The 144,179-nt window shown below is 38.2% G+C and overlaps 10 protein-coding genes across 13 annotated transcripts; 8 read left to right on the top strand and 2 right to left on the bottom strand.

Moving 5' to 3' along the window:
- Window positions 1–52,946: 52,946 nt before the first annotated feature.
- Window positions 52,947–63,162, bottom strand: lnpa (limb and neural patterns a). 2 transcript variants are annotated; one of them, XM_056755643.1, is made up of 13 exons: window positions 63,041–63,162; window positions 61,252–61,349; window positions 60,988–61,029; window positions 59,733–59,920; window positions 59,488–59,546; window positions 58,479–58,519; window positions 57,731–57,817; window positions 57,593–57,644; window positions 57,020–57,205; window positions 56,346–56,451; window positions 55,040–55,110; window positions 54,691–54,846; window positions 52,947–53,740 (listed from the first exon to the last, which is right to left on the bottom strand). In XM_056755643.1, exons 2-13 carry the CDS (start codon window positions 61,276–61,278, stop codon window positions 53,580–53,582), a joined length of 1,176 nt encoding a protein of 391 aa, XP_056611621.1. In that variant the 5' UTR covers window positions 61,279–61,349; window positions 63,041–63,162; the 3' UTR covers window positions 52,947–53,579. The 2 variants fall into 2 exon arrangements, with proteins under 2 accessions (XP_056611621.1, XP_056611622.1); XM_056755644.1 differs by having other exon boundaries at window positions 62,914–63,045.
- An 8,357-nt stretch (window positions 63,163–71,519) lies between these two features.
- Window positions 71,520–73,692, bottom strand: evx2 (even-skipped homeobox 2). The gene is made up of 3 exons (XM_056755662.1): window positions 73,275–73,692; window positions 72,601–72,839; window positions 71,520–72,128 (listed from the first exon to the last, which is right to left on the bottom strand). The coding sequence occupies exons 1-3, from the start codon at window positions 73,690–73,692 to the stop codon at window positions 71,520–71,522; spliced, it is 1,266 nt and encodes a 421-aa protein (XP_056611640.1).
- An 8,798-nt stretch (window positions 73,693–82,490) lies between these two features.
- hoxd13a (homeobox D13a) lies at window positions 82,491–84,613 on the top strand. The gene is made up of 2 exons (XM_056755571.1): window positions 82,491–83,174; window positions 84,191–84,613. Exons 1-2 carry the CDS (start codon window positions 82,556–82,558, stop codon window positions 84,430–84,432), a joined length of 861 nt encoding a protein of 286 aa, XP_056611549.1. The 5' UTR covers window positions 82,491–82,555; the 3' UTR covers window positions 84,433–84,613.
- A 2,811-nt stretch (window positions 84,614–87,424) lies between these two features.
- hoxd12a (homeobox D12a) lies at window positions 87,425–89,103 on the top strand. The gene is made up of 2 exons (XM_056755450.1): window positions 87,425–87,986; window positions 88,321–89,103. The coding sequence occupies exons 1-2, from the start codon at window positions 87,425–87,427 to the stop codon at window positions 88,557–88,559; spliced, it is 801 nt and encodes a 266-aa protein (XP_056611428.1). The 3' UTR covers window positions 88,560–89,103.
- A 2,840-nt stretch (window positions 89,104–91,943) lies between these two features.
- hoxd11a (homeobox D11a) lies at window positions 91,944–94,065 on the top strand. The gene is made up of 2 exons (XM_056755313.1): window positions 91,944–92,695; window positions 93,445–94,065. Exons 1-2 carry the CDS (start codon window positions 92,101–92,103, stop codon window positions 93,675–93,677), a joined length of 828 nt encoding a protein of 275 aa, XP_056611291.1. The 5' UTR covers window positions 91,944–92,100; the 3' UTR covers window positions 93,678–94,065.
- A 3,455-nt stretch (window positions 94,066–97,520) lies between these two features.
- Window positions 97,521–100,329, top strand: hoxd10a (homeobox D10a). Its single transcript, XM_056755353.1, has 2 exons — window positions 97,521–98,769; window positions 99,551–100,329. Exons 1-2 carry the CDS (start codon window positions 98,046–98,048, stop codon window positions 99,823–99,825), a joined length of 999 nt encoding a protein of 332 aa, XP_056611331.1. The 5' UTR covers window positions 97,521–98,045; the 3' UTR covers window positions 99,826–100,329.
- A 1,514-nt stretch (window positions 100,330–101,843) lies between these two features.
- On the top strand, window positions 101,844–104,461 carry hoxd9a (homeobox D9a). Its single transcript, XM_056755186.1, has 2 exons — window positions 101,844–102,849; window positions 103,105–104,461. The coding sequence occupies exons 1-2, from the start codon at window positions 102,309–102,311 to the stop codon at window positions 103,347–103,349; spliced, it is 786 nt and encodes a 261-aa protein (XP_056611164.1). The 5' UTR covers window positions 101,844–102,308; the 3' UTR covers window positions 103,350–104,461.
- Window positions 104,462–112,598: 8,137 nt separating this feature from the next.
- Window positions 112,599–115,366, top strand: hoxd4a (homeobox D4a). Its single transcript, XM_056755720.1, has 2 exons — window positions 112,599–114,130; window positions 114,524–115,366. Exons 1-2 carry the CDS (start codon window positions 113,665–113,667, stop codon window positions 114,823–114,825), a joined length of 768 nt encoding a protein of 255 aa, XP_056611698.1. The 5' UTR covers window positions 112,599–113,664; the 3' UTR covers window positions 114,826–115,366.
- A 4,303-nt stretch (window positions 115,367–119,669) lies between these two features.
- Window positions 119,670–125,671, top strand: hoxd3a (homeobox D3a). The gene is made up of 4 exons (XM_056755719.1): window positions 119,670–120,065; window positions 122,052–122,114; window positions 124,154–124,719; window positions 124,917–125,671. Exons 3-4 carry the CDS (start codon window positions 124,254–124,256, stop codon window positions 125,669–125,671), a joined length of 1,221 nt encoding a protein of 406 aa, XP_056611697.1. The 5' UTR covers window positions 119,670–120,065; window positions 122,052–122,114; window positions 124,154–124,253.
- Window positions 125,672–129,279: 3,608 nt separating this feature from the next.
- LOC130427814 (homeobox protein Hox-A1-like) lies at window positions 129,280–130,685 on the top strand. Of its 3 annotated transcripts, none has more exons than XM_056755500.1 (2): window positions 129,280–129,484; window positions 129,851–130,685. In XM_056755500.1, exons 1-2 carry the CDS (start codon window positions 129,319–129,321, stop codon window positions 130,108–130,110), a joined length of 426 nt encoding a protein of 141 aa, XP_056611478.1. In that variant the 5' UTR covers window positions 129,280–129,318; the 3' UTR covers window positions 130,111–130,685. The 3 variants fall into 3 exon arrangements, with proteins under 3 accessions (XP_056611478.1, XP_056611477.1, XP_056611476.1); XM_056755499.1 differs by having other exon boundaries at window positions 129,280–129,613; XM_056755498.1 differs by having other exon boundaries at window positions 129,280–129,757.
- Window positions 130,686–144,179: the final 13,494 nt, after the last annotated feature.

Here is a 144,179-nt window from a genome sequence, read left to right as displayed (position 1 = left end):
CTGGGGCACCTTTGACTACCAGTGGAATTTTTCCTACAATGGTAGTCACTGGGTGTCGAGATCTGTGTGGTTATAAGCATTATTCCAAACATCTTTCTCCATGTTCATCAGAACATAGACATTTATACACGTTTGGAACAACTCGAAGGTGCGTAAATGATGACAGAATTTTCATTTTTGGGTGAAGTATCTATTTAACTAACACGATCAATATGTTTTTCAGCATTTATTAATTTTTCCAAATGTTTGTTAACAGAAATCAAATTGGTTATGTTCATTCAGGGTGCATTAACTGAAGTTAAGAGTTATTACTTTTAAAAAGTCTCAGTAATGTTTAAATGAGCATGAAACAAGTTTGACAGATGCTGTGGAAGTTTATGAGTAATTTGAGTAAACCATGTTAAAGTCCCAGTGAAGTTAAAATTTACGATGCCCATTTTTTCATGAAATATTCCAGCGCTTATTGTAAATAGGGATAAGTGTGTAGTTAAAATCTGAAAATGCACTTCTGTTCTGTTGTGACTATCCCACTTAGATGACGTATGTTAGATGGCTTGGGTGGAGCCTCCGTTAGCTCCTCCCCTTCAACTGTCAATCTGCTGCCAGTTCCATTGCAAAATGAAATGGATGTTATTATACATCCAATGAAATTGCAGAGAAAGACGAAAGCCAAGGTTTACACTGTAACGCAGTACTGCTGTTTTTTTCTAACATTTTGTTTTAAGAGCCACAATGGTCCCAAACTCTCTCTCTGCCTCCCTACATAAATTGAACCAAATGCTATAGCAGAATTAAGTTGTATTTATTTACATTTTCACAGGTATTGCGAAATGACGATATCGTGGATTCTCTTGGACAGGATAACCCCGTAGTAAAAATCTGATTTCTGATTAAAGAAATAAAACCTACGGAACGACAGTGTGTTTGTGTCTATGTCTCTGAAGTATTTGGATAAAGTCTGTTGAAGTGTGTTTTTGCTGTGATCTCAGCTCAGTGCTGTTTGATGAACATCTTAACCTACTTAGTGCAATTAGCGCTTCATTAGAAAGGCTAACTAAGTATCGCTTCTCGCCGTAATGATTTGCAACAGTGTGCACATTACAGAAGATAATCAATGCCTGGTGCTCACAGCTCCAGTGCAGCCCGTGTGTCTGCCGGAGAAAGCGTCTGATAATATCCACTGCGGTGGAGGAGCGTTTAATTGCAGAACGTTTCTCTCAGCTCCAGATTTCTCCTCTCTAATGAAGTGTCATCCCAAAGAAGAAGAAAAAAGCTGTATTGATTTTTCTCAGCAGTCAGCCTTCGCCACAAATATGTAATTATCCGTTTTAGATGTGGCAGGGGGATGGGTGTAATCTATAGCAGCTAGCCTTTGAGCTACACTGACAGACTTGTATAGTGCTTTTACCCTTTTCAAAATATGCTGCTCTCTGATGAATGAACTTTACACAAAATGTTGTTCTGTTCTCGAGCGCTCGAGATAAAAACTGTTATTCCGCAGACGGCTGAAAGCAGGCGGCTTTAGGCAACACAATATAAGATAAACTAGCGTGAAACGACATCTATAGCCTGTTGTACTTCTACATATTTATTTTATTAAAAACTCAATGGAGAAAAGCAATTTAGGGTTCCAGCTATCAAAGATGCATTCTTACAATATTTTGCTAACATTCCAATCAAGTTTTAAAATTTTAATTTCTGAATGTTTTTAAAGATGACAACAATGACATGTAGTGTAGATAAAATGCTCTTCTAACGTTACTGTATGAACTATTTGATGACTTTGAGACAACTTTGTTAGCCAAATGTCTAAGAACATTATATGTTAGATCTGTTAGGAAGGGATCCATCGGCTGTTTACTGGATTGTGAAATGTTTTCGTCATTATGACAGGAGGGGTTGAAAAACAGGCCTTAATTGATGGTTATTTATTAGTCTCCAAAAGTAGTAAAAGAACAATAATAGTCTGCACCGACAAAAATGTCATTCTATATTCTGTTTCCAAAAAAAGACAACATCTTTCACATACACGTCCACACATTTCCCACACTTCACTTAGCCGAAGCTTCCTCCTTTTAAACTTTTGCCTCTTTTCTCCGGGCACCATTCTTTTTCTCTCTCTCTCTCGCTTTCTCGACTCATTCGTCACCCTCCCTGTCTGAAATGCAGCGATGGACGAGCGAACCTTAAGCCTACCCCATGCTGTGGTGCCCTTCACCATAATAAAAAGCCATTACCTTGACCGCTGACATGCGCTGGGAGGAAAGGCTGGGCCTGATATTTATTGATGAAACTCTGAGCTCCCAATCTGCAGCACTGAGTGGATATCATACAGCTGTCAGAGCAGACAGGCCTCAGAACAGTGACAGCCCTCAACATGGCCCATCTATAATTTATGAACTACACTGAAACAAGCACCAAACAACAGAGCGGCTCGCCGGGCCTGGGGATTAACCTCCACAGCGCTAAAGAGTGGCACGTGTGCCGGCGGTCTGCTTAAGGACTGGTTTGATATTGGGTGAATGAGGACAAAAGCAAGTGTTAAATATTCAAACCGGCTTGATTCTCCGGAGGCTGTCGGGGTGAATAATATTACAGCAGTATTTAGAGGGGAAGAAGCGATGAGAGAGTGAGAAACAGAGAACAAAGGCTTTACCTGAGCAGTGTTGACTTCTTCGCTCATCATCTATATGAGCCGCACATTCTGCAATTTTGAAATGTGGTTAAATATCCAAACAGTGATGTAAATATTTTTTCCCCTATTACCAGCGTAGTGTATATTTAGCATATTTAATAGAAACTGGCATTTTGACTGTGGGCCTGTGTGCTGGATAGGAGTGGTAATGAAATCACTGACATCCTGAGACGGATTCCAACTGCCCTGAAACCTCCATTAACACAATGACACTATCTATATGCTGTCATGTCTACAGTCATGGGAATGAACACAACTGATGTTGAGCTGTGGGATAATGTTGTTGTGTTAATGGAGGTTTGGGTGTGAATCTACAGTAATTAATGTGGAACAGATGTTATCTGCTTCTTCATGACAAATATGTCTGGCCAGGCCAATTACATGCAATTAATCTATTGCTGAGATTGTGTTGATGTAAATGTAAGGGTTAGATGTGTAAGGGTTAATTCACTTAAAATGAAAATCGAATTTTTCTTCCACAGAAAAAAGTAAATATGAGGGATTTTTTATTTTAGGGATACTTTAAATATTTGTAATCGATTATTTACAGAACTGTGTTGCACTTCATTATTAAAATCTGAAAAAAATCAAGTGATACGATCAGAACATGCAGTGGAAAATATGCATTTATTTATATTTTTAAATATTTAGAAATAACATTTCACTTTTTATTTCTTATATCCTAATATACGTTTTGGATATAATTTATCGCCATTTTTATTGATTTACTGGTTAAATTAATTTTCACGGGATTTTTTTAAAGGACATTCACATCTGATTTCCTATGATAACAAGATAAGTCACCTAAATGATAAAAATCAAGATAGCCAATTCTTTTTCGTTATTTTTTATGGGCACTATTATTTTTATCGCCTTAAAGGATGCGATTATTTTTTTCAAATTAACCTAATTTAAGTCACTAATGGTTATCAAATAACAAAATTATAGAAGAAATCAATGTAATTTTGTAGCATTATCGAGAATTCTTCTGCATTTAATTTATAATGTAGCATTAAAGACCTTAAAGTGTTTGAAAATTCCTTAAATGTCTGTATATTTCCTACATGATAGCTCCGAATTATACCGTTGAATGGCTATAATTAATGTTAAAATGATCAATGTAATAGAAACATCATTCACAGTACTAATATCAGAACGTTTGTTTTCATTCATAAAATGATGCTGTTAAGGAAATATGTTGTTTCTACATCATTTTGAAGATTAAATGTGAAATTATTCAAATGTAAAGGTATATTTTAAAATATTATTGTTACGTGCGATTAATCGTGATTAATCACAGAAAATTTTGTGTGATTTATCCGATTCTTTTTTAATCGATTGACAGAACTAGTCTATTACTTTCAAACTGTAAAATCAAGATGTTACATATACATTTAAATTTGAATAAAATAAAAAAACAATTAATACGTTTAAATAACCAGGTAAGGGTTTAATGTATGTGAAGTTCTTTTTGCTGTACGATTGATGTTAAATGAAAAGGGTAAAAATGACAGAACCCTCTACTCATTATTCACCCTCTTATGACAGATCTTAAACAAAACTTTCAGAAATATTTCCTCTTGAAAATGCACTGCTTCAGATGGGTGAATCCCTTCTTATCTCATTCTGACATGTGTGTGTGATCAATTCACGAATGTGTGATTAAATTCAGAAATGTTTACGGAAGCTTCATTCTCCGAGCTTCAATGATCAACAGGGGCGTTAAGTCTGACATTTGGCGACGTTTGCCCACTAAAAAGAAAGAGGCCCCACTTTTATTCACTTGTCTCCTGTCGATAAATTATTCCAAGCTTCTCCAAAGTCATTAGGCATTTATTTTGATCTGGCTTCATAATTCACAGACTGTCGCACGATGTATTTTCTCAAAATGCCTGTGATTCGTTGATGCGGAGCGAAGTTATGATTCATTTATACCGTTGTGACAGTATAATACAGACATGTCAAAATCCATTAAAACTGCTCAAAGTCTCGCCTTTATTTTTAGATCCAATTGAGATTTCACGATCTTGAAAAATATTCAGTGTCCTGTGTTTACTTCACCTTTTGGAAAATATGTGTTATTGTCCCAATTAATGTGTTATTCCTGGTGCGCGTCAAAGCCTGTCATCTCTCTCTCTCGCCACCGGATCTCCAGGAAGAGTGGCATTTTATTACTTCATAACGGGAGCGGATCTTACTGAGGGCCCTTCATTCTAAAGCAAACACTGCTTTGATTGCTCATCATTGTGATGTATATGGCAAAGCAAGGCTGTTTTTGCTTTTCTCAGCTCAGAGATCATATGCGCTTTAAAACGCGCTCAATTTGCGCGTCGGAGCGCATTAAGACGCTCATCATGAAGGCATAATCTGACTATTTAGCTCTCTCTCTCTCTATGTGAAATGTGAATATTTGCTTTTCCTTTTAACATAGATGAGGGCTGAATGCACATATTAAATGCAAAGAGATGACGTTCTTGAGTAAAAAGGTACTTGGAAGCAATGCTTTTTAGCCTTTTTCACTGCAACAACTCTCTGTGCCACAGAAAAAACCTTTGTTTTAAGAATGTATTTGAAGCCTTTAACGGTGAGCACTTGATGCCTGGTCAGTGAAACACATCTTAACACATCTCAACTTCTGTGAAAAGATCTGTGAAATGAGTTGCAATATGCCTGAAAAATTCTATGCTGCAAAAATGCATCTTTTGACCATAAAAGACGACTGAACAAGACATCAAAACGTTTGTGATATTTCAAACATGTAGAAAAATGAAACAACAACAGTAGTACTTATTACACAATACAGCCGTATTTATTTAACCCTTCAGGTTACTAAAGGCACAAGCCAACAAAAATCGCATGTATCTGTTTGGGGAACCAGAGAGATGGAAAACAGAGTGAACGAGCGGCGACCGGAGAGGAGAAGAGCTGAAGATGACTCTTTTTTCCACTGTTGCAGCCTACAAGGATTTTTTTGTGTGCTGTTATGGTTCATCATTATTAAATGTCTCTTGTTAGATGGTAGAGGCGCTTTATCAAAAACAGCCATTCATCAGGAGCCGGGGCAGACAGCTCTCATCTGACCTCTGCTGCAATAATACCGCATCAACTAGGCCAACTACCCAGTTTAGCGGCAGAGCAGAGAGCAGCGACCGCGTGGAAGATTAAGTGCACTGCTTCGGCTCTCCGCTCCCCCGGGTTCTTCTGCCTGATGTTGTATTGATTGCAAAAGTTTACCAGTAAGTATCACAAACAACAATAGCCAGGTCAACGTTCACCGAGGCCTGAATGGCTATTCCCTGATGGGAGAGGAGCCGGCGGAGATCTCTGGGCTAAAGCTGAGCTTTCTCGGGCTTGAGAGAGGAGCGTAACGGGCCTGGCCATGCCGGACCACTCCTCCTGACATTTAGGAAAGCGATATGTCAAAGCCAAGGAGAGAGAAGAGAGAGGGGCTGCGGTATAATTATAAGCCTTTGCATTGTAAAAGGCTCCATCGACAAACTGTCCTCCGCACCTGCATCTGCGCACAGGTCTGTTAGGAGCTTTCAGTACCTCTCTATCCATTTAATTACTCCCATATCTTTGTCTGTCTCTCCTCTATAACATATGCTGTGCGCCCTGGTGTCAGTCATCGTTCAAACATGATTCAAAGACTTCACCCATCTTTACTCTGTGCATTGCAGTTGTCCCTTTGCTTTAAATTCTGAGAATTCATATTTCTTTAAATTCATCATTCAATGTTCCAAAGTCTCTTAGATATGGAATCAATTTCACTGGCTTTCACTTTTTCCCACCCGATGAAAAGCGGACGTTCCAATAAGACGCCTCTCCGACCCTGAAGGATATACAAACTATACAGTGATGCTCTAAATGCAACCAGTCACATTTATAAACCTGTTTTGTATTGTACTGTTAGCAGCGTCTGAGCTGTTCAGATCCGTGATTGGCTGGTCGGTGTCGGACTGAGGAATGGCGACTCCTCGGCCTCTGCGCCAAGGCCACCTCACAGCGTTTCATCACACCGCCCGCGCGTGTCATCATCAAGAGACCGCTGCCTGCGCGTGTCATCATCAGGGGACTGCGGTGTGGCGCTGCGGCCCTCTCTGTGGGTGTAATCATGTGATTTGATGGTGTGACAGCGTAATGACACACGAAGTGGTGGAGTGGAGAGAGCCCCCTCCCTCCCCGTCTGCCTCTTTCTGTCTGGTCTCTAAGGTGAAATTGAGATTTATGGCTGGGAAGAGAGGTGCTCTTAATTTTGGTTATATTTTATTTAATGATCTGCATTAAGCGGTAATTACACTGCTAAAAGTACAAGTCTGTTGTACTGAATGCCTATTTCATATGGTGCATTTCACTGTATCTGGTTCACTATATATAATGTAGTTATAACTTTATTGGATGGTTCATTAACTATGGCCATTCTTTGGCCCATTTGATATCAAAAATCACTTTTATATTACACTTTTTAAACTCTTGTTTGCACAGATTCTCAATAGTCTCACACTATTCAAACGTAGATACACACTAGTCGTATTTTAAACATAGAAAATAGTATATTGTGATCTGTACTGACACCATTTGATCGATAAACACTAGCTTTTGAGAAACAGTTTGTTTTAATCGAAGGGAAAGACACAAATGAAGAGAGCCATAAAAATTGTAATGTAATGTAAAGAACTGTGCAAAAAAGGGCAACATTTACTGTATTATTATGAATCATTATTTATTTTTACAGCTGTATTTCCTGTATTTTAAAGTTTGCCCTGCACTGCATTGTGTTTCAGCAATAACCGAAATGTCTGTAAAGCAACACAATTTATAATTTTTAAGTAGATTTTTTATATGCCGGTTGTCACGTGTACCTGGTAAACAAACCGCATGACGAAGAGAAGTATATCCAAAACAGGTTTTAATAGTAAATCCACAAAGAATGACAGGAGACCAGGGGGTAAAACACACGATAGCATAAACATAATACTGGACATTGAACAAAAGCAAACACAGGTCTTAAATACTCAGGGAAAACCCAATCAGGGACAACAGAAACAGGTGCGGGGCAATTAACAACCGAGGTAACAGATTAACAAGGTAAACTCAGGAAAACATGAACACAAAACGTAATGGCAAGTTCACACTACATGATTCTGAACACAATTTATGTCTGATTTGTAAGTCATTGAGCTCACTGACAGGTCGGGCTGTGATCGAGGGCGAAATAACGTGTGATTAGTGTGTGATCAGCGCTCGACAATCATGTGTGAACTAGTACGAAGCATTAAAGAGGCTCCCTGATACGTTGCTGATGCCTCGCAGATGCCAGACAAATATCTAGCCTAATAAATATCTGGAGCTGTCGTACGACTTGACATCGTGTTGATGTCACGAGCCTTCACACTTCCTGATCCCTGCTGTGTGACCTCTTATTGCAGATCATTCATGTAGTGTGACATTAACAACATAAATAGTCCAGACTTTATAGAACAAATCATGTTGTCTGAACACCACAATGATTGGCTGACGTTTAAAGTTGTGTTGTGTGAACTTGGCATAAGAGGACCGTGATAGCAATCTGAAATTCTTGATTCTGATTTTTCAATCATGAAATTGCAAGGTCTGATATTCCCAGATAACCACTACCAAAGTAAAACGGATTTTCCTCGTGGAAGGTCTGCATTCATTCAAAAAGAGCTAATGAAATACGTCAAATCAATATTTAATGTTCAATAAATTACAAGGTAAGTAATATGCAGGCTAATGTAGAGACAACTTTCTGCTATGGCATAAAAAAACCCGACAGTGTGATGCAAGACTGTTGTGTTGTCTGACCCTTTTCTAAAAACCATTCTCTGAGCAAAATCCTCAAATGAGAGAAAATATCAGTTAAAAATGATCACTTATCAATTACTGCCTCTGGCCTCGTGGAGGAGCGGAGGACACAACAGAAGTTCAGACTCATATGGATCAGTTCTTTACAGAAGTTTTATAAATGTTGCGAATAATTGTGGTCCATAAACAAGTGACTTCTCGAAACAAGCTACAGGGGCTTGCTAGACGCTAGACACCACTTCCGCATTTGTCCACGACACTGTTGTCATGCAGTAAAGGCTGTAACAAAGGGTGACGGGATCTGATGCCATTGACAGGCGACTGCACAGCCCCGTGTCACAGTTTAGAATGGCGATTTTTCAACAATTTACAAGTAAATGGAAACATTTAAGATATTGTTAATACTCAGCTAATCATAATATATAACACTAGTCTAGTGGTTTTTGGATATTTTAACGCAAAATTGTTACAAACTGCACCTTTAAAGATTGACATCTTTTGTCTGACATGTTGCAAACTGCCTCATTCATGTTTCTTCTCCATCCTCCGTTATATAATTTAAACACTGGGGGCAAAAGGTGCACGTTTTGGCCAGTTATTTTAGCATGAGCACTAAAAAATGCCAAATGTTAAAAAACGACACAATATACACTTCAGACATCATGAAGTGCATAACAAAGTATTTAATTATCTTCAATCATGTACATTTATAGCATGTATGTGCTACTAAACAGAACACTGTTTCCAGATTAAAAGATTTTTGGGATCATGAGAAACATTTTCGGCAAGTTTACAGGTATGTTTGGTTGGGTCTGTATTGGGTTGTTTGGTCCTAATCTGAACAGTTGAGTCTTACACTGTGTTGTTCAGTCATTACTGTGCATTTATAGGGTCTGTGGAAGAGTTGTTCAGTCTTCAGCTGGTGTTGACTGTAGTTGTGCAGGCCCACACATCAAGCAGCTCAGCAGGGGCCTCAGGCACCAATGGATTTAATTACACACAAAAGCATTTCTGTTTGGAATTCACACACCAGATTTATCACTGGCCCTTTAATGTGCCTCATCTGAGTCAATCCAAACTAGCTGACTGCCCGCGGGCAAATAGCTTCTGCCCTTCCCGTGCTGTGTGTGTGTGTGTTTGTGTGTGTGAGGACCCACACATGCTGGAGGCTAGCCCAAATCCAGGGTTGAAGGGTGGAGAAGGCTAACAATGCCCCCAGCAAATTCAACATCTAAGCCAGAGGCCACCCCTCACATCCCACACGAACACACAAACTACTCCCAGTGGGACAGCGGATCAAATCCAGCACTGACTCCGCTAATTCTGTCATTCTGATGATGATAATTCTTCATAGGCTTGGAAAGGATGTCAGTTACTGTTTGCTGTATCTGGAATTATGTCTCTTCTAAAGAACAACAATAGCTTTTGCAGAACTAAGATAGACAAATAGACACCTGCGATTAATTAAATAACAGAACTATAAAAAAAAAAAAAAAGAATTGTATTACTATTTATTGGTTGAATACATAAATAGTAATATACAATATATTATTCAATTTAAACAAAAATAAATGAAATGTCATTCTATTTCAATTTCAATTTAATTTATTTGATGAATATAGAGTCTCAAGGAGAAGTTTTTATTAAAAATCAATGTTGTTATAAAGAGTTTGCTATAGCGAAATTAAACTACACAACAATAGTCTATTGCCTTAAGTACACACATGCTTATTAAATTTATACACTGTAAAAAGAATGTTGATTCAACTTCAAAAAATAAGTTACTTGATATTAGGTTAAAATATTGGTCAACTCAACGAGTCTTGTCGACTTAATGACAAATTTTTAAGTTGAATTAACAAAAAAATTGAATTCAACCTTTTTTGAGTTGATCCAACAAAAAACAACGACAAGTCCTTCTAAACCTGTATGACTATCTTTATTCTTCTTAAGATATTTTGAGAAAGTTAGCAAAATGTGACATTTCTCAAAATATCTTCTTTTGTGTTCTATATAAGAAAGAGTCATACTTAGATTGTGAAGAACATGAAGGTGAATAATATTGACAGTATTTTTATTTTAAGCTAAACTATCCCTTTTAAGCTGGAGTAAATGGACAATGATAAAAATACCGGAAAAGAGTTAAAAGAGAAGACCACCACATGTCCATGTTCTCATAGGGGTTAGTTTGCTTTCAAGGGTTGATTCTTTTCTACTATTCTTTTGAAGGACGCAGCGGCAGTGCGCAGAGGGACTGGCCTTTCCTCACATGATTGTCATGCAAGCAAGCTGTAAGTAATAATGTGTCCTTTAATGATGGAATGATAGACCTGCCAAACAGTATCTGTCCCCCCTTACACGCACACACAGTGAGAGAGACCAGCAGGGAGACATTAGCATATCCTGCTCAATTCTCAGTTGCCTTTAACATAATCCATATTTGTTGGGTAAAGTCCAACAGTAAGCCCGCTCCTGTGGGTGTGTGCCGCTATGACAGTCTTCAAAGGCGGCTTTGCCCGCAGCATAACGCATGCTTGACCAGCTAAGCAATTCAGAAATGCAAATGGCAGGGCAGTCTCCTCTCTGCCTTCAGCTCTCAGGGACAAATCCCTTTTGGCGAGACATCTATCTGACTGCCTGACTTAGTATTCCTCAACACTGGTGCAGAGTGCATGTGATCTTTATTCTAAATGCTGAGAAAGAGAGACGGATGGAAAGGTAGATCGGGAGAAAGGGGCACCTCCTGTCACGTCTGTGCAGATGTGCTCGAGTTCCGGGGCATCGCATTTAGAAGAGAGAAAAAGAATTCCAGATTCACCTTTATGCTGTCACACACACCAATGGATGCAATAGGATTTCAGAAAAGGGATCTTCCTATTACAGTAATTGCATCCAAGGTAGGAAACAAATGGTGTACAGTTTTTAGTCTTTTGAATCTTCTGTGAATACATACATCATAATTCCCTTTCTGTCGCACCCCAATTCGCTCTTCTGAACGTTCCCTTTCCGGAGGGGGCATACCATCCGGATCCTAAGACACGCACTTGGAAACGATGCGTGACGTAGATGTCGCTCGCAGCATCGGAGGGAGACTGGCATCCGACTCTGACGAATCCGAGCTCCCCCCCAAGGGGTCGAGCTCAGGAGGAAGCAGAAGTGATGTCAGCCATTCTAACCTAGGGATACGTGATTCCTGGGGTCAGAGCGCGGTGCAAACCGCGCCCACCCCGGGTGCTATTTTTTTCCTGGAAGTGCATGAGGAGCTGTGTAAAACACTCACAGCCCGCTCTAGTCAAACCAGCTCTGGCTCCATCACTTCCCTCGATGGTGGGGCAGCCAAAGGCTACGTCGAGATCCCCCGGGTGGAACGTGTGGCTGCCACCTGGGGGAATCGGCCACGGCAACCATCCAGGGCGTGTAGGACTTCGGCATCAATGGTGTCGAAGGCTTGCGCTGCCGCGGGCCAGGCTGCCTCGTCTCTCTACGCCATGGCCATCCTGCAGGTCCGCCAGGCCAAGGCGTTGAGAGAGCTCCAAGAGGGTAAGGCCGACCCGGGTATAATGCAGGATCTCCGTGCCGCCACGGACATTGTCTACGGGTGACCAAGCTGGCGGCTCGGGCCCTGGGTCGGACGATGCCCATGGTACCTTGCGCAGAGGAGTGACACCGAAAAAAAGTCAGCTTTCTTGATGCACCCGTCTTGCGGGGTGGGTTGTTGGTAACACCGTCGAGGACTGCGGTGAAGAAGCAGAAAGTGGCGATTAGCCACATTTTACCACGCCGCGACTCGGCCGTCCCAAGAGGCCTCCGAGATCCCGCACGACGTCTGCTTCCCGGCAGCCCAGGGCCCCTTCGACATCGGCTCCGGTTCCTGTGCCCCCACAGGTGGCACCCCGGAAGCGGAGGTTGAGGGGGAAACCTCCACCCCGTCAGCAACCTTCTCGGATGGGAAGACCCCAGGGAGAACAACATCGGGCCACGGCTCTGATCGGTCGGTACGGGACAGCTCGTGCCTCGTCTCCAAAGCCGGACCCTTTTCAGGGCCTAACGCCCACTTACTCACAGAGTTTTTCTGTTCTCGCCGGGTGTACTTGCAGCCGATTGCACTTGCAGCCGATTGCACACTCCACTGGACTGTTCCTGTCTCTGTGGCTAATGAGGACGGTCCATCTTGGTTACTCTATCCAGTTCCACAGAGACTCTCCCAAGTTTCGGGGCATCCTCTCTGCCTCTGTCAAAGACAGGGACGCCTCCGTACTTCGGATAGAGGTCACCACCCTTCTGGCGAAACAGGCATCAAGTTCATCCCTCAAAACCAAGATGTTCAGTGGGTTACAGCCCGCACTTCATCGTTCCCAAGAAAGACAGCGGGTCGCGCCCCATAGGTCTGCGTACCCTGAACAAAGCACCTTCACAAGCTGACGATAAAGATGCTCACGCAGAGGCGCATCAGGACATCCATCCACCTGTTCTCCCTTTCGGTCTGTCCCTGTACCCACGGTCTTCACGAAGATCGTGGAAGCCGCCCTATCTCCCTGAGGGGAGAAAGGTGTGCGGGTACTAAACTATCTCAATGACTGGCCTTAAAGAGGGTAGTGGTTCTCCAAGCATTCTCTGTGTCCCCGGATTGCCTTGAATTCGGCGCCTCTCTAGCAGACATCTGTAGAGCTGCGGGTTGGGCTACGCCCAAACACCTTCACAAGGGTTAAAAACCTTCGCGTAAACCCAGTGTCTGCCCAGGTCCTGCGTGGCGACATGTAGGACTGGCATCCGGGGGGGCATATGCCTGCGAAAGCACCTTTCCACCCTCCAGTAGGTTGGGTGTGTCAGTGTGCTATCTACCTCTCTTCATACACAAACACTGGTTAAGAACAGGCATTCCATCCATCACTTAGCGAGCACCCTCAGGGGGTTGGGCCGGGACACCATATGAACTTTCACAGATAGCACTAACCAGACCTAGTGCTACCCGACGTTTGTAACACCCCCTCCGTGGGCTGTTCCGTATGATGTATCCTCATGAGACTGGTTCCCACACCTGGTAACCCATAAGCTTCCCCTTGTGGACCTCCACCTCGCGGTTAACTACTCAGTCCGCACGTTCTATGCGTTCTCCTCCAAGGACGAGACCATAACTATGTCCACCATATTCCTCCCCACGGGTAGGAGGTGGCCTCTGAAGCTCATCCTTAATTAAGGAAGTTGTGCTTACCCAGTGTAAACCGGAGCCGGCGGCCTCTCGCCAGTAGAGAGCTAAGGCCCTGTCAGTGAAAGGTTACCGGTCAGGGCCGTACCCATCTTTTTCCAAGAAAGCTCTGGAACGCCCCGACCACCACACTGGAAGGTTACAGTTTTGCGAAAGCTTCGAGATGACACGCTCAGGCCTGTTACCGTCGCTTCGCTAGAGATTGTGACGCGATACAGCGTTGTGGCGTTGTGGTAACCCCTTCTGTTGTTCTCGACACAACGTCGAGAGACCGCCTGAGAGGAAAGTCTTGGTTACGTATGTAACCTCAGTTCCCTGATGGAGGGAACGAGACGTTGTGTCCCTTATTTCACAAACACGTATCGAATTCTGCTGCAGTCGTGAGAGGCTCTCAGGCTCTTCAGAACAAGAGGGAAATGAATGCTGCACGCCGGCTTGCTTTTATACCGGACATCCGGGGGCGGAGACCGGGATGCAAATTTCTTTCGCCAAATTTCATTGGCCTTTTCTATAGTAGTCAGAGTTGATTGCTTCTCAAGGGCGAACTCCATCTGTCATTCTCGACACAACGTCTCGTTCCCTCCATCAGGGAACTGAGGTTACAGACGTAACCAAGACGTATTTTCCTTATTTGAAGAAGGCTTTTAAAAAGTTGTGGGCCAAGCCTCATGTATCTTTCTCCACTGATAATGAAGCCTATTGCATTTCCAGATTTGAAATCCTGCATGTGTCAGAATATACATCAGGTATTCAGACAGAATGTCCTCGCAGTGAAGTTTCATTATGGAGCTTCAAAGAGTCAAATCAGACCATGGATGAGGTATTAGGCCTTCACTTGAGGTATGCGTTTAATACAACTTCAACTGGCCTATAAACCTCTTCTGGTTGCAGATCCTAATCCGCTCTGTGTGTCTCAAAAGCAGATGGCCATATATACCCAAACTGCTCTTTCATGTCCTCACTTTTGATTTTAAACTTTTATATTATTAAAGCAGCCCTGCAACGATGTGTCATGCATTCTGACTTCTTTACTATGTTAAACATGCTGTCTTCTCATGCTTAACATGGTCAACTTGTCAAAAAACGAGTTGGGCGTATTACGTAGTCTTTCTGTGATCAATTCCCTAACCCCCCAGCAGTTTTTTTCGAAAATATAAAACTGTTTCGCAACAAATTTTGTTAGTCCATTATTGGACAATAGCAGTAAAAAGAACATGCGCAGACTTCACTATCACTTGTTATCAGGAGAAAGAGAGCATATGTTCGCGAAGTTCAGGTTTTTGTTAGTTTGCTGCATTTGGGTGATGCATGTTATATAAACGGAGGATATAACGCTGGATTTGGAGATCGTTTGAAACTGATATATGGAGCCGTCCCAGCGCTAAAAGATGCCGGACATGAACTGTATGGGGTGAATGAAACTGATGTCTTTGTTTTGTTGACAATGGGTGCACACGTGCTTTGGTTCAGCCTACCCCTCCCCCCTACACACGCCGTAGTGCACATTTTTTCCTACTAAGGGAGTCAATGGGGGGCAAGAACTGTTTGGTTCTTACAAATACCTTTTCCTGTGTTCATCAGCACAAAGAGATTTATACAGATTTGGAACTCGAAGGTGAGGAAATGATGACAGAATTTTTATTTTTGGGTGAATTATCCCTTTAAAGGTTGAGAAAGTGTAAACTTTATTAAATTGTATGTATAACGCTTTAAATAATGTTAGTGTATGTTTAACATGTTAAATTTCTTGTCCCTTCTCATAAGAGCTGTCAGATACAAAAAATTATAATTCAGCACAATGTAAAAAGGTTCCACATAGTAACATGGTGACGTGTTAAAGCGTTATAAAAAATAATATGGCATGAATATAATCATAAAGAAATAAAGCAAAAAAAAAAACACTGAAGTTACAACTGAAACCAAAATAAAATATATTTAGTAATAAATTAAACAAACTAAGTTTAGGATTTTTTGCTCTTAAAATCAGAGCATATTTTGCAAGTATTGTGTCTAGTTTTCAAGTATGGAGCTGATAATGTTTACAAATTGTGGGGTTTTATTTTAGGAACCCTGGTATTGTTCTCTATTAGTTTGTACTTATTCGAGCAAAAGTTCACTAAATTGTCTTTTACTGGAAGCTTTAGAAGATATACAACTGTCAACTGTGTACCTGGTCCAAAAAAATTCAGCCATTTATTTGTATTATATACTGAATGAGATTATAAAATGTTAGTCACAACAGACTTGACCAGCTGACCAATCAGAGTAGACTGGAAGAGAAAATAGAAGTGTTTTAAGCAGATGGTTGAAAAAGGTCAGATGACAGGTAATTTTTTCCATTTTAAATTAGATAAATCTGCACGGCAATGAATTTCTGTAATTTCAATTTCACTGTAATATTGACAGTAAAAAACTGTAAAAAGTAATAACACTTTAAATAGCAATGAATTATAAATGGGTCTAATAGTGGTGTACTTATCATTGTAAAATCTATGTTAATATTTGACATGACTTTGTAGTTAAAGGAATTATTTTTGAACCTTGATATTTGTGGATTAAGGTTGTATTAAATATATAATTAGATGTACTGAATTATGTTTGTTTTACCTATAATGTTGTGGTAAACATGTCGTCTCTATGATTCAAAATGTTTTCGTTTTAAGTTGTCATAATTGGGTGAGTAGAAGATCCAGTTCCCAGCATCCTTTGCATGAGAAAGCATTAAGACAACATTTTGAAACAAAGTGTTATTTTATGAGATTTTCAGTAAAGTGAAAGGCATGTGTTCATGTTAAGGTTTGGAGTTACCATTTCTTAGAACAGTGGTGCTTGCACTTTAGGGATGCTGGAGGTTACCTAAACTGTCTCTGCCTTTACTTATTTATTGTTTGTTTTCTTTTGTTTATTTGCTTGATGAGAGTTTCTGCCATAATGCAAGACAAGCATTAAAGAGACGTAGGACATTTTGAAAGTAAAAAACATGAATGTTTTTTTAAAAACTGAAATGTAAGACATCTCACCAGTTAACAAATAGAGGCCAAAACAGAAACTTGGCACTCTAAATCTAATATTGATTCCTATCACTGCAGGATACATCACATTCTGTGTGAAAACATTAAAGTAACTAGTGCAAAAGTAAATAAAAAACTCTCTTTCTGAGCAAGCAGATACAAAAGGCGGACGGTAAAATCAATCAAAGATTTTGGCGTTTGTCAGTTGTCAGATCAGAATGAAGGGATTTGGTTTGACTCAGGCGGTGCCTGTTTTAATAAGCATGAAAACAAACATGTGTTTTCTCTCTACCACCTCTCTCTAAACGCCTATATCACCACACACACATGCACGCACACAGAAAGTTAAACTTCCTGCTGTTGACCACTTTCTGTATTTCACCTGCTGAGCAATTACCTGGTGAGAACTATCAACACTAGCATTCAAACGCACACACACAGACGCATTCTGTCTCCTTATTTGAGTGGTGTTTGTGGAAGGTATGAGCGGACCCCTGTGTCCGGGCCCCTTCCTGGGCTCACTACCCTCAGAGACAGCGAGAAGGGTGTCAGGACGCACGTGACCTCTTTCCCTCACACACACACACATGTACACGCCGGTACACACATGCCTTCACCAAGCAGAGACGCTGCGTGTCATCAAGCGTTTGAATTGCATGGGCTGCGCTGAAGCAGCAGGGGTCACTCAGGAGTCCTGCGAGGGCCGCAGACATGTGTTTGTGTGTGTGTGTGTGTGTGCATTAGTGCGTAACGCATGGACGCTCACAGCCTGTACACAGCAAGTAATGACTCCACTGCACGCCCAATAAAGACAGACACAGAAGCTCTGTTTATGCCTAAACACACACACTCATTGATAAGTGAGGACGAGTTGTCTTTGTTCGCAGAAACACTGTTTTCACCAGAATTTTTTTTTACTTTTATATACATTTTTCAACAAAAATATAATCCTAATGTTATTGCCTAGACTTTGCTCTTTCGTAGCTCAGGAGATTTAATTATTGAGTATTTCATGTATCAACTCAACGTTTCTTATGAACTTGTTTAGGAGATAGTAAGCAGAAACAAACCATCAAACGATGGTTGAAATACAAGAAGAGTATGGAGATGTAAAATGAATGTAGATTGTTGAGATAAAATAATCTAGATTTGGGATAATTTGATGAGAAATGCCCGATTTAATATTGAAGACCTCAATAATATTGACTTTTGATTGCAGACGTGACAAATATGACTTTAGTACTTTACTTAAGTCATCATGGCGGTCACCATTGCTCTCATCTTTAAGAAGGCTTTCATCAATGAGTTTCACTTCTAAGAACATCACGTCTACATTGAAGGTATGCTAGGTGACTACTAAAATACTGGATCACTTTTCTCATAATCAATAAAGCTGTTTAGAAGCGAAGAACATGACATGACTGCTTTAATTATAATCAGAGACTGCAGACATTGCACACTTGCTCTGTAGACAGTGGTGTAGGTTTGTCTTGGGTACCCAGGGTTTCCATTGACTCTCCTCCATATGTTGATGGGCTGGGCCTGGATGAGGCTCTTTGTTTGGAAATTGATATTCTTTCAGTCTCTTATTCCTTTGGGAGAAGCCGGTGGTCTTTTGGAACCACCCACTATCACTTCATCACTTCCTCTATACCCCCTTCCTATTTTGTCCCTATATCTGCCTTCAATCGTTTTCCTTTTTAATCCCTATTTTCCTCACTGTGATGTTCTTTCTTGCTCTTTTTCTCTCTGTTTATGTTTCTTGCTGTTTCTCTTCTTCCTCCTTCCCCTGCTGCCACCCCACCCAAAGCTTAGTGAGGCGGCCCACACCTGTACAATATACACACACAGACACACGCCCTTTAACACCTCCTCTATTTCTCTCTATGATGGTCTCTCTCTCCCATAAAAACACACACAGACCTACTGTACAGTGCCCAGCAGAGTCTCTTGCCCTTAAACACTCGTTTTGCGCATCTAAGCATGAGGCTTATTGATATAAATAGCTGTGCACAAGGTGAATTTTGTTCCGCACTGGACAGCACAACATAAAGGTGTGTGGGTGCATTTTGCTAATCCAAAAACCCAATTACAAAGAATAACTTCAGATGTTTATAACATTTGTTTCAATAGAATATAATACATATTTAAATATATAGTTATAAAATATTATATATATATATATGAAAAACTTGGTTCCGAAATTAGATAACTAACACAACAAAACACATGATAACATAATAAAAAACATGATTTTTGAAAATTTAAATAAATGGAGTTATCTCATTTTGGAAGCAAACTCTTCATATATATATATATATATACACTCACCTAAAGGATTATCAGGAACACCTGTTCAATTTCACATTAATGCAATTATGGTGGTGGTGTAATGGTGTGGGGGATGTTTTCTTGGCTCACTTTAGGCCACTTAGTGCCAATTGGGCATCGTTTAAATGCCACGGCCTACCTGAGCATTGTTTCTGACCATGTCCATCCCTTTATGAGCACCATGTACTCATCCTCTGATGGCTACCTTCAGCAGGATAATGCACCATGTCACAAAGCTCCAATCATTTCAAATTGGTTTCTTGAACATGACAATGAGTTCACTGTACTAAAATGGCCCCCACAGTCACCAGATCTCAACCCAATAGAGCATCTTTGGGATGTGGTGGAACGGGAGCGTCATACATCACACAAATCTCCATCAACTGCAAGATGCTATCCTATCAATGTGGGCCCAACATTTCTAAAGAATGCTTTCAGCACCTTGTTGAATCAATGACACATAGAATTAAGGCAGTTCTGAAGGCGAAAGGGGATTAGTATGGTGTTCCTAATAATCCTGTAGGTGAGTGTACATATTACTTATTAACAAATTATTATATAAGCATATTATGCATGTTTGATGACAATAATGGGGAAAGAGAGTGTCTTTATTAAGTTTATTATTGTTATTTATAGAAAAAAGAATCTATGAAACTATAGACTATTGCTCCATAATAATGTCTGGAAAATGCAGAAAACATGTAATAACATGTAAAATCAAATGTTTAAAAGAAAGTTTAACAATGAACAATGTCATTTGCAAGCAGTGAATCCTTATTTAGTTACTTTGGTGTAGGATTAGATAGAAAACGGAAGACAACAAAGGAAGTGCAGGCACTAATAACTGCTGCTCTTTGTCCCTCTGGGTTTATTAGGCACTTGTGATAAGGAATCTTTATATATAACAAGCTGACCAACACATTATTAAGAAACAATTCAATTGTACTAGTGCATTAATTTCTTTAGGGTATACTTACAGAGGATGGCATGTTGTATCTATGGTATCCACATCGCGTTATTTGAAATGACAGTAAAGTAACACGAAATTAACTACAACATCAGACAACCAATTAAACTTCAACACACATTACATCAATGACAACAATCAATGTGGGTAACAGGAAAGGAATCCAGCAATCCACTAGCCGCAATACAATTTGTGTAATTCTCCCACCTCATACAGTATTAAAATTATAAAAATGGATTCAAATAAGCAAATTTAACCTAGCAATCTATAAAAACACCTTACAAGCAGAAATCAGGATATATAGAAGTTTGTAAGTGATGGGCATTCCGCTGGGCTCTGGTGCGGGCCCGCTCATGATCAATGTCAACCAGATATTTATCAATCAAATATACGGCAAAGACTGTGAGGTGGCGGCTGGATTTGAAACAGTTAACGGTCTGTATTGGCGTGTAAATAACGGCTGAGGAGAAAAGGAGAAACGTCTCTCTTTCACCCCCGTAAACCTGCACAACATCAGATGAATCTTTCCCCATTAAGATGACAACACAATTTGAGCCGAAGCTGAGTGTAAATAAAGGAGTGAGGGGGAGATGATACATCAGAGAGAGACCAGCACACCTCCATTACACCAACACATTTATTTCCATCCAGAGAGAGAGAGAGGTAAAGTGAAGCAATGGACACCAGCCAGGGTGCAGAAAGGCACTCATATCTAAATGCAATGAAGAAAATGAGCATGTTGGGACGTTCAGACATTAACTTTCATCAATGCAGTCATTCCAAACACACACACACGCACACACACACACACACACACACACTCATTCCATTGAGTGTGCACTCATAGAAACCTGGCAGTAACATACATGCAGTCGTTAAGCACATAACAGTAGTTTTGTCACCATTAACCAGTGCTGAAATAGCAATAGAAAAAGCCCATCTGTCGTGTGGATGTGTGTGTGTTCTGTCAAAGCAAAAGGCCAACATTGGATCACATTCTTAAAAGTCATTTTTCTAGAGGGAATCAGAGCTATAACTGAGCATTCTGGTTTCGTTTAAGTGTGTATAAAAGCTCTGTCTACATTAAACTGCGCTAAAGAAACATCTTCGAGTCTATAATATAGTGTGTGTGTTTGAGGGGGTGGGGACTAGTGAGGGTGTGTGTGTGTGTGTGTGTGTATTGACTGAGCTGTAATTGATCTGATAGTTCTCTGTGATAATTGACTATTATCCGTGATTACAGACGGCAGCTCTGCGGCCGGAACTCACTGACCAGGGACAAAACACAAAGACCAGAACCACAACATATCACATTAGGACCTTTTAACAGCAACACAACTCTACTGCTGTAGTACTGAGATGGCCGTGAAGTAAACGCAAGGTCCAATGTGTAATTTTTTTGGAGGTTTTATGGACAGAAATGCAATATAGTATACATAACTATGTGCTCAGAGGTGTATAAAGACCTTACATAATAATGCGTTAAGTTTTTATTTTCTTCTACACCTCAGGTCCTCTTGTGTGGAATTTACCATGTTGTTTCTACAGTAGCCCTAAAAGGAAAAACTGCTCTTGAGCACGTTTCGTAAATAAGTTATCTCCTGCGGGTAAGAAGCAAAAATATAACGCCATCTTTGTTCAGTGTCAGCCACATAGTGTTTCGAAACAGAGGGGGGTGAGCTGCTGGTTGCAATTCGCAAGTTCACCACTACATGTCGCAAAATTGTATACACTCAACCTTTAAAGCTGTTACTCAAAAGTTTTGTACCATCTTATCACTATATAATAAATGACTGTCCTTTCAAGCAACTGTTCGTAGTGTAATCATAAGACTTTTTGGGCATCTTAAATCCGAAAAATCTAGAGATCAACGCCAGCAAATGAAATCTCTGAAATGTAATCTTGCGTGCGTATTGTGTGTCGAGGGTGCGTGTCGGTGCGTGTCTGACCCTGGCTGATAGGTCCCCTTGATTTGTTTTAGACAGATGCAATTCATTGTAGCTTAATAAATGGGATGACCCAGGGGAGTGTTGCTAAGCGTCTCTATTAACTCTCAAACATGTCAGGCAATATAAAAACCTCCTGACCCCTGCAAAGGTCAACGGTGACACGCATGTTTGCCCGGAGAAACAAGAGCAGCTTGGACAGGCCTGTTTTATGGGTTTTCTTTAAACTAGAACAACATAAGACCGAGAGGGAGTGAATTACACAAAAAATCTGAAGGGATTTGTTTGTTTAAAAAATATATGTTTGATACCGGGTTGGATGCTATCAAACACACAGACATACAAATGCAAAGTGTGGGCTACATCTGTAATGACATTATTAATAGATATTCCACATTTGCACCATTGTTGCTCAGTAAATAGAGGGCGTGGTGGTATGACTGTTAAAGACTTTTGAAGAAAATTGACTAAAACTGGAAAAAAAAGATTGTACAATGTAATATCTGTAAATATCAAACAACTGTTTTGACTAAGAATGAATAATAAAACAGGAAAGGCAATTTATATAGGAGTCTAATTGACACAACGTCAATACTTGGCAGCATCTTGGATAAAATCTTAGATCTTAAAAAAATCTTATTCTTCAAACACTCCACTACGGCAGGTAAATGGCACGCACTCTTTCTTATCTCAGACCAGCTGTAAACAGCACATCTGCGAAGCCTCTGAGACGCCGACACAACATTAAGCAGCATTAATGAACTGTTTGCTTATGCAGTAATAATTAACTTCCATTACATTACTTTGTGTGATTACTTTCTTAATTGCCTGAATTATGCATCAATTTAATATCTAATAAGCAGACTCAGACATTAGACAGTGTTGTTGAGAAACAAATTGCCGGCTCCTTCCGTGGCTTTAATTAAAGACAGAGCCGTAAATGAGAGCGTGTAGGATGGATGTCTCCCAGTGATTTCCTGCGAGCTTAAATATGCAATTTATTATAAACACACATAAAACTCAAGTCTCGCCTCAGGAAGGCAAACCACAAGATGCCAATTACACCGTGTAAGCAGCTCCACCATTGCTTTTTACAATTCAGATTAATACATGTATTCAGGGAAATTCAATTTTGCATTATGCAAATGCCCTTGCATGTCATTTTTAAGTTGGTACGTTTCATGCCTTTAATGGTGGTAAATAAACAGGAATCCCTCCCGAATGGCGTGATGTGATTAGACGGAGGGGGCGAAGCTCATATCCACATGAAACGCACCTCCACGCACACACACGCAATAAAAAAAACACACACTAGCAAACACAGACACACACCTCTCCGTTGAAGACGCCGGTGAACGCAAAAAGAGGGTAGAAAAATGAGTAAATTATTGATCGGGCTCTGTCTTCGTTCTTAGATAACATTTCTTGTCAAACACTGTGTGACCTTGCGTTGTCTCTGCGGTGTGTGACGTTAATTATAGGCGGCGTATCAGCCTCATCTTTCTCAATTAGGCCATATGCGGTAAACAGACAGACTGATCTCATTTTGAGCACTTTACAGAGCGTCTTAAACTGAAGCTTATTAAGAGTCCTCCACTCCAAACACAAAATCGTTACCTGCATTGACACACACCCCTCTGCTGTGTCTTAATTTCACCCTCCGCTCAAAAAGTGATACATTTACATTATCAGGGAAATCGATACAATCAAGCTGCAACTCGACAGGAAAAAAGGGGTGCACACACTTAAATCATCCGTGTGCGTCCGAAGGTTGCCAGTCCTTTTATACTTTTTTAATGTATCTCTTTTCATCTGACTGTTATAACACAGCTATTATCTGTTAGTGTCCTCTTTTAACGGTATTATGATACACACAGTCCCTGAATAATGATGTTATTATACACAATAATATACTGTTATATGTCTGTTTATTAAATATCTTCATTTATAGTAATAAAATACAGACCCTCTTGAGGTGGTTATAGTGCACCACTTGTTCATACACTAGTCTCTTTTCATCTGTTATAGCACATAACGGGTCTCTTAAACTGTTATAATATTATTATTTGTTACAGTCACTACTTGAAGGTCTTAAAATACAAAACTTTCTTTGTTAAGCTTTTTACTTTTATCTGCCTCATAGTCCTCACAGTCCCTTTATAAAGTTGTTACAATGCAGCAATGCCCCTTCATATCCTAAAAATAAATAATCATGGTTTAACTATACTAACAATATTGTTTCGTTGTAGTAAAACCATAGTAAACACACCCTCCCTTATAAGTATAAGGTTATTAAAATACAAGTTCTATTTCAAAGTTGTTATGATACAGCAATGTCCTTTATACGGCTGTTATAATGTATCACTGTCCTGTTATGAAGCTGTTATAATACAGTAATGTCCCTTGATAATGCTTTTATAATACAGTGATGTCCCTTCATAAGGCTGTTATAATACAGTAATGCCCCTTCATAAGGCTGTTATAATACAGTAATGCCCCTTCATAAGCCTGTTATAATACAGTGATGTCTCTTCATAAGCCTGTTATAATACAGTAATGTCCCTTCAAAAGGCTATTATCATACAGTAATGCCCCTTCATAAGGCTGTTATAATACAGTGATGTCTCTTCATAAGGCTGTTATAACACAGTAATGTCCCTTCATAAGCCTGTTATAATACAGTGATGTCCCTTCATAAGCCTGTTATAATACAGTGATGTCTCTTCATAAGGCTGTTATAACACAGTAATGTCCCTTCATAAGGCTGTTATAATACAGTGATGTCCCTTCATAAGGCTGTTATAATACAGTGATGTCTCTTCATAAGGCTGTTATAATACAGTAATGTCCCTTCAAAAGGCTGTTATCATACAGTAATGCCCCTTCATAAGGCTGTTATAATACAGTGATGTCTCTTCATAAGGCTGTTATAACACAGTAATGTCCCTTCATAAGGCTGTTATACTACAGTGATGTCTCTTCATAAGGCTGTTATAATACAGTGATGTCTCTTCATAAGGCTGTTATAATACAGTGATGTCTCTTCATAAGGCTGTTATACTACAGTGATGTCTCTTCATAAGGCTGTTATAATACAGTGATGTCTCTTCATAAGGCTGTTATAATACAGTGATGTCTCTTCATAAGGCTGTCATAATACAGTGATGTCCCTTCATAAGGCTGTTATAATACAGTAATGCCCCTTCATAAGCCTGTTATAATACAGTGATGTCCCTTCATAAGGCTGTTATAATACAGTAATGTCCCTTCATAAGGCTGTTATAATGCAGTAATGTCCCTTCATAAGGCTGTTATAATACAGTAATGTCCCTTACAGTAATGTCCCTTCATAAGGCTGTTATAATACAGTAATGTCCCTTCATAAGGCTGCTATAATACAGTAATGTCCCTTCATAAGGCTGTTATAATGCAGTAATGTCCCTTCATAAGGCTTTTATAATACAGTGATGTCCCTTCATAAGGCTGTTATAATACAGTGATGTCTCTTCATAAGGCTGCTATAATACAGTAATGTCCCTTCATAAGGCTTTTATAATACAGTAATGTCCCTTCATAAGGCTTTTATAATACAGTAATGTCCCTTCATAAGGCTGCTATAATACAGTAATGTCCCTTCATAAGGCTGCTATAATGCAGTAATGTCCCTTCATAAGGCTTTTATAATACAGTGATGTCCCTTCATAAGGCTGTTATAATACAGTAATGTCCCTTCATAAGGCTGCTATAATACAGTAATGTCCCTTCATAAGGCTGTTATAATGCAGTAATGTCCCTTCATAAGGCTGTTATAATACAGAAATGTCCCTTACAGTAATTTCCCTTTATAAGGCTGTTATAATACAGTAATTTCCCTTTATAAGGCTGTTATAATGCAGTAATGTCCCTTTATAAGCCTGTTATAATACAGTAATGTCCCTTCATAAGGCTGTTATAATACAGTAATGTCCCTTCATAAGGCTGTTATAATGCAGTAATGTCCCTTTATAAGGCTGTTATAATACAGTAATGTCCCTTACAGTAATGTCCCTTCATAAGGCTGTTATAATGCAGAAATGTCCCTTCATAAGGCTGTTATAATACAGTAATGTCCCTTACAGTAATGTCCCTTCATAAGGCTGTTATAATGCAGTAATGTCCCTTTATAAGGCTGTTATAATACAGTAATGTCCCTTTATAAGGCTGTTATAATACAGTAATGTCCCTTCATAAGACTGTTATAATGCACTTTTGTTCTCATATAAAGCTGTTATGATACACCTTCCTATCCTGTTATAATGTACTTCAAAGCCCTGTCGGCCTGTTTTTAAGGTGAGTTTAGACAGCAAGTGGAGGGGCTTTATGGAGGCGTTGTGCACCAGAGCTGTTCACAGGAGTGAAAATGGCAGCAAAACTGTGCTAAAGTCATGCATGGGCGTCAGGAGGTTGTTAGCTCTGCTTTTTTAAACATGTTGTGGGGTGAGGTGGGTGATGCCAACCTAGACACAAAATGATGGCATCAAGCGGACGCTTCACAGATCTCATCATGATTTCCAGCGGCCGGTATTTACATCTGAGCTCCGCGTCATGTCAGTTACCTAGAAAAGCCTCTCCAAATGCTAAAACACCTCTCTCGCTCTCTCTTTCTCTTGCTCTCTCTCTCTCTCTCTCTCTCACTCTTAAACAGACAGGGGTACCATTATTTCTCTGCTTCAGTACACTTAGGTGAAGCTTGAGTTTCCAGTCTCTCTCCATCACACGCACACACACTTCTCAAAATCAAAGACAGGTCTGTTATTAAGCATGCTCGCACTCTGTTCCAGGAAGTTGACACCAAACATGGCGTTCTTCACAAACTGTACATGTGTGGATGCCATGCAAGCGTATTTGGCGAGAATATTAAATATCGAGCATTCACTGCAGATTCAACATGCAGACAGCGAGAGGAGGAGCCAGAAATCAGACCTTTACAGTTCATGCCTTGAGAAGAAATCTTGTTTAAAGGATTGACATTCAGTATGTTAGAGTTGTATGAAATGTAATATATATATTGAATTATTTGTACTGTTTGAATAATGCATTTTGGTATATGGTTTATGAATGATGAAAATGTCCCCTTTGAAATAAGAATATTTCCTTTGTGTAACACACTGCATCATTAATAAAACTACTGTTGAAATTATTGATCTCATATTTAACTATGTTGTAATAAAGAGCATGATTATTATTATTATTATTTTTATCAACGTGACAAATTCTCATCAGATCTCCATTTGACAGAAAGCGAACAATGTATCAAACTCAATTAGACAAAAATAACAAAACAAACCATGAGAAGCATCTCTTAATGAATCAACCCAACACCTTCCTGGTTTACATTTGGGGGAAAAACTTTACGACGAAACTGTATGTGTGTATGTTCTGGAATGGGCCAGCACACTTATAGTGTGTTAATATCCAGAATGACCCGGTGTGTTGGCGCTGGACTGGATGTTTCTGGGCTTGCTGTTCTCAGCGGGGAGTCCAGGACTGAGGTCAGTATAACTGCTGCTCATATTATCATCCCCACAGCATCCAAACACAGTCATGACATTTGAAGAACCACCCTGACCGGATCAACTCGACTACACGAGATTAAATCAAGTCATTTGACATTTTCTGTTAAGGTTAGTTACAGAACTAGATGTATATAAAAACAACCGAAGTCCATGGAATGTCGTTATTTAGAGAGCAACGTAAATTTGTGTATGTGTGTGTGTTTTCTGCTGACATCAGAGGAATGGCGGTAGAGGAAGGTTTCACAGTCATTACTGACTTCAGGAGAGTTGACGAGCTCTGTGGCATTTCATACACTCATACGTAACGTACATGGATCATGGTAAGGGTCTCAGTTAATGGAGAATATCTGGTGTCCGCGTCGCTGACAAGATGAATGTGGTATTACATTAGGCAGGAGTAGCACTCCAGTTAATAAGGTTATTCTGCATGTCTGATAAGGTGCTTTTCTGACACATTTGATCATAAACATAATTCATCTGGGGCATAAAGACAAGGGTCAGAGACCAGCTTTAATATTTGTGCGGAAGAGCGAGTGTGTGAGAGAGAGAGACGCACACAGAGATGCAAAGAATCTGGAGGGTGGGGGTAAGAAACAGGAGTGTGCATGAGGCAAGTGTGTGTGTGTGTGTGTGTAGGTGTGTGTGTGCGCGTGTGTGCATGTGTGTGATACAGAGGTTTGTGTGGACATAAAACATACATCTGTGAAAATATTGTAAGCAGTAATGTTTGACTCATGAACAAAATGACTCTTTCTGAAGTCAACAAACTCAAGCACCCACTTTAAATTAGTTGAACTGACTCACAATCAATCAAACAATAAACACTGGTCAGACACATTTGTTTTAATCAAAGTCAGTTAGTCTTAACAAATAAAATACAAAAATGTGATAAACTACCAAAAAGACCAGAAAAAAAGCTGTTATTTCATTGTAATGGTTTAAACATTATTTACAGTAAATTAAATTTAACAATTTTGATTTAAAATTATTATAATTATTATTTAGCGGAATTGTGGGTATTGTAACAACTGTTTTCTTTAAGACAGTCTATGCCAGAATTTATTACTAAATAATAAGATCATGTATTTATTGTCTGTAGGGGGTGTTTCAATTAATTTCAGAAAGCAAATATGATGAATACAAAGACAATTCAGACATGAAATAAAACATGAAATTAATTACAATAAACTGCTGAACCTTCAGCATTAAAATAAACATGTTAGGAATCACTGAAGAATTGAAATGAATTTAATCTGTAACTTTCTTCACTCAACAAATTTTTTACTATTTTCTCAAAAGGAAAATAAAAGGATACACTGTAAAAGCCCAAGCTGCCAGAAAAATGTATCTTAAATTTTTTTTAGAGTTTTTTTAATAGCCTTAATTGAGATTAAAAAACAGTTAAATTACAGAAAGAGACAGCAAATTTACAAGAAAACCGGGAAAGCAATTTATTAATTATCCTTATATCCTGAAATTTTAATCATCCTGGTAAGTTTTTAACAGATTTTTTTACAGTGTATACTTGCCATACTATGCATTTAATGACAATTAAAATGATAATACAGGATTATAATAACAATGATACAATGCTAAACATGTCTATTTAAGCCATCCCAGGCCCCTGTTTGCTGAAATGAAGCAGCGGATTCTAATGGAAACATTCCACAGAGAAGATTGCGAGAATCAAGCTTCAGTCCAGCGTGTTCAGGGCTTCTGTCTCTTTACATAAAATGTGCCAAATCCTCAAGTCGGTGTTATATTGGCCTAATGGACACTGTAGAATCTATTTTACCCACATAAACAAACAGGACAGCGGAATCAGCAATGAAGAGGCCATATGAATTATGTATATTACATTACCATTCTCCTCCACTATCAAACGCTGCCAAACAATGGGGATAGAAAATTGGCCCGCAACCAAGATATTGAGCAATTTTTGTTCATGGTTCTTAGACACCATTGCTGTGAAATTCTATTTAGCTGCTTCTGCACAGGGACGGCCAATCTACGCTCCCCGAAATGTCTCCCTTTTTTCCAAGCAAATCTAATGCAAACAAGTGCGGTATAATTGAAAAGAAGCCTTCGTCTCCGAGCCCAAGGCCTTATCGTGGCAACGTCTGGAAACGGGCAAACAGGAGGCTGGAAAATGGAAACAATTGTTTTATTGATTTTCCTTTATAAATCAAAGGCGGATAAATCAAACAAGGCAATTCTCCCTGGCTGCTTCACTAAAACCTTTCAAGCTGCCTACCCAACATGTCACAAACTATTATTTGCAATCATGCTGCGTTTATTAATCTGGAAGCAAATGAATAAATTGTTAGACAGAGTCACAGAGGGATTTATTGGAATGCAATGCGCACGGCAGCCATATTATGTTGCGAACACAGAGCGGTTGGCCTTTCACATCGAATTTTACCTCACTAATTCATATTCTCGCGGAAGCACTTTTGAAAGGAGGGGTGAGCGCCGAGATTAAAACAACAATGGAACATCTATTGCACAGGAGGCGTGTGACAATGAGACAGAACAAGAGCTGGCACGAGGTCAGATGTGAGCAGGTATTTGCACACGTGATGCTGAAGATAATGTTAAATTAGTATGTCAGTCAATGTTCCGCTTTCATGAGCCTGCTTTTATGCAAACAGTTGCACACAAGATCATTATTTTGAATAACGTGTGAGGCATGAGAATTTATTCCCCAAAACATCTGTATTATAGATCCTTTGGTGTCATTTTGGTTCAAATGTGGCCCATTTTTACTCGCCTTTCTTGGCTTAAACAGTCATAAGGTTTTGTACTCAATGTTTTGATTTCTAAATGCATTTTAAAATATCTCACGTGTATCAGCTTTGCACTGGTACTTTCTTCCAGACAGGTTCGGTTCAATGTGTTGAATGTGCACCACATGTTATACTGCTATCACTTTAACAGGTTTGTTGTTGAATATCTACTCTTTTGATGTTCATACCACTCTGATGGAAATCTGGTCTCGATAAACAAAAAACATTCCTGTGAACAGCTTGTGTAACCTTGTGTATGACTGGTTTTAAAACTTACCTCCCCTCTGGTCTCATAATAGTAACCTATTATCCCCTCTGCCCCACGAGCTCCCACCTCTCTGCTAAACACACAGACCCACAGCTGATCTTTTCATAATATTTTAAAGAGGGCGTCCCTGCTGGAGAGGCGTGGAAAAAGCGACAAATTAGAGCTGACAGTCTCTACTTAAATCAGCGAGATAACTGATCCTGGGGGACCGAGGGCCACATGGGGCAGGGAATCTTCTCAAGGGCCCCTCATTTCACACACACAAGCCACTTACACGTCTTTTAACAGGCTACCGAATGTCAACAATCCTGCCGTCATTGAGCCAATGAATTCACACAGGGACCAGGATTTAACAGCTGATGTCCCAATGATTTTTGGCTTAAGATCCAGAACATGAGAGGCACAACAAAAACAAATAAATACAAAAATATTTTATTCGTCAAATTACTAAACAATACTACACTGTAAGAAAAACAACTTGCTTAATGTTTGAACTTGAACATTGAAGTTTTAATTAAAGGACTCAAACGATTGTTTTGCGCAAACTGAACAAAATTAGGTTACACATGTTTCTAACATATTATTTTGTTGACTGGACTTCTCAAGTTTTTGTCCAAAATGTGTCAGAAAGTTTGCCCAACTTAAAAAACAGTGTATTCTGAACAAACAATATTGCAAGAGTTTAAAGTGTTCCCAAGATGCATTGCAGCATGTTCCATTCTGTTTTTCTTATTTTCTTTCCTTTTAAAGATTAGTGTTTTGGTTCTTGCTGGCTTTTTATCTATCTATCTATCTATCTATCTATCTATCTATCTATCTATCTATCTATCTATCTATCTATCTATCTATCTATCTATCTATCTATCTATCTATCTATCTATCTATCTATCTATATATCTTTACTTAAGTGATGTTTTTATTGGACATGTTTAAAATGAGAGCATACATTAAAGTGATTCTACAGAATTATATTAGCTCGAAAATATATGTGCTTGAGTTGATTGTTTCTGAGTTCACCTTTTAACCTTTACCAGCCTGAAACATATAATGTCTTATTCTGACGGCTTGCATGGGCTGTTATCTTCTTAATAGGGCATTTACTGCAGTGCGGTGTAGGTGGTAAATCAGAGACGGAGACCAGAAGGGGTAATTACGCCACATCAGTCTCTGTAAATCTCACATTTACCCTATCTGTTGTGATGGAGACCTCTGGGCCAATTATAATGCTATTGTTAAAGGCCGAGGGAGTCAAAAGTTACAAATGTTACGCATCTGCTTCTTTATGTTATTCTTTCATGTGTAACATCAAGATTAAAGATCAGCTCCCAAAAAGAGAATCAAAAAATCTCACACTTAAGTCTGATCATTTTTTATCTCAAAGTGTTAATGTTAATGTACACCGTTCTGTTCTAAGATTAGATTTAATTATCAGAATGGCTTAGAAAAAGGAAAACCTATGGGTCCAGATACACCTGTTATAATTCCTGTTTCTATAAACACGCACAGACAATCTTTTGAACATTTGAACATGTGATTTAGAAAAGCCAACAACACACAAAGCACACATCTGCTGCCTGCTGGGAATCTGACATTATAGCGGTTTCCTGAGGACACAAGTGATTTAATACATCCACAGTAATGTGCATGTTGCAATAAGCAACTGCAATAAGAGTTTGATTTGCGCAATTATCATGAAACATTTTATCTCATAGGGTGAGCATTTGCAAGCAGTGACCTTGTATGTCAAACTCATTGAAAGTATGTTTTGCAGCAATGCAAAATACAGCTAGAGGTGCTTACGTGACATCACAATGCAATATATAATATATTATTACAGTTCATCTTGTATTTTAACCTCCTAAACGCATGCTTCATGCAATTCAAAACATCATAAAATTACATGTTTGTACCCTGTAAATGGAGCACAAATAATAACAATTGAATATGAAAAAGGGTTACTTCCTAAAATTTGAATCAAGGTTAATGTACAAATAGTATAACAAGCCCAGAAATATGAATATGCCTTTTGTGAGAGACTTACCTCAGTTAAAACAGTTTACCACTGCCGTTAGATCCTAATTCACTTTTTAATGTGTGAGGGGCATAACTGTGTAAACACGACACTGTGAGCGTGCAGTAAATGATAAATGAGCCGAATGCTCTGTGTGAACTACACCAGGGCAACAGTGGATTCACGGGCCACGACCGGGCCAGCCTCAGATATGACCTTGAGTTTGTCTTCATCCAAATGCAAACACAATTATTCTTGTTATTTAAATTCACACAACAACAGTTCGCTCAAATCTGTGTTTCAACAAACAACCGCATGCAATGCTAAATGATCTTTTTTGTTATTTATTCAATTAATCATTCCTAAATAAATAATTTAATAAGGGTGGGGGGGTGAGAGACATATATGAGGATACATAAAAAGGAAACATTAAAATAGAAAGAGTGCATTACGACTAGTATGTGGGGTGGTGCATGATATTTGATATAGCCTACGTTCCTAAGTTTTTCTTCAACTTGAAGATTTTAGGTTTAAGATTATACCAGGAAAGTGTATATTTCTATATATTACTATACCATGTCTTTTTACCTCGTCAACTTTTCTAATCATTTTTTGACCTAACAAAATTTCAAATGAAATGGCCTATTGGAGTAACAAATTTATTGTAAAACTAAAATATTCAATGTAATGTGCAATTAATTTGATCATGCATACAGCATTTGCAGGCATCAAAATTATAAAATAATTAGAAAAGACGGATATCAGCATGTTTCATGTGAGTTTAGTTCCAAAATGAGATTTACGTTCTTAATCTAGTTTTTTACTGTTCATTCCATTGCATTGTATTTAATCCACAATAACTCAAAAATACAGCTAACTAAAATAATAAAACAGAATAAAACTGCATGATAACATTTGTTTATTTAAAAAAAAAGAGTTTTCTCATTTTGGAACCAAACTCTTCATTAATATATATGATATGACAGACACACATATACACACACGATGTTAATTGACAAGATTATTTGATTCAATTTGCTGAAAGAAACATAAAGAAAAATTGTCTAAAGTTATAAAATGACAATGTTGCATTTGTAAAAGATGTTGCTCCACTAAAAGAGTTTACCATGTCAGTGTTTTCATTCAATGTTAACATGACACTGTGAGCGTGCAGTAAATAAAAATGAGCCATAAGCTTTATGTAAACTATAGCTGGAGAACAGTGGACTCCTGTGCGACGACCGGGCCAGTTTCTGATATGACCTTGAGTAATTTAACCTTAATAAGAGCACAGATACACAGCCCAGTAATAAATCACTGTAATGTCACTGTAAGAAAATGTGGTAGGCTAAATAAATAATCAGTTTCCCTGCTATCCACTTTCTTGCATTCCTTCTTAGAATATCTGGCCGGAATAAAACTCAGAAATTCATGTTTTTAAAATTCAGTCAGTTTTCATAACTATGTTACAGTTATTCATAAACAGGAAAAGTGAACTTGTTTATTGAGGTTCACAAGCTCAAAAATGCCAATGCAAAAGAGTCTATTGAACAATACTCTTTTACAGGGATCAGATAAGCCTGTTGGTGCAATCCGATTGGAATATAACCCTACAGAGTAAACAACAAAGACTGTGTAGATGCATGCCATAATTTCACAGAAAGTTTTTTTTAAATTGGCAGTTTGTTTTGGAGGATCAATGTTCCCACTAGTCTCCATTCTGCTCTCACCGTGATGAGCCATTGGACAGGCAAGTCCAACCATCTGAAATCTGTGCCTAATTTATTACTGTAAACTTGATGGTAGAACATGGAGGAGTTCTCCGTTAATCACATCTCCTAGGAACGCGTGCAGTGGGCAAATACCCTGATGTGTTTCCTTTGTCAAAAACAAAGAAACAGAAAAATAAGGTTTGCTCTCTGACTGAGGCTTACCGTAATTCTGGAACAAAGGGAACGAGTTTGGAGTCGTTCAGACCTGCGTAAAGTTTATTTTACTTCATCCATTAACTCTGAATAAACCCGCCATTATTTAGGCATTTGTTCGTTCAGTTTTGCTTGAGTTTAAGAGAGGGAGATCTGAGCCTTAATTCCGCGCTCACGCTTGGCTAATCACAGAGGGGTGTGGAGCTGCTCAAAATGGCCCCTCTCTCAGAATTAAAATAACAACCTCAAAGAGAAGCATTTAGCTTGTAGCTCCAGAGCCTTTAATCAGATCAGAGTAACATCCAAAGCAGGATAAAAAAAACTGCCGTAAATCTCCAGCCTTTTATGTCCTAAAAGAGACAGACTGCTGTTTCGGTTTTCTCAGGATGTTTGAAGCGAGCAGGCGTCGTATGAGAAACTGTTGGTATGTCGTCTCTTGGATTATTTGAGCCAACGATTTGACATTATTTAAAATATACACATATTTTCCCAATTGAGTACCAATTTACTGTCATAAGCCGTCACAAGTTATGGAGTTTTGGAATGAGGTCATAATAGAAGAAAACTCAAATCATCAAACCTTTGGAAGGTTCACAAGACTCTAGCAATTAAATCATTCTTACTGTGAACTTGTTGGAGTGAAGGTTCTGCATGTGTCATAGGCCGAGTCTCTAAACTTTGTTAACTGTCAAGTGTGATTCGATACACAACGCTGACCGTAACAAAACCTTGAAAATAATTTATCTAAAACAGTCTTTAAAGGCGGAAAACTTTACTCAAGTGTCACTCTTGGTGAGATGCGAGACATGCTGACGTGTGATTCTGGCATTAGCGTGTAGCTAAACTAACAATACTCTTTACATTTAATATAATATACATATATATAATTCAATAAATTGGGTTTAGTTCAATTGGCTTAATGTATTTAGTATTCACGATACTTCTGAACTAAATACAAACATATAAATGTATTTATGATCATTTTTTACCAGTTTAAAAGATTGCAGTGCATTATGGGATATGGAACTTTGCTTCAATTGCATGCGAGAATTCTTAACTAATGTTCAAGGAGGCTGATTTATTTGAATTAATATGTGTTATTATGCTTTCGGCTCATGACGTTAGATTCATACGATCGTTGGAAAAAAGCAATACTGAAGCCCCTCCCCTAGCCCCACCCCTAAACCTAACGCCACTGGTGCGAAAGCAAACCGTACTAACACCCAGAAAAAATAATAGTTACGAATTCCTGTGAGATTGTGATGTGTTTTCCGACATCACTGGTCTGCCTTTGTTTATCCTTAAATGGAACCCGAAACAATGTATAAAGAACCAGAAAAGCTAGGTATAAAGCCATCTTTGAGACACATCCAATAATATTGGGCACATTAAGCAGCATTTCAGCTGTTCACCCGATATCTAAAACTTTATGCTAATTATTCATTTAACTGTTGTGTTTTCGTGCAGAGAGAGCATGATGTTTACAGTCCCTCTGGAGCAACCTGGGCGTAATAGTCTCACTCAAGGACATGATGGTATTACCTGCTTGAACTACCCGGACAACCCGATCCGTTACCAGCCCAGATCTGTAACGACGAGGCCAATTCAAGTCAGCAGTTACAGCGCTATAATGAGAAGCTCGTAATTAATATATGACGGGGTAGGCAAGGCCGTAGGGTATACAGTAGTAGTTTCTATAGGGTTTTAATGCGCTCTGTTGTGATGTATGTTGGGAAAGACTGACAGGTTTAAACCCCTGCTGACGAACACGTTCCTCTCACCCGACGCTTCCTAATATCTCAATAAGCACCTGGCTGAGACTCGCGTCACACCTGCGCTTTTCCATGGTAAGGTGGCGCGGCGTCGGGAGACCGGTGCACCTGCCTACCACACCTTCATAACTCTCGCTGAGAAGCAAGCACTCGGGATTAGTGCCTTGTGTCACTGGAGGGATGCACATTTGTGTGGAATGTTGGTAGGTGTATAATTAACATCTGAAACCTAGTGAAGGCCTTCACGACTGTGATTTATTTTGAGAACAAACAGTTTAATGTTAAATTAAATTACGCAGGCACAGATCATTGAGAGCCTTTTATTCCATAATCACTCTGCAAATTGTGATGTTAAAATCCAGCAGGCATTTTAAATAAATATCACTCACCGTTTCAAAGAGCGCATGCATTTAAATTGCAAATGTAAGCGTGGTTAATTATTTTCGATATTAGCAAGGAGAGCCAATCTTCCCTTAAATCACGCTCACGTCAAAACTATTTCCCGGAGAAAAACGCAAATTTGCGCGGCCAATGTATCCAAGAACATCAGGAAGGTATTAGTAGATGTTATGCGCACTAATCTGACGTAATGCGATTTTATGTGAACGCCGCGGTCCAGAACAGCAGCGTGCGGCTACAGCACAATTTTCATAAACACACCACATTAAATTGTTTAAATTCAATAAGCATATGCCTCTAAATGCAGCAACGCCACGGGGACCGAGCCGTTGATCAATATTATTGCACACTTCCCACTCTATCAATTTAGTGTCTGCTAAGAGTTCATTATCCACCCTAATACCGAGGCTTAAATTAAAGAGGAAAAACAGGAATATATTAACAGTCCCTGTACCCGAAGGTATTTATTAATTTCACACAACAGCACAGTGACTCACACCGGTGAATTTCCATGCAGATGAAAGATCTGCACTCGTAATACGGAAAATAAAACGCCCTATTTTCCATCACAAATAATGCCAGAATGCATCCAAATAGGTCACCGAACATATTATACCACTTCTTAGTAGCAAATTTGTAATTTACTTGAATTAAATGCATGCCACTGCGAAATAAGAAAGAACCCCGAATGGCTCTATTACAGGCCCATAATGTCAGTTAGTAATAACTAGTTGCACAGTATTACTGCGTTTGATGCAAATCCCGCTACAAAGCCATTTCTGGGTGCTAATGGCTGTTTGGCTTAAAGCTGAGCTTCAGTCTTAATGAGGACTGAGCCCAACTCCAGTAGTCATTTGGATGCTCTTTGTAATTATGCAAATGAAGGTGAATGTTTGATGAGGCTGAGTGCAGAACGCAGCGACTGTGACTGGGATCCAGGCAGGTGCTTCATCCATCAGTTCAATCGCACTACAGACGAACACAAACACACGCCGAGGATTACAGTCAAAACTATGATGAGTGATCATTACTGCTTCTCCTTCAAATGTTGCGCTGCAAAAAGAACTCGGTGCATTAATGACACCTTTTTCTGCATTTTTTTTTCTAGCGATTCTGATATTGAAAACGGTTTGTTTTGTTAATGTTTGGTTGTTGTGCTCCTCGTGTCCGACTCTACAAGAATGTAGATTTGTGGTTTGAGACATCTAAACATACAGATGACAGGTTTCCTTTACATTTGTGACCAGACCACACAGGCAAATAAAATGTGTGACATGCAAACCGCAAAGACATTCAGAGATTTATTATTCTAACTGTGAAGTGTATTATAAGATGAACATGCATGAAGTCTGCATTGGCCATTCAGTGTATCGATTGAGATGAACCTTATAGTCTATAAGGGTTGTCGAAGAAAATACACAGTCTCTTCTGAAGCGCATTGAGATCCAATCTAACAGACAAACACCTGCAGTGTGATAACTCGGAGTGTATGATCATGATATTCATGAAAAGACCAAATTGAGTGCAAATGAAATCTGTAGCTTCGGGCGAAATCTACACCCCTGCATTACACCACATGACCTCTTCTTTCGGAAGGATACTGTGGGCATAATGAAACTTCAGAGGATTGCCAGGTGAGGGGTTGTTTCTGATTATGTGTAGCCACCATCATAAGCATCTCCATGATAAGAGATGTGCGGAGAGATCATGTGATGAAATCCAAATAACATCCTGCTGACAATCTGCTTCATCAGGGTTCGGAAAACTAGAAACCTAGCAGTTCAGAATTATAAGGCAGTTGAACTGCAGTATGTTAACCTTTGTATAAATAAATAATGGCAATAATCGGTATCGGTTGACAAAAGCAATTTCACACTATCGGTTATCAGACGATAGTTTAAAAACAGTCGATGATCATGGCCGATATTTCATGTCAATCAAATGAATAAAGGAAAATGCAATTCATTTTTGATCTGTATTTAGAAAATGTTAAGAAACATCACCAGTTTGATGTTTATAATTAATAGTCATATTTATTAATTAATAATCTTTTAATATCAATATAAATAATCTTATCAGTGGAGAAATTTAGTATCGGTGCATCTCTAATAAGTATACAACCACGTTTTCAATGAAATGATGAAGAAATACAAAAAACAGAAGACTATTCATATAAAGAGTACATTTGCTAAAAAAAATCAAAACTGCGTAATGGAATGAAAACTCAAAAATACAGCTACCTAACTAACACAATAAAACAATTAAAACATGATAATATTTAATATAAAATAATTTTGTTTTACAAAAAGGTTTGGGAATACAGTCAGAGGGGTTTATGTGCCAACTTGAGTCAAAAACAAAGCGAAAGACACACTCATTAAACTAGGTTTGATTATTTCAAAATACTGTAAAATTCACACAGATTCACAAAGCCTCAAATTGAATCTGTAAATATTCTTTGTTTGTTTGTTTGTTTGTTTTAACATTTCTGCAATGTTATAAAGCTACTGTACATTGTTTTGGAAACATCTACAGTCACACCTCTAAAACACAGAGCTACTTTCAGTCAATAACTCTGAAACAGATGGATGGGATTATTTCGACATGACTTTGGCCTACAGTTCTTCCAGGCTCGCGTTGAGGATGTCGGCAAGCTAAAGCACGTGACAAGCTGAAGCACGTAAACGAAGTGCGTGGATTGGCGGTGATTATGAACTAGACTTGGATAAGCCCTGTTGTTATTATGCAGATTAGCTGCCGATGCAGCATATTGTACAGATGCAGGGCAGCAGCTGCTAGTGCAGATGGCTGTTGTACGGCTCCATCAGCACACAGCTATTGTCTCCACTCCGATTGTTCTGAGACCGGAGACGAGGGCTTCCCAACAACCCAAATGCAGTGAATTACGAAAGAGTAACGGAGAGCAGACAGCAAATTTATACACACGAGGCCGTGGGGACGACAATGCAGCGAACAGACACGCAGTCATCTACATACACGCCAACATGGTGGCGCCAGTCAACTATACCGTGCGGAGACGACGTGCGATGCAGAAAAGCACACAGACATATGCCGAACTGCTGCTGTTGTTTTGAGCTGGTGCTGTTTAACCGGTGATGGAGAAAGCAAATAGTTGAGTTGATAAATCTTGTGTGTACCCAGCAGCCTTTCATATCGCAGATAAATGCAACTTTGTGTTAAACTGTGTTAACAAGCATCTTTCTCTCCATGTCTCGCTTCTGCCTGATGGGTTGTGTACTTGACAGACATCGGGTGTCTTCGAATTCAATTCTTGACTTTCGCCCTTTAAATAACTAAACGGCTTCTGATCATCTTTACATCTGCAGAGGGGTGACATACTGCATCACTGGTCCATTGGGTGTACGGTTACTTCTTAAATGAATGTTAGGTCTGGGTCATTTAGTGATGGGTCAAACTGCTTTAACATGTTGCTGTTCGCATCATTTTAGCTACTGAGACATTCTTCTGGCCAGAAATGGAAAAAAACATCTTAAATGGTGAAAAAATGAAAACTTGGTGTTCATTTACCTACACTACACTATTCAAGAAATAGGTGACTTTTCAGTGAAATGAGCAAATAAAGCTGATTGTTAGCTGAAGTTGTAAACTGCCATCACATTAAGAGTAAAAGTAGAGTAAAGTAAACTAGAGACGGCCAACCCAAAATGAATATCAGACAATATCTGGACTCTATTGAGGATTTATGTAATCCATGGTCAGAAAAACAGCACCCAAAAGTACAGTTAAAGATTAATGAAATTTATTCTTTAATACTCTCTGTAAAATACACCAACATCATGTCTGATATACCTGAAACGACCCTTAAATAGCTTTGAATTAAAGAGAATGTCAAAATCATAAATGCTCATCTGAATGACGTGTCGAATAGTTATCAGACTACCTGTGTGACCCCTACACGAGGCACTGACCTTTCACCCCACCAGACCACCCGAGACAAAATACACCTTTACGTTCTTCATCCCGACCTGAACCATGGCAGCCATGTGGAACGTCCTTCATAAACGAGATGTGTCAGGCTGATTTTGGCTGCACACAGCGAGAGCTGGTAGATATGCAGATACGTGTTGTCAGCTTTGCCCTCCGGGGGAACCGTGGCTTGTCCGTTCAATGGAGCAGCTCTCCCCTGCTGGGCTGATCCGAGATCAGACTGCTGCAACCACAGAGACCTCTTGGCCCTGTTCAGACATGACACACCACCTTCACACACTACATGCTTTGTGTGCTGGGGAGGAGGTCACCAAAAAACACACGCATTGTGTGTGTGTGAGCACTCTTAAGTCGTAGTGGCAGTTAAACACAGTGTTATGGTCAGGGAGGGTGATGCTGATCTGATACTACAGGGCGATACCTCTGACGGGAAGCATGACCTCTGTACTCTGGTACAGCGAAAGGACGCCCTACCTCTCTTCATCCTGTCTTTTTATTAAGATTAATTAGAATGTGGTGAGCCCTGTGCTCGAAGAAGAGGAAAGGAAGGTAAAATAATAATAAAAAAGTTTAGCTGAGGATACACAACTAAACTCAAAGGCATCAAGTTGGAAATATCTTCATGAAAATGATTGTACATTTGTACTGAAGATGTTAGATTTTTATTGGTGATCTGTAAGTAATTAATACATTTCTTTTAAATAAAATAAAAAATATATTTTCCTAAATGAGTGATGTTTGCTTGCGCAAAACTTAAACCGATACTTGCTTAAGTCATCTTCCTTTCTTCTGCAGAACACCACAGAAGATGTAAAAAAAAACACTGACTGAACCCAATTGACATCTGTTCTACAAAACCACAGAGACATTTCTCAAAATATCTGATTTGGTGTTCCTCTGAAAAAGAAGGGTCAAAAACAGGTTTGAATGACACACAAGGGGAAGCAAATGACAGATTTGGCTATGTGGTTGCTAGGGGGTTCTGAGTGGCTGCTAAGCTGTTGCTACGCTAGGTAAAGGGTGTTCGTGGGGGCTGCTTAACCCAACCCTATTATTGTATTCTCTCTACAATAAAGTCTATTCAATCATTTATTAACGTAACTTAATACTTAACTGTGATCAGTATTAATCGTTCACCCCCAAGGACTGAGTATTCTTCTGAATTTAAAACTCGCATCAAAGAAACTTAATTGCTGATGCTTCCTTCTCATATCGCCTTTTCAGTTTGCGCTTACTTTTAGTCACATTGTCTTCAAAAAACCCAAAACACTGCATCAGAAAACTGGATCACATTTATTCCTTGGATTTATTCAGCAAGTATATTTTGCAACAGCGTTTTCCACATCAACGTTCAACATTCGACTCTAAAATGAGCAAAAAGGCTATTCTGAAGTTTTGTACGATATGCCAACTTCCGCTGTCCCAAATTGTAGTTAAAGAAAACAGCATATCCCATATTCTCTCTCAGTCTTGGAACTTGTGGACACATGACAAGAGAGAAACGACGAAGGCAAGCCCCATTGTGTTTCTGAATTAGCATACATGTCAAATGAGATAATGATGGATATTTTTGTGACACCCAGGAAAGCCTACAACACTGTCGTGTCACTTTGACCCCACAACAAAAACACTTCAGGTCCCCTCAACAGATCAGCGCACCCCAGCGTTGGCCCTCGGAGCGGAGCCGTGTGCGGGGGTGTGGAGGAGCAGGTTTCCCACAGCTGGGCTGCTCTATCAGCTCTTTAAAGCCGTTCCTCAGGGACCCACCACTCCTCACGGATTCTGACATGTACACCGCTTGTCATATGGTCCAATTTGGTCAATACGGTCACACTGCTGCCGTGTCGCAATACATTAACCAGACGCTCTGAAAGCAGGAACAATATTTGGGTTTGCGAGGAAAATGTTGACACGCATACAGAAGGAGCATCGGATAATGCGGTCACAGACTCCTTTATTTATCCGTTACTGACTCAGAACGCACGGTTTAACGTGAGCGGTTTAGCCTCTCGTGATGAATTACACAGAGAGGGGGCAGAAGTGTTAAGTCAGCAGAGGCTCTCCAGAAAAGCCTGTCAATTAATATGTCATTTACACCCCATTCAGCCTCCAAACGCATGTTTAAATTTGATTAAAGCCTGTCTGTTTAAGTGCTAGTTCCAATAAAAGCGACGTAATGGGTGAAAAGGATTAGCGTCTGCCGCACAAAGCCGATCCCTGAAGTGCTCTTTGACTTCTCCGTTGTCGCGGTTACAGCCGGGTCTGCATGGGGCCGATCCGATTGGAGGGCCCAGAGGGGAGGGGCCCCGGTCACCGGGGCATTGTTAGCGCCGTCAAAATGGCCCAAGAAGAATGGCTGATTATGCAGCTACATCCAGTGCCGCTAACAGGGAGCGGATTTGAATTTCTAACGTAGCAGATGTTTGCTGGGCCACTCCATGGAGTGGGCACTGTTATGCTAATTAAGCAGTGTTTCCCTTCAACCCAGGCCAGAGTCGTCAGAGCAAACGCACAGATCCCTCTGTCAAACTCATAATTGGCCATTATTGATATTAATTAACATTTTTTGCTCCCCATTTACATTTGGTGACCCGGTATGTGTTGGTAAATCCAGTTACGGTGGGCCATTAGAGGCATCGAAATCCAAGGGACCTCATGCTAGTCACAAGCCATTTATCAGAAAGGAACACAGCCCAATTAGTGCGGCCTGGAGACGGTCGTCTTGATTCGCTGCTGACTGCTTTTTGATCACTATTATAAATTGCTAATAGGATGGTGAGAGTGGCGCGGCGGAGTTTGGCAAGCAAGAGAGGCCGCTGTGAGGCCAGCCCATCAGACGCTCCAACTAATGAGGCCCCAAGCATTGGGAGACGGGGCCACCGAGGGTTAGTTGTCCCTCTGACAAAACAATACTTTGAAAAACCCTAAATCACAACAGCACTTGATATCGAATAGTCCGACCCATTATTCCGCGATAAGGGCCGACGCTTAAAGTTTTTATCGCCGCAGATCAAGAGATCATAATAGGAGCATATTGACAGATATTTTTCTTGCAATGCTCCGAGGGACCCGCTGCAGCAGGAAAATATATCAGAAGCCTATCATCAGTGCTGGGATCTCCGGTGTAAAATCGATAGTGAAGCATAGAGGGCTGGAGTTTTCACCGCTCCCCTCCGTCATTTAAAAAGACTGCAGCGGCCCCCGGGGACTCGGTAACTTAGCAACTGCGCAGTTTCTCCGATTAAGTATAAAGTCCCGTAATGCCATTGTTGTTTCCGCTGCCTTTTGTTGCTAATATTGATATGGCGTACGGAAGAGATTGTAAGAGGATCACCTTTTATCCCAATTTACCTGTGCTCTTCTGAAGCCTATACTCAGCTGTCCATCATTGAAGTGACAAGCTGTTGATCCGAGGACCAAACATTAAACAGAAGACACACTGCATGATGAAAAGGCATCGAAGTACATCAATAAAGCATCCATTTCAACAAATCACTTCCTAAATAGAAGAAACAGCTTAACACAATCTCACCGTTAATGTTAACTATTTGAAGAGGTGACAATCATGATCTGCATTCGCTCCAGCAAAAGAGGAGCGAGGCTTCTTCATTGCTTTTTCTCAAAACAGCTAATATTCATACAAAATTAGCCCAGTACAATGAAGACATTGCTCTGTTTGTTTAGCCAATGGCGTGCGGAGGCAGGACTGTATATTTTTCAACCACCGACACACAGGGACTGGTCAGGAAATGTATTTTCGCTAGGTGAAGCGTGTGGCGACACACAATGTGTAACCTAGCGATACTCGAGATCACCGCTGCAGAAGCGTAAAAGCATTGTGTCTGACAGCACATTCTTACGAGCGTCATTACTGCAGAAGAACACATCACAGAGTACGTCAGAAAAACGCCGCTCTGATTTATCAAAGTCCCATTTATGGCGTTTAGCCTCGCCTCAACACAACAGCTCAGCACGCTCGTGAAGTCCCCCTGTGTCCCGTCCAGCGTACTGGAACTCCTCGACTGTGATTGCGTTTCTCCCGCGAGACTATCTCGCAGAGCCCAATTACAACTTTCATCATCAATCATCAACGTTATTTATTCAGTAAAATGAATTTCTAATTAATAACTGATGAGCATTATGGCCTCGAAGACTGTAAAGCTATTAATTATGCCGGGCCGTGGGGAATAAGCTTGTAAAGAAGTACCTGCCGGATAGCCGGTGCCATTAGTGTTACAGTAGTGAATGTTTACCTCCTCCAGGACGACAGTATTTAGCCCGTGCCCATTGAAGGATTATCGAGCTAATTAGACGACTGTGACTGGCATATGTTTCCTCTTCGGCTCTAGCGCCACCATAATAATGAACCATAACTGCGGGACGATGACTCTCTCTGCCTCCGATTTCTCATAACGCCCAACTGCGGGGCCCTGGGGACATGTTCAGCCCACAATAAAAGAGGACGCTTTAGACTTCCATTGTGTCTTTTGAGCTGCAAGCTCATTTTTACATTGAAGATGGCTCTTTGTACTGCCACATTACGTGTCAAGGCCACAAGCGATGGGAGAAGAGTGTTTTTACTAGGCGCCGGTTACCTGAGCACCGGCCTTGTGGATAACAGATCGTATAAGAGGTGAAATGAGCGCAGCATTGAGGAGTTGTGTTGTGGTCTCAGTTCATCAGCTCCCTCCTCACCCAGAGCAGCGGTCCATGCCCAGCTCAGCAGTAATGATGACTTACAGACCGCCTTCACACACACCGGCGTTTTCTTCTTTCAGAACGTATAAAAGTGTACCCGAGTAAGCGAGCATTATGAGCCGGATGAAAGTATTTCTCAAATGAAGTAATGCAGCAATTATGCTGGAATACACCAAACGCTTTTGAGCATTTTGCCGTGGGTCTAACGAATAGTTCACATAGCATGACCGGCAACTAGTGGCAGGAGCTTTCAAGCTACATAGAACAATTCAGAACGTTCTTTATAGTATGTGTGGGTGCAGAATGAATTCATTCCTGACAACTGTCACTGTCACTTAACCCGTATGTTCGTTCACCTATGACACATTAACTGCCCAGTTCTTGACCCATACAATATACAATATAAACACAGGGAATACATTTCTTTCAAATACACTTGAAAAGAGATGTTTTATTGATAAACTCACCCCCCGGGCCCTCATAAGAGAGGAAAGTCTCCATCCGGTGCATTCTGACAAATCTAGCCATTAGACAATCCAGGTTTTTCTCACTTATATTTTTGCATGCCGAGGTTTAAAAAAATTATATTGACTGATTGTCACCTATTGTATTTTATTGAAGTTAGTTATCAGGTATGCAGGGCAGGTCTTCTGATGCCATATCATTTGCTTTGTGTAAGGAAACAAACTAAATTCCTGTTTTACTGTTTTCTCACCATATTACCGTGCGAGTCTCACAATATTACTTTTTCGAGACATCGTCATTAAACCTGGTGTGATGCATCTTCACTTGCCATGTTTGAAAGAACGAAAAGCTTTTTGAGAGATTTTCAGTAATAAATTAACTAAACGAGTTGTATTTTGTACTGTAGAAATGTGTACTTCTTTTATGTTGCTTTTTTGGTTGTAAATGTGCTTTATCTTTTTGTTGTGCTTGACTGAACTATAGGTTACATTACACTATTAAAAATGAAGGTGTTACAAAAGTTTGCGATGCTATAGAATCACTTTGGGGTCCCCACAATAAAATATTTCTTACTATTTTATAACAGTACCTTCCTTCTTTTATAAAGAAACTTTTGTTGCTAAAACCAGACTTTTTATTTTTAGATTTAAGAGTGCTTTTTTAAAATAGAAGAAGGCGGGAAGAAAGGTCAAAATGACTCCTACAGAAAGTCACATGGGTTTACAACATTGTGAGGGCGAGTAACTTTGTCTGAAATGATTTTGTTCAATCATAAATTTTGTCTAATACTCTATGACTTAACACAGAGATCCTGGCGGTGACAGAGTCAGTGCTTTGATGGATTTGCCCCCAACGCACATCCTCTCAGAATGTAAAGAATGCTCCAGAATGCTTGTGTACGCAAAATATCAAGGTGAACATGTAGATGGGAGACCTAATTGAAAGCAGAAGATCAATACTGCGCAATTCTACGCTGTTCTCTCATTGGTCTGTCAGTCACTCATCTGCCGGTTAACCTCACACCACCTCCCAAATTAAGAGCGATTATTGTCTCATCTCAATCCAGCACATCCCAGCATCCGGTAGACAGGAATGAAAAACACAAGGGACGTCAACGTTTTTGATGAAGAGCCATGAACAGATGTAATTCCTATATTTAGGAAACGAAAACCAGTCGAGCGGCGCTTCAATTTACACATTGTAACAATTCAGCACAATTTCTTCCCGTTTGTGTCGAATTGTTTTTTTTCTTTTGCATATCTTCATCTCATCTTGCGCAAATCTATCGCACTACAAACAGAGATGGATGGAGTCATGCATGGTTGTTTGAGGCATCTAGACCAAATACAATAAATGTATATGAGTCTTAAGCCGAGTCTGGAGCTCAGAGCTGTAATTTGCTCTCTTGGTTGAAGCTGTTCGCTTTTTCTGATATTCCCCACCACGTTCTGTGTGTGTGTGACTAAAATCCAGTAATAGATTCTTACCCACATCACTGTTGGTGTCACTATCTTCACTGCAGAAAACGGTCTAGACTCTATTTTTGTGTTTGTATAGGAAGCACGGTGTGCAAGGAATGCTGAGCAAGACACATCTTATTCTTTCTTAGGGCTAGTTCAGGTAAACAATGGAAAACTTTTAAAGGAAATAAATCTAAGTGTAATAAAAGACGCCCTGTAATCTGCAACAGTATCCCTCGAAGATACATAGATAGACAGACAGTCATCCAGTCATATTTTTTATCAGACTATGGCAAGGTTAGACACACACACACACACATATGGAGTGATGTGCTGCTTTATGTCTAAGCGACAAAAGATATTGGGATTGATTTGTTGATTTGCTTTCTTGTTTTTTCAACTTCTGTCCATTTAAGCGAAATAATCTACGGCAGCCATCTAGCAAGAGACATTTTGGAGAATCTATTTCGAAATCATTTGGGACGAACCTCGGGGCAGTTTGTCTTCCGAGAGGACGGGAGTAAAGGATAATTGTCTGTACTCCAGTAAAACCCGGCATAACTGCCAGCACACTCGAGTGAGCTTACAGCCGGAGGCTCGCAGGGCCCGGGGAAGATAGAGCAGTTAATGTTCCCTTTTATTTTAGAGGAGGTGTCACTTGCGTCTCAGATTTATGCCATGATACAGCAATTTCGTCCAAACAGATGGATACTAGTGTCAACGAGAGCAGACTGGAGAAGACGGCGCTTCTTTTATCGAGTTTAGCTCGGCATTGTTTCGACGGAAGCCGCTCTCCGTTTTCCTCTTAATCTGCCTAATCTCGGCGGCATTAGGCCTGATCATTTTTGTTTGAAGGAGCAGAACGTGGTGGTAATGGAGTCCTAATAGCCAGCACTGGGGACGGGAATTGGGCCGACCTGTTTTCTGCTCTGCCTCCATAAGCACCTCTGATTTATTGCTCTCTTTATGACAGAGAGGAAAATGATGTGCTGGAGGTATATATCAGCGCAGAAAAGGAAATTGAACGCAGATATCATCTTGTCAGATGGTTAATGCTCTTCTCCCTGTCACATTCGATAGCACCAATTTGGCGAATCCTGCAGAGGTAAAAAGAAGACAATTAACAATGACAGAGCGGTAATGGATGAGGCCATAAAATGAGCCTGTGGGCTGCAGGATGCTTTGTATGATTTCCACATGAGATAGAGCTGCGGGTCCGCGCAAGCGTTAACGCTGCCCCTCCCTATGTGGGGGTAAAGTAGCTCTGTATGGTGTATTGCTGGTGAAAGGGTCATGGGATGCACTCTCAAGGCGTTGCCTCATGGGCGAGGTTTGTAATTACCATAATTATTGAGCACTTGTGGGAATCGGTGTGTTTGCCGTTACATTGATTTCCCATATAGTAACACCTAAAACATAAACTCAAGGTAAATCGAAGTGTCAGATGTCATGGGATGGATTCAGGATGAGGTCTATTTATATGTAGGCCGGGTGATATTTAAACTCTCAGACGACAGGAACTTGTCCGTCTAATTTTAGGCCCTCTTCTTAAATTAGCTGCTCTGAATAGGGCTGCTGTGGCAGGCCAGGAATAATTTCGCTCTGTTAGAAAAAGAGAACCAACTACAGAACCAAGGGATTCTGTAGAGAATAGTTAAGAGCTAAATGTACAAAATATACACAGTACTCATACGAGTATGTTTTTGGACAAACATTTTGTGCATCTCAATGATAATGTAGTTAGAAATGGCTCCTCAGACGAAGTGAAGCAAACACATCTGAAAAACGAATCGTGCTTTAAAAGATGCATTTTATTTAGGTTAAAACTTTGTAGTAAAGTCACCCTCCATGACTGAAGATGAAAATTCAAGTCTTTACTACAAAAAGGCTACATTATTGCCTGTGAAATAAAGATATGATTCATTTAACAAGGGCTGACCTTTTGTGATAACATGCCCCGCCAGCTGGTGTGCAAAATATATCTAAAGTGACTTAGAAACAGTTTAGGGAGCAATAAGCAATATGTCATACAGGAGCAATAATACAATAGGTATAATATATAAGTTATATAAGTAATATATAAGCAAAAAAAATTAATGGCAAAATATCAACCCATTGTTATGACTAAATAAACTTTGATCATAAATAAATTGTATGAAATGACTTGTGCCAGAATAAAAATGTAAAATCATGAGGGTATGCTTGTAACAAAATATGCTGTAAAAAGAAAAGTGGCAAAACAACAAAACACAACAACAGATTTTGTTAATAACCAATTGTTTACAATTACAACAACGATTTTCCAGACTAAAGATGTGAAAACCAACAATACATATTGGTGTGTAATGACTTTTGTGGTTGATACTCAGAAGTATATCAATGACCATGAGAGATTTTGAGCATCTGAGCTAAAGATGTGCCCTTTCAGATGTGCCGGACAACACGCGGGGCGATGATAGGCCTGGCATTTGTGTGCACTGGCATGCCTCTCAAAACGTTTGAATACAGTCTCCATTTGAGCTGCAGCAGGCTTTAATGACTTTTCTGCTCCAGAGAAGCTTATTGTTCCTGTCGGACAATTTATGGTGGACTCTAGTCCGGCATGCACGGGGCGGAGGGAAAATCGGCCCGCCTAAATGTGTTTGGTGATTTAAATGGTAATTCGGTTCAAATCAACATATTTTTGGCACTCCTTGACCTTTTTGTGAAATGAATTCACGCCACTCAACTTTGTCTTGTGGCATTTCAGAATCACAGAGCCAAAAGCTAATTGCCTGAAATCAAGCGTCAGAACGTCTGCAGGCTCGGTCCATGGTGCTGCACACCCGATACGATTCTTTAATTCGATTTTAATGCGTCCCTCACGCTTACGGGGGTATGATGACTTTCATAATGATACAGTTGTCATCGTCCCACGGTGAACTCTAATTCCGGGACGTGTTAATTGCTTTTGTGACATTCAACTCATTATTGTCTATATCGTTCTTCGCGCCGTCCTTACACGGCAACTGAAGGTCTAAACTGCAGTATTAAAATGAGCCAAACTCCATTTGATGCAGACGTTCATTTTTTTATTACCCCTCACGATTCACGCTTAGTGTAAGCCATACACAAAGTGAACCGTAACAAGTAATTTTTTTTTTGGAGGATTCTTAAGAGGATTTTGAGGCGCTCACCCCAAAGGGCAGTAAATGGAAAAGTGACACGGCTCATGCACTTGTCTATTTAACTTATTCGGTTCTTCTGTTATATATATTCTGCCTGGAGCGGCGAGGTTATTTTCCTCCAGGGTTCAGAAGGCCAAGCTCTTTCATTTCGACAGAAAATTGTTTCTTAGGATTTCAATCTTTGGCTGCTCGATATGACAAAACACAATATCAGGAACACTTATGTTTCTTATCTGCCATATTTTCAGGGAATAAATAAAAGATCAGTATAAATCTGAGTCAAGAGACACGGCGCGTGACTCGGAGAAATTCAGAGAATGTCGGATTGGCCCAACATGCCCGGGTCGGGATTAACTCTGCTCAGCAAACCAGCGACTCATTTGTCATCTTTGAAAATCAATTAATGGGTCACTGACTGTTGAAAACACAAATATCCTTCCTGTGGATGAATGGACGTAAGGAGAAGACTAGATTATGCATCCTTTAAAAATCTTTTTTTATCCACCTTTATAGATCACATATTCTCCTCATGCCAGCTGTTGTGTAAAGCAGGCCATAATGAATTTCTCGGAAATCTTTATTTTTCTTGTGCACCTGGGAAACACATACATCGGAGTCGGGCATTCGTTATTACAATGTTTAACGCACAGAAAATACCATAAAAGAATAGTGTAGGTGAAACCAAACAAAACTATTGAGAATGTAACACCAATCTCTTGAAATGGATGGGAATTTGAAACGCACCGATTGACATTACTAACAGTATGTGTACAATAAAATGTGGCAACATGATGTAGTGATATAGTTTGACTCGCTCTGGGTTTGGGGGTGGGCTACCGAGCGCCCACCTCACGAGTAATTCACCAACACTTGATCTACATCATATTTGCTGGGAAAGGTTCAAATGTCCTATTGACGGGTTATTTTTTCAAGAGCGGCGGGTGCGTCTGAGGGCACGAGGGAATCAAGTGCAACTGTCCCCCTGACAGTGATGCATTGCTGCGCTCAGGGGGTCACGTATCTGTAAACATGCATTATAAAATCCCAAAGACAAATGTAAGAGACTGACCTGAGAGAGAACGCGTGCATGTCGGGGGCGGCCCGAGCAAAGACAGCTCTCTTGTTGCAAATGAAGAGGGTCAAGTAATCAAGCTCGGCCGGGCTTGTGTGTCACTCCCATTATCTAATACTGTCTGAAATGATCAATGAGCTAAAATAAAATGATCACAAGCTAAAATAGGCTGCCTAATGAGAATGGACTGTGTTTTAACACATTCGTTTCAATGTCTCTCTGTGTCAGAATGGATGGACCGCAGGCTGGGCACAATGCTGCAGGCCACTAACAGCCCTAACAACCCATTTCAGTCGAGCGCGAGCGCCCACATGCGCTGTCGTGCGAGGTCACTTAACCATTCAAGTGGCATATCAACTGACCGGCAATCTCCGCACAAATAACACCAGCTACAGCAATAACTACACATCTGCACAGTCACAAGCCCAATGACTTCAGAACATCATTTGAATTAATTACATATGAAAATGTTTAAAGTGTGCAGGAATATGAGGTGGAAACTACAGCCATATCAGGGATCTAAAAAGGTGAAACATTGAAATCTTCTGACTAGCTGAAAGATCAGACATGAGTCAAAATCTGCTAAGGGTGGACTAATGTAACTCATGTAAAAATGTATCACCTTTTTATTGAAATGTTACACTAAACATTTTTATACAAATGATATCTACCTTTATGTTTTAAATAACAGAGGTACGGATGTACTCCTTGAACCATTGCTTCTCTTTTGTACTATTATGCATATTATTTTCTGACAGACATCGAAGTCAAAATAGTCACATCATGTGGATTTAAAACAGATGGATGCAAAGATATTTATTATTTCTTAGCCGGTAAGTATTTCGTGATTGATGCCCATGAGTGTTATGACGATGTTTTTAGTGCTACAATTACATCAGCCAGCAGACAGCTTTTCACAGACGTGTTTTCATACGTAAAGGACAAACTATATATAAAATGTTCAGGAGATGTTTGAAATGCTTTTTGCACAGTTCATTATACTTATGGCTTAAGCAAATGATATGGTGCTTAGAGATTGACATGTTTGGCTTTCAAGAAAAGCTATATTTATCCTTCACAAATTTGTTGACTTTGAAAATCAACATTTTTACAGGAAAATTTGAGGTTTTGATAAACAAGGTTGTTTAATGGTCATTGAAAGAAATGGTTTAATTTGCAAGAAAGCTAATCCTAAAAAAAGGGGAAATGACTTTAAAAAAATACCACAATGTTCCATTTTTAGGCTACCAGATTTCAACTTGTAAAAGTATGCAAACAGGGCATTTCCACATTGAAAAGAATAACCTTAAAACTTGTTTTAATATGATACTGCATTCATACGGATAGTAAACAGTGTGAAATCCACTGTTTTACATCAGCCAAATGACAACTATAAAGAAAACACAATACTTTAGAATTACTAGACAAATCATGTTTTTTTTATTTTGAAAAAGGTCAAAAATAAAAGGCACATAGAGCTGAAAATAATGAAGAACCATATGCAGTAATAAATAAACAGACATTCCTATGACAGTACTGACATGTAAACATGGAAGCATCTCTCGGAGCACACCACATGTGCTTAATACCAGGCACTAGGAGGATATTAATATCTATAAATATAAACAAACCTTTAATCGGTCACTTTGGCATTATTATGTTTTGTAAATAAGCATTTTAAATACATTCAGAGCTTAAACTGGGAGTGAAACGCACGTCAATAGCTGCTTTTCCTGACAACCAAGAAAAACATATACGTGTAGTGTTCCTGCTATATGACATGTAAACACAGACAATATATTCTATAATGAACCCCAGCAATATAACTCATTACAGATGTATTATTTATCAGTATAATAAGCAATGTAACAGAACACAATTCTCACAAAACTCCTTTGACCACCTAATGCTTCCTTTTTACGGAGATTGACTGCACTTACCCATGAAATAACACTGCAATTCTAATCTGGTCAAATTAAAACAACAAGCAAGAAACTAGAGGTAAAGGAAGACACTCAGGATAGACAGCTTTATATTGGCAAGTTGGCTCTCACTCTACTTCCATGGCGGACACATCCAACTCGCCGTCGGATTTGTCAGGCAGGCTGGTGTGAGCTTCTGGAAGACACGGCTTCTCTTCCGACGGGATGACTTCTGCCCCCTCATCTGCGCCTTCTGCCTTTAAGTGCCCTGGACTGGCTGCTTTACCCTCTGGCAAACAAACACAATGAGTGCTTATGTTAATAAAACTGGATCACATGGTAAACAGGTTGATTCTTGATGGGTCATGCAGACATATCCTGATGTTAAAATGTGTCAAGTCTCCCTCCCCAGTTTAAGCTGCGGACATGTTCACATCACAAAGCTAACATGAAATATGATTCACAAATCACTTTTCAACTCTGAGTTACATTCACAGTGCATGATTTTATTTGATCTCCATCCAGAAGACAACAAATAAAAGTGCAGTAGTGCAAATATATGGACTTTTGCATTAATAAGTTGTCCCACTCCTACACTAACAAATAACTATTAAAACCCTATAACCAGTCATGGGCTAGTATTTACATAGTGGTCAAATATGTACAGTAGAAAAAAAGGGGTTTGATTCTTGTAAAACGTAACTAGCACAGCGGTCTTCAGACATAATATCTTTGTTCACTTACAAAGATGAAAAAAATTCTCTACTGTATAGGAATCTGTGCTAAACACCAACCAGGAAGATTAAACGAAAAGGGCAATGAGAGACTAAAATGAAGAACACCACACATAAGTAGTTTGTGTATTGTAGGAGTCATTCGCCATTGACTGAGCACATAAAAACAAAGAGAGAGAGAGAGCGAGAGAGAGACATGGTGTAAAGCCCTACTAACTAGGCAGCGCTGTGGGGGGGAATAAAATACTCTAAAGCCTTTAATCACCTTACAGATCTGCTTTCAGACACAGCAGAACATCAGCAAATATCTCCTCAGAGGCCAAGAGTGCACACACACACACACACACACACCCCCACACACCCCTGCAGTAAACACAAATCCATCCCTTCAAAAGTCACTCCTAAATACAGACAAGCAAAGCTCCTCGCGCTTCTTAGGACATCAGGAGCATCTAAACATCATCTCCTCCTGCTGCTCAAGTTAACTCTGGTGGAGATCTGATACCTGGGGCAGGTGAAGAGCCCAACAGGTCCGTTTCCATGGCAACAGCGGGGGGGTCTTGGCTCATCTTGGTTTCTGCGGTGGATTCTGGGAGACGGGGGGCCTGGGGACGCATCCTCCGGGCAGGGTTCAGGAAATAACAGTAGGCACATCTGAATGCTAAAGGAGCAGAAATAAAAACAAACTCAAAACTGCGAATGGTCCTTTAGACGTTTATGTGAATGAAAAAAACACACACACACACACTGCGCAAAGAACCGTGAACGCAGCCGAGGGACTGGAGACATGTTAAAAACTCAATCATATGCTAGAGATTAAAAGTAGAAGTGGTGCATATCTATCTAAGTCTTACCTATATACTCAAACTCCTCCTTTAAAGCCATGCCATTATGAGATAGACACTGCTGGCATATAAGAGCATATCTGCAATAAAAACAGGAAAAATATAAAATATAAAAATACAAAACATGTTCTGTTCTGTCTGCTGTATTGTTAATGTTTAAGGGTTACAACTAAATCAATACTTAAATGTGGGCTTTGGTACCATATCAGCCTTATGTTTTCTCAGTATTTAAATGAAATCAATACCTGAGAACAAAAACCGCCTCGAGTGACTGATGACAATCAATAGATTTAATATTTCAATGTCAATAATGTGCAATTAGTCTCATTTTTGTTGTTGTAGTGAACACATTCAGTTCTTTTTAAATTAAAATTAAAATATGAACTGTAGTATTGGTAGTTTTGGGTTGAGGAAATCACCGTTGTGAAATCTGTTAACACCAGAGATATTAAACAAAGGAAATAATATATAACTTCCCTTACATCAATAGTGTTCTTATTAATATTCGTACACAAAAAAAATATTTGTGGAGCTCTTATCATACATAAATTATAACCACACAAAGATCACCTATGCTACATTTAAGCATCCCACTTAAATTAATAAGTTACTTTTGCCTCTACATCTAAATCAAATATTTGAAACATAAAATTGCAGGTCACATTGGACTTTGTGTGTTGAAGTTAAATGACATCAAACTGATATTTCCTGCAAATTTGATACAACACTTAAAATTAGAAACCACTATTATAAGTTCCTCTTTGTTAATAGGGGCATGGAAGAGGAAATAAATAGAAAAGATAGTTTTTAAAGATAGCGTATCACACGCACCAATCTCATATTAATCTTGAGTATCTATACTTTTTGAGTAATCTGAGTTTTCCTGTAGCTCAGTGGTCAGAGCATTGCGTTACCAACGCAAGGTTGTGGGTTCAATCCCAGGGAGTTGCACATATAAAATGTATAGAATAGAGCAATGTAAGTCACTTTGGATAAAAGCGTCTGTCAAATGAATAAATGTAAATGTATACAGTAGTATTGCATACGTCGTATCTTCGAAGAGTATTTAGTTGGATCAAACTTATACAAGAGATTCAGCTGTACGATTATTTCCGGAAAAACAGGAGCTGCCAGAGGTGGGATATAAATATAAAAAAGCTTTTTGAAACCAATGTATGCAGATCTTCACTCCCTATCTCCCATCTGAACTAAAACACTGAACCTCTCTGCCCGATATGGTGATTTTTCAACATTGTGAATTCATATCATACCCAGCGTACAGAGATAAATCATCATCTTGAGATAAAGTGCTCACCTGTTCTGAGGTCCATCCCCCACTAGGTACTCAATGACCCTGTCCATGGCACCTCTCTCTCTGGGGAGGACGGGTCTGGCCAGCGGAGGTCCTGGAGGGTGCATTCCTACAAACACACACACGCTTGTCAACGCACATCCCTGCAGACTCGTGGTGATATCCGTGGCTCTCCATGATGAATGATGAGCGGGACAGCGTTTAATACATCGACCTCCCGACTGACGCCTGCTGCGATCCGCACTCATAATTAAAATAATTTAACATCAAGAGCGATCATAGAGAGACGAGTGGTCATTTCTTCCAGTCTTGGCATAGCGTGGAATCCCTGCTGTTTACTCATTTACCAGCATATGGTGACGCCGCAGTGGACCGAGGTGCTTTTCACTTCCAATTTCCTGCTAAAGGTGTTTGCTTGAACTACGCCCAGAAGTGTTTGTGCAGTGCATAACTTACTCCAGCTGTCAGTCATGACTACAAACTGGCTATAAAATATGTTCTACATGGTGAAAGAGTATTTAAAGACATAAACCTATATTTTTACAGGCCTTAAGACTTACACAAACATTCATATTTTTATAAGTCAGCAGCCTTTCATTACATCAATGATCACGACCATCACATTTATTTCCTGTTCGTAATAAGATCCGGGTCATATGAGATGATGCGAGTCTTACCCATCACCACCGGGGTTGCTGGGCCAGCTGGGGTTCCAGGCCTCCTGATCAGACCCTGTGGAGTTGACGCAGAGAGACCTTTTTCAGGTGGACCACCAGGTGCGGAAAGCGGGGCAGCGGGGGCAGTCGCAGGGCCGGCAGGTGGACGTCCAATGGGACGAGGGGTCACATGCCTCTGACGCAGCTCTGAAAAAGAAAATGACACCATTTTGACTGACTTAATTTGGTTGTTACCAGTCGTAAGAACTTCGACGGACTAAGCTTCGTATTCTAAGTTGCAAACTAGACTGAACCCTAACACAAGAGTAGTAGGTGGAAAACAACATAGGACTAGATTTATGTTTTTATCGAGAAAAGCAGACTTATGTAATTGGTTAATTCTTCTCCCATCCATGCAGTCCTGGTCACATCAAGAGTACAGATACACATACATTAGTATTTTTTACCTTTTAATCTGACAGGCACAATAATAGTTTATAAATAAAATAATTATTTAATAGTAAATAAATCAAGCATTAACAAATGGTCCCTACATTACAGCCCTACATGACTTTGAAACAGGAGACATCTCACCTTGACCCTGTCTTGGAGTCGCAAGAGGACCAATGGGTTGAGTCTCTAACTCCTTCAGTAGAAACACAAGAGGTATAAATGTACGACTGTAAATCAAGCCAAATGTTTCTTTATGGACTACAGTAAGATGTTACTTACAGTTAGTCTTTGCTTCGATTCTGGGTCAAAACGCTCCAGAATTAATTTGGCATTTTTGTATGTTTCAGTTTCCATCACCTGCTCAAGCTGTGAGGGAACATCACACATTCACCAAAACCTTAAACGACTAAAATAAACCTCATGGACTCGCGACAGTGAGAAACAACATCTGTCGCACTCAGACTGAAGGAACTAAACCCGCTGCTTGTTTTAGAGCGGAAAGAAAATCTGTCCGTCTTGTATTTGGTTTCACTTTAAAACTTAATTTCAGGGAAAGAGCAAATAGTGCTAATTATTTAACTTTAATGAATAGAATAATTACAAGAGCTACTGCGATAATGGGGAGTGTGAAAATCCATCAGCTGTAATTATTGAAAGTTATTAGACATGACAGTGGATGACAAGCAATTTCTCAGATTTATTTCCTCCCATCACTAAACACTATTAATTTAAAGACAAGACATTAGCCGAGCGCTTTACCAAATAAAGTCTCTGTGCCAATTAGACGCCGTCTCCATTGATTCCGCATTATTTATTAAGAGCAGAAATGATCTCTCTCTCTCCCGGTGACAGCGAAGGGGCTCAATACCACAGAAGGCAGGAAAACAGGACGATGTTAACATTAGTTTAGGGTGAACATATTTTAGCTAAATGTATCCGAGCAGGTCTGCGCTCCGGTAGTTCTGCACAGGTGTGAGGACAGACAACATTCACCAACACTGAACAACAGACACTCCTGATTACTCACTATTTTCTTTTTCTCTGCTTTCAGCTCTTCTAATCTTTCATCTAAAACGAAAAAGATAAACATTAACATATTGTGTCGGCATCATTAATACTATCGCCTCATTATTTGGCAGGTCACAAAAATTTGACCCCGTGAAATATAGGCTAAAGTCTCATAATCGAATCAAAGTTTGACTTTAAGGATATCCTTCACTATGATTTTAATCCTTGAAAATATCAAGGTTATATTCTTTACAATATGTAGAAAGATTTTATGTAAAAAATAATTCTTTACAATATGTAGAAAGATTTTATGTACAAAATAATTCTTTACAATATGTAGAAAGATTTTATGTACAAAATAATTCTTTAAAATATGTAGAAAGATTTTATGTACAAAATAGTAGATCGTAAAAAATGACAAAAAATGTGGTTTCAAAGGCAGGATCAAAAGTCTGAAAATTCTCCCTCGCTTTCTCACCCTTATTTCATTCCAGATATGTATGATTGCCTTGTTTTCAGTTTAACAACAACCTTTGATTTATAACTAGAATGACATCATGCCATCTTTCTCTATGGGAGCCAAAATTTGCGACGCTCCTAAAAATAATATATTTGTAAAGTAAACCAAATGACTCCAGTGGGTTAATGAATGTCTTCTGAAGCTAAACGAAACGTTTGTAAGAAAAGAGTTATATAATAAATATTTTGTGCTAATTCAGCCAACGATATGTGCAGATCAGTATGGCAAGTACATGTTTGCATCTCATTGGTTCTTGCATTTATCGTCAAGTATCTGTTGACTTCAGAAGACATTTATTAACCCATTAGAGTCATTTGGGTTACTTTGATAATGGAGTGAACATAACATTTATGGCATTTAAATATAAAATTATTCGTTTGTGTTCAACTAAAGAAAGTCACATACATCTGAGATGGTATGAGGATGAGTAGACAGAGAATTTTCATTTTTGTATAAACAACTCCTTAAACCTCAAAGATTTTAATAAAGTTAACAGTGAAACTCTTACTGTTTCTCTCGGTTCGTTTGTTGTCTAAAACAATCAGCAGTTTTCTAAGAAGCCAGATTCTGTGTACAGGAGGAGAGAATAATTATTAAAACAATCCACATTAGTAAATTCATCCACAATTGAAATAAGACTAAGCTAAATCGCTATGTGGATAGATATTCAATATAAAGCAAATACTTAAAAGCAACAAAAACACAAGCGTAAACAAATTGAATTGGTCTTTACATAAACTCCAGAGTACTTACAACAGAGGAAATATCAAGAACGGTGAAGCCACTATTAATTTTCCTATCAGAAGCTCTGGGATGTACCACACGTAGATGACTACAGAAGCCACGAAGTAAATGAGAACGGAATACAACAACAGTCTGTAAAGCCATAACTTCAGCTGCCTCTGATTCTTCTCTCGATATTCCTCAAGAGCCTTGACGTCCTGAGAGCAGTCAACAATACACAATCCATAAGAGACTCAGACATGCAAGTTAAATATAGACCACTGCGCAATTAGATAACATTGGTGCAGAAGCACTTCCAGATTGATTTTAAAAATATAATTTAATATTTATAATATATATATAAAAAACATTAAAAGCATATAAAAAACATTTAAATTGGGTTAGTAATTTGTTGAAACTTTGTGCAATGTTAAAGAAACTGAAACGGTAACTGTTGAGAAGTTTTAAATTAATTGAATATTAATATAGTAATATACTATTAATTCAATTTTAACTAAGTATTGTTCTGAATTCAATAAAAAATAAATTGTTATATTATAACCAAACACAGAACAGAAGTTAACTTTGGGCCGAGCGCGTGCATAGAATAAAACTGTCTAAGAAAATAACTGTTCAGATCCGAGTATTGTTTAGAATCAATTAAAAATGTATTATGTTCAGTTGTTAAAAATTTGAGTACAGAGTTAAAATCTGAAGAACAAAACTGATGCATTTATAAAAACCTGTTTTAGTATAATCTATCAGTATAATTTAAAGACGTGTTGACATCAAAATGATACTCAGAGATGATAAACTTGAAATCACTTAATTGCAGCATAAAAGTAGCATGGAATGAAAACTTGAATCAAATCCTTGGGATCTAAATACTCCGAGCAGACTTTAAACTCAAAGTGTGTGGTATTGTATAACCCCCATCCTAAAATAATCCTGAAGCTGCTTCACAGGGCCTGAGCTGCAGCAGACACATGTGTCAGTCTATAACTCTCTCTCTGTTACTCTTTAAGCCTCAATGTTGGGGAATGATTTGAAAATTACCCAATGAAATCATTTTGGGTTATGAAAGAAACACCTGAAAAACACACTGCCAAATCTTTGATCAAATTGACTGAGCTATCATCAAACCCAAAGCCACAGTGTGTCTGTACAGGCTCACGGCATTCAAGTATATACACTCTGAAAGATTTTGTGCATTCAGTGCAAAAAGAGAAGCTCAATGTCACAAAAAGAAAAACAATTCTCCTCGAAGATTCGTTTCATTTTATACCTTATCGAGCCCCTCCAAAACCTCCACAGTGGACGGCTTGGCCTGTGAAAGAGCACACTACTGTTAGTGAACTGAGAAAAGTACAACAACTCTCGGTCACAGCTAGAATTGCTAGTATGGAGATATTTTGATGCGTTTGACGTTAACAGTAGTTCTTAAGTTATCTCAAAAAGGTATAAACTGCAAACAAATGACTACACACTCATACATTAATGCAACATAACATTAAAAGCCATTTGAAGGTGACTGAATCAGTTTATTTACCCTCCATCGAGACACCACGGCCCCCATCCTGTGAGGGAAGTCCTTCTATCCGAGCCTGGGTTCTCTTACTCTTGTTACGGAGCTTTAAAACTCAACACCTGTTCACAAAGGCAAAAAGTTTTAGCCTCGCACTTCAAGTCACCATGCAATCAAACAGGACAATTCTAAGTGTGCTACACCCTGTTGCAGTGATTATTATAAATGATTTATCCGTGCATACCATTATTATTTGTTTAACCATTTTGATTAAAGATTAAAAGTGCAAATGAATTAAAGGGGTCATAATGCACGAATACAGGTTTTCCTGTGTATTTGGTGTGTGTTATAAGTCGCCCATACATGTGTTAGACACGTTAAATTGCAAAAATTTAAGTGTGATCTAAAAGTAAATGCCCACCCAGACCTGCCTGCAATGACTCTTGTAACCACACCCCGACAAAACTACATCAGTTGGTGGTATGATTTGACTAAGACAAGCCAAATGTACACACCAATAAGATGGGCGTAACTTAAGTTGTAACACAATTGCGTTGACGCCTCACGTTCCAAATATGGTTAGAGGCATTACATTTCTGTCACACGCTTGCAATATTCGACCAATCATTACTTACTGGTTAACTGGCCAATCATAGCACACCTCTCTTTGAGCAATTAGCTTTGAAAAAACTAAGAGGGGCATAGAGGAGATACAAACATGCACGGTATTTGGAAAATATAGCGTTTTTGAACCTTAAATCGTGTATACACATTGCGTTACATTTAAAACAAACGATAAAATTCGTCTCAGCCGTGTCATATGACCTCTTTAAGTTCCTCTCCCCCTCAACAACAACTCTTCAGGCCCTACTTACAACAAACCAATCAAAAAGGAAGTGCAAAATAAAGCCCCGCCCTACATTTTCTAATATTCTAATTTCAGACCCTTTTCACTCCGATAAACGTTGGTCATGCTTTTTTTATAGTGCCCCCCAAAAAGAGTTTCACACTTGGGTGTCTGAATGCCAATGCATTAGAAGGCCAAATATCAAGCCAAGCAAGTGTCAAAATCGGAACAAAACAAGTGTTTCTCAAAACGAGCTCCAGGCCAACTTCAAGATCTCACAGATGAGGAAATGATCCAAAATCAATTTACCATAACGTGTCCAAACCCTCTCTTAGTAAAGCAATTGTTTGAAAATCAAAAAGGTTTGCATTTAAAGTGCACTTGATGCCTGTCATAAAAACAAACGCCACATTCTTTGGTCTAATCCAAATTAAGCGGTGACGTAAGCGTCCAAATAGTTTGTGAAGCTCAAGGCAAGCAGTCAATGTGTCCGAGGAGCGATATCAGATATCGTCCGATCACACATTATCTACAGCCTCTGAAAGGCAAACAGGACACTCCTCTATTTTAAACTGACAGTCCGCAGAAGTTCGAAGACACAAGTAGACCAAAACTGAGATTTTCAACTTCAGTAAAACGACTCAACTAAGTCTTTATATGCTACACAAACGAGTCTGTGCTGCTGCAGTGTGTGGCTATTAAACATATTATGACTTATGATTATAAACTTCATTTCAAACACGATTTCAAAGTAAAAAACTCACTTCTCGATGGCGTTTCCCAAAAATAGAATCATACAAACTTTAAAAAAAACAACGCAATCAAGAAATTTTACTTACATTTTTTACTCGGTAAGCAGTTGTAAACTGCATGATCGGAGAATATTCGCTTTAGCGCATTATAACGCAGCTTTAATACGCAAAAACACGCAGCGAGAAGGACAAATAGCGATAAAAGTTGGTTTACCTGAGAATGAACATGAGCGGCTGTATTATTCATCTACTTCAAGAGTAAACGTCATCAAAGTGTTCCCATAAGTCTACGCGGCGCTGACTTCCGCTCCCCCTCTGTCACGTGATCAAGCGCGGGAGATGAGAAACTTGAGTTCACGTGCACTGCAGCTGCCATGGGAACTGTCCCTCTTCTGAAGAGCCTCATTCACTGTCGGAGCGAAAAGTAAACAGGAGAGCTCGTGCACGTTTATTCTGAGATCTTAACGTCGGAGCTGCAAAAAAGCAGCAGCATGTTGAAGTAACGATACAAAGCGCCTGTCAACATTCACTATAATTAGGTATAGTAGCTACAGTAGATTACAAAAATGTCAAGCTGTTATGAAAAATAATAAAAGATAAATGTAAGTTATGCTTGCAGTAACAACTGAATGCATATTCTCTTTTGCATTTTTATTTTATTTAAAAAAATAGATTTTATGTTGATTTAAATATTGACTTTAAAGAGCGCTATTAAAGTCAGAAAGGCCTGTTGGATTTGCCGTTGGTTTATGGGTTATGGCAGGTCTTATAAGCTTTATATTTCATTGATTTTCTGAGTCAGGGCCGGCCCTGGGCAAGATTTTAGATTGTGCCCCACCCAAATAAACTAATAGTATCTGAAAATGTAAATAATTTAAATTAACAAGACTTGTGACTAACATGGATATGAAGTAAGTATTACAAAATTAACTTCTCATTGTTTGAAAATAATGTTGTTTGTTTTTTTAACTAATTGTTAAACAGTTTTTTCAATAATACTGTATTTGAATATGAGAGAGGTCAAAAAATAAATATTTGATTATTACCATTTAGAGAAAGGTTAAGGCTACATTTCTCTAAACATTTTGTCACCATCTATTCTGTGCAAATGCTGTAGGGACACATATAGTGGTGCGCTACTATATATATTATTTAAATATTATAATTATGAAAATTCTGTCATCATTTACTGACATTCGAGTTGTTCCAAATCCGTGTAAATGTCTTTGCTCTGATGAACACAGAAAATATATTTGAAAGAATGCTTAGCATACAACCAGACAGATTTTTCCAACTATTGACTACCAAAGTAGGAAAAATTACAATGGTAGTCAGGGGCGGACTGAGTATTAGGACATTCTGTCAAAGTCCACAAGAGATTATGCAGATGATGTCATCATCAGGAGTGACTTTGGTTCTGCCCACTGAGTGGCAAAAAGACTGAGGGGCAGCATAAGTGCAGCGTAAAATCAAAGTTTTAAAAATCACGACCAGAATAACGTGAAAATATTTAGATGTTTTGTTAACCACATACCTTCTTTTAGGCATTTAGCCAAGCACATATTCAAAGAATTTATAGACTTTGAACCCGGAGTGCTAAAATGCTAACTCGCTTCTGGGCTTTCCATACAAAAATATGTATTATCTGTCTGCAGTACTTTACTGAGGGTAATAACTCTTGAGTTTTGCTTTATAATCTGATATCTGTGTTTAACTTATATTTGTTATAGACATCTTGCAATTTTAGAGCATTTGGTTAATAGCACAAAAAGTCTTACAACCATTCTTGGTCACACCCTATGTCAATTTATTTGGATGAAGTATAGAAAAGTATGGATTTCATGGCATGAATGTCTTATTTGAACTATTTAACAAAATCCATTTAAACTTGTAAGGAAAAAGCAGAAAATTATCTTAGTGGTATACAACAGTACCTGGGCATGCTTGTCATGTGACTAATTATAACCTGAATTTTGAAGTATTTTAGTGTGCTTTTTTGTAACAGAGATGATGTCTATGTTCAGGTAACATGTTGCGAAGAAATATATATATTTTTTAGAGAGAGGTATGTGCATTATTGTTGATATATTATGTGTTATTGTGTTTGTTGTATTTGTATTGTATACCCATAACAGGACTAAAATTTGCTCGAGAGCAAATTTTATTTTACAAAGTGATGAGCATAGTTTTTTTGTTGTAGAGAAATTAAACAACTGACCGAGAGCAAATTTTAGTCCTGTTATGGGTGTGTATCTTTTTTTTCTGTAAAAATTCTGTAAAACCAGCACCATGGACAGTAACCATACGTCACATTTTTTAGTCTAAAAGCATATTCACACTGATCCAATTAATAACAACAAAACTGACTTATTTAGAATGTATGTATTTCTTGGCGTTTATTGGATCAGTATGAATTAGCCTTTACACAACAGAGTTTGGGTAACTTAAAAACAGTGGACAGTGTGAATATTAACCAATCCCTTACAAGCCCAAGAGTAAACATGTTGATATGATTACGGAATCTTTAATAGGTTATTGCAAAGTGTTTATTAATCAACACCTTAACCATGCAATGACAAAAGTTATTTTGTATGTAAAGATATCAGACTTTTTGAATTATTTAACTTGTAACTTATGACCACCACAAAATTCTGCCTTATCCACAATTAAAACATAGTGTGAGAGAATTCATCCTTACTCATCTCAGTTGACTGTGCAGACAGACGGATGCTGCCCACTGATTAGATCTGAATCAAATCCAAAAGCAAAATCTGTTTATTATGTCAGGTTGGATGAATTTGCTAACTGGAAGGTGCACTGGCATCATAGTGGGGACAAAAATGATACTTTATTGGCTTATGTATTTGGAAGAAACTCAGGTTATTATCCTCTGGCTGTGGGGTTGGCTGTGTGGCCCATCACTTGTCCCCTCATAACATAAAATCTATAAAGCTGAAATTCATGAGTGCAGACTGAGGGACATTTTCTTCTTGTTATGAAACACCTTTTATGTACATCTGAGCCTGATTTGTTACTGTCCTTGCACCCTATTTAAAACAATGATTTGTAACTGAAAACTGTAATTGTGAATAAACTGAACATACTATTTCAATTTCATTTGACTATTTTCAACAATTTAACCTGTTTTAAAGAGACGTGCATTCAAAACATAAGTGCATTGTCATTATTTTCTTGCTTGTTAAAGATAATATTTGACCGATTAATTTCTTGTTCAACAATACAACATTGTAGTTTTACCTACACGATCTAATGGCATTCGTATCTTGCTAATTGTGAATTCATACGATCTGCCTTCGCGTCATTTACAGTTACACCATTAGAGGTGCGGCTTCGTTATTGTTTTTTAATAATCGATTCACGTCGTACAGATTTATTCGAATTAGTAAATGAATTGACTTACGATTTTTAGTGAGCCCAGGTAAAGGTTTACCCATTCCATATTTTTTTACTCAACGTGTAAGATTCAATATAAACATTTGTTTTTGTTTTGAAGTTGACATGTTTTTAATTCAAACAGCAACGTGTCTCAAACAGCAAATTTAATTCAGAAATCACCCCAATCCCCTCCGTAATGATTCTGTCAAGACAAGAAAGATAGAATATAATTCTAAATAAATAGATGAAAATATGTTTAAATAAAGCCTATATGAATGTTACAGATAGATTTGTAATAAATTATGATATACCTGCCTGACATTATTCATTAAATAAAGGTGAAATGGGAGTTGGTTTTGCAATGAAGTTAGAAAAGTATGGTTAGAATGACGTATGGATTTAGCATATGAAGTATAAAACAATTAACAAAGCTTAAATCTTAACATTAACCTATACACATTTTGCCAATATAGACAGAAGGGCAGGCACCCTCAATGCATTATATACATCACATCGAATATTTATATTGATGCAGTTTTTAATTGATAAAATAGTACATCAAACTCACTTTAACCTCTCTGTCAACTAACCTTACATAAACAGATAGAGTTATTAATATTGAAAATAAATGTCATGAGTTTGATTTATTAAGTTTGTGTGTGACCAATGTCAAGAGTTCTCCATTGAAACTGTGAGGTATTTATATTCTCTGTCTAACTTTAAAATAACGTCGAGATTGTGACAGATTGCTCTTGAATCGTGAAATCATGAAGCACTTCTCAGCGGAATCTAGCAGCTGTCACCATTATTATATTTCAATACGTGCTCAATATAATGAGGTGTCAAGGTAGTATAATAATTATCATCACATTGCGTTTCTGTAACTCATTCAGAAATCCGATAAATCCATCTATTATGAACTCTTGTGTGATATCATGTCTGTCGTAAACGCCTTTGTGACGCAACACTTGAAGATACCTAACCCCACAGCAGTATCTAAACCATGCTCATTCACAAGAGCTTGATCACGTTGCCTTTTATCGCATCTAATTAAAAACAATCCCCAATTATTGTTTCGACAATAGTATGGCGCCCTGTCTCCGCGTCAGGAGATGTTTACCAAGCGCATATGAAAGTGACACAGTCCATCATAAAGCTGTAATTTTGCTTTGCTTATCAAGTTTTTCATTTTTACCTGTTTATGTCATATGTTGCATTTCAGACAAAGGGTTAACTCTATAGATAATTAATTTAAGTAATAAATGGTGCTGCTGTATTCTGGGTTGTCAGCAAGTTGAAACTGTCTGTCAGGTTTTAACAGGAAAAGAGAAGCAATGCGTGAGCGTTTTCTGCTCGTCAAATAAGTTGTGTGCCAGATGACATCAACGTGATGATGTATAGGCCAAGACAGCATTAAAAGTTTATTACTGGAGATGCCAAAAATAGCATGCTTATCTTACTGTCGACATTTTTCCTTTACAAAATGCATATAAAAATGTACATCGGTTTCACTATATACTTCAAGGTGTGAATTGTTTTTTTAAACCATAATGTTTTGACCGTCCCCTCCAGTTAAGCAAACCCTCTCACTGGCAGTCAACCGACAGCTCTGCCGTTAAAGCGAGTGAAGGCAATTTTCAAGGATAATTGCGAACACGTTTTAATACATATGCATGAAAAACATGTTCTTTTTTCATAGAGGGAGAGACTTTAGCGTGCTTATGCAATTGATTGAGGGGGTGACCTGCTATTCAAAATGTTATTTGAGAACTATCAAAATGTGCAGACTTGCAAATTGCCCAGCTTGTAGCTGAATTACTACCTCATTCATCATCATTATGGGTTGATAAGTTAATTTAACCGTTTCATTCTGTCTTAATGAGCTATAGTTAAATTAATGTCACATAATATATGAAAGCAACATTTGAACAGAAGCGTTCATTTGAGACAAACAGGGGCGGCCATAGTTTCATTTGATGCATAAATCTCCTCATCACAGCCGGTGCCGATGTTAGCACGACCCCATTCCCGTCTGTTTCTTCGACAATGACGACAGAATTTAGCGAGTATGACTGACCATACTCGAGCAATTTTAAATATAAACTCTGTCAAATATCTCTCATCATTTTTTTTCATCAACCAATAGCTTTTGTACTGATGCTTGCTTTAACGTTTAGGCCTGTAATTCATACGGCATATGGTGTGCTATTTACATAATGTCTTCAGGACCCTACCAGATTAAACTTGTAGGGCGATGCGCTCGTTAGGATGTTGAAGTAGGTATCTTATGGATCGCCTTCTCCGATAGCACGATCCGATTTTCGGAGAATGCTCAAAAACGACGATTCATACAGCGGCATATGCCAAGTGTTTTGATTGCAAAAATAAAGCAGCACGAGTACGTATCTATAGCAAGACCGGTGGTAGGCTTCTGCCAGCAAGTCCTGTTCGCAGCCAAGTTCCACCTTAAAACAACAGAGTGTTTTGGCCCCACGTGCTCCCCGCTTGCAGCTCGGATTTTGTCCTCCCCGCAGCAGCTGTCACCTCGCATTACTCGCAGTCAGCTAAATGAAACATTATTCTAAACATATGCATCGTAATCAGTTCGGTCACACTTACAAGAACACGCGTTAATAAGGCAATCAATCACGGTGGAACAAGCGAGTTGTTCTGCAACAGCTCATAAACAGTGTGTAATGAAGAATTGGAGGTTAGCATGACACGCGCTGATCAGATAATCAATGTCAAAGATGCGATGAATGTCAGTAAATGCAGTTTTTATGTCGTTTCTATAAAATCTCCAATTTACAACAAGCAGTTCAATTACCCAGAAAATACAGTCAATTAAATGGGGGTGATTGGACAGTAGCGGGAGCATCATCGATCTTTGCATTTCTATCTCGGCGGTGGACATTTAATTTGGGTTTTCTATTAGCACCGAAATAAAGAAAATATAAAATATATTAAACAAGCCGCAGATTTATTTTCTTGTCAAAAGCGATTCGCCTAAAGTGACAGACAGTTTGCTGCATTTTATGATGAATTCTTTTTTTCAGTCCTTGCACATTGGATACCAAACTGATGGAGTTATTGTGGCCAGTGTTTTTCTGCCCTCTGTCTTCTTCGCTTTGCCTCTCCATCTATCTCAATGCCTTTGTTGTATGGGTTGTAACCCTCGCCTTGGTAAAGAGCATAACGAAACATGGCGATACATCACACTCGCGCTTCGCCTCTAATCCCATTTCTTTAATGGGGACGTTCAAAAAAGAAAGCAACTTATCTCAAAGTCCCCGGGGAGTGTTCCAGTATATATTTAACCAGGCTGCAATTAACGACAGTATCAGCTTGTATCATTTAGAGGTAATGTAAAAATAATGGTAAATTATAGGGCCGGAATGACCCGTGATCGCAGACTCCCTATTCCCTATAGTTTTAGTGTCGTTGTAATTAATGCGAGACTCGCTAAGGAGCAAGAATTAGTAACAAAACTGCGCTTTTGAATGTGTTTTTCGTTGCAGCGCTGATTTGAAAAGAAATAGCCTATTGAAAAGTTCTTATTTACAGTAACAATTTGCTTTTAATTTTATGAAATAAAGAAACTAATTTCGTTGTGCTTATTTCTGTTTTAAACAGGACTGCACTATAAACTACAAAAGAAATTGAGGTAAAAAAAATTGAATAATATTAAATGAAACGGCCACATTATTTACTCGCGCTCGGTTAATACTACACATACTCTTTGCAACATGCAAAATGATTACTATATCAACATTTTTGCGTTTTCAATATTTATTTTCCAAGAACAAACACCATCAATAAATAACATACTATACATTTTTATATTGCACATTTTTCTCAAGTGAAAATATGAAAATTCATACAGTCGGTAATATGTAAAATACAGAGACGTAATGTACAGAGTCATGTATCACAGCGACCCTTGGGAGAGAGCAAAACACTGGGATTTCAGTATTCTCGTTTACTGAACAGACTGCAGCCAGCCCCGCGCATCCACTCAGTAACATTTAAAAAATCTTTCGTTTGAATCGGTAACATCAACGTAATATGTTTTATATACAATGGGTGTAAATGCATTTTGGCTCGGAAAATGCTTTGAGGCCTGTGCGTCAAATTTGTTCAGTGGTATGCTGAAAAAATAAAGGGGTTTGTGAACCTCCAAAACAACGATGTTATCCTGAAATAAATAAAATAAACATAAAGTGAGTCACACAAATTATAAAAATATATAAAAAGGCATCTATGTCGGATGGCAGTCAAAAATTTTGGTTTCGTAATATTTAAACGAGACTATGCGTGTTATGATAAAATATATCACCATACTGTACAAGTGCTTTTTTGATATTTTGAAATTGCGGTTTCATGTGAAGCAAAATTCCTCCCAGTGACAAAAATATGTATGCAGACAGAAATGCATGAGCAATTTGTCTGAAGTTTGGGGTTGTGTGGATAATCCCATTATATTGTGAGTGAAGAGTCTCTACTGGGAGTATTATGGAAATATCGGTTTGGATTTAATGAGACTGCTCGCATCAGCGGAACATCTCAGAGAAAAAAAAGTGTACCCAGGCCGGCCAACGCTCCAATAAGATTGGAAATAGGACTCGGTGGAAAGGGGATTTTTTAAAATTTCCTCAGGTAACGAATACCACGTTTAATACTGTACAATCTACACACCAAGAACAATGCGAAATGCTCAAGGTCTTTTATCTATCTTGTCTAATGACTTCCCACAGCGGGTTGTTATGGTTTGACAGCAAGTCTCAGAACGGGGAACTTTCTTACATTTCCACATTCAAAGGAGGTCCATCAAGGTACATGATTGGCAATTTTCGTCATAATCTTCACATTATTAACACCAGAATTGACATTGTAGAAGCAGTGCGGATTTTGTTTGGATCAGGGAGAGTCCCTCGAGCAGCAACACTTTGAGAACAGCATCATTATTTTTGCCTGGTCCTCTTGGTAAAGTGGCACATCCAGTGTATATTCTCTATACTGCACTGTATGGTCTAATCTCATAGAAAATATATCTTTGCATACAGATAAAAATAATAATAATAAATAAATAAAATGTGCTACGATTTGAAACAACAAAAGAAAAAATAAATGAACGCAAAACGTATTTACTTTTGTAACACTGCATGTGTTTGAAGGCCTTCTGTATTAATTTTGTTGTATGATTTTTCTAATTCTGGGCGTAATACATTTAAGAACGTTTTGCCAGAAAAGGGGAACCTATTTTTACATGTGCTTCAAAAATGTTTTATAGTGCTAAGCTATCTATTGAGTGCGCTTTCTTCTCTCTGGTCTGGTGAGGGAACCGAAGTTTTGCTTAGAACCGCCGCTGAGTATGGCAAAAATCCGCTTTCGGACCTCTGACCGGTCGCCGTACAGGTGAAATCAGAGCCGGCGCTCCTGGAGCCCAGTGCGCTGGCCGCCTGACTGCTGTGGCAGCTGAGACACGAGCACGGTCCAGTGGCCGACGGTGCGCTTACCGCCGCTGCCGCCGCAGCAGCCGCCGCTGCTGCCGCCGCAGAGCTGTTTAGGCCTGGGGGTGACTGGTATAGTCCTGGGTGTCGGAAGCTACACAACAGCTCTGGACGCGAGTAGGGATGAGAGAGAGCACGGAAGGTATCGAGGGGACGAATAGAGGTAGCAAAAGGTGAAGATGCGGCTCCTGAGGCTGCTGCCGCAGCAGCTGCTGCCGTGACACCTACATGGGGGTAGTAGTGTAGTGGCATGTGGGAATGGAAAGGGTATGGCAGACTTCCAGTGGCGGCTGCATGCGTCATCATATAGGTGTAGAAGCTGGGATCGGCGGGATGTGGCCAGGACATGGCTAGGCGCTGCCGCTTGTCCTTCATTCGCCGATTTTGAAACCACACCTACACACATTCACAAAGCACACAGGTAACAATTAGGAAACAGGTGAGCAGTGGCCAGAAGCGAGATCAAAAATAATGAATCTAAACTCGTGCTTAAACCGCAGCGAAAACTACTTCAGGGCGTTCATTGGCTAATACAATATTTTACATTTCAAGAATTTGTAGCCTTAGAACCCCATTTGATTTGTGTGGCTGAAAGGTTACACGAGCACAGCTAGAGGCAAGTTTTCTCCACAGATTGAAGCAAAAACAAATATATTTTTCATATTAAAACAGTTTAATACATCACAAGTTCAATTGTATGAGCTATCTAAACAAAACAAATACATATTAGAGTTTAAAGAAGGACATGCTAAATTTGATAAATTAGAAACGTCTGCATGAGGTATATTTTAACGGGATATTTTAAAATCGTGTTATGCATTTGCAGGTGCATTTACGATATTTGTGTTTTGATTTAAAGCTCTCTGACCTTTATTGTGGTTTCGGGTAGGTTTAGCGCCGCGGCCAGTTCACATCTCCTGGGCCTTGAAACGTAGTTTTCCCTGTAAAATTCTTTCTCCAGTCTTCCAATTTGTTCTCGGGTAAAGGCAGTCCGATACCTTCTCACCTGGTCCGCGCTCGAGCTGCTGGAGTTACCGATGGAATTACCATTAAGATTGGAGAGAGACGATAAACTGTTCGAGGTTCCTGAATTACTGTCCGAGTAACCTAAACGAGATAATGAAAGAAAGGCACAAAATAATTGCATTTGTAAGTGACGATAATTTGTAACAAACTTATAATTCATCACGTGAAATTGCATATTTTCCTTGCAACGGGATCATTTTTATTCGCCTCTGAAATACAATGTAAAATTCGGAATAATTGTACACCCAAAATGAAATCCAAAGAACATCAAAATTGAAAGGCAAAAATCTCTTCTAAATAAAATACATAATTTTGACTTTAAATAAATTAACCTGAGACATCGACGTTTTTTTTTTTTTTTTTCGGATTCTAACGGCATTACAAAAAAATACATTTCTATAAAATATAGGAACCATAACGATTTGTGTATTTACTATACCTTTGTCCAGAATCGAATATTTATAGAGCTAAATGAAACAATTATATGGATCAAAGTTTCTGTGTAAATCGTTGTACCTTTGCTGTTGTTTTCTTTCTGCTGGCTGACGCTTCCCGGCGAACGGTGAGACGGGCAGCCCACCTCCACATCGCTGTTCATGTCGGAGTCTGGAGAAACTTCGGGATAGTGATTCATTTTCTTCCTGCTTTCAGAGGAAGAGATTTCCATGGATGAGGTATTGTCGCTGCCGTGATGGCTTCCGAATAGGCTGTCGATCTCGAATTTTCCTTTGCTGGGGATATCTCCGAGATTGCCATGCAGAGAGGCGGAAGTTATTCTCGGGCTGAGGCGACCCGATGCGTGCTGAGAATTTTCCAGGGCCTCAAGAACCGCGTTCCCGGCCGACTCAGAAAGGTTGGAGTGTCTCTTGCCTGCCACTGGACTGTGTAGTCCCCTTTCCATCAGAATCATTTCCTTTCTTATCCTCTCCATCATGAAGTCGTGCAGAAAAAATCCAAAGTCCCAGGGCTGGTGCTCAGATGACTGGTGGCGGATCTAATCCGCATTCAGTTCAGCCGCCTCCTCTAAATAATATAACACCTTTATGAGCTGGACGCAAAAAACAGAGGGATGCCGGTGTGGGCAACGAATGACTGCTCAAAATGACCCGAGCATCCTCTCCGGTCCAGAAAGTCATTCATCAAAAAGTGGTTTGTGCCTTCGTCGTTAAAGGTGCGCGTGACGCGGTTCGAATGATCATTTATTGTAACAGGTTTATACGCAAATAAATAGGAGAGAGACTGACATCGGCCCTTGATCGGTATATCCAGGTGGAGAGAGAGAGGAGAAGTGAGGAGAGCAGCTTCAGATCTGAGTCTGTTTTAGATGGCTCCTGGGGTTGGCCTCTGGGGTGAAATTGACAGTCTGATTAATAAAATGAGCGCGGCAACATTTCCCTCTTCATTTAGGAATATCATTATGCTTTGATTCTCTATTGTTCCTTCCTTCTGTTCTGGCTCTCCTGCTCCCTCTCTCGCTTCGGGTTTCTTCTTTTTCTTTCTTTGGCGATTATTTCGTGCAGACGTTTTCGAATGAGATGCATTAGTTAAAGATTCTGTTTTTATTTAATTATTCGTTTTCCACGTCCAGTTTGAAGATGCGAACGCGAAGACGATTTCAGAGTTTAATCACAAAATAAGAAACGCACGAAATCTTTAAAAAAAATTTTTATAAAAACACATTGCAGTGATATCCTATATAGCAGGCGATATACAGTACAACATTTATTATTTTACATTTATTTATTGGTAAATTAATTCTTTATTTTATTACAACCATTATTGTCTATTGTATCAAATACTACTGTTGAAATACTGCAGACATTTTTCGTCACAAAATCTTTTCGTTTAAAAATGGCAAGGTTATTTCATCACATGGCTCTAAAAAATATTACTTGCAATAAGAGATTTGTTTTAACGAATGTTTATATTTTATGATACTTAAGGTATAACCAAAAGCATGCAATAAAAAAATGTATCTGTCATTTTTTTTTAGGATTTTAGGTCCTCTTTTCAAAGCGTAATCGGTCTATTTATTTGTACCAGCATAATTAAAGCATTGGGCATCTTAATTATGATTAATGACGAATATACAGACGCACACGAAATAAAACACGAATGTTTTCATTACACGGTAATATATCGAGCACAAATGCACAAACGCGAAATTGTCTAGTTTTAAGTTCTTAAAATATTTTGTCATTGCATCTCTCTAAACTCTACAAAATTAGCAGATCTGGCCATTCCTAGAATAAGTGATAATACACTCTATGAGACTACAGTCGATGCTCTCAGATCCAATGTGCGCGTGAGGGTGTGAGTAGTTTGTGATGGCGAGGTCAATCTGTCGCTGCTCTTCTGGTGAGAGAGAGAGAGATAGAGCGAGTGAGTAAAAGAGCGTAAAACTGTTTTCGCGTTCTTTGGCGCCCTCGCCAGTTTATCTTCAGGCAATACAACCGATCGAGTGCAAGGACTTTAAGACTGCAAATATTTAGTTTGAATTGTTCTGATTGTTCTGATTCTTCCATATAGCTTACCCCATTCTCCAAATTAGAACCTATTGGGACTAGATTATGATAAAGGAGATGAAGAAAGAGTGTGATGTAATTACTTCCAATTACTTCGAAAAGTACAGAAGATTACAGTCTGTCATCCCAGAGTGATTCAATGAGGATGCTATCAGTTCTCTATGTGGACCATACCTTCTGTTCTAGTGCTTAATGTTGGTTGTTCGTACAAAAACGTATACAGTTAATGGAAAAGAATGTTTTGAAATTGGAAATAAAAGCTATTGATATTTTATAGGATGACAACTCTAAAACTATTATGTATGATCTCTTTTCCTTGGAATTTACAAATGAACGAATCAATTAGGCATTTATATAGCCCTTTATTTTGTTGTACACCCAAAGTGCTTTACAATCCTATGAGGGGGGTCTCTCCTCACCCACCACCAGTGTATAGCATCCACTGTTCGTACATGATCCCAAAATCGTAACATTTTCTTAAAAGTGTTAAATGGGAGTTTAAATCAGCAAATGTCATTAAAACCATTTCAGGGGAATTTGTACTTGTTGACATTGTCTATCTGAGTATGACGAATTGGCCCTAGATACATTTGAAAGTCAAATAACTGAAACGCCTTTTTCCTGTGGTGCTGAAGAAACAATAACATTATCTTATTCACATGTTTATCTAACCGCTGAGCTGCATATGTAAATGAGCATATTTATATAATCTCATTGCTGCAAAAAACTGTAAATGGAAACTAGGAAATTATCGTATTGGGCCAGATTAATGCCATCTGGTGAAAAAAAAAAAAAAACGACTATTAAATCATTTGACAATAACAACAGCATTCTTTACAAACAAGTTGTTTTAATTCCATCACAAGTTATGTGATTTTATCACAAGTTATGCATTTTAAATGTTATTTAGACTTTTAAAATGGTATTTGCCAAAATTTAGCGCGGTTTTATATTGTGCTTATGGTCAATAATTACAGGGTCTTATTTTAAAAAGAATTATGTGGATTTATACACACATTATTAAATTAAAATTAGATAATATTTGGACAGAAAACATCGGCTGTTTACTAGAATGTGCTCTTCAGCTCTTGCGTCCTCGTGTTCTTGGTCTACCTCATCATTAACCGTCAAAGTCTGGTCCTACTCAGGAACAGAAGAACAGAGAAGATATGAAAATACCTGGAACTTTTCTTGATATCAAGGATGCATCAAATGCAGAAGTCATTGCCATGCCTCCTGAGTTCATTCTTCCAAGGTTGCATGGCAAAATCCGGTCTTCTAAGATATTTTACTATTAACTGAATCACAATAGGCCTATTTAGATTGTGTTAACACAAGGTCAAGTTTAATAACAATATTGCCAAATCTCATTATAATCACATTATGAGGGTGCATCTGTGTAAACACCATAGCTTTCTTCTTTCATCAGATGCTTCGCTTTGTTTCCAATAAGACTATTAAGGAAGGCAAAACAGGTCTCAAGAATATCCTGTAAATTTCAACCATTCAGATGACAACTGATTTATTCAAATTTAGATTAATTTACTATATATACGTTCACACTTCCATCAAAATCAGATTTTTGTGCATATGTTTTTGCATAGTGTGTTCAGCACAAACGACATGGAATCTGATCATTTCTGTTCTGATTTGAGCCACTCTACAATTAAGTTCTGAATCAGATACTGGTCTGATGTATCACAATGCGACCTCAGTATAAACAGTCATATCAGAATTTGTGACATAAGACTTTTATTGTAGATAAAATGTGTCACAATTCGTCACAATTCTGCGATGGTTCAAAGCTTCATGTGCTGGTGATGTTAATGCCCCATGCAGGTGAAAAAAATGCACTTCCATTATGTACTTAAAGTGCTCGATTTTCGCACACTAATAAAATATACTTTTAACATACGATCTCTGTATTAATTTGTTATACTTGAAGTAAACTTGAACACACAGTTATTTGGAAGGATGGGTTACTTCAAGTGGTACTATATATTTTTTAAAGCAGAGATAGTGTTAAAAGCATATTTTAGTGCATATAAATAGTGTCTCAAAATAGCACAGTTGAGGACACTTATATTATGCAATTTTAGTATATTAGGTGCAAAATTATTGTGTGAAAATTGAACACTAAGTACATTACAGAAGTGCACTTTTATCACCTGCCAGCTGTGTTGCCCTTAAAGTGCATGGTAAAGTTGTGTTCTACTTCATTCTGCGATGCACAGACCAGCTGGCACGCACAATAAGTGCAGACTGCTCCAGGTATGCTCCCAAATTGCACCACATAGTCAAACACACCCGCTGACTTGACCTTCATGCTTACTTCCATATAATAGTGTGCTGCATGTCACGTGTTATTGTTCATTTATGCATGCAATTCAGTTTATGACCATGACAAGTTCAAACTGGAAACTACATTTACATTTAGGCTATTGGCAGACGCTTTTATCCAAAGCGACTTACTTTACTTTATCCCATACATTTTACATAGGTATTTGCAATCCCCTGTAATCGAACCCACAACCTTGTGTTGTTAAAGCAATGCTCTAACCACTGAGCTACAGGAAAGCTGTAGATAGACTAATATCTAGGCCACATTCTCAAAAATATGTGAACAGCCAAGCAAAAAACAAATGAGTTCTGAGCAATAAATCAGAAATAAGCATAAGGCGTATTCATGTTTGATGTCTTTTTTGACAAAAAAAAGGTTGACAGGGGGCACTTTTTTGGGAAAAATAATAACTGGCAGCATTGTTGTTACAAATAGCAGCCGACGGCGTCAGTAGTCGAGTGCAACAGTAGCTGTCTGTTTACCGGTACCTGCTTCATGCGTAAGCTTAGGAAGCTGACCTCGCTGCCCGATCAGGCAATGACTTGGGAGGCAGCGTTTGTGCACGAAGACAAGGAAGCTCAGAGAAACAGATTCAGACAGGCTTTATAGGCAACATAAAGGAATTCTATTTGAATCATAAATGGCGAGTATCTTTGCAACAACCAATTACATATTTTAAAAACTACAATGCAAATTTCTCACAAGAAATGCAGTCAAAGGTTATTTAAAGTAAAAATTAAACTTCAACTGGCGTTTCAGCCCCAATTGTATTTTACCGAGTTCAATCCTGCTCCACCAATCACCTTGATTGAACCACGCATTTAGTTTTGTTGTTATTATGTTGTGGAAATGACAGTTCTCGGTACTCGCTTGTCATCCGTCAGCTTTAAAAAAAAGACACTTGATGTAGGTTTTCTTTTCAACTTTAAACAATGCTTTGAACTGTAGAAAAAGTAGGCAGTGATGGTGTTTAAAAAGGCTAATAGGATCTTCGAAAAAGATGACAAATGTGAATTTAGGCTAATCTTGGCGGATTAAACGCAGTAAAATGTGTGTGTGGGTCTTTAAATGTTTAACACACATATGGACCTCTTTGGATGACGTAAACAACGCTGGTTTAGAAGAAATTCCTGTTTCAAATACATCAGAATGTTTTTAATATTAAACAAATATCTTTAAGATTGAATTATATATGTAGGTAAATTTGAATATTAATAATAAATAAATAAATAGTGCTGGGCAATGATTAAAATGTTTAATGTTTAAGCACTGCTATATAAACAAAAGTGCAACAAGACTTGGCTTGCAAATACTTTAAACAAATAATGTGCTTTTTTACATCAGCATTTCCTTCACATAGCAGCATTAACAATTTTAACTTAATATATTTCTTGTAGATCTCAACTTAAACATTAATGTAATCAAATTAAATTTAAAAACCAAAGCTATGTGCCACTGCCAGGGCATTAACGTTCTGTCTAGTTTGATATTGAATACAAGTTATAATGATTATTGTTTTATTGCTCAATGCTTATACATAAACTCTCTTTCAACACAAAGTGTAAAGTGTACCGTAGAACTAAATTGTTGCAAGCTACTTCTTTCTTAATCTTATCAATTCATAAAAGTAGAACACAATTCCTTTAATATGAGTGAGTGTTTTGGGCCCGTCCTTTGTTGTATGATGAACAATATATACAGAGATCTTTATTATGCTGCTGCCCTTTTAAAGGGGTGATATGACACGGGTATAACTAATATTATTATTTGTTTTAGATGTAATGCAATGCATTTACACGATTGAGGGTTTAAAAACGCTGTATTTAACTCATTCCGTGCAGGTTTGTGTCTCATTTTGCCCAGCCTCTCTGAAACGCAAGGTGTGCTATGATTGGCCAGTTTACCAGTGCATAGTGATTGGTCAATTACGGCAAGCGTATGATGGAAATTTAACTACGTTTACATGGACCCTTTTTAAAAATGGGAATTTCGACGGAATTTTGTGTTTATTTGTCCATTTCGGAGCAAGAAGAAAACTCAGTTTATACACATGCAACATGCAAATGTTGCATAATACATGCAACACATTTCGTTATCGTTGCTGTTTTGTACCTTAGCCGAGACATTTTTGTATTTTGCAGGCTGTTGATTACTGTTAATGTTAAATCAATAACATTAAATAAGCCTCTTACACCCTCGCATATTATGCCTTTGTCAAGGGCACTGATAGATAAGCGCATGGCTAAAGGAGGGGAGACAACACCCTGCAAACCAAAGGGTTCTTACTAAAGCCAGCATATTTTTTTATTGTTTGCAATAAAAGCTTTCTAAAAACCGCAACTGTCTGTCAAGACACCAGGTGTTCAGTGGGTGCTTCTCAATGCTCAAAAAACCTCCAGCCTGTGACCCGTAAACAAATCAAGCTCAGCCATCTTGAAGAACATCTCACCCTTCCGTCTATACCAAAGGGCGCTTCCCAATGCCCCAATCCCTTTGAAGGGTATATCTTCCAGAATGAGAGCTTCGAAGGGTTAAAGGAAATAGTGCACTAAACAAGTTTCTTGAAGTGGCCTTCTGTGTCCACATCCTTTGCCCATAAAATGGAACCACAGTCATGCAAAGAATTATGGGGGAATGAAGTCAGTTGTACCCTTCAACTTTCTTTCCTGAGGGCCCTTTGAAATGGCTGGTTTTGTGCACTTTGGTTTAGAATGACCCCTCAGGCCCATTGCCCTTGAAGGGGTAGGGCTGTCTCGGTCCTCTTTTGGTTGGAGGGGCAGGGGTAAGGGGAACGGCCACATAGCCCTTCAAACGAAGTTTATTCGGGACCTCACTTCAAATGAAGGGGTATGATATTGTCCAACAAGACTAGTCACATGAATATAATGCTAGTCTTTTTTTTTGCATTAATAAGGATTTAACAACTAATTATAATTTGTTTTGTTGCATTTAATTGTGTGTTCATATTCATGTTTTTGAATACTTGAAATGTAATATGGTGGCAATGATTGTTTTCAATCCAAGTGTGTTTTGAGGGATGATACAGCCTATTTGAAACACACGGCCAGCATGGAATGTGCAGAGGCTTTCTGGGAGGTCATAATGTGAGAATAAACAGGTGTACCTTTGTGGCAGTGTTTTGTTGACTGAATGTAAAGCACAAAAATTATCCTCCCCTTCACATCATCACATCTTAAAATAATAATAAAGTAGGTATATGGATGAACTAACTCAAGTATGTATTTAACTTTATTTTTAAAAAAAATGTTTTATCTTTAATGCTCCCTGCTCTTTGATGATAGAGCATGAACAGTGAGGATGCTCCATTTAAATTGCCTTGTTTCCTCTGTCCTGGCGTCTTTTGCATCCTTTCCAAGCATCCTGAGGGCGTGGAATTAAAGGATGACCCAAAAATGAAAATTCTTTCATCATTTACTCACCTTCGAGTTTTTCTAAATCTGTATAAAAAGTGCTCACCCCAATTGACTCCCATAGTAGGAAAAAAACAACGGTAGTCAAAATTGCCCAAGAACTGTTTGCTGTCCTAAATTCTTCAAAACGTCTTCTTTTGTTTTCAACAGAACAAATATATACATAATTGTTTTTCTACTATGGGAATCAATGTTTTGGTTATAAGCATTATTCCCAAAATCTTTCTCTGTGTTCATCAGAACAAAGAAATACATTTTTGGAATAACTCGAATGTGAGCAAATGATGACAGAATTTTCATTTTTTGGTGAAGTATCTCTTTGAGACATGAGAAATCAGGCGAATACAGGAAACCAGGGGGCACAAATACGAATTAAGAAGCCTTCTGGGTTTTCTTTCTGTCTGGTAATGTGTTTCACTGTACAGAGATCAACATCTTAAAAGCAATGGGACAGTTTGTTCTGTATCGTTTTGTGAAGCTGCATGTATTACCACACATTTGAGAAATTACGTCCCAACGTTTTAGTACTTTGTCAAGAAACGTACATACAGACATGTTTTGACAGCGCTAGAGACAAAACTCAGGTTGTCTGGTTCCTTTCCGGCTATAATTTTTAATTTTCGGGGCTCATTTCAGCTCACAGCTGTTTCTCGACGGGGCTTGCTCACAATTCCAATGACGAAATCAAGGGTGAAGAAAGGACAACACTTCTTACTCTTTTTTTAAATGTGTTTGTTAACTCTTTTTATAAGAATTGATTTATATTCATATCTACAGTGTTTATTTTGTGTTAATTATAATATCCGACATCTGAGTATGTGGTTACTTTGATCGTGTCTGAAGTCTATATTATTATTAACTATTTTAGAATAGCATTAAAAGTGCTTCGAGACCTTGCTTTCTTATAGATCTTATAGTATGATCTTATAGTGCCACCTAGTGATATAAAGATATTACTGCAGTCGGTTCAGACGCTCTCATCGTTTGGAATAGATTGATTGTCAAATTATTTTCCTCTGCGTACTTTGTCGGTTAACGTGGTTATGATTCAATAGGTTATTGAATATATCCAGAAAACAAAACAAAATGATTAAATCAATCAAGTGTTGTTTTTTTATATATTCTTAACAACCAGATGCCTTCAAATGAGATTTAATCTGCATTGCAAAGTTTTGGAAATACAGAGTACTTTTTAGATGCCTGTTAGAAAAAACGTATTAAAGCAGATCAGAATTTAAACTGCATTAATAAAACTATAGAAACTACAATTTCAGGCAAATCACAGTTCGTAAACATAAATCCATGTTACAATGTGGTGCTGTTCAAGTTCAGCGTTAGCACGTCACATGGGAATCGCCAACCAATCGTGTTCAAAGTTATCTGACCTATGTAATTATTCCGGAAAATAAACATAAAAGGGTTACTGTCACCGAGATCGGCACTTTGCGCACGATGTTTTCTTGATTTTGGACATAGGCGATGAGTTGAATAACCAGTCATATGCGATGTGCAAGTATGGAAGAAAGGGGATTAGATGGGGAATTTAGAGGTTTTTACCCGTCTGCCTTCGGGACGCACACAACCCAGTCCTCCTCGGAAACTCTAGTGTACTCTGTCGCGGAACGACCGACTTTCATAAGCCATGAGTCTCTCGCGCCATACGTTTCTTTCCCGACGAATACCAGCGCCACTGAACCAGTCACTTTTGGGTGTTTCTTTAGCAACAGTTGTAGTGGTTTTAAATGGTCTCAAAACAAAGTGTTTCAACCCAGTGTCATGAAGCAAAACGAGAATCGTCTTGTTAAAGTACAAACTGCCCAAAAACCCTTGGATATGACAGTTTTCAACAGTTCAACGCAACAATACGGAGAGACCTCGTCCAAGCCGAAGGAGTTCGCTTTTTACCAGAGCTACACAGGATCCCACCCAAGAGTTTCTGGTTATGTTGATTTACCTGTTGTTCACAGAGCAGTCAGCCGAGACCTCATGAGGCAAGACGCTTGTTTGTCAATGGATGGCCACCGGCAGTGGGACTGGTCAAACAACTGGAGTAGTCAAATAAGTAACTTTAAAGACCAAATCAACCAGAACACTCATATCTGGAAGTCTTCATTAACAGGTAAGTTGGGTCTAGTTGTTCTGTGAATCACTCCTCACCTCTCTTTATTAGGAACGCATAAATGTCCTGAGCACCCTGAATATGTACAAATGTGACCTTGTTAAATCCTGACTAAAGTCTCTAAACCTAATTTGAGATAAAAAGTATAAATGTTTAGTTTCGACCATTAATTTGTTTCGTTATGATTTCAATCTTTGACATGGTCTTAATCGATGTTAAATTCGTTGGTTATATTTACATCAGTATGGAGAATATATAACAGTAAATAACAAAAACTGATTTTAGTTTTAGCTGGGTTTGATTTTGGCAAGGTCACAAATCATTACCCGTCTAACCCATTGATGGAATAAAACATATCAAGTGTTGTCATGTTTTGGCAAATGGTTTATTCATTCAACGACGACTGCATATAAAATGTCTAAATATTGTAAGGCCAATGTAAAAATCGAAACATGTATGAGCTATGATATGCGTTGTTTTAATCTTGTTTTCCCACTTGTTTAATTGCCGGATCATGTCTGTTCTGTCGTTTAATTAAAAAGATAAATTAACGAATTAATAAATAAATAAATAAGATAAACGCATAACAAGGTGCTGAAAAGGTTCTTTGCAGAGACTCTGCAATACATTTTCCGTTCCTTATTGAAACCTTTTCTTCATACAGCCGGAAAAAAGATTGTATTTTTATGTGTAGAAGCATTCACTTCAAAAATGCTGGATTTTCAACCCACAGCTGTGTCAAACATGGACAACCCCAAAGGTTGAGTTCGATTGACCTAGAAAATGTGCACATTTCACCTAATTACTGGTTTATAACAGCTCAACATTGTATATTGTTAAGATATTTTTTTTTGAAAAGTAAAGAAAATCCTACCGTTCACTACATTTTTGAAGTTGTTTAATTATTGAGCATGGAATGTCTTTAAAACGCCATGGATTAAGACATGTGAAAAACACGAAAAGACCTTGTTACAGCAAATCCAATTAAGAAATATAATCCAATTTTATTTTCTCAGAGGGAACAGCAGTGAATTTTTGTCAGCGCGGGAGAAAGAAACGGGTTCCTTACACGAAACTGCAGCTGAAAGAGCTCGAGCGCGAATACAGCAACACCAAGTTCATTACAAAGGAGAAGAGACGGCAGATCTCATCTTCTACCAACCTTTCTGAGAGACAAGTGACTATATGGTTTCAAAACCGTCGAGTCAAGGACAAGAAAATAATACCTCAACTCTCAAAAGAATTTGAATCTTATTAACATTGTTATTATATTATTATTACATATTACAGAGTTTATATCCATGTGTATAGTTATATTACAGATGTTGTTAGGCCTATACCTAGGCTGTTTAGCTATAAAAGAAGAATATCTTGTTTAATCAAACATTTTATAATGCTTTTCAAATCTGCTGTAAAACGACAGTTTTTTTGTGCTTATTTTAAATTAGTTAATAATTGATAATACTCAAATAACCACGTAATTTACAGATTTCTCTTCTTTCATTATCAGAATGTATTTGTTTGACGATATTTTACAACAGACTGTGTGATAAACTTTATGCATACAATTGTGTAACATCAATGTGAGAAAATAAACTCTTTACAAAATGTAATGTTTTTTTAAAGATATCTTTGCCGATATATATATATATATATATTTACAAAATATAAAAGATATTATTTATCAAAAATAATTTGTTGTTTTTCGTTAATACTAAAACCGTGAACACATTTACCATTACGATGCTATGTATTTGCATTAGGCTAGTTGTGTTTTAAATTTTCTTACGATTAATGAACATTTTAAAAGACACTTAACCACTGAATCAAGGTATCCACACACACTGTTATTTTTTATGTCAAATTCAGCCCAAAAATATAATAACGTGTAATTTATCATGTTGTTTTGTATAATTTCTAAATTTTTGATTATTTTGGACTATATATATTTTTTTAATATATACAATTGATATATAATAGAAGTATCGTTCAAACATTTTAAAACCTCTTTCTGAATTTTTGGGTCTTTTAAATGACCTTGAGACATAAACATTGTCAGACTAGACCTTGACTGAAACGAGCCTCATGAATTAGACTTCCCGCCATGAAACTCGCCATCTATCGGTTAGCATGTGCCTTGCATTAAGCCTAAATTAAAACTTTCCTACATCCAAAGGATTTTTGTGATTTGTGCATAGATATATTTAGTTTGGTAGACTGAGGTATATTAATTCATGTGTAACAGGAAATATAAAAACGTGCAGTATAGTGTAGTGATAAAGCTAGCAAATTGGTCAGAAAATACTTCCCTCGAAGGGCTAAAAACTCGTAAAACAGGCAGAAGGGTTTAACAACTGTCCTCAAACTTAGAAGAAAACAGTATTTAGCTTTTTCCTTAATACGCCAGAATCCTTTTAAACCTGATAATTTAAAATAAAACTTACATTACATTCAGATTTTATTAAATGGCTATTATTTGCTTGTCTAATCAAATGCACTTGAACTTGTTTTTGGTTACATCTTTGTGTGGACTTTGACCTTGATCTATACTGATATCTAATGTCGGTGTCATTAGGACGGTGTGTATGGATTAAACGAGCGATCCGTTTGAATTGCCCACCTGCCTGAGAACGTGAAACAGTCTAAGAAATCTATTTTAAAGGTTTTCATTATTTTACTGCATGGACTCGTAAAAGTGGGAGGTTGTGCTGTCTCTGTTTCTTCCGGAGAAGGTTCTTCTACAATAGTCATTTTCCCTACACGTTCAAATGTGTTCTTTTAACCCGATTTAGGATCATCTAGCCGAACCTTGGAGGTAAGAGAACCAACATAAGATATATTGGCCGCCCAGTTTCCAGACTGTAGAGTTAAATTAGGATACATTGTTTTAATAAAAAATGCCTTAGAAAAACTATTTCTGGTGTGCATCTTGAGACAAATCAATGCCTCTGACCTTTTTTTAAGAAATTAGAACATTCACGTTGTTTTTATGAAAATGCCTAAGAAAAACATAATTGGTGTGCATCTTGAGACAAAGCTATGCCTCTGACCTATTTTTAGAAATTAGAACATTCACTTTTTTATTTATAAAAATGCCAAAGAAAAACATAATTGGTGTGCATCTTGAGATACAAAACAATGGCACTTACCTATTTTGAGATATAACAGGGCAACTATTTTCAGTTAAAACAGATCAAACATTCATTTTAATATGGGACCAGACTTTAACCTGGTCTGTAAAATTCTTAAGATTAGCCACACTTACTAAATACAAATTTGACTAGTGGTAATATTTTTGCGTTGAAAACAAAAGCACGGCATCTCAAGGCCAATGTTATCACAAATTGCCTAAATGTTTCCCCTCTAAATAAATTGTCTAATTTTTTTATTTGTTTTAGGTTGAGGACCATTTAAAAAATATTGTATGCAGATAATGGAGTTAAATTGCCGTCATTTCCTTAACATTCACATTTGAATAAAACAATTATCTGAAACGACGTAGAATGCATTTAAGATATACATTGTCTCTATACGTGTATTTTCTGGGGAAACTAAATGTTCGAATGGTTCATGTACATTTCAGATAAAAACAATTCAATAAAATGTATTTAAAATGTGAACGCAGGCAGATTGCCGGCGGCCTTGTTGTCTAGGGCATCTTTTAAATTTGAATAATTGAAAGCATCATTTGGTTTCATCTCAGTAAAACACCTAACTGGATTTATTTTAAACAATGAGGACCATGGGCAAATTTTAGTGAAATGTGGTACGTTTGTAACCATAGACTTCGTAGACTGCGGCGTAAGCGTAGTTCTTTTTTAATGAAATCCATAATAAATAATACACATAATAGCTTGTTATTTCATTGTTTTAATATGTATCTTACCTGCATATTGCATCTAACGCATAAATAGAGCGGACTGTGCTTTGCATATTTATCATTTGTGTGTATTTGTTTTTGCGTATGTATGCCACATCGTTTTTTATCGCGACCCCCTGGTAAAAAAAAGAGTCACACAGGCCTGATTTAAAAAAATTGTTGGATATTTTGTAAATTAGAGTATGTCATTTTCGTACATGCAATATCTATTTTTGACACTGCTGCTTTACTGTCAAGACGTGGGCGGGGCTGTATACGTTAGTTTGCATATCACGTGACGGTGCATTAACAAATCAACAATTACCTTGCCCGTATTCTTTGGGGGTAACTAAAAACCACTGTAAGAAGCTTTCGGTTGAGCTCATGAGAAATGTGTGAGCACAATCTAGTTAGTTCTGGCTATGTTCCTCCGCTCTTGAATTTTCACTCCCCAGACTCCTTGTACCTCCAAAACTTGCGAGGCAATGGAGCCCATTTATCTGGGCTTTCGCAGATATCCTACGGTAGAAGAGAGGTGTGCTCGCTCCCGTGGAGTTCTCCAAATTCGTGCACTAACCCAAGCCAGAGCCGCGCCTACAGTGGCTACTCTCAGCCGTTTTTCAGCAATTCCTCCGCTGTGAGCGCTAGCCTCAACAGCCACAACAAGGGCTCGCTGGAGGAATCCGGGAGGTACTACTTCCAAGATGTCAGCCACAAATCAGTGGAGCCGGTTCGACCTAATGCAGCCTTAGCAAGTGAGCAAGGAATCTCTGGGTCTGCCAGCAAGTATGAAGTTTCAGACTTGGAAAGGCTACAGCAGAGCGGGGTTGCACATAACACGTTGAACAACATTGACCAGGGACTTACCGACGAGACGAAACAGTCTGTCAGCTCATGCGCTCCGGTCCAGCCATCATTGACCAGCCAGAGTATTAATGCAACCTTCTCCGATGGTACGCAATTTATTCCTTGAGCCTTCCGTCATATCAACAAATTATACTGATATGAATTTGTGCGCTTCATTTTCTTGGAGTTTAGTCTGTAAGCCAAGTTTGTTTATATGTGCTTTATGTGTGGTATACAGTGTGTTGTTTGACTCCGCTTTTAAAACTAGTTTGTCGTTTTCAGGTGGATTTGAAATATTTATTTGTAATGATCCATATCCATCCATCGGTATTTGCAAAACCAATTAAGGGAATTATCGATTGTGTATTATAAGATACAGTAATGGAATAGATTAATGACAACCACGCTGTTCCTTAATTCCTTGTTCTTCCTCATTCCCAGGACTGCCATGGTGCCCTTCCCAGGTGAGATCCAGGAAAAAGAGAAAACCTTACACGAAGACACAGCTAGCCGAACTGGAGAACGAATTTATGCTTCATGAATTTATAAACCGTCAGAGACGAAAGGAACTTTCGGACAGACTGGAACTGAGCGATCAGCAAGTGAAAATCTGGTTTCAGAATCGCAGGATGAAGAAAAAAAGACTCGTGATGCGCGAACATTCCTTCACTATGTTCTAGGAATAAGTGAACAATTGTAGTGTTTGTTTGTTAAGTGATGACATCGTGCATACAAGAAAATTCATTTGTGAGCACCAAACGCCGGAAAAGTATGAATACCCAGTTTATGAAGTGTACAATAATATAAGATAAATATTTTGAGATTTATATTTATTTCCCATATAGTGTCGCTACGTGTTTTTCGTGTGTCTTCTGGATGTTTATAGTGGAATAAAGATATTTTAGTGTTATATCAGCTTGCTTTACACAGCCTAAAGTATTATCAGAAAGAATAGTTAGTAGTTTAGCACGATTCACATTTCGAGTATGCTCATTTATTGTTGTTATAATAAACATGCATTCTGCCAGAATTTGAAAGTCTAAAAATGCAAATGAGCAGCTAACATTCTTAGGTGAAATGGTTACCTTTTCAGAAACGTTCCAGTCCTTCGAGTAATTAAACCTGATTTGTATCTGGCTCTTTCTACTAGTATTATGTGTAATATTTATGAACTCTGCTGTGAATTATGAATGACATTAAACTTTTTCGCATTCTTCTACCATATTTGTGGGTTTTGTGGCTTTTAATTTAGTTGATTTGTAATAACTCTAATAAGAACAACAGGAGCGCCTCGTTTACTTAAAAGTCCAAGCTCAAGTTCGTTTGTCAATGCACATAATAATAATGGAGAACGTCTCTATACCTTGAATATAATAACTCAAGTTAAAGTATATTTGCAAAAATAAACTATGTGACATAACCATGTGGGTTTCTTTTTTGATTGCATTGTATATGCAAAAGCTATAGGCCTCACCGCGCTTAAAGGCTGTTTTGTTTACGAAATTTAAAACAAAAAATCTTACTTTAACGTGCTACTTTCATGATAGAAAATCTAAATTCAAAATGAAGTTTCTTATTACATTGCTAGGAATATTTTTAAGGAAAAAAGACACATTTTATACAATACTGTAGTATAGTGTTTCTGGTGTATGGTATGTATGGTATGTATGGTCTAATAAGGAATTGGACGCTGGTTGAATAAACAACAAATAAGACAAATGGCCTTTAAAGGTTTCCTGGTATGATGAGATCATGAAGTGAAGTGAACGTTGGACAATCCCATACTGTACACAGTTTATATAATCACACCTCTTATAAGTTTTATAAGTAACCCTGTTCTTGAATTGTGCGTGTATTTGCGCGTAACTATCGTTAACCGTTAGGGTGTTCTTGATTACGGATTTACAAAAGGCCAAACCTCGGGTAAATAGGTTGGATCGAGGAATAATTTATCAAAGCTGTAACACGAAAATAAGGGTAAATGTGTTGCCATTTTCCAATGAGTAACCCCTTTATTGTGTAGGTGGCAAACGTAAAACTCTCTGTTGTCGATCGTGTTTTTTTTTTACTATAGCCTACTCATAAAAGCAAAGTAATACATTTAAACAAAAACAATACATATCTTTGTATTCAGTTTGTTTCCTTGACAATTCCTCATTTATTTTATTTTAGAGTAAACAAAGAAGAAACACGCGTGGTAAGGATGCTTAAGAGCATGGCCAGACGTTATTAGAGCGCACTGGGGGCATCAATACAAAGTTAAGGTCAAGTTAGTGACTTTCTTGCACTGAAAAAGACAAATTTTCTAATCCTCCCATATCACAACTCATGCATGCAAATTATTTCGAGATTTTTCTCACAATTTGTACCTACTATTAAAACAATCTTTTCATTTTTTCCCAAAAATGTAAGAAGCGTTTGAACTGGTGTAATATTTCTTTGTTCTTCCGTTCATATAACATGGACAGCTGCCTTACACATATACAAACTAATCATTCATACATTTTTAGTAAAATGTTTTCGTGCTGTTAAGAGAATTGTTTTGTCTGCTTTAAACGTTTTGAACATTACAACGGCGAATAAATAAATATATCTTGGCCTGTAACTCTATTTCTCCGGCACTTAACCAAAAACACAACAAGTTAATATGAATTGATTTAACGAAGCAACCTAACAAATGAGCTGACTGTTGATTAAGTACGTATTTAAAATTGAATTCTACAAAATAAAATGAAATAAAATGAAAATCGACTAGACTAAATCAGTTGTACAAAGAATGTGCACTATAGCTTAAATGTAAAACTATATTTAAAATAAATTGTGATGGTCTCATGTAGCCAATGCAGTCTACAGACATTATCGTTGGATTAAAATACATAAGTAAATGCAAATTAATTAAATAAAGTGTGACAAATTTGTATTTCACATCTCTTCGGTACGTATTTGTTTAACAGTACAGTTGGTATATTCTTCTTAATTCTTCTTTAAAATTCCCCTAAATATAGGAAACGTGTAGATTTTCAAAGTTCTCTTGCTAATCTTGTAGCGGTCACTATTCACCTCCACCCAGTCCACCACACCACACCACAGCACATCCTTTTGTCTGTGCAATAAAATGATTTGGCTGACGGTTATTGGTGATTGCCGCCTGTGTATTGTCTCAGACCACAGACGTTCAAAGCCAGTTGTTTTGTACTTGGCAGTGTGAATTCGGGTGTCTTTCTCTTCTCTTCCTTCTCCTTTAATTTTGTCGAGGAATTCTTTTTAAACTGTTCGGTCACTGGAATACGATTTACACGTTAAAAACACAAAGGTACAGTTTTAAATGTTTTCTTTTTTAACATGTGTGTTCGGTGCCATTAGCATTTCGTTTTCTGCACAATGTAAATGTTTACATCGAGGTTTGCGTGGTTTTCAGTAATCTGTGCAAATAAGATCTATTTTCATTGAAGTTGTTTTTTATTTTTCTTGTATGTATAGTAAAAGAGCGATACAATTAGATAATTGAATTTCAAATTTAGTGACGTTTTCAACTATTTTCATAAATTACCCCACAGTCTCTAAGAAATGAATAATTCTGTTTATAACTCTTTCTACATCTGTTGTGTTTAAACACACACAGTTCCTCATGACAAAGAAATAATGCTAATTTAAGCATGTCAGTATACAGAAATATGTTGAACAATTTAAGAGACAGCAAATAGATTTTTACTTCAATGGTAAATGGTTTATTTTTTCTGATTGTAAAGCGCAGTGATTTAGAAACACAAAATAGTATATTAAACAAGTAACGAATAATACTACAGGGCACATGGAATGCATCGCTTAACGTTTCGATGACAGATTTATTCCATTTAGAAATCTCTTTTTAACATAATCTGTGACGTGGTGTTTCTGCGATTGTTTACTAATGCCTTGTAATACACACGAGGAAATCAACATGGGAGTTTCAAAAAATACAGGCAACCAATGACCTCGCTCGTGGGTTTACCTATGGCTCGCTCAGAACCGACTTAATGAGTGATATTGATATATGGTAATTTTTTTTACCAGATCACATGACACAATTACCTCAAGAATCGATCAAGATGAATTGCACGTCAGCGCGGGTTTCCGATTTTTCTCCCTCGCGAGTCCTATCCGCACGCATATGGTGCAATAGATGGGCAAAGTTTAACACAGAAAGCAGCCGATTTCTGCTCTCTGAGACCACAGCGAGCAATGACGGATTACGATGATCGCAGTAACTGTGCTTCTAATATGTATTTACCGTACTACGTTTCTGCACCAGATTTTTCGTCTGTCTCGTCGTTTTTACCACAGACCACGTCGTGTCAAGTTAATTTTCCCTATTCGTCAAACATAGCTCAAGTCCAACCTGTTCGGGAAGTGTCTTTCAGGGACTACGGACTCGACCATCCGAGCAAATGGCATTACAGGGGCAATTACGCGTCGTACTATTCGACGGACGAGCTAATGCACCGAGATCTCCTGCAGTCATCAAACAGAGCGGAAATGATTTTCAAGAACGACTCCGTGTACAGCCACCACGGCGGCTCCAACTCGTCGTGCAATCTCTTCACTAACGTGGGCCGAAACGGAGTGCTTCCGCAAGGATTTGATCAATTTTTTGAAACCGCGAACTCTGAAAAGCTCATCCCAGACCAGTCCAAACAAAAGCAGGACACAAGTGTCCCAGGAGATGCTGCATGTGATAAAGTGTCTCCGGATAACGCGGAGCAGAGCAAACGAGAAGAAACCACAGAGGAGGAATCCTCAATATCAACCTGCGATGAAGACAAGAACAACGGCTCAAGTAGGTCCGCGCGTTAACAGCGCTTCAGTCTACCACATTACTTTGTCTGTTGAGTTTTATGTGCCCATTTATAAGCATGCAAAAGTTTTTATATAGCTGGTAAGATTCGCTTTGCTGTTGTAAAATATTTACGATGACAAAGTGCTTTCGCCGGATCACACCAACGCTAGCAATGTGTCATTCATCCACTTCCGAAAAGTTACCAGTGTTTAACAGAAATAACCATTTTTTGGTTTTGTGTCATCTGTAGTAGTTGAACTGTGGTTTTCGAAGAAAGCGACTGAAATGCAACAAAAAACAATTAGTCAACAAACAAGAATGCTTCCCTTACACTATAATTAAACCATGATTCATTTTATTAAAGGTGTACATACATGATTAGCATGGCGTAACAGTTTCTATCTTGGGGTATTTCATAAAAAAATAGTCACAAACACATCCACAGACTACATCTACAGTGTGCGCCTGCATGCGTGTGTACGTGAAGCATGTGTGTGATTCCCTATTTGTGTATTGTGTTTGTGTGTGTGCGTGCGCACTGGGTCGCTTAAATGCATGTGTTTGTGCCTGTATCAGTGCATGTGAATATATAATTATTTTTTAATAAGGACTTTGATAAATGTAGTGTTGACAACAGTTCAAACAAATCTCGATGATTTCCAAGCACCAACGACACATTTCAGTCATCTACCAAGATTGTTCCAGTTTAAAATCACAGTAATGTAACCAAGATACGTTTCTTTTTTTAGGTGCAACAAAGTCCAGAAAAAAGAGATGCCCGTATTCAAAATACCAGATCCGAGAACTTGAACGAGAATTCTTTTTCAATGTGTACATAAACAAAGAGAAACGTCTTCATTTGTCCAGAATGCTCAGTCTTACAGACCGACAAGTCAAGATTTGGTTCCAGAACCGAAGGATGAAAGAGAAAAAGCTCAACCGAGATCGTCTCCAGTATTTCACTGGAAATCCATTGTTCTGAAAGTCATAATATTGTCTGCTTCGACAGACGGCCACGCTTATATTTTTGTCATAATTGTGGAAGAAAAGACACATGAGGTAGTTTCACGTCAACTATAACTATGCAAAATAATTGTTAAACCGGTTTAATGCGCAATGCTAGTTCTACAAAAATTGTGGAAAGCCGAGAACGAAAATAACCATGATGGTGACCATAGGTACCTGGACAATCTCTTAATCCTTTATGCTTATCTGTCAATGATATTGAAATTCAATCGCTTTATGTTTGTATTAATTTATTGTATTGTCCACTGTTCAATGAAACTTTTAAATTCATAAAACAGTTCACATTGCGTAAGCAAAATATACCTTTGATTACAGTAATCAAAACGTAAATACACTGAGGTAGAGTTGTGTATGCATTTATTCGTGAGTAGCATGTAATGTATTGGTGTATTCAATAAATATAAATACAAAAGTTTTTTGTATATTTCTGTCTATCGGTGTGTCGACTGCCTTGTAGTAGTGTGCACATGTAGGTCAGCTAAAGAAAAGTTATTTCTCAGAGCTGCACTTCAAGCTCGTATTTCTGTAGCATATTTTTATATTTATATACGTTTATAAACAAATTTGTTTTGAATATTATACAGGAAGAGAAAGGGGGACCGAAATAAAGAGAGATTGTCAAAGCGTGAAAACTTTATAGGTCTATAACTAATTCCTTTCCTTGTATGTTGTTTTACACTAAGGCTGTTTACGAAACCTTGAACAGTCTAGACAGTACAATAAACTATGGGCAGTAAATTAAATTGGGGCTATTGGACCCCTATCCTCTTCAACTGCGACTTTGCCCTGAAACACAAAGGCTACAGATGTTTTTTATCCTGTTTAAACTGAAACTCAGGAAAATATGTACATATTAAGTAACATGTAAAAAAAGGTATTTGTATCTTCTCAATTACAGCCATAAGCGTTATGCATTTATATGCGCATAGCTTGTCTTGGTGGTTATTTTAAATTGACAATATAGACGCTTACATTGAAACCAACTTGACTGAAATCGCCTATCCTTGAATATCGTCAACATTGAAACGTAAAATTAAATATGAAAAGTGTAATTGAACTTCTGTAATGTCAAGGTCGTCACCCTTAACCTTTTTGAATAAGTAAAGTTGTCTTTTTGCGGTTGTCTTTGAAAAGCTACGCCCTCTCAGAGGCGCCGCAGTGCAGCACGGCCCAACATGGCCGCTACATTCCACACATTTACACTGAAAACTCGTGCGCCTTCAATGGCCTACGGGTCCATGCAGCTTAACATGGACGCCCTTGGATGAAGTGAAATGTATAAATATAAAACAAAACAAATTTGTAATTTACAAATTTCTGTAATTCTGATGATGATAATGATGATGATTAGTAGCCTATTATTATTATTATTATTACTAATACTAATACAAGGTTACTTGTAAGCACTTCATTATTTTTCTGGCTGCAAAGGCAATATATACAGTATGAGACATACAGGTGAGATAAACTACTTTCATCTTGCCATTATAATTTAAACTAACACCTGATGTGAAATTTGAAAATACTCTGATTTAGGCAAACGGGCATCTATCTACATTCTTTTTTTGTTTTGTTCGATTTTCTTCTCTTTTATTTAGGTGTAAAGAACACAACTCCATTTCCTTATGGTATAGAATATGTATTTGAATACGAAATGTTAATCAAAAAGTGCTACAATAAGTTGTGATGGTATCTTTTAGCTACTACTACGTGATTACTAGCGTGCATTGCAAATGTAAAACAGAACAAAAAGTGTGCACAAAAATAATGCAAATTAGTATAACTGAACACTCAGTCATGTCCTGTATTTTCTATTTGTATTAATTTTACAATCAGATAAACGTTTACATTTCAATTTCACCCCATAAACAGCTGAAAACATAGCAATAAGAAACAAAAATTAAATAAATCAGACCTCTTTTATATGGTTTTGACACTGCTTAAAGCCACAAGAGGGCGAACTTACAGCAGTGTTTGGGCCTGGTGCAGGGTAATCCAAGTGTATGTCCGTAACAACAATGACTATGATCTTGAGCGAGTACGTGATAAGGTTTTAACACTTAGGCCTTATGTTTTGTATATGCAGTATCAAACATCTTAATGTGTTTACTTATTTCTACCCTCAATACATTTACACTTTTAAATAAGATTCTATCTCAAATTAACCAGGGACACATATAAAGGTATCCCTGGTTCATTTTCTACCCTGTCTCAGAGGTTAGCTTCTCTGGAAAGCTTCTCTTTTTGAAACACCACAATAACAATAACAACAACCACATCATACAATTATTGTTATTATTATTAGTAGTTTTAGCAGCAGCAGCAGCAGCAGGATTGCATACCTTTAGCAAATTTATTGTGTAAGGCGATATGGAGTTTTAGTAGCAGGTTTTAAGTTTTTAGTAATTTTTTAACACTGTTATGAGAGAGATCATACCTCCAATAAATGTATGAATATTCCTAGTATCATCGATGGGTTATGAAGGTACAACACGTCCCAAAAGAACGCCATTCAACTTGCCCGTGTGGCATCTCTGCGTATTGATATCTCTGCCTATTCGTTATATTACTCATTTGTCCGGTCTGTTTATTAGTTATAAAAAATAAGGTTAAAAATAAGTTTGAGAAATTTAACCCCATAACGGAGGGACATTAAACGTTTTAAAACAAAAACAAAACAATTAAAAACTGCTAATTATTCAAAATAAAAGATTATTTAATGTCACTAAAGCAAAAAAAGTGTTTCCTAAACTAAGAAATATGTAGCCTATCTGCTCAGCGTTTGTCTTTTAACAGATGTCGACATGTACAGTTATTCTTTTTTTTGTACTTTTAGAAATGCTATAAGTCATATTAATGTCAAGCGGAAACTCGCCCGATTAAAAAGGAAAGTGATGTAAAATTTGGTTCACTCATTTTCATTAATTTAGTGTATTAGGAAACATAATACAATGGCCGCAAATGTATTATTTGTTCTCCCACTTTGTTGTTAGTATTTAGAAAAAATGTGCAAATCTACAAATGTTAAACCCCCAAACGTTTACTTAATTTTACACCAATTTTACAAGATGACGGTCGATAGCTATTTTTAAAACAAAAAGGATAACATTATTGCTTGAAGATAAAAAGGCTATTGGCTACAATAGTATCGTACATAATACAAATAATATCAAGACGCTTAACAGACATCGATATTTATGTTTTCCGTTTTAACCAGTTGCAAAACAAAAGTATTTTTTTCTGTAAAGAATTAGCAATTTTACTCAAAGCTTTTGCTTCCCCCTGCATTGTATAACGACTAATCGACCTCTATTAAAAACACCAATGTTATACCAATGGTATACGTATTTGTCAAACCACTGTGTTAATGCACGTAATGCACTTGAAAATTATATAACTACACAACATAATTTCAGTTGTCTACATTTTAAAACAAACACACACAAAACTAAACACTGCACGTATGAGACAACTTTATTAAATAATTTAAATACTTTGTGAAATATGTTTTGAATTTGCCTGCTGTACTAGATGTAATTTGCCTAATGCAATATTATCTTTAAAAAATTAGCAAATATACACATATAAAGATGATACACATTTACTGAATTGCTAACATATAATTATCATAAGTATATTTTATAAAGTGTTTTGTTCGGTTTGGCATTCTCAGATCATATGCTCAAAAACAGAGAACAGTCAACATCATTTCTTTCGCTGAAATTAATAATAAATACACATATTAACAGGTAACATGATTTTATTTTTCAAACATAAAACACAAGTCTTTCGGTCTTATTTCAATGTGCAGTCTTTAGTGTTCTTTAGGCTCGCGTCCGTTGCATCAGTCTGCGGCATCATCTGTTTTTTCCCAATGAAATATTAAACGACGAGAAAATGCCTCAAGCATCCGCAGACATTTCGTTTCTTGACCTTGAATTCGCCTCGAAAGGAGTACAAAACAGGCTGTGGTAACTGATGAAAATTATTTTCATTGCACATGATCCTTATTCGCCGTACACCCATTTTGTCCATACTTTACATGTCATGTTGAAAGGTGAGTTTTAAAACGATATTCTGCTAATCTTGGAACCAATTTCAAGTCCTTGTTCTAGGTGTCGCTGTTGACCACGTCTAAAACTTCAAACAGCGTACTTCGGTGTCCACGTGACGGGGAAGAGCCTGCGTCTCAAGGCCATTTTCAAATTTCATTGGTGAGAATGTCATGTGGTTGCAGAGAGACTCTCTGGGCTACGCAGGGATTGTTTTGCTAGATATGTAAGCCTACAGAGGACACCTCTCTCCTTCGTAAAAACTCTCCAAAATGTCCTTTCCCAACAGCTCTCCTGCTGTTAACACGTTTTTGGTAGATTCTTTGATTGGGGCGTGCAGAACAGATTTTTACTCCAGCAGTAACATGTATATGCCATCCACTGCAGAAATGGGAACCTATGGAATGCAAACCTGTGGACTCCTGCCGTCTCTTGGCAAACGGGGGGAAGTAAACCACCAAAACATGAGCATGAACGTCCACTCGTACATCCCTCAAACTGATAACTGGGCAGATCCGACCAGGTCCTGCCGGTTAGAGCAACCGCTTAACCAGATGTCCACCTTCACATTTTCACAGAATATAAAAGAAGAGACAAACTGTTGTATGTACTCCGACAAGAGAGCAAAGGTCAGCGCGTCTGAGATACCCGCGTACTCCAACTATATTCCCGAATCGTGTTCCGTTGACAGTCCAGAGATTCCGGTCCCTGGCTACTTTAGACTAAGCCAAACTTATGCGACGGCGAAAAACATCCAGGACTATGACAACGAGGCGATTAATCCAAACACCACGTTAATGCAGCTGAACAGGGTGACTCCAAAAGCGCAGTTGACGCCCTTTGTGGAGGTGGAAAAGAAACTACCGCAGGAACGTGACACAAGGAGCTCGTCCCCGGCGCAGAGCCCGGAGCCCAAAGCCAGCGCGCAGGAGGACAAGATCTGCTCTACTGAGGCGTCTGTCTCTAGCCCTGAATTGCCACAGAGAGAAGGGAAAGGTGGGTACAATAAAAGGATTAATCGCGTCTTGGTGTAACGCGAACGCTCCAGCATCATAAAACCCAATATAAAACACAAACAACCCGAAAGTCGTAATGTTTAATGGGAGTCTTACTCAGGTTGCAGTAAAAGCCTTAACAGGAAACGGCGCTGCGAGGTCGCGTTAACATCAAATACCTTTTGTTGCAAGTGGCTTGGAACCATTCTTCTTTGGTCGATATAAGCAGAGTGAACAGGTTTTTTTTTGTATTTCATCCGTATAGCACAAAAATAAAATGTGTTTCAAGAACGAAATAAAACGTTCTTTTATTTGTCACTTATTTGATATTGAAAAATGCATTCATATGGATTTATGGAATTTGGTATTGCCATATTATATGGTGCAGTCAAGGGAGGTGCATAATCCAAATTGCATGTATTTTCCCGTTAAAACATAAGCTATAAACATAAAAAACACGTTAACTTAACTGAGAGAACGTACAATTAATAAATGAATGATGGCACTAAACGTTCAAATTGAGCTTTTCGAGATTGGTTGTTAAATAGCAGTAACCATAAAGGACCAAACGAGGTCACATGCAGACACAATTACAACTGTTTCGTCCAGTTTACGTTCATTAAAAAATTCAGTGTATTGCAATATTTCAAAATGGAAATATAAAACAACTCATGTCAAACAAATCATTTATTCATATTTATTTAAGGGCAAATAGAGCCTATCCCAAATCGAGGCAGCAGGCGGCTGGTGCTGTTGGATCACTTTGTCTTTTTGTTTTGCAGATTCCAAAAGCGAAAAGCCGACAAGCAACTGGTTAACTGCGAAGAGTGGAAGGAAAAAACGATGTCCATACACAAAGCACCAGACCTTGGAATTAGAAAAAGAGTTTTTATTCAATATGTATCTGACTCGGGAGCGCCGTCTAGAGATCAGCAAAAGCGTCAACCTCACCGACAGACAAGTGAAAATCTGGTTTCAAAACCGCAGGATGAAACTTAAGAAAATGAGTCGAGAAAATCGTATTCGTGAACTTACCTCTAATCTCACTTTTTCGTGAGCATGCAAACAACCAGGAATTCACCCTCTCTCTCTTTCGGCCCATCTATGTTCTCGTGTGTAATGATAACATGAGGGCTGCGGGCATTGTTTTGGTTACTTTCACCTTGCAAAATTGTAATTGTTACTACATCCTTGTGGTTTGTTGCTACGTCCTTAACAGGATTTTCAATGTGAAGCTTTGTGTATTTTGAATATGTTTCACAGGGTGTACAAATAAAAAAATTTAGGTCCTAATTTACGCAAAAGCCGACATAAACATCAACTGGTTGAAGCCGTTTTATTTCCAACTTGGACAAGCAGAACTGTCGCAAGAACAGACAAAGAAGTCATGGCTTTGGACATGAAAGCACATGTAAAAAGTGTGTCCATCCTTCCACAAGTGAAATCTAACATATGAAATGATTACGTATTCAATGTTTGCAAAGTACATGTTTAAATGTCTATATCAGTGCATGTTTGTGGCATGTGGTCAGCGGATTAATAAATGAATAATGTTTAGTTTGCTCTGGGTTTTCTTAAAGCATATCGGAAAAAAATGCAAGTTGATTTCTTTGCTATCCCTGCTATAATTTCATCCAGTTCTGTCCAAGAATACCTATACTGATGAATAAGTCAATGTCATTTAATTACGCATATGTAATATATGTAATATGTAAACGTTACATTTGCATTGGGCAAAGAGAGCAAACGATGCAAAATATGATGTCTTGTTAAAATGTAGCAGTCTGTAAATGTAAGTAACAATAGACTAATCCACAGCTACAGGGTCTTGAAGAGCGACGAATAATTATTCACAATGCAATCGAAAATATTAACAAATTCATCAAAGTTAAATCAACAATTGCGTAATGTTAGTGGCCAGTTTTGAGAAGAATTAATATGATAGTTAAGCAGTTCATTTTAAAACTCAAAAGAAAAACTAAATAAAATTGCATTGGGGCACAACCATGCTTTGTTTTTAAAATGCTGCCCTTTATTTTAAAATGAATTTATTTGAGAGCGTCAGTATATAGAACACTTAACAATACATATAACGAATGCTGCAACTACAGGAAAACACCATTCGAAAACAAAAACACATCTTTTTGCAGACTTTGGAAGAAAATGGCCCACATCTAAGTAGTGCAGAAGCGTAGCCTACACGGGGGCTTCAGAAGACTCGCATGAATACCTAAAAGTGGAAATGATTTGGACTGTCATGTAGCCTAGCACACGATGTACAAATTATCGTCCATTTACGCTTCTCTTTCCACAAGTCCCAAATAATTATTTTTAAGATCTCTTCGCATTTTTGTGTGTGGCCTCGACCACTAGCTCTCTCGCGCACGCGCGCACACAGACACACACATAAACACACACACTAAGAATTCCTTACAGAAGTGTGTGTGGTCACAACAGAAGCACAGACAGAAATATCTTGTATCTATAACGTTTCTCCACGTTTCTGTTCCGCATGAATATTGTTTTCAAACACAAACACGTGTAGTATTAACTTAAATAATGGAAATGCTGCTTTCATCACCCTTTACGCATCTGTTTGCAATAAACAGTCTTAAACCTTATATTAATTTGAATTATGTGACGCAGCAACATCTACCTTCTTTGAAGTAAATCGACATGCAGGTCACCTTCTCACTGCCCGATGTGTTATCTAAAATAAAGAAAATGACTCGAAATATTTTACATTGAGGGATTTTTTTCATCCAATGACAGACACCCAGGCCCAGACGTTGTAACGGCAAGTTTCTGTTTTATTAAGGGCACATTAATACATAATCAAATGCACCTCATAAATTTTTTATTGATAGACATAAAAGAAGGTAAACTATGGCTCTCTTTACAATAAATACAAAAATACGAATATTATTTTCTTTGTCAGCCATACAATAACAAAATCAGCATTGAAAATGAAAGATCTTAACAGTAATGCAGTGCGGACAGTTTATAAAATATGAGGATCTGTGAATCGTAGTTTTACAGCATGTTATTGCATTTATTTTACGAGGACTTGCAACTCAGTACTCTATAAAATACTTTACAAGGCCAGACTATATGACATACCGTGTGATGAAATTTTGCAAGATTTTACACTCAACTGGAATCATTTGCTAATCTAGCCTATTAATGATGAATGCTGGATTGAAATAAATGGGGTGGTGTTAATATACCCGCAAAGAAAAAAAAGACCGGTACCACCTCCGTTTGAGTGGCGCGTTAAAAACACGAGGAATCACAGGAACGGAATGTACAATGTAATTACACCTTGGTTTTGTTAAACGTATTTTTTTGTCCTCATTTTTTAAAGTACAATATCAAACATACCGTTATCGGCGGACTGATTTACTCTCAGTATTAGTAAATATGATCACGTGATCCATTTAACCAATCACTGAAGATGAAGGCAGCAAAATACTATGATTGTTCAGAGGCAAGGTTTCCGTAACGGAGTAACGTTTTATATGAGTTCGCAGGGGTCTGAAAATGTCGACTAGTTCAGCGCTCAGCAGCTATTATGTGGACTCCATAATGGGGCACGAGGCGGAGAATGCGTACGGAGCACGTTATGTTCACGGTTCACACGCCGCGCCCGCGCGGCCGTCAGGTGTGGGTGAGAATGCGGATTTCTCTTCTTGCAGCTTCGCTCCCAAGTCAGCCGTGTTCCCTACATCTTGGTCCTCGGTCCACCAGTCTTCTTCTGCGGCGGTGTCCGGAATTTACCCTCCATACGTTCACCAGACCCATCTGGCAGACAACAGATACGTGCGCTCCTGGATAGATCCAGTCTCCAACCATATTTCTTTTTCCGGGTTCCACTCTAGCAACCGACAGAGCGAGTCAAAGACTGAAAATGTACCCCCGAAAAGGACTGAAGGCGCTGCGTTTGAAGCAGAGACACCGATAGTTGCCGAGTATAGCTGCAGCATAGCATCCGAGTGTGTAGACAAAGCTACTGAAGAAAGAGTTGGCAGCAATGGTTCGACTCACAGTGAGCCAAAAGAAGAGAAACAACAACTTGACCCAAGTAAGTATAATGAATTGCACTGTGATTTACAGCCGTCGAACTGTACGAACAGGATTTTCTTAACTAGAGGTTTTACTAACCTATAAAAGTCTGCGGGCTTTTACCACGGGCCGTAAAGCGTATTTTTAAATCAGCTTGTAGAAATAGCTGCATTCACATATTCACCTAATGTCAAATCCCAATTAAACTTTTGAATCTCGAAATCTAAGTCAATCGTGGATGTTATTTACACTGTTCTTATTGTTTATTTTCCAGGCAACCCAGCAGCAAACTGGATCCATGCACGTTCAACAAGAAAGAAGCGATGCCCGTACACAAAATATCAGACTTTGGAGTTGGAGAAGGAGTTTCTTTATAACATGTATTTAACGAGGGATCGCCGATATGAAGTTGCACGGATCCTCAATTTAACAGAGAGGCAGGTGAAAATCTGGTTTCAGAACAGAAGAATGAAAATGAAGAAGATGAACAGAGAGAGGAGCATTAAAGACCCTCTGTGAAGAGCGTAATGCTACAGCTGAACATCTCCTGCTTCTTTTTACATTGGCTTAGTTTAGATTTGTGTCGTTCTTTGTCGCTTAGTTTCTTTAGAAATTGAGACTTTTGCCCAGGATTGCCTCAGCATATCTTCTAGTCAATTTGACAATATATTCGGAGTCAAAATAGCTTGTCTTTATTTGACCTTCAAAAAAATGTTAACGAATGCACATTTCATATACGCACAGTTTGTTGGATTTATCGACCGAGCGAAAACGCTTTTTTCCAGATGTACATTCAGTCTTAGAACACCACGAATTATGTCTTGTGTCTTGCTCACTGAAATGTTGCACTTATATTCACTAATAGCATTTTATTAAAAAGTAGAGTATAATCGGTGCTCTGATCATTCTTAAATACCGGCTGATCTAGAGGACCACTCTCTTTTATAATGCATGCAACGCGAGCGCTTTACCCTCGAGCAGGCACATGTCATTTTAGATCCTTAATTGAAAATCAATTCAATATAAAATGCACTTGCTTTCAAAGGACGATGCATCGAAATTTCTAAATTATTTCAGTAAAACGAACTTCTGCTAATAGTCTGTTTTAGATTTTTTCACAGTGAATCCACATTTCTGCAGTGGGTGTGTGCAAGCTTTGTTGGACACTCCGGTGGCTGGACATTTTTTCGGTCGACTACTCTACATGTGCGCATACTGATTGTAGAAGCTTTCTTTTGTAACACCAATTTTCACAAATAAATTGAAAGTGACGCTTATTATTGTGCAATGTGCATATTTAGAATCATTTTAAATAGCAGCATCCATGCGCTTCAATTATGTTAAAATATCATGACAAACCAAAATAGATGTCTAATGTTTGAGAATATCGCAAATAACCAGTTTATGATTAGAAAAAGGTGTTTCAAAGACCCCCAATTTATCGTCAGACCGGTACTAAGAATTGCTTTAAAGCAGGAAGAAACTGGGTCTAATAAAGCTATAGAAAGAGCTAGACGTCTGGTCTAAATGAGTTTATGATGCAGGACCGTAATTGCTCTCTTCTTTGAAACAAACCTCACTGGCTTTTTGTGTCTGTTTCTAGAAAACAGAAAAGCAGACACTATTCGACTGGGCGTCTGTTCCATGTGTTGATGAGACTGAAAAGGTAGCGACCCCCAGCAAAATGAAAGTCACGTTTATTTACGAAAGGCATTTACTCTCTTGGCTTAAAGTTGACGGTCGTTTGGCTAAGTGATATCAATAAATAAACAAATACATTAATTAATAATATACATTTTAGATAATGGTTTAATTTTTAGTATGAAAAAATGACGAGATTTATGACAGCCAGCCAGATACTCCTTGCACACTCTATTTGTAGATTATTTATATTTATAAGCATAGCATAGACAGTCTCTAAGACACATTGCACGACTGACAAAAGTGACTTCAAAATACTAACACTGAATAATTTAAGACAGTGAACGAAAATAACAAAACTCCTGTTTTCAAATGCAAATTAAATACGTGTGTACATTATTGCCGCTAGAGGGCATCGTGGTTCTGTGAAAATAATTGGTATTGTGGCGGTGCTGTTGTGTACACTACGACAATGGAGCTTACTCCAATAACAACAACGAAAAATCTATAAATGATATATTAAATATAAATTGCCTACAGAAAGTATATTTATTTCGAGAAATCTGTTCATGTATGTCTACGATTAAAGTGTATCCGTGCTTTCAAAGGCTGTTTCAAATAATTAGTCCTGCTTTTGAATTGTAGGTTTTAAACGAGAACAAAACATTGGATGACTGAGTGGGTATTGCCCACCATGCACTACTGTGGAATTGACGTATAACCTACATTTATTCACAGGTGGAGAAATAATGTATAAAATGCATTATACTAGTCTATATATGTCACTGATAGTTACTGAAAAATTAAAATAGAAGCAGTTTATTCTGCATTCTTGACCTTTTTGGGGGTTGTTATAATGACCGAGAATAAAATGATTCAATTTTGAGTGGTAAAAAAGTTTAAAAAAATGTACACCATTGTTTTATGGCCCTTATTGCAGCGTAATTACACATCTGCATTAATATTAAGAAGATGTATTTATAGATTTAGGTTTAGGGTTTGGTTTAGTGTTAGTTGCATGCAATTATGCATCATTTAGTGTACACGCAATCTGTAGTATGTAACAAAGACATTATTAAACAAAATATTTCAAAATGGATTAATAAGAACACATTAAAATGCGTGTCGATTTCTTTCTCCAGTTTTCTCTACATCCATTTACAGCAGCAACAATCTAATAAAGCATGTACAATACAATTATTATATTAGTGTTTAACCACTTTTGCACGCTGGCAAACATAACCACTTATTTAAGATTAAACTGAACACTATTGGTGTAATCATGTTAACATATATTTCTACTTTTATGGGTCTGAATCAAAAAACGTTTGCAGATAAAGCTTGATATTTGGAGCTTTTTAAGTCACAGACGCTTTGAATCTACATAAACACGCACGTGTCACACCCTCAATAGGTTACTAAATTTGAACATATTTTCTAAATACTGTAATTTGCATCTAGACAAACATCTCCTTTAACAGAATGGACTGAAATCTTAGCATGCATTGCAATTAAAAAGCATTATAACGTTTTTACCATACAGTTGTTTTAGCATTTTAATTTATTTTTACACATTTCGTTTGTTACTGTCGACTGTCCCACTTTATAAGTGAAAGGTAACATATCTTGCAATTCAGTTTTGTTTTTTTGTAGTGTGTTTTTAAATAGCTCTACACTCCCAAGTCTTTAACAATCAAACATAATAAATTGCTTTTAAGCCCTGTACAGCACACACCTGGGGAAAGATCACAACATTGCCACGCGGTATAGGCAAGTAATGCCGATTCAATAATTTGATCTGCCTGGAAACCCTGCCCCACAGAGCACCAGTTATCAGGCGAATCCTGGTGGAATTACGTGTCACAGTGAGCGCTTTAAATTGTACTCGCACGATAACTTACGAAGACAGCACGTCTTTATGACATGGCGAGGGCTGGCTCGCTACAATACTGGGCCTGTAAATCGTCCGGCAGTAATACTGGCGCCGAACCAGCGCGCCTAAATCAGCAGTCGCCTCCGTCTATGTTCGCCAGGATGAGACCTCAAGGTTGTGTGTCATAAAATCTGTTTTCAAATAACTCTTGCTTTCTTTTTCATATTGGAAATACTAGGCGTTCTGTTTCAATACCTTTGTTATAGGACCCACTTAAAATTGTGTTCTATAAATGACCACGAATAAGATTATACTGAAAACAATACGATATGGAAGACAAGACTAGAATTGTAAAAATGAATATAAATGAATGAGATTATGCTGAAAATGATGCATTATTGGAATGCAAGGTTATAACTATAAAAAAATGAATTTTTGAAACTCAAACATAACTACAATGAAGATGCATACAACGAGTCTTTGAATTTCTGAATGTTATGCCCGGGAGAGTAAAAATTATATTTTTATTATTTCGATATGTATTTATTTAACTTACCTTTACTCATTAAATAGGTAAAACATATCGAGCGACGATATGTATATTCCCTTTTTCGTGTTGTCGATTTGTCAAATAAGCAGTTTTGTGGTTATTCGATTTAACACAATTGAAAGGTAATAAACAGTGAGTTCTAAAACAAGGATTTTGATCATTTCCTTGCTCGTTCTAAAAAGCAATTTTATTTAAGCAAATAATGTCCTATGATTGTTGAAAAAAATATTTACACAAAAAACTTGGATTACGTGCTTGTCTCTAAATACACACAAAAACACAATAAATTAGAAATATATAGGCCAATTATAAATTGCAATATACAAGTAATTGTATTATGAGCATAATGTTTTTAATCTTATATTAAATATATACTATAATTTTATTCGTAGTCAATGATGAGTTTACTATACGTTTTCGACATATTTTGATAAATAATGGAAATATTTATGGGTCACTCTCTCGCTCTCTCTCTCTCTCTCTCTCTTTCTCTCTCTCACTCTCTCGTTATCTCTCTCACACACACCCACAAACACTCTCTTTTAGCAGATGTCTGTGGTTGTATTTTCTTTTCTGAAGAAGTACAGCTGGCTCAGTCATTATGCGCAAAAACTGGAGGCTTTGCGGCAGTCCAGATTCCTTTTTGTTAGAAGACAATTTACAGCTTCGTAATAGATCTTTTTACGAGCCTGTTTCGTCTGTCATTGGATGCCACTGGTCATGTGCAGGACGCAAACGTCTTCATGACCCTTTTTCCTGATTTCCAGGCGATTTTTTTCTCTGCATTCTGTGGCTAAAGGTTCCAAATCCAAAAACACAGTGTGCTCATGTATATTTCACGTTTTTTGTTATCTGTGTGTTAGCGATCATAAAATACAAATTCTGAGCATTCAAGTAGACTGTGTTGTCAGATGGTGCTTCAAAACTTGCATTTCTAATCTGAGCAGATCATACAGTACTGGACGACTGACACCAAACATGCTTCAAAATTTTCACCAGCGTCGCAGAACGGAGGACATGGATTATACAGCTCTGTTTGGTAAGTAAAATTTCGTGTCATTTTACATTTAGGGCTACTCCATCGTGTCACCTAAAAACTACACGAACAGCTGGTTTTTGTTTTACGATATATAAAGCAAAATGCCTTCTAGAATATCTCGATATTTGCAACCGAAAGACAACGACAAATATTTCAAAAGAGAAAACGTTTCGTGTTTACAGTGCAAGACGGGTGATCACTTGAACCTGCTGGAATTGATTTTGCTTGAAATGTTTGTTTATTGATGATTATGGCCCAACTCTTACCATTTTTTTATTCTAAGGGATGCATAATAACAGAAACGTATGAAACAAACAGGAACCAAAACTGATAAATCATCCTTAGACATAAAAAAGTAATTTAAGTATTGCATCAAAATTGTGCTAAATTTATGCAAACCTTCACATTACACCTATTCTGTATTTCGTATGACAAACAATCCCGATTTATTGGAACCCTGTTAACTCAATTGAGTTGCCCAATCTAAGTTACAATGTTTATTTATAATTTTAAAAATAAAACAATACGCAGCTAATTTAGTTATTCATTATTAGTGATAAATAATATAATGTTCATATTTTTATCTTCCTATTATTTATACTTCACTATTTTACTTTTTCCCTATATGTATTAAATGTACGTTAAAAATAAAAAATGTTTTGAGGTAAAGTTGTTGTGAGATTTAAAATGTGCCTCCCTTAAGGGTGAGAATGGCGCAGTTTTAGGGCACGAGAGAAAGAGAGAGAGAGAGTTAAGGTTTGCGGAACAAAGACAGTATTTCACAGTCAGCTGACAGGCAGAGGTATTTACAACCTTACTGCAATGCGGCAAAATGCAAAGAGCGTGAAGCCTGAGAGCCAAACGAATTTCAGAGGATTAGCTAGTAATTTTACATCATCTAACCTCACAACTAATTTTATCTAACTAAAGTTTATCAATAATATTAAAAAAATTCAGCCTAATATTATATGTTTAATAAAAGCTCTTTTACGTCTGTGCAAAGGAATAGCAGATTATTCTATTCCATGAATTCTGGCCCTTCTCACATAAAAATATAGCTGGAGTTATTTAAAACTATTCATGTTTAATTTAGACTTGTATATAACATTATTGATATCATTTTGTAAGGGATTAAGAGAAAAACGTGTCACATATATGCTAATGTAAATAAAGTAGCCTATATAATTTGATTTTTAAGAATTATAAATATTGCAAATATAAATACATTGAGGAAACCTCACAGATATATAAACATATAGTTACCTAAGAGATTATTGTTTTTTTTGGGTGGGGGGAGGGATGTATGGTTCCAAATACAACGTTTAACTGTGTTACACAGAATATAAAAATCTAAAAGGAAATGAACGTTTTTTAAAGATGCTTTGCCCCTTCATTGGGCAAATAAAAGATGTTTGGCTTTTATGACATTGATGTGAATTACCCAATTCGCAACTTTATTGTTAAAAGTATAGTTGTTCAGTGCATACTGCTTTTCGGGCAGCTCCTTTCTATTTTAAGTATGCTGGAAACTGTCACCCGGGCATTTTACTCTTTGTCCGGCAGGCGGTGCTGTTGTCTAACACTCTGGTCCTTGCTTGACTGCTTTCTGCAGCTTTTTGCACGAGGTCATTTCCTGTGAGTGTGATTGGCTGACGTGAGCATGTGATACCATGCATAGTTTTCTTGTGTCAAAGGAATAGTTTAAGCATCTTAATTAAATAATAAGACTGCACGATTTCTGAGATTAACACACATAACATGCGTCAACATTTCCCCCAAAAGTTCCACTAATTTAAGTTTATATTGCATCAGTTTATGTGAAATTGAAATGTAGGAAATTGTATTGTTCTTAAACTGTCAAGACGTGTAAAATTGTAATGCTAACCTAACATAATATGCCAGATTTACAAAAAGCCTTCAGAGTGCGTATTTGTGGACTGACCAAATGGCGTTAGCGTGTCTTTTTCACTTTTGTTCGCTTGCATGCTCACCAGGGATGCGTTTTATTACCCCAAATTTACAGTGAGAAAAACATTAACATTAGTTCGCACGTCAGAGATTTCACAAACACCTCGTTTGTCAAGAGAACTCTGGCAAAAAACGAACAAACTGAAGCGGGGCATTGGCAAGGAAATACCACAATTATAATTGGTCTTTGCCAAAATATACAGCAGATATTATCCTACTAGGATACGTGAAATAATCTCTCATTTTCGACAGTGAGGTGTTTTTCCCTCAGAGTGCAGTGAATACGAATTATACCCCGTGTCTTTATTTCCTCCTGAGATCAGAGTAATCTCCATTATTGAATAAGTGCAATTTTCAGGATTATTTATGGCACCCGCGCGCTGTCATGAATGGCTGTGGGGAAGCACGTGATACCATTAAACTTTGTTTTATGGCCAGGGAGTTGACAAGCCAAAATATAATTCACATTGTATATTAGAAAGGTCGTTCAGACGCTTTAGAAAAGATCCCAGTATCGCTGCACAGACGGAATAAGCTCCACGTTCGTTTTGGTCATGGATATAAGAGTTCATCAATGCGCTTTACGTGAAACTCCAGCCGTTGGAGGTAAGATTATCTTCAGTCATTCTTACTGAAGTTGTTTGGATCGAATTGTGCTATGACGTTACTGTGGTTTCGAACAGTTAATCTGCAAACCAACGTGGATCCAATGTGAAATCATCTTTGGATTGTTGGGTAACTGTGGGGAGGAAAACTAATGAAGATGACGTAAATGTTGTAGTCCGGTTTTAGTGTGGTTGTGGCGCCACGTTATGAAAGGAAATATTTCCCTTCTTCAGCAAGGCTTTCCTTGTTAACGTAAGCAAAAAGAACAAATTAAGTTAAAAGTGTATTTAAGATGGAAAATAACAAAGCAGATTGCTGATTATTTGAATTATGTTGGAAAATGTATTTTTATTTTTTGCAATATAACCATATTTATAAATGCGACAAATGCTTTTAGTTATTGTTTGAACTCTACCTAAACTGTTGTGTAGCAAATCGTTTTTAAATAAACAAAACAAAGGCATCGAAACAAGCGCATTTATGATCTAAAGTAAACTTTTTAATGAGCATAATTTCTAAGGTTTTTATTATTAAGCTCTATAGCGCCCCCGTCTAAGCATAATACGTTTATATTATATTCATAAAATATATATTATATAAATAGATGGATATATATATAATTAAAATATTGTTATACATATGATATATTTGCTTTTACATGGGGACACCAACTGGAGATTACAACTGAAAAAACGACTATGGAAATATCTTCATTAAATATTAATTAAAAGGGCAATTCATACTTTATCTTAGATTTCCGATAGTTTAAAATCGAATTTCAACTTTAAATAATTTATTTCGCAATATCTGTATTTAAGTGTAGGCCTATATGTTTTATTTACGTGTATTTAATGAGAAAAACCTTTACGTACAACAGTGTATTAAATCAGTAAAATAGTTAACATCAGTGAAAATGATTATTTTAAGTAGAATATACAATACAATCTGTTTGGAAACTGGAAAAATGTATTCAAAAATAAAAAAGAGCAGGATTTCGTACTGTTTCATTTAAAGCAAAGGTCATGACAAATGGTGACTCTCTCATTCTTTTGTTCATCAGTAACTCGGCTTTGACCCGCCTCAACAAGTCGAGAAGCAAGGTGAAACACAGGTCAATATGTCTAACCATAATTTAAAAACAAATTACGAATCCGGCTACACAAATATAACTATGCAAAAAAATATTTTAACATCCAACAGCCAGGGTGACGGGCCTGCAGATTTGAATGAAATATTAACAGCATGGTTTAATTGTACCATTTTATTTGTACAATTTATTCCTAATTCATACAGTGTGTTAAAAGCAAATTTATTACGCTTATATTATTTTATTATTATTAAATTTTTGGGTAGCCTGACTCCAGTGACCGGGTACAAATGGCCACAGGAGTTGGTTATCCCTGCAGGTCATCTGTTATCCGTGAACTTTCGTGCTGCTCTTCCGCTATACAGCCCTGCAAAAAAATAATGAAACTTTGTGATGTTGGTTGTAAATGATTCGGTTTGACCTCTCGACCCTCAGCATTCATTTATATTCTTCTTCTCGCTATCCAAACAGCGCACAATTTAAAACAGGCAACCTGATCAGTTTGACTGCCAGGACAGCATCAGTACGACAATTCGTTTTCAGTACGAATAACAATTCTACACACTTAACTTGATTCAATCTAGTTTTACTTATAGGCCACTTTGCAGTGTAATTAAAGACATTTAAAAGTGAGCTTATCAATACATTATTGAAAACTTCAGCTATCAATAAATAAATAATAGGATAGTGTTAAATTGCTGCAAAATTTAGCTGGCATTGTTTTGAAGATTTCTTTCTGATGAAGAAAATGTATTGAGAGTACTAATCTTTTTAGAGTAGTCAAAACGCTTAACCTTAAAATTGTATTTAATTGAAGTGTTGTCTTTTAATGCAAGAATAACGGTTTCGCTGCATTTAAAATATAAATGTTGATTATTCAAGACATTTGGCACATACATGCCGTCGTCTATATATACCCTGTAGAACCGAATTTGTGTGAAAAGATTAAGGTCACAGATTCGATTCTAGGGGAGTATATGGTCGATGCAAGAACTTCGAAAAAAACGTTGCCTTCCTTTCGTTTTTCATTTATATTCTTTGACTTTCTCAAAATTTTAAGTGTTGAATGTAGCCTACCTCTGATCCATATGTAAAAATGTGACATTCGCAACAACAAATCGTTCAGTAATAAATATTATATAGCAGTCGTTGTGTGTGATCATTGTATGATCTCCCGATAAATGTTTGATAAGTCGCGTAAACAGTTTATCCAATACAGGGTGATGTTAGTTCTACCTGCCTGTCAATTAAATTACTCAGTTCAAAATTATTTCGAAAGTCAAGGTGTGCCCACAAATTTGACAGAGGACTAAAATGAACAACTGTTTAATTTTGTTTGATATTACACCTTTCAAATCCATGTCTTAGATTCCTTTCTGGTGGTACCTTAAGAGCTGCCAAGCGTTTATTCTCTTTTATGTGGTGTTTGATTATTGATTGGCACGGCGCATTAAAGGCGAACCAGGGCGCCCCATACAGCGACCTGAAAGGATGAGAAGCGCTGGAACGATGAGACTCCAGTAACTTCTGAGTGACCTCAGCATCACAAAGACCCTCTCCATCAATTGTCTACGGTCTCTATGCGCTTTTTTTTGTGCCTTGGGCGTTTATACCTTTTGTCTTGTTCTGTTTTGTTTTGAACTGTCAAAATCCTTGGACTGAGTTTGATTTACCTTAGTTGACTATTGTTTTTCCCTATGGACCACACCGCATGCACATACCTGTGATAAATAATGTTTTATTCGTTCATGTCATATCGTTGCATGTACAATCCCAAGGGATCGCGCACCGACAATCCTCACTGGTCACCGGGTCTATATACGCGAAAAGAAACGTTTTTAAGTTTTTAGACGCGAAATGTCAAGAAAATCCATGTCTGCTCACTGGCCATTGGATCAATTTAATTGACTATTGTAGTTATTTTAATTGAGGGATGACGTTAAGTTTGCAGAATCCGCTACTAGGTGTGCACAGCTGCTTCTCTGTTGATGGAGCCTCTACAACTCGATTGGCCAAGCCGGTCACATGGGTGCCTAACTTTATTCAGTTGACAGCAAGTAGGAGGGCTTTATGGAGGGAGGAAAAAAAGACAACTCGAGAAAAATTAGTATTTTCTACCTTCAGAAATTAATGGCCATGAGTTCGTACATGGTGAACTCCAAGTATGTGGATCCTAAATTTCCTCCTTGTGAGGAATATTCTCAGAACAGCTATATACCTGAACAAAGTCCAAGCTACTACAGTACATCGCAGGACACAGATTTCCAGCATCCCGGGATCTATTCACGGTCAAACTACTCTGAACAGCCTTATAGCTGTACCACTGTCCAGAGCTCGTCGGTACCGCCGCGGGGTCATGTGCAGGATCAAGCCAGCCACCCCAGCCCTTTCCCCGCACAGACAGAGCAATGTCCGACGGTCCAGATATCCGGACCTAAGACGTGTGGTCAACAACAGAACACAAAGAGCCAGAATGGGATAGCCAAGCAGCCTGCAGTAGTTTACCCATGGATGAAGAAAGTGCACGTTACAACGGGTAAGATTCAATATTTTTTGCTGTGTACTTGTAGGCCAGCCCATTCTGTCGTTTCAGACACACTTAAAACCATTCAGTGAAATATTTATGGGTTCCTCTGAAGGGGCCGCCAATTACACCAGCCATAAATTTTTATTGCTTTGGAAATAGGCCGCTAGCTGTGCTGGACGTTACTATTGCAGCACTGTGCAGAGTGCAACTTTTATGTTGAATAATTTAGCCATTATATAAATTCGTTGTTTGTATCTGTACGTTTTCATTGTGCCAGGAATAAGAAGTGCCTTTTTGGGTGCTACAATGGAACCGTATTATATCAAGTGGGTAGTTTTGTGAGGACTCGTTCTATTAAGCTAGCTGCTTTTTTACAGAAGTGTACTTTTGTCTCTCTCCCAGTGAACCCGGATTACACAGGACCCGAACCCAAACGCTCTCGGACAGCCTACACAAGACAGCAGGTCCTCGAACTAGAAAAGGAATTTCATTTTAACAGGTATCTTACAAGACGGCGTCGCATCGAGATCGCGCACACCCTCTGTCTCTCAGAACGACAGATAAAAATCTGGTTTCAAAACAGAAGAATGAAATGGAAAAAAGACCACAAACTACCTAATACGAAAGGAAGATCGGCTTCATCTGGAAATCAGCATGTACAACACGCTCAGAAGGTCAACCAGACGGAGATCACAACTTTATAAGTGGATATCTCGCTCTCCCTCCCTTCAGATGTACAGATGAACTGTATGTAATAGACAATGTTTCTTTTGACTTTGCATGGTAGCAAAACATGACATGTTGGTCACAAGTGCCAAAAACTGAGAAACAGAAGCACACACCGTGACTTAATGAAGTGTACAGGACTGCTGTGCGTTTAAAACACCAATCTCAATTCTTCTACATTGTAACTCTTTGTAACTGAGGCAAAGAGGATATAAGGCATCGAACGATGAGGTACAGTAAAACGACAAACAGCTCAACGTTTTTTACACAAACTTGCCAAATTTATGGTTCGTTCTAGTGACACTTTTCACATGTAATAAATTCTTTCTGTATTTTAATCACACTTCTCCTCTTTTAATGCCCACGGCGCGTCCATCTATCTTAACTTAATTCTGAAAGAGAGTTTAAGGAAGGTTATGTCCAGCATTTATAAAATCACAAATGTATTTCGTGTTTTTTTTTACATTCTAAATCGGTGCAGACAAATAGAAAATAAAATTTGTTCACTTTAATAAATGATTATTCGTTTCCTGGGAAATTATTTATTTGTAAAAACTGATGCAATTTTCCATTTGAACCCCGCTTTCTGCGCGCGACTCCTTAAAGGTTGACTTTCTAAAAGGTTGACTTTCCAGTTATTATTTGGTTGTTCACACAATTCCATAGACATTCGTTAGTTTGTTTTATAATTGTTTATTTATTTTTTATTATCATCATTATTCTTTGATCTGCTTGGCTATGAATCCGCCTGACATCTTTTTAAACAATATAATTCGAATTAAAGACGTATATTTGTCTTCCACACATAATCTGATTTTTCTAATATCACCCTTTTAATTGTTAAGATGCTCGAACCGTCTATTTATTAAATTCAAAGTTAACGTTTTATATTCTAAGTGAACTCAAATATCGCTTTCATTATTAACGTTATTGAAATAAAATACCTTCGTCATTATATATATATAGGTTACTATAAGTTACTATATTTACACATTTCCTGTATGTTGATATATGGTGCATATTTTCTATAGACATATTTCCAGTAAATAAAGATTTAAAAGATCACGCGAGGGTTTTTATTCTAAGTGCGTAGGCCTAGTATTCTTTGTGAAAATCGACTTTGTTTGAAAGGCAGAAATAGTATTAAGCACTCTGATACACTTTTTTTAAGTTATTTTATGACGTGGGGCTGGAGTTGGCTTTTAAAATGTAAGAAGTTTTTTTTCCAGCAATGATTAAAGTTAGACCCTCTGCAATCATTGTGGTGTCTTTGTCTCCTTGAACAAAAACACGAGGCGCACATGCATTGCGAAGATGTCTCCACTCTGAAGCCTTCACGTTGAGAGCGTGAAAAGGTATTTTTACAGAAGTTTGACAAAAGCCTGCGGGCTGGTTCATCCAGAGGACACAGTTTCTGTTGCATTAGACGCTTTTGAGCCGCGAGCACTGACCTCTGAAGTCGTGACCTACAGGACCTTCAGCCTGTTCACTCAGACGCTTTTTGCACCAGCAATGTGATTTTTTTCGCAATAAAATAAATATTCTGCTTTGTGTTGCAGATTATATAAATCTTGGTTATTGGTCATATATAGTTATTAATTTGGCATGTCATTTAGAGCCTTGGTCTGAAAAACAATAATTTCATGAACATATTTCTGTATATTAAAACGATCAAAGATTTTGGAAATTACAGATGTAGTTTCATTCGAAGAAAGCAGAAGTTCTCACTGAGCTTGGGAACATCCTGAAATATTAAGAAAGTTTTGGTTTGCTGCACCTCATGACATAGTACGTCAAAACCGCAAAATAACCATGTGTTTTATTATTACTCCATCAAGTCTGCAAAATTAACAGACTATCCATTATTGTGCTCTTCAAATATTAATTTGCATCGTGGAAAAAAGAAGGCTATTATCATGATTATTAGTAAATTCCAGTAGCGGTCGTATGTTGTATTTGTAATTTTGTCTATAGGCTACCTAAAATATCGAGGATATCTATTTTCTTAATTTCTTTCTTTCTTTCGTTCTTTCTTTCTTGCTTTCTTACTATCTTTATTTCTGTTCATACAATGTAGTACTGGAATTGCAAACAAACCTTTGTGTATGTGTGCGTGCGTGCGCGTGCGCGCGCTAGGGGGGGGTGTGGTGGGGATTGTGTGCAAGACTTTGGTGCCATGTAAGTGTGTGAAGGTTTATCTATTCTCTATAATTGTGTGATGAGGCAAAGGGAGATAGTAAGATACTTAATAACAACACACCAATTGAAGATTAATAAAAAGTTTATTGAACGCTGAATTTTTTCATTAGGAGGTTAACTTCATGTAAAAATTCCTTACTTACTAAGTTATTGTATGACCACCACGTGTCACATGGTTTGGTATAGTTTATATGTTAAAACTGCAGATGCAAAAGCCTCGAAGTGAAGTTTCTTCTAAAATTATTTTCAGGCTTCTAAACTTTTATTAGCTATAAACATTGTAGCCTTGTAAAAAGAAACATTATACATGAAAAGGTCAGACGGCATTTTTTGCATCTGAAGTAAATTTTATATATATATATATATATATATATATATATATATGAACATAAAAATGGTAAATAGTAGCATAGCTTATCTAATTTTATCTAATGCATAGCTATCTAATTTTGTGTATGAATCAGCGTGGAAACATGCGGGGAGAATCTCTCCATTGTCTCGCTTTCAGCGAGGCATTTTGATTATTGACCTGGATGTCTGAGAAGAATACACGGGAACATACGCAGCTCCATTCGCAGTGACACTGCGCCGAATACTACCACCGCTTTCACAATGCTGCTCAAACGGCCATATTTGATTTCCAGCTGTTCGTCGAAAATGTATTCGCCCATCCAGACGACCCGTTAAGATACATCAAACTGTGCTCTCGACATCCCAAGACTGAATTCGGTATATGCTTCCGTTCTGTATCTTTTCTGTTTGACCACGTGATTGTCTAAATAATTAATGCAGCACGTCCCCTAGAAACACGGCGTCGTCATTAATCGCGAGGACTCTATCAGACTTGAAAACTGAAGAGATCCAAGAAAATAATATCCAAACGCTCCGGTACCTCACGCCAACGTAAACTGCACGTCCGTTCAGCATTTAAGCCAATGGAAGCTCGGTAGGTAAACATTTAAGATTAATATTTGTATCGAAACATATCTGTCAGAATTGTGATAAATGTGTCTTTTGATTCAGTCTGCCTGGAGGACTGACTGAAGTTGGTGTTGCCTTTTCTCTTAAATAGCCTCGAGATGGTGAATTGTCTTAACAAAATTTGTTCAGTAGCAACACTTTTATATGGTTAAACACAGACATTAAAGAAAATGTTCGTTTTATATATAATTTTTGTAGATGCATTTGCGTAAGAGAGATGCAAGAGCAAGGCACTAATATTGGTTTGTTATTGCTCATCCGCCAGGGCATCGGCGAAGGCCTCTTTGTGATTTATAATCCGTCAGAGATGCTGTTATGTCCCGATTTACTGGCACCCATTTGTGGGGGACGTGTATGTTTTATTACATTGAAGGGACGGGTTAAAATTAAGTCCAGAGGTTTATTTGAAAAGTCACTATATAGTTATTAACGTGTAATAAACAGATAAATGGGATTTTTTGAAATAATTGGTGTCCTTTCAAAACAACAAAGCAAATTTAATAGCCATTGAAATAGTACATTACCAAAATAAATTGAAAAAAATATACCCACTCTTGCTTTTGTTTACAATTGTGCGTTATGTTATTGGATTTATTTCTAAAGCGTTATGATATGTTAAAGAGGGATGACGGTGATCTGCATCGTTGTAAATCATGCTCAGTAATTCCTGAAAGGGCGAGAGGCTGTTGGGGGCCGGGCGTAGACTGTAAATCTTTCACTTTTATTAGCCCGTGAACATATGCTGCAAGGGGAGACGACTCGCATCCTCTCCTCAGGACAATCCTGCGCTCGGCCGATTTCCCAACCGTTTCATCTCAATTTTTCCGTTCAGCTAAACATCTATACAACACATTTTCAAACATTTGACTTGGGTTACACATAACCGACATGCATTTAACATCACGAATTGTCTTCTGGTTAGAAAAAGAAGAGGGTGAAAGTCATTTATTTACGAGAACCTAATAACACAGTCTACCAACTAAATAGTTATAATCTATTCATAAAACACACACACACATTTACACTTTTATTTCCGTTGAAATACAAGAATCCATGCAACTGCTTCATTAAATGAATAAAATAACATTTGGGATGATTTTGATAAATCTCTGTGGCTGACGAGGTCATACGTTGCTGTCATTGCCTGAACCATAATCGTCAAACAATATTTCAGTGGTCTCTTAAAGACCATAATACAAGCATTTTCGTAAATAGTAACTAACTTTTCTCAAAGCACATTTAATCACAGTCATTTTAAAAGCACTGAACAATTAGGCCTATTCCATCCATTGTATAGGCTATATATTTAAAAAAGAAATAGAAAGGCAAATAGTGGAGAGAAAATTAATCGCGTTCTATATTAGCAAATTGTTTGTATTCCACCCAAAAACCACAGACAATATCACGTTTCTTTGTCTTTTATGTGAACATTGGATTTCATTATTCCGCTATTTTCGAGCCCATAATGAAAAGCTTTTATCATGGCAAAACACTTCGCTACAGTGGCTAAGCACATCGTAAGAGGGAGAGAGAGAGAGAGAGAGATCTTGTGGAAAATATGATTTTACAATGGTTGAGGGAATGCTAGTGCTCTTGCTTTTTAAAATGTATTTGTGAGGTGAAGCTCTTTGGAGTTGCAGCCTCAATCAGGACAATCTGCGACCCAGATCACGTGAACAAATATGCTTGTATTTTAAGGCAGCGCCTTTATTTGTCATGATAAAGGTTTCCTAATGTCGACTCATTCGGTGAGCCTGCCTCTGTAAAACGTTTTTCTCTTTTCCAATGAGAAGTTGATTGCCAATAATATTTCGCTTTGGAATAAGAAGATCTTCTTGGATTTTTATTGGTAGCTGAGTGAGTGGCTCCATTCTTTCGGGAATACTGTCTGCATCGGTATATGGAAATGCCTGGAAAAGCGCGAGATCAGTTTTAAGACAGTACTGTCTATAGACAAAGGGTGAAGGATTTATACGAGTAGCAGCACTGAGAGAAATTGAGACTAAGACGCACTGCAATATAATAAATTGACTCACAGGTAAGCAATTGCATGGCAAAACGTAACCTTTAAGCGTGGGTTTACATTAGGCCGTCGTAAAAATATGATTTATTTCATTCAAAGCAGCTGATCTTTATTAATGCCGTTGCCTATAGTAACTGAGCTTGCACGATTTGAAGACATTGAAGTCTTTGGGACTGCTTTACAGCTTTTATGGCAAACATGACTACTTTACAATGTTAGCTCGGACGAATTTTCATTTTGCTGTATTTTTTATACACATGCACATATTTTGTCAGCTGATTTTGCCATGAAACGTAATGGAACATCTGTGTTATAAAATGTGAGGTCGTTAATCACTTTAATTTGTTTTATAGTCAATGCTATGTTAGACATGATATATGTGGGTTAGGCTATTCTGTTTGCACACAATCAAATCGTTTTGAATGGTTCTCTAATTTAGACTACAGTGTACCCAAAATTATTGTGATTTTAAACCGCTTCAATCTATTACATCCACGTTACTTATGAATCCATTTAAAAATTGAAATAGTTCACACAAATTAGACAAACTATTTATTAAATGTAACTGAAATTATTTAAGCATTCTTGTAAAATGGATATTGTTCAACGATTAAGAAAAGAATTGTCTGACGTAATAAAATAAAATTAAAACCTCATATCAAGACTTATACTCTCTTTTCAAATTTTACTTTATTTTTATCTATTCAATTTTTAAAACAGCTTCACAACTTAGCTCTGATTACTGAATAATATTTACAAAAATCATTTTTTTTTCTAGCTGATATTAAAATTAAATACAATCCCGTTTGCATCATTTTTCGAAATGCTACATGAATTGTCTCATTCGTTGATTTATCCACAAAGCATTTCACTTGCCCATTGCATTCATTTTGCAAGATCATACAAAAATCTTCAACGCAATTAACAATTTTTGACGAACAAAATTCGTGTTCCGATTAGTTTAACTAAATGCTACAGCGACAAATAACTTAGCATCTTCACATTGCATTTTATGTAGTTCCCTATTTATAGTGCTATGAAAACATTCAAATCAGTAGTACCAATGATTTATATAATATATTACCACACACATATAACAAGCCAGAGTCCATTATTTTTACATCCCATTGTTCCATTATGAGTACCAAACTTACCGTGGGAGTGTGTGGGCGAAAACACTGTTGCCTCATAAAGGCAGACCATGTTAAGCTGCAGTGTTCGCTACATTTATCCTATTAAGAAAGACTTTGAACCTGACACGGAAACCTGAAATACAGGCATACACGCTTTTTCTTGCAATCGGTACATTTGCCAAAGTTGCGGTCCGACACCAATTGAGCACAAACATAATGGTATTAATAATCCATAGTTTAGTTCAAAGCAGGGTCCTCGCCTCACAACTTGAAAGGCTTTGCCGTGTGAAGCCGAACCGAAGAGCTCATCTGCCTGGTAAAATGTGGATTTAAATCTCGTCTTCGGGCTCTCGCTTGGTTTTAAAATCACCGGTGAAAAGTTGTGTACTGTGGATAGTGTTGAGACTTACTTAAGTCCCTTCCGTTCGTTGTTCATTAATCAGTGAGTTATTGCAGAGGAAGCCAAAGGTCACCCAAAAGGCTTATGAGTGCTAAATATTTTGGTCAGCTTCTCTTTGTGTAAAACCGCTTATGTCAGTTTTTTTCCCTCTTAGATACAGATTTGACTCTTAAAACTCGCACAATTATTCAATACTCTTAAGCACCAAACAAAATCGTTTAGGCAGAAAACATTTCAGGGAAACGAGTAAATGTATCTGTATTATAAATGTGTGGTTCAATGTAAGAGCCTAATAAAATGATCATTATTATTATCACGCACTCCGATACTCGGTAAGTGTTGGCAATATGAACATTTAAAATGTAGGCTATAGAACACCATGTAACAAGCCCCGAAGAATCCACGAAGAAGGGAAAACTGAACAGAATAGAACAGAAATAAATGAAAAGATTTGTTTTCATTCTGTAGGTCAAATACCAAATTATGAAGATCGTTTAAGGGGAAAGCGCGGAGAGACAGCCACCGACTGCGGTAAGTGATTTCTATCTTTCACATGTTTTAATATTTTGGAATTTTATACTCACATGAAAATACAATTTGCTTTAATACCTCTTCTGTATTATCTTTTGACTCAATCGCAGATCATGAAAATTATGGGCAATAAAAAGGAGCACATGCTTCTGCTAAAGTTAACACAACACGATCAATTCAAACCGATTCGGTCTTCAAATATTGTTCTTAAGTCTCGTTTATTTATTAGCATTTTTTTGCTCAGACACCAGTACAACAAACATTATTTACTTGCGTCGCACAGGGCACAGTGCTCTGAATCCCTCGATTTGAAATATATGTGTGGTAACACACACACATTTCTACTTAAAGTACTGTAAAAAAGTATCCTCAATCACAAAAGAAAAACCCACCCCTTCTGAGCATTTCCTCAATAAATTCCACACTTCTCCGGGTAATTTGGTAAAACTTTGCTCCCTTACAAGCGGTCAGGAAGGTTTTAAGAAGACAACAGTTTGTGAACTGGACGGCTAGATTTATACTGGCAGGCTGTCCGCTTTTGCTGTTGCGAGACATTCTTACCCCCAGCCATCCTCCTACGCTTAGAGTTGTTCCCCTCTGACGGTATCAAGTCTCGAGAAGTGCCTTTCTTCTCACCCCTCTGTTAGGCCCGTAGTGTGGCCAGTCATAAATTTAGCATGACTCCACGATGACAGGTGTATTGATATGTATCGCGGGGAGCTTTAGGACGTCTAACTATACTGGACGTGAGCTGCAGTGGCTTTGGTGTAAGCATGTGTTTAGGACACTAAGAAAAATAAAGAAAGAAAGCACGTAGCCTATAGCGAGCTACAGTGCACATTTGGGTTACGCAAGGACCGAAGGTGCCAGACTGCACCCGACCATTTGTCACGGATCACACTTACGATGCTATTAACATATGTGAGCAAATCACCAACTCTAAAACTTAGTCCGGTCCTTCCTATCTCGTTGGTCAAAATAATGCAGCCCAAATTTTGAAACGAGAAATTAATGAATGTGTTATGGAGCATTTGAAATGTGACTGTTTGTGATATTTAGGAAGGATCCTTTAATGTTCACAACCAGCCTGTCAACACAGCAACAAACGATCATGTAAAAGTCATAACACAACACTGGATGAACTGGAGAATGTTGAACGAACAGACTACTTCATTATCCTGAGAGCTGTCTCAAATATATCTAACTATGTTCGCTAATAGCTCGGAGGCAAATAACGGCTCATGTTTGTGTGCGTGTGGTTTATTTCTTTATTTTCATTACGTTATGAGAGATTTATGTGATATATACGCTAGTTAACACGCATTTGTTTTAAATGTGTCTTATGCTCTATGTCTTGAAGGAGATTTAAAATCCATAAAAACGCAAAGATGTCTTGTATTGAGCAATGAGTCTGAAGAGAATGGGATATTGTTTGTAGAGAAACGCTGATGCCCCTTTTGCTGCCGTATCGTTTCACTCAATAGGGTTAAACTTTAACCCTGTTGTTGCCTTATTGCCTAGAGTTCTGAAAGTGAAAAGCTTTGGGGGGTTGAAAGGCAAGCACATGAAAAGCCTTGTCAAGGATAAAAAATCGTAGGGAATTTTTGGTAAAATAAGGATATATTTAAAAACGATTCTTTGCAATAAATGTATGGAACAAAATAAATTATTTTTTTTCTCTTTCGAATAACTGTGCCGGTTGCATTGCTTGCTTTATAATGATGTCATTAAAATTAGGCAATGTATATAGTCGAAATGAATATGTTATTCTTATTTAATATCTATACTTTATATTACGTTCTGCAATAACAACTTTTTATGGCACTTCGTTATGAATAAACAAGTAAAAAAATGTTTGGCACATATAAAAATCTTTTTATTTTAGAGGGGGACCTGGAATGTGGAGTTTAGGTCTTATAGTGTCAATAGCCTCACCGTGTTCGTCATCTCCCAGAGTGCTTTTCCTCTATCTGTTATATCTGTAAAGGTTGTACACTTATTGTAAAAATCTTCACATAAGTTGACTAATTGTCTTTCAGGTCCAAGGACATATAATTTGTGGGAAGCTCCAATCACGTGACGGAGGAGCCCATGCAATTGGACAGGGGTTCACAGGCCTTGCTAGTTTGAACCTTCACAATGCAGAAAACCACTTATTATGACAATGCTGGACTCTTTGGAGGATATTCCTACCCTAAATCTGACTCCTACACATACGGTCCTGCACACCAGGGCTACTCGTCCTCCAGCATAGAGAATGACTTTCAAAATCCAATCTGTCCAATTCAAACCACATCAGCCCGTCCGCCAGCACACAAAAGTGGAGACATCAATGGCAGTTGTATGCGACCCAGTGCCAGCCACAGCAACAGCCAACCAGAGAATATCATAGAGCAACAACAACAACAACAACAGCAGCAGCAGCAGGCTGCCCCTTTAGCAGCCAGCTCGCCCAGCCCGAACACCAGCTCTACTCAAAAAAAGAAATCTCCCAGCAGCACTGGCTCCAGCACTGCCACTCCAGTCATCACCAAACAAATCTTCCCATGGATGAAAGAGACCCGTCAAAACGCCAAGCAGAAAAGCACTAACTGCACAGCTTCAGGTATGTATGTGTGTGGCAGGAGAGGCGGAGTTTAGGTAGCTTGCATAAAAATGAATTATGTAGTTAATAACTGCACCCAAGGCTTTCCTTGGTCACATTAATAGAGAGGGTTCCTTTGTGTAAATTAGCTCATGTCTCTCACTGGTGATGTAACAGGCAGCGTGACGTTACTAACGCCTTGCGTATTTGCTGTCTAGGTACAGGCGAAACCTGCGATGACAAGAGTCCACCTGGTCCTGCCTCGAAACGGGTGCGCACTGCCTACACGAGCGCGCAACTCGTGGAGCTGGAGAAGGAGTTTCATTTTAATCGCTACCTGTGTCGCCCCAGAAGAGTGGAGATGGCTAATCTACTCAATCTGACTGAGCGCCAAATAAAGATCTGGTTTCAAAACAGGAGGATGAAGTACAAAAAAGATCAAAAAGCTAAAGGCATAATGCACTCTCCCCTAGGACACTCGCCGGACAGAAGCCCGTCGTTAAGTGGCTCGAATCACATTGGATATTCTGGTCAGCTTCCAAATGTAAACGGCCTGAGCTACGACGCGCCATCTCCCCCGCCATTCGCCAAACCGCAGCAGAACATGTACGGCTTGGCAGCCTACACGGCGCCATTAGGCGGCTGCATACCGCAACAAAAAAGGTACCCGGGCACAGAATACGACCACCACAGCATGCAAGGGAACGGTAGCTTTGCCAGTGCCAATTTACAAGGTAGTCCCGTGTATGTCGGTGGGAACTTCGTTGATTCAATGCCAGGCTCGGGCCCTATGTTCAACCTCGGCCATCTTCCTCATCCCTCATCCGCCAGTGTGGACTACAGCTGTGCCGCTCAGATTCCGGGCAACCACCACCACGGACCGTGTGACCCCCATCCCACGTACACAGACCTCAGCTCTCACCACGCGTCTCAGGGAAGGCTGCAGGATGCGCCAAAACTTACGCATCTGTAAGGATCCCATCCGTGTGCTAAAGCGCAACGCCGCTCTTTTATTACCTCACTAGTTAAACGAATTTATAAAACTACACTCCGAGAGAAGCGTAAAGTATTATCCTGTAATATTACGACTATTGATATAAGTATTACTGCTATGATTGTAATAATTTTTAACAATAGCTGTGGTCCATTTCTCTCGGCTGTCTCGGAGATGCACAGGAGTGTGTTGTTGTCAGTTGTTTGGTTCTTGGAGGAGCTATATGCGCAGAATGAGGGCAATTTCCATAAAGTATTACTTGAAGGTAAGTTCTGTAGATTTGACAGTTTAGGCATCCATAGAGATGTGATTTGTAGCGAAAAAAATACCATTGACTCTTTGTTAAGTCGTCTGTTACGGAATCCGTATTATTATTTATTATTTTCTCTCAAGATTGTATTACAAACATTTATCTCGACCAAGTATTATATTTATTATTTATCGATTTTGTAACGCACATTATTTATCTTTTGATGTACATTATTTATATGGACAATTGTAGAATTTATTTTGGAGCACAACCCGTTGACGTTTTCTTAGAACTGGTGCAAACAAGGTAATATTGTGTGACTGGTGTATTTCTGTTTCAATTGAAGAATAAAATATTCTGCAAATGAAGAGACAACAATGCAAGGATCTCGACATTTCGTTTATTTATTTATTTTTGTTTGTATTGTTTTCACAATTATTGGAAATCTGGCACTTTTTGGTCAGTGCCATGGTTAATACTATCTCGCTTATATACACCACACACTCCCATCCTTTATAAATGTTATTTTGTAAATTGAGTAATTTATGCTTAAATTATGAAATGTAACAATATGAAAATGTTATATTTTATTGTGTTAAACGTTTTGTAAATAAAGCGCTTAAGCCGAACAAATGTAACTGCACATCCTGCAGGTTCATACATCCATTTTCAAGGTTACATTCAGTGTTCATTTAACGTATTCTTTAACTTCCGTAATTGATAGATTTTTAAATTGAATGTCGCCAAGCTCACATGGCTAAGCCGCCATTTTGGAAACATAAGAATAGTAAACAAAGGAACCCTCGCACTCTCCAGCATCCAGATGCACTTGAATGTGCGCGCGCAGGCACAATGGCTGTTTACAGTTAAAGCACAACAGTACATTTTAATAGACGTTGCGATTATTTTCAATTCAATTGAGCAGGACTTCAATCAATTTCTATTGTCAATTAAAATACATATTTTTGTCTCAATAAATATTTTTCTTTGATTCAGTTAAATATATAAAATAAGTTTATATGTGTTTGAAAGTTCTTTAAAATATGTTATATTGCAGAAGTGGCCCAATAGGCAAATTTTATCAATTTTGGAAAAGGCTAGGATGTTGTAGGAAAGACCATGACTTTTACTATCTATAAGACATCTATTCATTCTCCACACACTGGGATGGGTCTCCTTAGAGGTGTTGATATGCCCTAAGCCAAAGAGTATGTGTTCTATTTTTTAAGCAGTTACATATAACATTAACTTACACTACGGTTCAAGAATTAATACACATAGGTCTAAGCATTTTAAAATGCACCTTATAATGTCGTAATGAATAGCCTAAAGCGTCTCTGCCTTTGTAAGCATTGGCAAGCCTTCTCTAAAAGAATAGGCTGTTTCCCGCTTTCCCCCAGCGAGGCATCTCAAAGCTCATTAATCAAAAACTCGTCGCCTTCAGTCTCGGTACTGATTCCACCTCTTTATGAACAAAGCTTTTTGCTTTCTCAACTCTGAAAACACATTTCAAACTGCAAGAGGCCAAACTTTGTCCAAAGAGAGAGAGAGAGAGAGAGAGAGAGAGAGAGAGAGAGAATGAGAGAGCGAGACCAACACACTCGGGCTACCAACATGGCTTGGATGAGAGAGAACTCAAAGCTGCAAAGACATGCTGAATCTCAAAGCGTTCAAACATTTGGGTGAGGAGATATTTCTAAACGAAAAATATGAGAATATTCAATTGATTAAAAAATACTTTTAATCAAAAGGAATCATTTACATAGAAAGAACACAGTGATCTTCTTCGATTTTCGCAATTCTCCGAAGTTAACAGCTGCCTGTCCATATATGGCGTAATAACAGGCATTTTCTTCCATCATTATTATTTATAGAGTTGTGGATTGTGCTCTAAATAATTTTACAGACAAAACGGACCAAAGAGATACCTTCTGCATTAGAAAGGGGACATAGTGTGCACACGAAAAAAGGTGAACAAAATATATTATTATTATCATTATTATTATTATTATTGAATAACCTTTATAACGTTAATACACGTTTTACTATTCAACAGAGGTTTCAGAGGTTATTAAAATAAAAGATAAATGGGTAGTAGTCTAGATTAAAAGGGGAAATTAATAAATGTTAAACAGGTTTGTAAAAAGACTTCGCACACATCAACAGGACACATCTAAAATTGTTTGAGGTATTTATGAAGGTAGACATTTTTATAATCAAATATAAGAAATCTATTTAGATGGTGGCTTTTAAGATGTAATGCATGCTACGTGCATCAAGGAACAATACATAACAATATACACGCAGAAAAAAACAGAAATGAATAGGCCAAATTCATATGTTTCATATATTTTAAATGATTGCTTTTCATCTTATAGTAGAATTCCTGCTTGTCCAAGGGTGTTCATAACCGATATTATTCTTGAAAATTCAAGAACCCCACATTTTGCCTTTCTTTTGGTATTTATGTGCAGGCCTCAATCTGTTCAAATCTAATCTGGACAGGTTAAATGGTTGGGTATCTCACAGGCCTATAGGCCTACTCGTTATGGGCGGGTGGATGAAATGCTCTTTAGGGGAAAACAAATTCACTGTTACGACGTCGTGTTTAAACAAACGTGAGTCATTTCGCTGTTCTTCGTTAGAATCAGCTCCGAATAAACGCCCGACAACACGAGAAAAACACTGCGAATCTTAGTTTGAGTGCTGCAGTTGTCAGGGGTGTTTGCAAGCTTCAGGTCATCAATCACCGATTGTGCACAATTTTCCTCGACAGCAGTTCCGAGTCTTCCGAGGGGAGAAGCCAGATGCGCAGCGTCCATCTTCTGCTCAAAAGGGACAAAACCGCAGAGTCGAGCGCTCAATTTATCACATCATATAATGATGAAAAACCTTTTAGGAACTCAGCTTCATTATTCTATTGTATTCCTTGAAAATGCACAGATTGAAATACAAAACCAAATAAAGTATAAAGTAAATTTGCGCGAATCATATGAACCTATATAATGGAGCAAAGGTTTAAGAAAATGCATATTTTGTGTGATTCGAGTGTAATTGATTTATTCGTATTAAATATTGAAGTTACATGGTTTAATTGACCATGATTAGGCATCATAAATTCATCTAAAATGTTTAATCAATTATGTCTTTAAAAAACGAGAGAGGGATGGATTTAAGTAAATCATTAAAAAAAAATATTTTAAGTGCCCGATTTGTAAGGTCAGCATTGCCTCCAGACCAGTCGCTTTTTATTGGTCAGAGTAAAAAGGCCCCGCCCCTTGTTGTAGGCAATATTTACATGTTGAGTCCGAAAGTACAGAAAGACAAGCGGCGCGGGCTATCATTCACAATTTAAAGTGACGCTTTAGGAGAGATAATGACCTCGTATTTACACCGTTACCCATGCGGAGACCTGGCGAGACTCACGGCCAAGTACTGTGAGGATCAGAGAAAGGCTGAGCGCCAGTATTACAACCGAGAAAGACAGACAAGCGTTCTGGATCACCCTGTCATCACCCGATTAACTCCGGACAAGCATCAAGGTACTTTTACAGTGCGTTATGGTAGAAATGAGGGTCCGGAACGAAGTTTAAATGTAGCTTACGCATGCTGCACGGGAGCCGTGGACAATAACATCACCGAGGGCTGCTACGACAACTATGACGAAATATGTGAGTTCATACAGAGCGACAAATCAGCGCATGCGCACAAGCCCTGCGTCTCCCAAAGTTTTTTTGAGTCTCTTGAGGGTTGCGACATTGGTCCATCTAACACGTACAGTTGGATGAAAACCAAAAGGAATATCACCCAAAGCAGTACGTTTCGCTGAGGTGTAAATATCGTATTGTTGTGTCAATAATGAAACAATTATTTGGGTGTTTTTCTAAACTTGTCTGCACTTTTCCCAGGCAGCAGATACGCGCATGGACCGAGCGACACTGCTACGACCTCCCGCACAATGTTTACCACCAAACAACGCACTGAACTTGAGAAGGAGTTTCACTTCAACAAGTACCTCAGTAGGTCTAGAAGAAGTGAAATTTCGCAGGATTTACATCTCAGGGAAGACCAGGTCCGGATCTGGTTCCAGAACAGGCGGATGAAGCAGAAGAAGAGAGAGAGTTTGACCACATGCATGCTTGACTTCCCCATCACATTGTCCAGATAAACACGCCTGGTACCAAATCCAATGTAATTTATTAACCCCATATTTATTAACATTTATGTGCCTAATTGATACGAAGCCATTATTTATCATGCACTAATATTTATTGAGTTAAGTAACAGTATTAAGTACTGTGCTATGACGCAACTGTGCCTTTAATCTTAGACATTTGAATAGTCAAAGAGGTTTGATAGATGTTCGATGAACCTTTAATCTTTTAAGCTTTAATTGACTTAACTAATTTCTTGTAAAATGAGCAAATTATTTTCACCAAAGAGTTCATAAGGCAAAATCCTCTGTGTTCTCTGTCTGACCTGAAATCAGATCACTTTGACCTCAGGAGTATTACATTTTCCTCAAGGTTCTCAACCTCCTAAAATATCTCCCCTGTCCTAGTCTTTAAATCATGACTGATCACAAAAAAGGATTATCTGTCAATGTGCCGTGTTTTGAACTTGAACTGAAATAAAATGTTACAAATGTAACCAAACTGTTTCTGGGCAGAATAGTATAACCAGGTTAGCCACAAAAAGTTCCAACGTGCCAAGTTTTCTCAATCACATCATGACATGACTAGGCAGACGGCGTTAACAATAACTGTCAGAGCAAAATGCTCAACGTGTGTAAAGTGATCTTTGTTATGACATCAGATGGAAATATATCAATATTCTGACAGAACTGAAGACGTGTTAACCAATGATGAATTAATGTGGTGATAAATAAATCTACCTATCTATCATATAAAAAACGCTGTGTCTGGGAAAATCTTAAAAAAGAAAAGTGTAGTCGTTGTTTAAGGAGAATACGCGGATCTGGATTTGTACCCGGCAGAAGTACTATAGATCTGACTTGGTCTTCTTTAGAGTCATCACTAAAGGTCAGACTCGTCTGCTGGATGTGCTGTTAACATTGCTGAAACAGCAAATCGGTGATGTTTAGTTGAAGAGAAATGTCCTCCCTCCTATTCCTCTCTTTTCCGTGTGAGAAAAAGACAATATCTGGTCTGGTGTGGATTGTTTTAATGTTAGCGGGTCTCCATACATCATCACATTACATTATGGCCTCCATTTGGGGCGCAGCATCATGCTACAGTTGTCACAAGCATGAAAATAATGAAGACTAATAGTTACTAGCTATGAGTCTGCACACACACACACATAGAGATATACATCCCTCTTCCAGATCTCTCTCTCTCTCTCTCTCTCTCTCTCTCTATAGCCTGTATATTTATGTTCTATTTTCTTGTATATGTTTACAAAAAGACAAATCATTTCATGAGTGTTGCTGTTCCCATTGAGCACATAACTTTTATACATCTACAGTGTAATCTTTTAATACGCGTAATACAGCAGTATGGTTGACAAAGAGAAACACAAAATGGAAATTAAGCATACATCTCATTATAATGCAAGTCACCTTGTATTGGTATCACATATTTGGATCAACTAAATCAATGATCTTGCACAATTTTATTACGAGATTATAAAAGAACCTCCATTCACTCTAAAAAATGTTGAGTAATTTCAACCATCATTGGTTCCAATAGTGACATGGGATTTTTGACAATTGGTAAAAAATCAACGATCAAGTAATTACTCACACAAGCCAACTTGGGCTAATCGTATTGAGCACAATTGTTATAATTTCAAGATGAAAATGCTGTTATCTGGGTGTAGACTTTGGCACAACTATTGTATTATCAGTATTTTTCAAGGTGTAATACATCCTCAACAAACATCGAGCTCACCAGCGGCTGATGATTTTGATTTATTTTTGTCATTAGGAGATTTAACCCAGCAAACATGGTGCGGTGTTTGTCTCGAGCTCTCTGTCTCAGAGGCTGGTCCTCCCTTTCTCCTCCACCAACCTGACAGACAAACTGATCACGCAGGAAAGACGCCATAAATTACAGACGCGTAAAAACACCACACCCCACCTCCACCCTCGATCCTTATGGATGTCATCCTTTATAGCATTTTCAGTGGGAAATTATGACGGAATGAAACACATCTCCATTTATCTTACATTTGGCTGTACGATGAGAGATTCAGACACTCTGAATTCCACAGCACATCATCATATTAGCCCTGAGACGCAGCGAGAAATGGATTGTTCTGGAGAATGAATTTGGCTTCGCTATAAATTACACCTCTGGATTCGGAGCGGTGTTATTATGTTAAAAACTGATGTAATTAGTGCTCTAATTTATGTAAAGCTACAAGTGCACCTATTACAGCAACAGGGTTTGGAGTTTAATCTGTCTCTATGATAAAGAATGAATCTCCACACTTTTCATTTGTAATCCCAGACACATTATTTCTGTAAAATGGCCTCCAACTATTAAATATGAAAAATGGCTGGCGGACAGCTTTGCTCGTGGGTCTCGGGTTTAAAGCGTGGCAGTCTTTCCATGAACCGAACTTTACAAATGGTTAATTAAACAACTTATCAGGAGCGTTAGACACCTGTCCTGTCCTGTCCTGGAGAAACGCTTTCCTGAGCACGGGAAAGGTTTTTATCATACTCACTTATAGAGGTATAATATTCACACCAAACTTGTGCCAAAAAAAAGCGACTTCTTAGACTTTCGATGGGTTTATTGTCTTTAAAGCGTGAGAGATGATCCGGTTAAGTAATACCCCCGAAACATGACCTCTGGTCACGAGTTGTAAAACCTGAGCTTTTGTTATGGTTTGATCTGACGATGTTAAATATGTTTTGAATATGCCATGATATATTTCTTATCGTGTTACGATAAGGCTGAGTAAGGCAGTGTTAGTCGTAGCATCACGTCTAACTAAACAGAGTTTAAGACTATTAAGTAAAGAGTGTTTGCGGGCCATTCGTGACACACATTTCCATCTAACCTCCATTTCTCTCTCGGGCCCTATCCGACGGACTCTTGCCCATGCGGAAGGCCTCTGGGCCGTAAAAATGGAGCTCATAATAGGGGGTGGGCCGGATGGGTAATTAGTGTGGTGGGTAGACGTGGTCCATTACCGTCCATGTTATGATCTCAGAAAATGGCCGATGAAAGCCCACGTCATTTGCCCGAAATCTCAGGAGTGTTCAGAGATTGCCTTCATTAGAAAAGTAGATTCTCAGCGGACACACTGAGTCCGTGAGTACACACACACGCACATACACGAAGACCTCGATGTAAATGGAGCTTCAGGGAAATGTGTCATTATATCGAAAAACAGGGTGTTAATCTTCATGGAAGAGAGAGTGATTGCCGCGTTTGTGCGCAAATGACCGCGCATCACGATTTTACGCTGATGCATAATGTATGCACGAGGGGAGGCCACTGAACAGGTTATTATCTGTTAGTGGCAAGAACACAGTAATGCACTTTATCAATATCACGTTCTCTCCGAGGGACAACCTTACTTACATATGACAAGAAATGACACGGAGATATATCGAACCGTGAGCCTGAAATCACTGGCCGTTTCTCGCCCGATCTAGGGCAAAAACTCTAAGTGACATTGTGGTGATAAATTCACACAGCTTTGCTATGTTGTATTTTAATCATAGTCAAGCGCACACACTTTGCGAGGTTAAATTATTCTACACTCTAGCAGCATCCATTTGATTTCATTTGTGGCATGTCTTGTGGGCAGCAGGGGTGAGAGACCCTTGGCAGTACTGGGAGCGGAGCGGCGCACATATCTAGTGTGTGGAGACACAGAATTGACAATGCATTTATCTTTGAATAATGTAAATGTCTGGAGAATGCAGTGGCTGAGGGGGACAGAGCCAGTGTGGGACGCTGAGGTGGGGGCTGAGTAGGGGCTGGGCTGTCAGGCTCCTTCCGGCACTGTCCCCTCTCTCCTCCGCCCCATCCCTCCCGATCTCCTCCACCGCACCGGCATTCGGCCCGCGGCAGCTCCTCACAGCTCATTTGCGGCAGAAACCAAGGGGGAGTTCGTCCTAAAATTGCTGCCAGGCTCACGTTCTTGTTTCTTTCCTGTTCTCTCTCACCACCACCATCTTTTTCTGCTTTTCCTTATTACTATGATTTCTTGTATTTTTTCGAATTATTTTTCAGAACCATCCTGCATTTTGGAATTGATCTGAAAGAAAGAAAGTCGTGCCCCAAACTCACACGAGTGGTTGACCGTTATTGTTGCGATGGCCTGGTAGGGATGCTCAAACAAACAGAGCTGAAATGTGCTCGTATTTATGGTGTTTATGCATTTTTCAAATGCCTATAATAACTTGTAGTTGTCTCAGCATATTAAGTTATGAGTAATAAAGTATGGGTAAGAATTGTAGTGTACACACACAACTTTAAAAGAGAATAATTTAAATAAGTAAGTAAATTCTTTTGGTTGGTTGTTTGATTGCATAAATCTATGATAATTTCTATATTTCATAGAATAGCAAATCTTTGGCCCCCTTGGATCCATCTTTGGACCCCCAGTTTGAGAACCGATAATTTAAATGAAGAACACTAACATGGTCATCTTTATGTTTACTGAATAAACATGTATTGACAGCATGTTATTGCATTTTTTGTGGTCTTTGTACATTCAACATATATGTAGGTCTGTGATATGTGAATTCTCTGTTTGTTGTGATACGTATTGTGCGCATATGGTGCCTGTACAAATAGTGTGTGTGTGTGCATGTTTGAGTGTTGTGACGAATAGTGCGAACAGTGAAATGGATGGGAGCTGGCAGGAAGACAGCGTTGTTCACTGAGGCAAAGTGCCAGTAAATTGTTTGTCTTCTGCAGTGCAATCCTATAATTCTTCTGGGAGCGGATGACATTGTGCTTGCCAAAGAGAATAATGATAAATGAGCTCAAATCAAACGGGGAGATTTTGTGGTGCGTCCTGAGCAGCGGTATAATCTGAATACATTTGCTGTCCCCTGGCTGATCCCAGTCCCTCCCGCTCAGCACCCTGCTGCCATTCAGGTGGACGTACACAATAGTGCAAACATTTACATTTCATATCTCTGCCATTAATCAACATCTACAACAATCTGTATCGCTTTCAGACTGGGGGGCAGTTAAACAACTGTATCTTTCAAATACATTGAGGGACAATATGTTTGCCTCTGTGAAGCATCTGACGTCCACTACAGTGTGTGTGTGTTACCATCTGTTTGGTCCCCGGAGTGTCACAGCAACATGGTTCCACCTTTTTAGCACCGTCGCTAACGCACTGGGTACTCTACAGAATTGTGAGAGTAAATCTACAATCTAGAAAGCGTCTTAAACGGCATACTGATTATACGAAGCGTGGTTTTAAACGAGAGAAATGCGATCTGTTCAGAGGCAAATCATGTCAACTGGGAACCAGTAAAGCAATGATGTGTGTCCAGTAAAAGCTCTGGAGCTCTCAGAGACGCCCCTGGCCCTACACACACAATTACACAATTCAGCCCATTTAACACATCACTGATACTGCTGATACACACAATGCATGCTGTTTATCTTAATCCGCATCTAAAGAGTTAGATAAAAAAACACCACCACCAGTGCTCTTGCAAAAAACTGTACTGTGATGGTGATATTACCATACTACTTTGAAATAGTACTATGGTATTTACATGGTATTTCGTATAACTACTGCATAACCATAGGACGTCACCATGGCTTGATAATAGTAAAAGTAACCTTGTTTTGGCAGATTGATTATCATAGATTTACTATAAGCACCATGTTATTGTGGCGGAACCTATATAACTTTGTAAGCATGACAAATGAAACCTACAGTTACTACAGTTAAACCATGGTTCATTTTTGTAAGAATGATCTGTGTTAGTAACTGACAGTTGCATAGGGGATGCAGCAGGTAAATTCAGAATGGAGCTGTGCAACAGCCTCAGAAGTTGTTAAAGCTCTGCATGCTTCTGGTTTTCATGTCTCACATGAATGAGAATGTGTGTGATCATTGGCCAGAAAGAGAGCAGTTCAAAGCCAAGTGTGTGTGTGTACACAGATGCTAATGCATGAGCCCATACGTCATTTACAGTCCAGAAACACAACAGCAGAAACCGCAAAGCAGGAGTATGTGAATAGACTGAAAAGACCCAACACAATACAATACAACACAGAACTTACAATTACATTTATGCATTTGGCACTGCATCACATTGCAGTAACCAATACATTTATACAAAGGTATGTCCAATCCCCTGGGATTAAACCCACGACCTTGCGTTGTTAACGCAATGCTCTTACCACTGAGCTACAGGAAAGCTGTGCAACCACTTGACAATACAACATGAACAACATACTATACGACACCATGTGGCTCAACGTAAGCCACCATCCACTATATTGCAGCACAACGTTACACAATGCAAAACAACACAATGCAGGACACATGCCTCACTCCACTGTAGCGTGCCTACTACTCTCTCTCTCTCTTTCTGAATAATCAGTCTTGTTCTGTGGTCTCTCTGTCTGTTCCACCATGTCTGTGTGCTATTTTAATATAAAGCTATAAACTCCATTCCCACTATCATCACTCATTCTCTCGCTTCAGTCTCTGATCTGTGAGCCTCCGCCGTCACTGCTGATTACATCAGCGTGTCTCTGCGTGTGTTTTCCAGCACAGCTGCACGATTCATTCAGCACAAAAGAGTCAAACAAGACCTCACATCTACCTGTGCACGTGCGCCGCACATGCAGTCGCTGCTATTATTGTGTTTATTGAATAAATCTGCTCATAATGAGCGAGGACTGGATATTTAGATGAGAGGTCGTTTTTAAATACATAAAAAAAACACCGGCATATCATTTTCTGCGTGGAGCACATTATAATGTCATTGATCTCGGACCTCGTGAAAACACGAGAAACTGCTCAAACATTCCAGCAGGACCGACATATGCGAACGGAGAACCTGCCATTAACAAACAAAGATCTAACAGAGGCATAAAGTAAACATAATATACATTAAATGCTATTAAGTGTAAACCTCGGGGCCAAGCAACAAATAGCTGAGATTAAACCCGTGCTAATATGTACGCGATCCCACATCATAACCATCGCCGTATAATTAAATCGAGCTATAAGTATTTCCAGATAGTCATATGGGAGCTTTGAGTGTGAGATAAATGAGGCTCGTACAGTCAGTGAGGAAAGAAGCCGTGTGATCTGTTTTTGCAAACACTGAGAGATCTGTGTGAGGACCACTGACTCTCAGCCACTGGCAATATTGTCTCAGACCTTGTGCTGCTTTATAAAAAGTCTCTGGATACAATTTAATTTCTGTCAGAACTGAGGAAGAGCAAACACAATGGATTTCTTTTAGTTCTTCGCAACCGCCTCGAACTGAGTGGCTTTGTTTGGTGCTATTGCCACCATTCTCTCTCTGTTACCGTGTCTCTATCATTCATTCGGGCAGTCTATGACTATATACGGCTCGATCTTTTTCTTATTGTCTAACATCTGTTACTCTACAGTGGACTATTGACTTGTGCACACCGCTCAGTAAAGCATAAGATACACCTGCTGTAACATCAGATCTAGTACCATCAGACAGAACTACCTATTACATTTGTGTCTGCATGTGTAGTTCAGAGTTTCTGGAAAAAAAAGTTGAGCAAATTACCTGTTGTTTTTGGGTGCAATTATGCTTTGACAAATGAGGAACCAGCACTGAGTGTTTGAAGATCAAGCCCACACAGAAAACTTGGAATACTATCACAAACCACAAGATGGTTTCCAGGTTAGTCTTTTAGGTAAACATCACTTCATCTAGCATTCTTTTTATGTATCACGTTATAATTCAGTCTGAAAGCGAACTGTCTGTATGATTTAGATTCCATTAAGACACGACACAAGGAGTATTGTTTCGGGGTCGAAGCCTCCACTCAATTTAAGTGAGGCAACTTTTTAAACAGCCGTTAATGAGCACTTTTTTTCATATCTCACATCTTCGCAAAACTTTGACATACTCCCACTGTTCACTAAAGTCTCATGGAATCTGCTAAATCAATATTTTAATAAATTGTAAAAAGGAACCGTTGTCAGGAGATCTGGGATTCGTTGATAAAGGTTAGGATTGTGTTTTTGATAGTTTCACATCAAACCAGCGTATATCAGCATTTTTGTTGTTTGCCTATGGCATCTGATAGAGCATTTGGACACGGAAACGATGTATGACCTTCCATCTATGGTGGTACAACCAGGTCACAAGGCAATTCGTGACATAGTCACGAAATGTAGAATCTATTTGTGTTCATGGACATACCACGTGTGTATAGACATTTATATGTTTATAACCTGATATAAGAGGAAGTCGTACATAAAAACATATTTGTAAACGTAGAATATACATTTTATATATTTTAATTCATCTTCAAGACGCATGCGCCACAGAGCAAGTCCGTGACGTGCAACGTTCATAAGTATTTAAAGTGTGTTGAATCGATAGTTTAGTTATCCTGTAGGCTACAAACAACAAAACGGTGGACAAAGAGCTACAAATGTTTGTTTATTCAGTCAATCCAGTTGTTACCACTTTATTTTACGGTTTTATTTTTAATCGAGTATGCCCTATAACACCAGTCCGCTCCTGGGGACCAGAGTTCCATTTTTATCTTGAAGCTCCTTTGTCTATCCTGCTTCCCTGTCTCTACCTACTGCAACCGTTCTTAATGACATAAAACGCCCCTAAAAATAGAACTAAAAAAGAAACCCAATCACGTTTTTGCCAATCAGGCTTCCTTCACATTTTAAGCAGTCTAAACAAAATAAGCACAACTTTTTCATTGCTTGCACAAGCAGCACTCGACATGTCCGAAACCTATATGCCACAACACATCTATTACCTTCAAGCTTGTCTAAAACCGTTTTTCTTATCAGGTATCATCATAAAAAGTTCATAAATATCTGCCTTCATTCAACATTCTATTTCCCATTTTTCATTATTTAACACACTGGTAATTGGTTCACGCAAAGATTTTGTATTGTCATAAGGAGACAGAAGGACTGTGAATGGTTTTAGTTTTCCTGTAGTTTAGTGGTAAGAGCATTGCGTTAACAACGCAAGGTTGTGGGTTCAATCCCAGGGGATTGCAAATCCCCAAGTATAAATGTATAGGATAACGCAATGTAAGTCGCTTTGAATAAAAGCGTCTGCCAAATGCATAAATGTAAATGTTAAGTGAATGGAAGACAGGTCCAGAAGTGAGAGAGACATAACAGCAGTACTTCGAGATGACAGATATGTGCAAATCTGTACCACATCCTTAATACCTGCTGGGATACTGTATCAATCTCACAACCTTCACCCTTATTCTGTATGCAAGTGTATCGCACACCTGACCTCCATATGCCAATACAGCCACAAAACAAAAATGACCCTTGCTTTCCCAATAAACCGCTTCCCGTGCGTTAAACCATTGAGATGTGAAGCTGAGAGAAATACGGCCTAAAGTAATCTTAACTATACAAGAGGTCAGTGTTTTTCAGGCGTTGTAAAAATGTAGTGTATTTTCAGTTCTGGAGGTTATCAGAGAAGTTCTCCTTCCTTGCAAGACCGCGTTTGATATCAACACAGCGGACGACCACACAGGACTCTCTATTGATCCGGCTGCAGTGTGATTAAGTAGAGTTTTACATTAAGGTCACTCCACTAGCTCTCTCCTTCTCTCGGTCTCGCTCCTTCCTGTCTGAAAGGCAAACAAGTGCAATGACAGACTCTTCGAAAAGTCCAAAGGTTCTCTTAAGGAGTCTCAGTGCACTTGTATTATACAGGAAATCCATCCACTCCTCTCTCTCGTCCATTTGCTTGTTTACTCACAGAAGTCATTCTATATCAGCATAAATTAGTGTTCCCATTCATTTGCATGCATCTGTCTAATCATAAATCAGATTTAGATCATTTTGTTTCTCTAGGGCCACAAATTAAACACACAAACTAAAGTGAATTCACACACAGATACTTCACGAAGACATTAGTGAAGACTTCTTATAAATGCAATGCTTTTAATACTTTGCTAATTATATCCCACCCTTGAACCTTACTCTGTTAACATTATTTAAAGATGAACACGATTTGACTGATTTATGAGCCTTTCAAACAGTGAAAACCACTTCAAACATCTTTATTCAGTTTTCAACACTAAAACATTTTCAAATATATGCCCAACACAAATATAGCCAAACCTGCAGACACATTTTGACAAATCATAGTCACATACCATATTAGATTTTTTGAATATAAAATAATTTATCATTAGGATAGATTAACCTGAGTTCCAACCCTATCCCAAAAAGGAAACATTTGCATTTCTGGAAGAATATTATAATATTATAAACCCAATTTAAGATTTATTTTCAGATTGAAATACCGTTTTGCCCTACACTCTTAAAAATAATGGCATTTAAAAGGTTCTTCACGAACCATTCATTCAAAGGTTCTTTAAAGAACTATCTCTTTCTTACTTTTTTATAATTTGAAGAACCTTTTTTTGCCAAAAAGAGCCTTTTATGAAACAGAAAGGTTCTTTAGATATTAAATGTTCTTTCTGGAACAAAAATATTCTTCTATGGCATTGTTTAAGAGTGTAGGAGTATATAGGCTAAATATGAATGCATACTTGTTGTTTTCTATAATGATTTACATTCTAAAGTTTCATCTTTTTCTGATAACCTCTTCGAGAATCATAGATTATTATCTTCCATCAGTATCCGTCTCTGTTGCTGCAAGTAAGTAAATGTATAAGCTGGGGTGTCTGGAGGTAAGTGTTGTCCTTGCATTTGTCTTTATTAATCTTTAATGAAAACAGCCTCATTCAATCTTCTCTCTCTTATGAATGAAAGATGGAGTTGAGCAGTGCTGATCTCAGTGTATTGATAAGGATCCAGGCCGTCTCACTCACTGCATGAATTTTTAGTCTCTTTTCAGCAACTGTTTTTCTACACTCAGGTCTAGGTCTTCTGATACATGGGGATGTTTGTATGTAAAGGCATCATAAACTTGAACAAGGTTATCTTTTGACAAATAAGAGGTCACTGTATTAAAAACACACTGCATGTTTCGGAACTCAAGTGTTCCTCTACCAGGGCTCATTAGGTTAACAAATGAGGAGAGTTGATGTTAGCAAGACATTGTTACACCTCAATGATACAACTGCTGTAGTTGTTATTAACCTAACAAAAGATCTCACAAAAGTGATGAAGGGAATTTCTGTGACAATAGTGGCACCGGCAGAATTGCAGTCTGTTTGTATGGCCATCTCAACATTGGCTCATCCAACCGATTTTGTGGAACAATGCGAGATAGTGGAACTACTTAGAACAGTCATTGTTTTTTAAGCATTATTTCCATAGAAAAATCTGCTTGTATTTAGTTTGCGTTGTGCCGATGACAGATAATTTGTTTTGAAAGACTGAACTTCAAAGTTTTTGCATTCCGTTTGACTTTGTAGATAGAAGCCTACTTTTGTGTTTTCTAAAAAAACATCACAGTGTAAATAAGTTGAAGGATTTGAAGATTTAAAATCCATTAATAAATGGTTTATAGCCAGTATGTAATTTTTTTTAAGATAAACATCAATTCGACGGATGGATAACTCTACAGGAAGAAACAGTCACCGTAAATGCATTGATGATGAGGAGGTCTGGCTGTTAGAGGGTAGAAAAGAATATTGAGAATAATTATCAAATACACAAAAATAGGAGAAAAGGGTCAGTTAATGACAAAACTTGATGTAAACTGGGAATATAATTGTTCTGATTACTGATCCTTGTGGAACCCCAGTAGGTAGTTTGTGGTGGGGATGTTCTGCAGGTGAGACCTACTTCACAGGTGTTAGCAAATGTATAGAAAGCATATTACGAGCAGGTCACTGACTATTGAAAAACACCTGAATGTTCCTTCCCTGAAATGTTTAAGCCATGTGTGAATATATCGCAGTGCAGACCTCACAGCTGACAACCTGTGTGGAATCAGAAATAACCTCCAGCACTGCAGAACCGGTCAAAATACAAGCAATTCCTCTAACTGTTATATATGTTCCCCAGGGCTTATTTCACTGAGGGGTTCTCCGGCTCTCGCTCACTTTTTCTCTCGCTTTTTTGTTCAGTGAAGCCTACAAGGGGCTGTTCTAGTTTTGTCAAACCTCTGTCACATAGCCAGCCTTGCATCACATCCGAACTGTAGCACTCTAAGCAAAATCAATCAGCTCTTTTACTTCATAGCACAATCTATTACTCAGATCGCAATAACATACATTCATCATGCACACTTCACTGTTTCACAGAAAATTCATCATGAGGAGAATCTCACATAGCTTACTTCACTTTGAGAATGAACTTTACTCTCTTGAGAAGCTCTAAACAATATCATTAGACAGCATCTGAAAGTGTTGTTGCATGCAGGTAGGTTTTAAAATAAAGGTTCTTCATTGGTTCCTTGCATGACCCAGAGGGTTGAACAAAGAGCAGACCACACCAATCTAAACCACTTTCACATTGCATGGCATACAAAGTTGACTACACTGTTCATTAAGTACTTGGTTTTGCATTATGAGTTCAAGTTTGCTGTGCTGATTTCTTGGTCATTTAAGTCAGTATTACGTTTTCTAAACAACTAGATATTGGTTATGTCTTCTAGCAGCTAGACATCTCAGAACTGGGAACATATTTAAAACATATTTAGCTACAGTGTATACATGACCATGAGAAAGCAGGGAAATCACGACTGTTCTCATCTGATATGAGGCCTGGAGTCCAATGAAGTGAAAGAGTAAAGAGGCAGAAAGAGATGAAATGCATTGTTAGGCACACATACGTAAGAAGAGTTGAATTTAACCTTTTCATTCACTAAGGTTTTCTCCCTAGAAAGACACGGAGTATTGGAGTACAGTTAGCGAGAGGCATGTGGTAAATAAATAACTCTTGGCTTTAAGGCACAGCATGAGTGAAAATCAGGTATTGGAAAGCTTAAGTTAAGACTAGTGGTAAAACACATCTCTGAAATGGTTTTATATAATGCACACTGGTATTTCGGGCATCTAATAGGTGAAAACGTGAGCGAGTTATTTACCAGGAGTATAGCAGTAGCCTACTAGCCGGTGACTATATTAAAAAAGAAATAAGGATTCATTTAAATGTCTTCTTATGGGTAAAGTAGACGCCACAGCTGCTAGGAAAGTGCCTGTAGATGTAATTCAGTTTGTTCCTCTTTACGAAACACAGGAGGCAGAGAGACATCAACGTTCTACAGGAGAGAACAGAGTATGAAGATGATGCTGTGGGGGAAACTGGTGCAGTGGATGATAGAAGCTGCAGGGAAGGTTCAGTTCACCCCTGCACACACACACACAAACTGATACACACAACACACTGAATTGTGGAAAAATTCTAATTAATGTGTTAATGACAGCTGGACCTGTGGTTAGCTGGGGGAGTTTATAATAAATTGTGATAATAAAAATGCATCACTGAGCTCTTCTGAGGCTTTATTTAATGTAGTTACCAAAATGCCAGCAGCTGATGTGGACCAGAGAGCTTAATTTTAAACCTCAGACCTCACACTGGCTCAGTGCTGCTCTCTCTCTCTCTCTCTCTCTCTCTCTCTCTCTCTCTCTCTCTCATCACGAAGCTGCATTGGATAGGTGAGTTTATAAAAAGTTTTACATTACTTATTATTTTCCATAAAATAATTTTCTGCTCATTGTGAGAATTTATTTCCTTTTCATCCTTTTTTAATTTCTGGCTCTTAAGTGAGTGGTTTCGGTCAAATATCCTTATGTCATGCACTTTCCAGCTATTAAGAGCCTATTGCAGCTATATACATTGACATACATACAAGCAAGCATTTATATTGTATAGACCAGGAGTGTCATGAATTTTACGTTTGCGGCAGTCCTAACTGTCTTTTGTACGTTTTTTGTTCTGTTTTGTTTAGACTTGTTTGGCATGTAGTCCATAAAGACTTTACTGTGAAATTAGTTAAATAGTTTTTTTCTTGAAACTAGAAACATTTTGATAACTGATTCTCAAATATTGCTTTAATTTGTGTTAAAATGACTCTGTATTGGGCTTTATTGAACCCAATAGAAATTCTTGAATAATCTCCATTTGTGCTCTGGAAAATTA

This window comes from Triplophysa dalaica, chromosome 8 (genome assembly GCF_015846415.1).
Source record: "Triplophysa dalaica isolate WHDGS20190420 chromosome 8, ASM1584641v1, whole genome shotgun sequence".
In the NCBI taxonomy this organism is placed as follows: domain Eukaryota; kingdom Metazoa; phylum Chordata; class Actinopteri; order Cypriniformes; family Nemacheilidae; genus Triplophysa; species Triplophysa dalaica.
Note: the sequence above shows the minus strand (reverse complement) of the source record. Positions and strands in the feature narration are given on the sequence as shown.

Excerpts from the sequence above, each read along its gene's own strand:
- lnpa (XM_056755643.1), bottom strand. The coding sequence starts at position 61,278 with ATGGGGGCCGTGGTGTCTCGATGGAGG. Across the intron at positions 58,520-59,487 it reads CAAACGAACCGAGAGAAACA|ATGAAAGATTAGAAGAGCTG; the intron begins GTAAGAGTTTCA and ends TTTTCGTTTTAG. Across the intron at positions 57,206-57,592 it reads GACTCCAAGACAGGGTCAAG|AGCTGCGTCAGAGGCATGTG; the intron begins GTGAGATGTCTC and ends TTTCTTTTTCAG.
- evx2 (XM_056755662.1), bottom strand. The coding sequence starts at position 73,692 with ATGATGGAGAGGATAAGAAAGGAAATGATTCTGATGGAAAGGGGACTA. Across the intron at positions 72,840-73,274 it reads GAAAGAAAACAACAGCAAAG|GTTACTCGGACAGTAATTCA; the intron begins GTACAACGATTT and ends TATCTCGTTTAG. Across the intron at positions 72,129-72,600 it reads TACCCGAAACCACAATAAAG|GTGTGGTTTCAAAATCGGCG; the intron begins GTCAGAGAGCTT and ends GAATGTGTGTAG.
- hoxd13a (XM_056755571.1), top strand. The coding sequence starts at position 82,556 with ATGCGATGTGCAAGTATGGAAGAAAGGGGATTAGATGGGGAATTTAGA. Across the intron at positions 83,175-84,190 it reads CTGGAAGTCTTCATTAACAG|AGGGAACAGCAGTGAATTTT; the intron begins GTAAGTTGGGTC and ends TTATTTTCTCAG.
- hoxd12a (XM_056755450.1), top strand. The coding sequence starts at position 87,425 with ATGTGTGAGCACAATCTAGTTAGTTCTGGCTATGTTCCTCCGCTCTTG. Across the intron at positions 87,987-88,320 it reads TAATGCAACCTTCTCCGATG|GACTGCCATGGTGCCCTTCC; the intron begins GTACGCAATTTA and ends CCTCATTCCCAG.
- hoxd11a (XM_056755313.1), top strand. The coding sequence starts at position 92,101 with ATGACGGATTACGATGATCGCAGTAACTGTGCTTCTAATATGTATTTA. Across the intron at positions 92,696-93,444 it reads AGACAAGAACAACGGCTCAA|GTGCAACAAAGTCCAGAAAA; the intron begins GTAGGTCCGCGC and ends TTCTTTTTTTAG.
- hoxd10a (XM_056755353.1), top strand. The coding sequence starts at position 98,046 with ATGTCCTTTCCCAACAGCTCTCCTGCTGTTAACACGTTTTTGGTAGAT. Across the intron at positions 98,770-99,550 it reads GCCACAGAGAGAAGGGAAAG|ATTCCAAAAGCGAAAAGCCG; the intron begins GTGGGTACAATA and ends TTTGTTTTGCAG.
- hoxd9a (XM_056755186.1), top strand. The coding sequence starts at position 102,309 with ATGTCGACTAGTTCAGCGCTCAGCAGCTATTATGTGGACTCCATAATG. Across the intron at positions 102,850-103,104 it reads GAAACAACAACTTGACCCAA|GCAACCCAGCAGCAAACTGG; the intron begins GTAAGTATAATG and ends TTTATTTTCCAG.
- hoxd4a (XM_056755720.1), top strand. The coding sequence starts at position 113,665 with ATGGAGGGAGGAAAAAAAGACAACTCGAGAAAAATTAGTATTTTCTAC. Across the intron at positions 114,131-114,523 it reads GAAAGTGCACGTTACAACGG|TGAACCCGGATTACACAGGA; the intron begins GTAAGATTCAAT and ends TCTCTCTCCCAG.
- hoxd3a (XM_056755719.1), top strand. The coding sequence starts at position 124,254 with ATGCAGAAAACCACTTATTATGACAATGCTGGACTCTTTGGAGGATAT. Across the intron at positions 124,720-124,916 it reads CACTAACTGCACAGCTTCAG|GTACAGGCGAAACCTGCGAT; the intron begins GTATGTATGTGT and ends TTTGCTGTCTAG.
- LOC130427814 (XM_056755498.1), top strand. The coding sequence starts at position 129,319 with ATGACCTCGTATTTACACCGTTACCCATGCGGAGACCTGGCGAGACTC. Across the intron at positions 129,758-129,850 it reads AAGGAATATCACCCAAAGCA|GCAGCAGATACGCGCATGGA; the intron begins GTACGTTTCGCT and ends CACTTTTCCCAG.